Genomic DNA, 144,179 nt, shown 5'->3' with positions numbered 1-144,179 from the left:
CGAGCGACAGACCAGCTATATCACAATATTATACTCATTCATGCTAATTTGGAATTCACCTAATCTGCATATCATTTTTGGATATTGAACAAAACACCATTCCATCTTGGGGAGAATGTGAATCTCAGGACAGGAGATTCAAACTCAGGACGTATACCACATTCAGTTTGCTCGTAAATGATAATAAATCATCAGAAAAACATCTGGAAATAGGTGATCAGAAACACTTTTCCTTTTCTTCTGATGCTGTAAGTAGTCATGTTTGGAAATCTGTTTCCCACAAACTTGTAGCAGAGCTTTCTGTATGTCTTTAGCTGAGGTGTTCACATTCTGCCTAATTGCTACATGCCATACCTGTGTGAGCACTCGTGAATATATTAGTTGAGAATCACAAATTGAATAGCACAAGCAATTGTGACAATAATGACGTTATGAACCTAAATGTAGATTTCATTTGTATTGTAATGACAATCTGCTCCTTCTCACCCCACAAAAACCCAAAGTCGCTTACTAAATTTTTCTGCTATCAACCCTGACTTCAAGGCATTGCAGTTACCATAAAGAGATTGATGGAAACTGTAAACACTTGTATTTTTTATTTTATTTTCATATCCTGGATACTCACAGTTTCAAAGCATTTCAATAGAATGGTAACGTGCCAAAAACAGTGCAACACACTGTGGTAAATAATCAAGCCTTGACACACAAAGAGGTTTGGGGCAGTCTCCCATATACTTGAGAATTGAGCTGCAAAATGTGAAAAAAGGTTGAGAAAATGGTCTTTACAGACAAGAGTCCAAAACAGAACTGCACAGGTCAGTAAACATGGCAGATATATAGTTGGATGGCAGGAAGAAGAGGGATCTGTGATGAAGACCATGGAGAGGCTACTGCTTCACCACCTTAGGCCACAGGTTCAACACGCCCTTGACCCTCTGCAGTTTGTATATCAGGAGAAGGTGGGAGCGGAGGATGCCATCATCTATATGCTACACCGATCCCTCTCTCACTTGGACAGAGGCAGTGGTGCTGTAAGAATTATGTTTCTAGACTTCTCTAGCGCCTTCAACACAATCCAACCTCTGCTTCTTAGGGACAAGCTGACAGAGATGGGATTAGATTCATACCTAGTGGCATGGATCGTGGACTATCTTAAAGACAGACCTCAGTATGTGCGTCTTGGGAACTGCATGTCTGACATTGTGGTCAGCAACACAGGAGTGCCACAGGGGACTGTACTTTCTCCGGTCCTGTTCAGTCTATATACATCTGACTTCCAATACAACTCGGAGTCCTGCCATGTGCAAAAGTTCGCTGATGACACTGCTATCGTGGGCTTCATCAGGAATGGGCTGGAGGAGGAGTATAGGGACCTAATCAATGACTTTGTTAAATGGTGAGACTCAAACCACCTACACCTGAACACCAGCAAAACCAAGGAGCTGGTGGTGGATTTTAGGAGGCCCAGACCCCTCATAGACCCAGTGATCATCAAAGGTGACTGTGTGCAGATGGTGCAGACCTATAAATATCTGGGAGTGCAGCTGGATGATAAATTAGACTGGACTGCCAATACTGATGCTCTGTGCAAGAAAGGACAGAGCCGGTTATACTTCCTTAGAAGGCTGGTGTCCTTCAACATCTGCAATAAGATGCTGCAGATGTTCTATCAGACAGTTGTGGCGAGCGCCCTCTTCTACGCAGTGGTGTGCTGGGGAGGCAGCATTAAGAGGAAAGACGCCTCACGCCTGGACAAACTGGTGAGGAAGGCAAGCTCTATTGTTGGCATGGAGCTGGACAGTTTAACATCTGTGGCAGAGCGAAGGGCGCTCAGCAGGCTCCTATCAATTATGGAGAATCCATAAGAATGTGAATTTCCCATTGGGATTAATAAAGTATCTATCTATCTATCTATCTATCTATCTATCTATCTATCTATCTATCTATCTATCTATCTATCTATCTATCTATCTATCTATCTATCTATCTATCTATCTATCTATCTATCTATCTATCTATCTATCTATCTATCTATCTATCTATCTTGGGACGGGAACTGGAAATTAGGTCATTTGGCTACAACTTCTTGGGATGTGGAAATGGAAGTGACGTCTTCTGGGAGCCAGGCAGAATTCCCCCTCCTTTGGTCTATGGAGAGACAAGAGAAAGGATTAATGCACTCTGCCAGCCCCTGGTCTGATCGGGAATTACCTTCTTTTGAGCCGTTTAGCTGCCTCCTATGTGCACGTGTGTGACAACACATATGTGGTTCTGTGTAGTTTTCCTTCCATATGTACATTAAAACTTAACCCATGACATTCGCTTTGCACAGACAAGTGAACCAAGTGATAACAGGGCCAAGGATTGTAATAAAATTGATTATCTTCAATTTCCATTTTTTGTCATATATATATCACAGAAATGCCCCTTCAAAGCAGACCTATTCGGTACGTTTTAAGTCTTTTGTTTTCATGTTTGCATTGATCAACAACAACAACAACAACATTTATTTATATAGCACATTTTCATACAAAAAGTAGCTCAAAATGCTTTACATAATGAAGAGAAGAAAAATAAAAGACAAAATAAGAAATTAAAATAAGACAACATTAATTAACATAGAAAGGAGTAAGGTCCGATGGCCAGGGTGGACAGAAAAAACAAAAAAAAACTCCAGAAGGCTGGAGAAAAAAAATAAAATCTGTAGGGGTTCCAGGCCACGAGACCGCCCAGTCCCCTTTGGGCATTCTACCTAACATAAATGAAATAGTCCTCTTGGTAGTTCGGGTTTTTCACGGAGTCACTTGATGCTGATGGTCATACAGACTTCTGGCTTTTAATCCATCCATCATTGTTGGAACATCATGGTGCTTTGGGTAGATGGTGGTGGCGCACGCCACCACCAACAGGACACCGGAAAAGGAAACAGAAGAGAGAGTAGGGGTTAGTACAGATTTTGAATGAATAGTTATTATAATGAATTAGATATACAGAGTATCAGGATTAAATTACAGTGAAGTTATGAGAAGGCCATGTTAAAAATAATGTGTTTTCAGTAGTTTTTTAAAGTGCTCCACTGTATTAGCCTGGCGAATTCCTACTGGCAGGCTATTCCAGATTTTAGGTGCATAACAGCAGAAGGCCGCCTCACCACTTCTTTTAAGTTTTGCTCTTGGAATTCTAAGGAGACACTCAGTTGAGGATCTGAGGTTACGATTTGGAATATAAGGTGTCAGACATTCCGATATATAAGCCGGGGCGAGATTATTTAAAGCTTTATAAACCATAAGCAGAATTTTAAAGTCAATTCTGAATGATATAGGTAACCAGTGTAGTGACATCAAAACTGGAGAAATGTGTTCGAATTTTCTTTTCCTGGTAAGGATTCTAGCAGCTGCATTCTGCACTAGTTGCAAACGATTGATGTCTTTTTTGGGTAGTCCTGAGAGGAGTGCGTTACAGTAATCTAGCCGACTGAAAACAAATGCATGAACTAATTTTTCTGCATCTTTCGATGATATAAGAGGTCTAACTTTTGCTATGTTTCTTAGGTGAAAAAATGCTGTCCTAGTGATCTGATTAATATGCGATTTAAAATTCAGATTACAATCAACGGTTACCCCTAAGCTTTTTACCTCCGATTTGACTTTTAATCCTAATGCATCCAGTTTATTTCTAATAGCCTCATTGTATCCATTATTGCCAATCACTAAGATTTCGGTTTTTTCTTTATTTAATTTGAGAAAGTTACTATTCATCCATTCTGAGATACAAGTTAGACATTGTGTTAGCGAATCAAGAGATTTGGGGTCATCAGGTGCTATTGATAAATACAGCTGTGTGTCATCAGCATAGCTGTGGTAGCTCACGTTGTGCCCTGAGATAATCTGACCTAATGGAAGCATGTAGATTGAGAAGAGCAGTGGACCCAGGATAGAGCCTTGTGGAACACCATATAGAATATCATGTGTCTTTGAGTTATAATTACCACAACTAACAAAGAATTTTCTCCCTGCCAGGTAGGATTCAAACCAATTTAAGACACTGCCAGAGAGGCCCACCCATTGACTAAGGCGATTCTTAAGAATATTATGATCAATGGTGTCAAATGCGGCACTCAGATCTAAGAGGATGAGAACAGATAAATGGCCTCTGTCTGCATTTACCCGCAAGTCATTTACTACTTTAACGAGTGCAGTTTCTGTGCTGTGATTTGTTCTAAAACCTGACTGAAATTTATCAAGAATAGCATGTTTATTGAGGTGCTCATTTAACTGTATAATGACTGCCTTCTCTAGAATTTTACTTAAGAAAGGCAGGTTAGAGATGGGTCTATAATTTTCAAGAGCAGAGGGATCGAGATTATTTTTCTTAAGTAGGGGTTTAACTACCGCAGTCTTAAGACAGTCTGGGAAGACCCCCGTATCTAATGACGAATTTACTATGTCAAGAACATTATCACTAAGCACGCCCGATACTTCTTTGAAAAAATTTGTTGGTATTGGGTCAAGGGCACAGGTGGAGGGTTTTATTTGAGAAATTATTTTATGTAAATCAGGTAAATCTATCCTAGTGAAAGACTTTAATTTGTTTATTATGGGGTACTGGGGTTTAGGAGGATCCTTAGTATTGGGGAGATATACTATGTTATTTCTAATATCATTAATTTTTTGATTGAAAAATACAGCGATAGCCTCACAGGTTTTACTGGAAGTACTTAGGAGGCATTCCTTTGAGTTACCTGGGTTTAACAGACGATCAATTGTCGAAAATAAGACTCTGGGATTACTAGCATTGTTATTTATAAGCTTAGAGAAATAGCAGCGCCTCTCAAGACGGACTGTGTTATTGTATTCTGTTATTTTAACTTTTAATATTTCATAGTCAATAGTTAGTTTAGTTTTCCTCCATTTACGCTCAGCTCTACGGCATGTTCTCTTTAAATCAGACACTCTTTGGGTCTTCCATGGTATAACAATGCTAGAAGGTTTTTTAACTGTCTTTTCAGGTGCAACTAAGTCAACAGCAGCCCTCACTTTAGTATTAAATCTTTCCACCTTACTATTTACATTCTCCTCGCTATTATAGTTGGCACTATAAACGGACTGATTGGTTAGAATGTTTGAAAGTTTTAAAGCTGCTGATGAGTCAAAGAACCGTTTTTTAACAATATGCTTCTCATGAGTGTTTTCTATCATTATTTCTATATTAAAGAGTAGAAGAAAATGGTCTGATAGACCCGTATCAATGACCTGCTTTATATCAACTTTTAGTCCTTTAGTAATCACTAAGTCTAACGTATGACCTGCTTTATGTGTAGGCTGATTAACGAGCTGTCTCAAATCAAAAGAGTCCAGGAGGTTCATAAATTCTTTTACTTTCTGGTCACATTGATTATCTATATGAAAATTAAAGTCGCCGACTATTAAGAGTGTGTCATAGTTCGTAATTAAGATTGACATCAAGTCAGAGAATTCCTCAAAGAAAGACGCGTTGAATTTTGGAGGTCTATACACGGATAATACTAGAACATGAGAATCTCCCTGAATAATAATGGCGAGATATTCGAAAGACTTGAATTTACCAAAACTGATATTTTTACATTTTAACCTACTTGAGTAAATGTTCGCTAGCCCTCCACCTCTCTTTCCTTGGCGATCAGCACGAGTAAAACTGTAATCCGGAGGCGCAGATTCGATTAAAACAGCTGCGCCATCTGAGCTAAGCCACGTTTCACTTAGTGCAATAAAATCTATTTTTTTATCATTAATAAGATCGTTGATAAAAAACGTCTTGTTAGTTAAAGCTCTAACATTTAATAGAGCCATATTCAATGTTTCGGAGGAGCAGAGATGAATACTATCTATCTATCTATCTACTATGTGCGTTATTGATATATGGAACAGGAATTAAGTTATTTTTATTAGCGCCGCTCTGCGTGTATTTTTTGTTTAATCTATGATATGTTTTTATAGTTTTAATACATTGTTCATCTAAAGTAGTAACTTTAATTAAATTATTGGTGTTTATGCCGTATTGCCTAGATTTTCTATGTGCATTAAGATTGGTTATTACAGTATTTATGTTGTGCACTTTTATGGAAGATTTTATTAAACAATTATCATGACCAAACACAGGAGTGGCATTTCGGAAGGGGTTAAAAGCAGATGTTCCATACATGGCATTTTAAACTGCAAGAACTGGCAAAGTATATTTTAAAATTAAAAGGAAATGTTTACAGACTACAATTTCCTGTGGCAAATTAATGTATACTGTAATTGTGTAAAAATAGCTTTGATTATATGGAAAATATCAAACTTATCCTTTAATATTTACATCTTGATATTCCTACTGTCACACGTGTTTTTTGTTTTGTAATTACACCCTGAACCAGGGGTTGGCTCTGTTATCTAATGCTTCTGCTCTTTCTTCCTCTGCAGAAAAGACAATTGAACTAATCTCCGGTAATGTCACTTACAGTTTCTGGTCTACTGAGCGAACCTCTTCTCCTTCACCACCTTCATTTTGAATCAGTCAGGTTTTGGCTCCAGGTCTGTAAAGATGAATATTTCTTTCTTTCCAAATATCTACAATATATGGTGATCACTTTGGTGCTCCAACCCTTGTGAAACTCCATGTAGTGGGAAAGAGGGTATCAGACAACACACTGGGCATCTTGTAGTTTGAGACCCAAACTTGGGATGAGAAATGAAAGATGTTATTCCGGGAGGCACAGACACAAAAAGGCTGAATTTCAAAAGTGCATTTTTATTTACAGGTGCATGTCAAATAGTGTCAGGCTGTTTTTTTTACACAGGCCTCACCACAACTGACACACAAAACACAAAGAAGCCATTTCCCAAAAAAGGAGGGAAACTGTACAATATTTCCAGTGAGTATGACAAGTCCCCAAATGAAAAAGAAACAAGAGCAATAAATGTATATTGGCAGTCTTCCTCAGTAAAAATAGTATGATTCAAAAATACGTACAAAGAGAAAAATCAGTGTGTAAACCAAAAGACAAAAAGTGTGCCACAAACCCAATTCACATAAATACCACCACCAAAACTGTAACTAGGAGATATTAATATATATACAGTACAAAAAGAAAATATATACATAATAAGGCACAAGCCGCTATGCTCGATGTACTTTTAAACTGAGCTTCACCAAACACTCACCACTTCGACTCGATCAGCAGTCGACCTAAGCAGTATAGTACATGGGAATGTCCATATGTCACATCTCTTCCACCTCTGAAAATCCAAATAGAGTAACATTCAGCATCCTCTTTTTTTTTTTTACTTCAGTGGTGGGTGGAGACGAGCAGCTAGTGAGGAACAGGGCTGCATGTGAATCCACCCACAAAGGCCTTCATGGCAACACACAACCAGACTTAACCTCCCTGGCACATTGAACCGCTGAAGCAGAGCTAAAACCTTAGCAAAAGCATAATCTTTCATTCTCATCAGCTGAACAATAAAGGAAAATGCCATTCTTTCTTTTTCTGTTCTCCTTTGCTTGGCAATGCCGATACTTAAAAGGTTATTTTTTCTATCTCTGGTAATGCCTGGGTAGGCACAATACCACAACCCTTCACACTCTGTTTGTGTTTATTTTCTTTCACTACATATTCGGACATATGTAAAATACTGTAAAACCAAATATGCAATGCAAATTGAAACGGTGAATGGTGCTAAAGCCTGGAGTCCCTCTCAGAGCTACTGTTCCATTGTGTTTACACTGTGGATTTTGGCAAATTTGCAGATTAATAGGGTCAAATGCAAATGTAGTAGTTAGGACTCAAAAAACTCCACAAACCACGGTTCCATTCATTGTTTGTTTGTGGGATTTTCCTGCCACATGGGGACGGCTCTAACTTTTTTGCTTAACTAGGCACAACTTAAAATGGTGTGCCAGACCACGGAGTCTTGAAAGCAATTGGTATACACATAATTGCAGATCGCAGAGCAGTGGTGTATGGTAATCCACTTTTAATTTCTTGAGAGTTGTCTATGGTGTAAAGAAACACAAACAAAGCATAAAGGTTTGGGGTTTTTAGGCCCCATATACTGTAAAGGAATTGGTTTTCGGTCAGTAATTTCATACAGACATTCAACAACAAACAATGGCTGGCGGACAATTTAAAGGGAAGGACAGGAAGTGATATAAATGATGGGGTAGTCGTGGTGGTGGATGGGTAAATAACATCATCAGAAGGGGACCAGAGGTAAGAAAGGAACCCAGAAGTGGGTGGGATCAGCAGTCTTACGGGTATGGTCATGGTGGCGGTGCTTCGTTCTTTCTGGTGAGACAGAATAACAGAGGCTAGTACCCCGCCATTGTCCCCTGGCATGACTTGTCGCGGCGCCCATCAGGTCCTTAAGCTGCTCCCCATGCACTCATGCGTGACATGACCCCCCCCCCCCCCCTTCAGCCCAGACCCACTGGGTCGGGTGGCCCGAACCAAGAGGTTGTGAACCCGAGAGAGAGCATCAGCATTGGCCTGAAGGTTACCTCAGCGATAAGCGACAGTGAACTTATATGGCTGCAAGTCTAAAAACCACCTGGTGACCCAAGGATTCAACTTCCGGTGGATGGCCATCCACTGGAGGGCGGCGTGGTCCGTCACCAGGGTGAGTTCCCGACCCAGCAGGTAGTACCGCAGATGAGTTACTGCCCACTTGATGGCCAAGGCTTCCTGTTCCACTGCTGCATACCTGGTCTCCCTGTCCAACAGTTTCCAGCTTAGGTGCAGCACAGGGTGTTTGATACCGTCAATGCTTTGGCTCAGCACAGCACCTAGACCTGTGTCCGAAGCATCAGTCTGGAGGAGAAAGGGAAGAGAAAAATCAGGAGTTTTCAATACAGGTTAGGGCTGTTTTTAGGTCACAGAATGCCCGTTAGGCAACATCGTTCCACATCACGTGTAAAGGGGCCCGTTTCTTTGTCAAATCCGTCAAAGGGGCTGATCTTTAAGAAAAATGAGGTACAATGAGGACTTCTCAAGAAGTCTTGCACCTGTTTTTTGACTATCGGATGGGGCCATTCAAGGATGTCCTTTATTTTGGAACTCTGTGGTTTCACCAGTCCTCCTCCCACCAGGTAGCCTAAATACTTGGCCTTGTTCAACCCGAAATAACATTTTCGTGGGTTGATTCGAAGCCCAGCCTTCATTAGCATCAGGAAGACGGCGTAAACCTGCAACACTTGCTCCTCCCAGGTGCTGGAATAAATGACAACGTCATCCAAGTAGGCGGCACAATAGGAATGGTGGGGCCTTAGCACTCTATCTACCAGATGCTGAAAGGTTTCTGGCACCCCGTGCAGTCCAAATGGGAGGACCTTGTATTGCCAGTGTCCACTAGGGGTGCTAAATGCCGTTTTTTCTCTTGCAGATGCCGTTAAGGGAATTTGCTAGTATCCCTTTGTCATGTCAAGAGTAGTCAAATAACGAACCGTCCCCAGCTGTTCGAGGAGCTCATCCACACGGGGCATGGGGTAGGCATCTAATTTGGATATTTGGTTGAGCCGTCAGAAGTCATTGCAGAACCTCCATAATCCATCCGGCTGAGAAATGAGGTTGATGGGATTGGACCAAGGACTGTGGCTTTCTTCAATGATGTCCATTTCCAGCATGCGCTGGACCTCTAGTTCCACCTCAGCATGTTTCACCTCCAGGAGGCGGTAGGGGCGTTCTCTGACTACCATCCCTGGGTCCGTCACTATGTCTTGCTGAATCAGCGAGGTGCGACCTGGTGCTTCACTGACCACTTCTGGGATAGACAGGATCGCTCGTTCGAGCTCCTGTCACTGGGGAAAAGTCAAATTGTGACCGAGGTTAAGGTCAGTTGTTTTGGAGAAAAGGGAGAGGGTAGGGCCGGAAACAGGGAAATCATCCCTGTCTTTCCACGGCTTCAGGAGGTTGACGTGGTATACCCTTTTGCTTGGCCGACGATTTGGTTGGTGTACCAAATAGTCCACGAGCCTTTTTCTCTCCTTCACCTCATAAGGACCAAGCCAATGGGCCAACAATTTGGAGTGAGAAGTGGACACAAGCATCATTACTCTGTCCCCTGGTTGAAACTAACGCAGGGAGGTGTTTCTGTTGTAGTTCTGCGCCTGCGCTACTTGAGCCTTTGACATGTGATCCTTTAATAAAGGTCTAATTTTCTCCAATCTATCGCATAACTGCGCGATACACTCTAATATGTTAGTGGAGGTAAGTGCCTCTCCTTCCCAACCTTCTTTTAGGACGTCCAGAATGCCCCAGGGCTGGTGTCCATATAATAATTCAAAACTGGAAAACCCCATAGAGGCTTGTGGCACCTCCCGATAGGCAAAAAGCACCAGGGGTAACAGCTGGTCCCAGTTCCTACCATCCATGCTGACTACCTTGCGGAGCATCTGTTTAAGGGTTTGGGTAAAACTTTCTACCAACCCGTCCGTCGGAGGATGATACACTGGCATTTTAAGATGCTTAATGCGGAGTAACTTGGCAACCTCCCTGAACGTATCTGAAGTAAAGGGCGTGCCCTGGTCCGTAAGGACTTCTTTGGGTATACCCACTCGGGAGAAAAGCCCTACCAATTCCCATGCGATATTTTTTGTATTGGCGGTTCACAGGGGAACCGCTTCTGGGTACTGGGTTGCGTAATCGACCATAGCTAATATATATTTATGGCCTCGCATCGAAGGTTCCAGGGGTCCTACTAGACCAACACCGATCCTCTCAAAGGGAATGTCTATAAGGGGAATTGGAACGAGAAGAGCATTTTCCCTATGGGGTATCTGATGTAGCTGGCAAGTGGGGTTAGACTGACAGAAACATTGGACCTCCTCGTTTATTCTGGGCCAATAGAACTGGAGTTTTACCCACTCCAATGTTTTTTCGGCCCCGAGATGGGCGCCTAAGAGGTCGGCGTGTGCTAGTTCACAAACCTCCCGCCGGTAGGTCCATAGTACTAACAACCGTTTCCGCCTCTCACCTTCGTGTTCTGCAACTCGGTACAACAGATCATTGTCCAGAACAAAGTAGGGTCCCACTGGTGTGGAATTAGCCAACGGTACGTCGACTACGGACACAATGGCATTCCTGGCAAACTTCAGGGAATCATCATTCCACTGCTCTCTTTTAAATGATGCTGGCGTGGAGCGAAACTGATACTCCATGCTGGCGAGTGGATCAAGTGGGCAGTCTGGGGCAGCGTCTGTCTGACTTGGATCCTCATTCGGTTGTACTTCCGGGTCAAGGTTGTTGCCAAAGAAGACTCCCCCCGGCTGTCTACGTCATCAACAGCTGCTGAAGAGCACGGCGTGAGAGCAGCTGGGAGAGCACCTTGACCCTCCACAATCAGACCCAGGCTAGGAGTGGGAGTGGTTTTGGTTCTACCACGGTTATTCTCTGACCAGTCTCATCCCAGTATAAGTGGAAAGGGGGGCTCTGGCAATACAGCAACAAGCAGTTGTTTCAGCCTCCCCCTCCATGAGACGTAACACTTAGCGAACCTATAAGACCTGGTCTCTCCGTGTACACAAGTTACATCTGTTCTCTGCAGCACCCATTGTAGCGGTAGAACATAATGGGGAGTAACAATGGTAATGTTACTCCAAGAATCAAACAGTGCCACCACTGAGTGTCCATTTAGTAACACCACTCCCGTATTAGGAACCACCAAGGGATTAGACAGGGCACAGTACCTCTCTGCTTTGACCCAAGTGCAGTCCATCGGCTCCGGGATGTTCAGAGGACAGGTGGGAAGGAGGTGTCCACCTTGCTGCACTTGTAACAGCGCAGGAAGATGGGCACCCTCTCTTTCCGTGTTGCCAGAGGCTCTGCCGGACAACAGGTGGGCTCAGGGGTGGCGACATGTCCCTGTCGGACCCTGCGAGCAGGCTTCTCCGACCACCCGAGTTGAGTTACCGCCAGTTGGCACTCCAGTAACTCCAAAAGACTGTTCATATCCTTATAAGGATGCCTACGGACCTGCTGGGCGAGATATTCAGGCATGGCGTTGACCAACCCCTCACAGGCTACCTGCTCCACTGCCTGGTGGGCCTGGTTGACATCTGGCCTTAGCCAGTGCCCGAGCTTGCCCCAGAACTCGAACGCCATGGGCTCTCGCTGGGCTGTTGGGGTCAAATTTCCATAGCTGCCATTCACTCGCCTGCTGGCCCGAGGTTACACCATAGTGCTTAAAGATCTCAGTCTTAAGGCAGTTGTATTGGGCGGCTTCCTCCTTGGGGAGATCATGATAGGCGTGCTGCGCGGGCCCCTTCAATACGGCGCCAGTATAGATGGCCATTCTGTCTTTGGCCACTGATTTCTAGAGGCGGTCCTCTCGAAGACCGATAAGTAAGACTCAGTATCATCCACCTCAGAGAGTGGAACAATAGGAGGTGGTGGGAGCAAAGCGGGCTCCGGCTTCACTGCTTCTGCTGCCGCCAGCCGTCTCTTGGTCTCGGCCAACTCCGCATTCGTGGTGGCCTGGTCAACTTTTAGAGCCTGCAGCTCGTTGGCCATGGTGGTCAGGACCACATTCAGGTCTTGCCCTTCAGACATTTTTGGGCTTTAATCCTGCTGACTACGCCACTGTAAAGAAACACAAACAAAGCATAAAGGTTTGGGGTTTTTAGGTAATTTCATACAGACATTCAACAACAAACAATGGCTGGTGGACAATTTAAAGGGAAGGACAGGAAGTGATGTAAATGATGGGGTAGTCATGGTGGTGGATGGGTAAATGACATCATCAGGAGGGGACCAGAGGTAAGAAAGGAACCCGGAAGCAGGTGGGATCAGCAGTCTTCCGGGTATGGTCATGGCGGAGGTGCTTCGTTCTTTCTGGAGAGACAGAATAAGAAAGGTTAGTACCCCACCATTGTCCCCTGGCACGACTTGTCGCGGTGCCTGTCGTGTCCTTAAGCCACTCCCCATGCGCTCCTGCATGACAATGGATATTATGTATAAGATCGGGATGAGGGGGTCCACATAAGGGACTTTGGCATGCAGACAATCTATTGTCTAATCAAGTGAGATGCCGCACTGATGCTTAATCATTTTATCGAGTGGTTGGATATGGGGGGGGGGGGGTCTTCTTTGTTACTTTGGTGCAGGCGCAGTTTGTTAACCTCCACAAAAACTTTGCCACCCTAGGTTTGCTTATATGGTAGATCCAACCCAGCTCCCACATCCCAAAGACATTTTTGTTCAATTGATTGCCTTTGCTCGATTTGTGTTCTGTTCCAGAGATGGTTTCTTCCTTGGACCTAAAGCTGCTAGGAATGTTTTCTGCTCCCAGAAATCCTGCAATGGAAAAAATAAGCTTCAAAAAATGAATGATAGATTATTTTGAGTGTGATGTTCTGTTTAGCAGCTCTGTATTAAAGTGATAAGTACTGTTACACACATGCGCAGGGGAGACAGTTAAAGGGCTCAAATAATTGTGCTTCTCATCTGGACTAGAGGTTGGTGTTATACCCTAAATCTGTCTCCATTTTTTTCTCTGAAGACCAAGAGAAGAGTCCACCTCTTAGAGACATCGCTTCTGCTTCCAGTCCTGTCAACCCTGCCTCCTAAAGATGTAATTTCTATTTCCAGTCCCTCTGAGCCCACCTCTTCCTGTCACCTGACTGTTTAACGGCCATGTTTTCACTTTCTGCTTCAGTTCTGTTTTGGACTCACATCTGTAAAGACCTCTTATAGTAATTGCTCAAATTTACCTGAATTGCCAAGTATACGGGGTGATTACTCCAAATGAATTTGCTGTTTTGTTCTGTTTATTTTACATATAGTATAAAAATACAGTTAAAATTGTGATAGTAGAGAATTGTTACAGAAATCCCAGCTAGTAAGTGTTCATTGAGAACATCGTGAAAGGCAGATAAAACAACACTGGCTAATAGAGATGACCTTAAATAAAATCTCTGAATCCCAGTGTGAAATTGACAGTAGATGGCAGAGTGCATGCTGGAATAGAATTACACGGAGAGCATAAATTCAAAATGAAGTCATAGGGCAAAAAGGAAATTCAATTATTTTAAACAAAGAAAAGACACTTTGCTATCAAATATGACTTCCATTTGTCAGAGCTTAAAAAATAACTTTTTATTTTATGTTAATTTTTTTTCATTTGGTTCCCATTTTTATTCAAGATGAAACAATCACGAACATTCTGTTGCTATGTTGTTGTGCTTCTAGGCATGTGAGCTGTAAGCTATGTAATGGGACACTTTATGGTGGCTGGCTGTTTAAGATTAGGCATCAGAACTTTGTTTGAACAAATGGAATATCCTACAAAATAATTCTACTCTTGGGCAATCATTGAGACTTCTACAAACAACACAAGAAGAAAAATATTTATTCTTTCAGTTTTGTATTTCACTTTGTTTAATTTGCAGACACTTGTTTTAACTTTGACATTAAAGAATCATTTTCTGTTGATCAATGTCAAAAAAGCCAAATTAAATCCAACACAATGTGAAAACCTCCAAGGAGTGAATACTTTTTATAGACACTGTATGTTTCACTAACCTTATCCCATATTTATTTTGAAAGCCCATTTGTTACTTTATCTTCATAATGTCAGTGTGGTAATCCACCTTGAGGGTGCGTGGAAATACTTCTTTTTAACTTAAAGTTATGTTTATTGCATGAATGGCAACTCCAGTCAAATAATTATGGTACATCCAGTGGCAACAGGTAGCATTAGTCATTTCAGGTATGCCAAAGCAATAAAAATGTAATAATTAAAATTTTTAATTTATTGACAAATGTGAAGGTTTTATAGAAAATGCTGAAAAGGCTGAAGTGGTCAGTTACAGAGTTCCATGCATCAATTCATCGTTCCATCTGTTGTGAGGTGAAAAGCAGTGTAGAATGTCTTTTAATCCTTTCGTGGCGGCACATCCCATGTGTCAGCTCGAGTTGGTGCAGTACTTGCATGTGTCATCTGAAGTTCTGATTAGCAGTTGCTGGACAATAGTTGCGAGGCAATTAGTAGTTTAGGAACTAATGATTAGTAATCAATAAGACACCCACCCAGGGGGATGTCAATAAATGTAGGAAATGGAAAGATGAACTTTAAGTTGGTTAATTAATTTGCCTTCGGAAATACCAGAACGAATCAAATAATTCCACAAGGCTCCTACTTTCTTTACTTTACTTTTCTCTGTTGTAGGAGGTGGGTCTCCGGCCTATAGACTTATATCAAGGTAACTGAAGACCACTTGTTTTAAAAAACAGAATAATGCAATTTATTGATAAACATAAGAATTTGAGAAATATGATCACTGCAGAGATATGTAGATATATAAGACAGGAAGGGGACAGACTAGGGAGATAAACATATAACATAGAGGGGATGGCTGTTTACTTGCTATTTTGTGTCTTTGGCACAGATAAAAAGTTTTACGGTGGCTAGTCTTTAAAGGTATGTTGGAATTTTTGCTTTGTTGCTGCTCGGTGTTCAAGTAGAGGTTTCTCTTTGCCACAAGATCCTTTGTTTGTGGTGTATAGTGCTTTCCTTGGTTTTCCATTTTCTGGATTCTATGCAACTTCTTAGGAAAGAGCATTACTCTTACTGGCACAAGTGTTTAGATGCTAAATGTCCCTTCTTGAAATGATGGCTGCCTCATCGCCTTTGAGAAAGGTTAACTGTTTAGCTTGGCAAACTGGATATCAGCTTTCGTGTCCATAAATGGAGGAGAATTGTCAGTTTCAACTCCTCCAAGACAGGGAACAGCTGATCTGGTTTTTTTTTTAGTTTCAGAAAATAGGTTTCCGAAGATCATTTTTCAGATTTTCTGAGAGAATCCCAGAGAAGGTGTCTCAAGAGAAGCCACAGGGAGTTCAGTGAGTGTCCAGAGAATATTCCCAAATTAGATTAACTGGTTTTAAGGAAATGGATAACTTCTCCTGATTGTATTAACATCACTACCAGTTACAAAATCAGTGTTGTCTTCACAGGTGAGTTCTTCTGTTCATCATAGTTGTCATTCATTGGTTTATGCCTCTTGGTTCTTGATTCAGCCCATTTTGTGACTTCTGGCTCAAGAGGTCTGCAAAGAGACCTCTGGAGAGATGCCAGTACAACTTTGATTTACACCTTTGTTATCAGATGAAGTACAGGCAGATCCTGGTACAAGCTGGATTTCAGTCACTTATTTTGGAATTTAAATGGGTGTTTTGCGCAGCTGGATACCTACATCCTTGTTAAATCTGCTTTCTTAATAGGCCTTATGTGCCACTAAAGCCTAGCTAATGGGCAATTCCAACTTTGTCCTACAGTGGGCACCAGCTGGTGCGAGTGGAGACATGAAAGGGAGCAAAGTGTGTGCAAGAGGGAAGAACAGAAATAGAAAGGGAGACAGTAAGAAGGAAAAAATAAGCAATTGCTGAGGACCAGAGAGGTGAACCAAGGAGGATGAATGGAGTAGACAGTGGACTGCTGAATACTTTTCTTGGAGCTGCGTTCTCAGCAGCTGAGCAAACTGAATGATGGAGCTGGGGACAGGGTGAGAGAGAGAACCCAGGGGCAGGAGCTGGTTGAAGGATGGGGTCTTGACATGACAGCAATCAATGAGATAGGGTAGGGCACCCTGGGGAAGCTGTGGTTATTGATGAAGGTGACAGGTTCATGGACTACAAGGCCTGGATACAGTGACAGATCTTGTCTGCGGGTACTAGAAAAGTTGGTGGATTGGATCATAGGATGGGGAGGACTATGTCCTGGGGACACCCAGTGATCCTGACGAGGATCAGGAATGAGAGTTGTGGTTGGAACATTGTTATGACGGTGGGGGTGGTTTTAACATGTTTATTGGAAGACCCCTTTTAATGGTATTTATTGGTGGAAGAGTGTTAAACACCCCTGGGATATTGTATTATTTTTTGCATTATTTATGTATTTATTGATTTTTATTGGCACTGTTTTGCACCATATGCAATCACTTTAAATTCTGTGACTAAAATAAACTGTTTCTGCTTGTGAATAAGTAACCCTCATGTGTGTCTACTCCCTTGCCCTGGCTTATCCTCGTTCATGAATATCGTCAGCCCTGGGTTCAAGAGGGTTATGGCATCTACTGCAAACCCCAGCCATCACACCATTCATCTTCTAACACTCCTACCCAGTTCAGATTCTTGAGAGTCAGAAGCTATCCCAGCAGAATTATTTACAAAGTGGGAACCAAGTCTGAATGACTGCAAGTCTGTCACATGGTACATTTTGTTTGGTGGAATGGGGGCTTCAGGAACACCTGGGGAAAAAAACAAAAAGACATAAATCATAGGCAGGCTAAAATTTGAACCAAGTTTACTGGAGCTGTGAGACAGCAGCTCTATTCCCTGCTGTACTTGCTATAAAATGTCATATCAATAAAAGTCAAAGTGGAACCGTCCAAGTGGTTTTTATAACCACTAATAATTGAGGAATACACAGTAAGCCTGGGAGAAAACTAACACTTCGCTACCATTCATATGCTTATCACACAGAGATTCCAGACATGCACACACACGCACGGTCTCATGCAGACTCTACATTTGTCTTAAGGTAAAAATTGCAAAGAAATTGAAAAGGAATAAAAAGACTCTCCCTTTTCAAAAGCCCATCATGCCGATTAGCAGGAGCAGGATGACAGAAAATTGATTCTTTCCTGTTGAGCATTTCTACTCTGAAAAAAAAAATCATTGACTATTGTCCCATCTTCCTAACCCCCACCCCCTGCTTGTTTGTCGATTAAACTAGGAGGAAAAAGTAAGCAAAAATATTGAAAAATATAATTATTTTTTCCCAAAATAATCTTGTCTTTTACTGATAAAGTATAACTTAAAATTACCAGGTTACATCTGTCAGCTGTAAAGTATTTTACAACTTAGAGAAGTAGTATGTGAAATTAAAAATAAAAATAAGTAAATACTGTTTTACTGAAAGTGAGCTCCATCTCAGGCTCGATATTCAGAAATGTTGGCCCATTCAAAATTTTCTACTCTTCAAGCTTTGACTTTGCGTGAATTGTGTTGCATTCTGACCAACCCCACTTAACAGGAACTGCTGCCTATTGAGAGAAGTGCTTGCTGAACTCCCTCTGGCTTCTGTGTTATTTCACTTCACAAAGTTCTTGGCAAACCTGTTCTGTGGTAGGAACATCAAGACGCAGAAGCTGGCCATATGGCATGGCCATGAGGAGGAGTGCTTGGGGGGGGGGGGGGAATGAGGGGGATAGGGGGTTGGGGGCAGGTATTTGGGTAGAGGGATAAATAAAGCATTCTTCTATGTAATATCATAATATAATATAATATATATACAGTACTGTGCAAAAGTTTTAGGCAGGTGTGAAAAAATGCTGCAAACAAAGAATGCTTTCAAAAATGGAAGTGTTAATCATTCATTTTCATCAATCAACAAAATGCAGTGAATGAACAAAAGAGAATTCTAAATCAAATCAATATTTGGTGTGACCACTCTTTGCCTTCAGAACAGCATCAGTTCTTCTAGGTACACTTGCACACAGTTTTTGAAGGAACTTGGCTGGTAGGTTGTTCCAAACATCTTGGAGAACTAACCACAGATCTTCTGTGGATGCAGGCTTCCTCACGTCCTTCTGTCTCTTTATGTAATCCCAGACACACTCAATGATGTTGAGATCAGGGCTCTGTGGGGGCCATACCATCACTTCCAGGACTTCTTGTTCTTCTTTAAGCTGAAGATAGTTCTTAATGACTTTGGCTGTATGTTTGGGGTTGTTGTCCTGCTGCAGAATAAATTTGGGGCCAATCATACGCCTCCTTGATGGTATTGCATGATGGATAAGTATCTGCCTGTATTTCTCACCATTGAGAACACCATTAATCCTGACCAAATCTCCAACTCCATTTGCAGAAATGCAGCCCCAAACATTCAAGGAACCTTCACCATGCTTCACTGTTGCCTGCAGACACTCATTATTGTACTGCTATCCAGCCCTTCGACGAACAAACTGCCTTCTGCTACAGCCAAATATTTCAAATTTTGACTCATCAGTCCAGAGCACCTGCTGCCATTTTTCTGCACCCCAGTTCCTATGTTTTCGTGCATACTTGAGTCACTTGGTCTTGTTTCCATGTTGGAGGTATGGCTTTTTGGCTGCAACTCTTCCATGAAGATCACTTCTGGCCAGACTTCTCCAGACAGTAGATGGGTGTACCTGGGTCCCACTGGTTTCTGCCAGTTCTGAGCTGATGGCACTGCTGGACATCTTCCGATTTCGAAGGGTAATAAGCTTGATGTTTCTTTCATCTGCTGCACTAAGTTTCCTTGGCCGACCAATGCGTCTACGATTCTCAGCGTTGCCCGTTTCTTTGTGCTTCTTCAAAAGAGCTTGAACAGCACATCTTGAAACCCTAGTCTGCTTTGAAATCTTTGTCTGGGAGAGACCTTGCTGATGCAGTATAACTACCTTGTGTCTTGTTGCTGTGCTCAATCTTGCCATGACATGAAACTGTCTTCCACAACCTCACCTTGGTAGCAGAGTTTGGCTGTTCCTCACCCAGTTTTAAGCCTCCTACACAGCTGTTTCTGTTTCAGTTAATGACTGGGTTTCAACCTACGTGTGACATTGATGATCATTAGCACCTGTTTGGTAGAATTGGTTGATCATACACCTAACTATAATCCTACAAAATCCCTGACTTTGTGCAAGTGTACCTATAAGAATTGATGCTGGTTTGAAGGCAAAAGGTAGTAACACCAAATATTGATTTGATTTAGATTTTTCTTTTGTTTGCTCACTTTGCATTTTGTAAATTGATAACAATAAACAATCATTATTTATATTTCTGAAAGCATTCTTTGTTTACAGCATTTTTTCATACCTGTCTAAAACTTTTGCACAGTACTATATATATATATATATATATATATATATATACATACTTTTAGCACAGTGTAAGTCTTACTGTGCACAGTATCAAAAGTATGACTTCACTGGGCCACATGTTTTCGGCGTGTACCAGATTCACAACATTCTGGACAGCCTTGATGTCACAATCCCTCCTAATCCATTAACAGGTGTGTTTGGTGTAATCCCAGATGGACTTAAAGTGGAGAAGACCAAACAAACACTAATTGCCTTTCCTTCACTATTGGCACGTAGACTTGTCTTCCTCAACTGGAAGATTCCTTACCCACCTCTATTAAGTCAGTGTGTAACTGATGTTATATACTATTTGAAACTGGACAAAATCAAAATCTCTCTTAGTGGATCTGTACAAAACTTTTTAAAACTTGGCAGGATCTAATCAATAAGGGGGTCTAAATAGGATCTGAATCTGAATTAAGGGTCTGAATAATCATATGAAAGAGATTTTCATTTTTGATTTTTAATCAATTTTTAAATAATTCTGAAAACATTATTATTGTTATCATGGGTTATCAAGTGAAGACTGATGTGTAAAAATGGAAGATTTATCCTATTAATCCAATAAAGTGTGAAGGGGTCTGAATCCACTATAGCATCACTCAGAAAGATCAGCCCTTGTGCATTCTTTCAGCTCTCCTCACGTATCTTCATTTATATATAATCTGTTTCAATGAGGGTACCTCCATGGGCATTGTCTAGTGCTTTTAGGCAGTGCCCGTTCTGAAAGATCAAATAAGCAGTGACTGAAAAGCATTTCACGGGAAGAATGGATCTTGAAGGGTCCTTTAATGATGCTCCTGGGTAATAACGCTAACACTGTAAGTGGTGTATTACATTGGACTTGAGGAGTGCATGGCAACAATGCCAAGAGTCATGGCTTTATCATTAAGATCTTCTCATTCCATTAATGAGCTTCCTTCTTATTTTATGTGGGTTTGTATAACAGCTTATAGAGGCTTCAATGATGAATAGCACTATACACTAAGACTTTAGGGACTTTCAATACTCGACTTGATGTTTTTTTGGAAGAAATAAGTGGATAGGACTGGCCAGCTTTGTTGGGCTGAATGGCCTGTTCTCATCTAGATTGTTCTAATGTTCTACTTGCTGTTTGTAAACTTGGAGCATTTAAAATGTTTGTGTATTTACTTAATCTAAGATAGAGATAGCTCACATTTTTGCAAAAGTGTGTAAAAAATAACAGCGATAATAGAATGCAATTTTACAATATTATGTAGTTAAAAGGCATGCAGTCACATGTTGTATTTACATGAGCTCTACTATAAAAAAAATATTAAATGCATATTGTAAAATTAACTACCTATCAACAAGATGACTTCTAATCTGGGTTCTCCTAAGCAACCTGCACTCACTTATCATTGCTCAAATATTCAATTATTTATATTCCATTTTTATTTTACTATCAAAAGATACGAGTACAAGTCATCGCCAACATACTAACAACCCAATTGTGCTTCACTCAGGATATGGAACCAATGTAGGAAGTATTCTGTGTATGAGAAAAACTTTTTTTCACCATCTCAAACGTACACATGTCTGGAAAACATTTGGGAATAAATTACTTAGAGATCTGTACGTAGACAACGTCTTTGCGTCCTACGAACAATTACACTCCAAATTTAACTTTCCAGCAACACATTTCTTTCACTACCTTCAAATTAGAAACTTGATTAGTTTTGGACATAGCAAAAAACCAAGCCAATAAAGACATATTGTAGCTGGAACCGCTTTCATTGACATCAGGCTCCAACTGAAGTTGTTTTCACAGTCCTACTGTTAGATGTTGGTTGTCAAGGGTCTATGGCTAATTAAAACTCATGCTTCCTAAGATAATGTTTTTCAAAGAAGAACCCAATGTTAAAGTCTGCCCACGCACGCAAGCCCGCTTGCACAACTCTGGCTCATTTCAATAACTTGTTTTGGGGATTTGCTTGCTGTAAGAAGCAGCTATACGGGGTCGCCAACTCCGGTCCTGGAGGAGCACCATGGCTGAAGGTTTTCATTCTGACCCTTTTTTTCAATGAATGCCCTGTTTGTGCTGCTAATTAACTTCTTCTGAATTCATTTTAATTGACTTCTCTTTTAAGATTTGTCCCTCTGAACTGTTTCATTCCTTTCCTTAAATGGCACCCAAACAGAAATGATATGTGAAGTGAGTGAGCCAAGAGAATACCCACCATGTCAGGGCCTCAAACTCCAACTGGTTACTTAATTTGGCACTGATTCTTGTCGTTAATTAAACCCGTTCTTTAATTCTGTGGCTTGTTGCTGCTCTCATTGTGTAATGACATACGTTTCTGAAATTGTTAATTTTTTCTTGTTAAAATGTTTTGGGGACCTGAGCAGATCAACATTCCTGAGACCTTCATCTTTCTTTATTTTCCGATATTGCATGATGGACACATACTGTATGTTTTGGCGCATTTTGTATCTCATTATTGTTTGGCTGCGAATTAAGGAAAAAGAAACAATTAAGGGGTCTGAGTCTTCAAGAGCAAGTCAAATAAAATGAATTCAAAAGAAGTTAATTAGCAGCAAAAACAGGTCACTCATTAAGAACAGGATTAGAATGAAAACCTGCAGCCACGGTGGTCCTCCAGGACCAAAGTTGGCGACCTCTGAGCTATAGGATGTATAAAAAGAGGAAACTACTCTCATCGAGATGACGTCAGTGAAGGTAACTTGAAAGAGGGAATTGATCAGTAAATATGGTTACGTAGCATGATTTTATGTTTTAGGACAGATAATATTGAACATTTTTCAAAGCTTTCTATGTGTAAGTTTTTGAAAATTAAAAAATTTGCTCAGAATGTTACATTTGAGATTTCCTTGCAGAACAAGTGTAACAAATTCAAATTAAACATGCAAACAGGCAGGCATGGTGAAGACAGTAGGTGCTTTAGCTTATTATATGAAATATGAACACACCTAAAAACTGATTGACTTCATGTCATGTATCAGTGCTTGTCCAGTTCTGAAATGTGTGGCATGCTGTTCTGTGTTTGTATCAACTTGAAAAAGTAAACTACATTTTATTTAATGACACTTACACTAAAGTGATGTCTATTAGAAAAATGAAGAGTCACAGTTGTGCTAAAACCAGATAACGTATAACAGTGACTCTGATGTGAATAAACAAAGAACACAAACAATAGTAAAAGAAAAAAAATGACACTCATTAGAAATACAAAAAGCCACAAGAAGAAATCAGGTTTGCTGTCAAATCATTCTCTAGGTTCAAGGATCAGAACAGCATTCATTACTTTCAAGAGTATGGAAGCTCAACCTTTCTAAATCTATAGCCTGGGAGCAGTTCAACAATTAAGAAATAATTAGGAATCAACAAAGGAAGCAAAGAGGTACAGTATCTTTGAAAAGAAGCTGAAAGCACTACATTTTAAAGATTGACGAGGCAAGCTTTCTTAATTCCATTTTTATAACCAAACTATTCCCCCACTTACTCTGCTCTTGAGGACTCCATTCCTCAGTTTCTTTCTCAACCTCACATGACAAAGCAAAACCCGGCAGTGCTAACAGAAGACACTTCCAAGTGACGATAAGTACAGTGCATCCGGAAAGTATTCACAGCGCATCACTTTTTTTCCACATTTTGTTATGTTACAGCCTTATTCCAAAATGGATTAAATTCATTTTTTTCCTCAGAATTCTACACACAACACCCCATAATGACAATGTGAAAAAAGTTTACTTGAGATTTTTGCAAATTTATTAAATATAAAAAAATTGAGAAAGCACATGTACATAAGTATTCACAGCCTTTGCCTTGAAACTCAAAATTGAGCTCAGATGCATCCTGTTTCCCCTGATCATCCTTGAGATGTTCTCCAGCTTAATTGGAGTCCATCTGTGGTAAATTCAGTTGATTGGACATGATTTGGAAAGGCACACACCTGTCTATATAAGGTCCCACAGTAGACAGTTCATGTCAGAGCACAAACCAAGCATGAAGTCAAAGGAATTGTCTCAAGGCACGAATCTGGGGAAGGTTACAGAAACATTTCTGCTGCTTTGAAGGTCCCAATGAGCACAGTGGCCTCCATCATCCGTAAGTGGAAGAAGTTCAAAACCACCAGGACTCTTCCTAGAGCTGGCTGGCCATCTAAACTGAGCAATCGGGGGGAGAAGAGCCTTAGTCAGAGAGGTGACCAAGAACCCGATGGTCACTCTGTCAGAGCTCCAGAGGTCCTCTGTGGAGAGAGGAGAACCTTCCAGAAGGACAACCATCTCTGCAGCAATCCACCAATCAGGCCTGGATGGTAGAGTGGCCAGACGGAAGCCACTCCTTAGTAAAAGGCATATGGCAGCCCACCTGGAGTTTGCCAAAAGGCATCTGAAGGACTCTCAGACAATGAGAAAGAAAATTCTCTGGTCTGATGAGACAAAGATTGAACTCTTTGGTGTGAATGCCAGGCGTCACCTTTGGAGGAAACCTGGCACCACCCCTACAGGGAAGCATGGTGGTGGCAGCATCATGCTGTGGGGATGTTTTTCAGCCGCAGGAACTGGGAGACTAGTCAAGATAAAGGGAAAGATGACTGCAGCAATGTACAGAGACATCCTGGATGAAAATCTGCTCCAGAGTGCTCTTGACTTCAGACTGGGGCGACGGTTCATCTTTCAGCAGTACAACGACCCTAAGCACACAGCCAAGATATCAAAGGAGTGGCTTCAGGACAACTCTGTGAATGTCCTTGAGTGGCCCAGCCAGAGCCCAAACTTGAATCCGATTGAACATCTCTGGAGAGATCTTAAAATGGCTGTGCACCGACGCTTCTCATCCAACCTGATGGAGCTTGAGAGGTGCTGCAAAGAGGAATGGGCGAAACTGGCCAATGATTGGTGTGCCAAGCTTGTGGCATCATGTTCAAAAAGACTTGAGGCTGTAATTGCTGCTAAAGGTGCATCAACAAAGTATTGAGCAAAGGCTGTGAATACTTATGTACATGTGATCTCTCAGTTTTTTTAAATTTGCAAAAACCTCAAGTAAACTTTTTTCACATTGTCATTATGGGGTGTTGTGTGTAGAATTCTGAGGAAAAAAATGAATTTAATCCATTTTGGAATAAGGCTGTAACATAACAAAATGTGGAAAAAGTGACGCACTGTGAATACTTTCCGGATGCACTGTATAAGGTGTGCTCCTGAAGAACATGCTGTGCTCTGCAGCACCGGCATTCAGTTTTGAGTGAAGCACTTGCTTCTTTATGAGAACTGTAGGCAGTATTATGCACACTTTTAGAAGGGCACATGACATTTTACTTGAACTGGAGTGAAGCCGTAAGCAAAGTCAAAGACTTTATATCACAAATTATGTCATTTGTTCAGGCTTTTCTTTTGGTATTGAATTTAGTATTTTACTCTGGTTTATTGTCTTTTATTCTATTTAATGTTTTGTATCTCCTGTATTCATCTGTTTAGTGTTCGATGCAGAAATATTTGTACCCAGTGTTACATATATCCTGCTGTTTAAATAAGTGCCTTGAGAATGGGAAAGACGCTATATAAATACAATGCTTTATTATTATTGTTGTTATTATTATTATTACCTTCATAGCCCACCTCATAAAGGAGCAGCTGCTCTAATTTCTGTCCAGCTCATAATTAGGGGTCTACAGATTCTGTCGTAATGCTGAACACAGCTCTCCCACATCACTGGATGTGGTGATCTGAGCCATTTAATAATTTAATGAGGGAAACAAAGGGTCAAAAAGTAAAAACATTTCATCCAAATACAAAAAAAAAATCTTTTTAATGACTATGAGCAAGTTAGGAGCTGGAAAGTAAATGAAGGCTCTCTAAAGAAGGTCTTTAAGAGTGGGATGCAGAACAGTTCACATTATCACGATTTAGCCCTGCTTCACCTTGAGTTTAATGATGGGGGCGGAGGGAGGGGTAAAATAGGGCTTCTCAGAAACTTTCTTCTTTGTACAAGTGCATTTTAAAAATGCATTAGAGAGGCTGATGAGGTATTCAGTCTGACTGTTTCTATAATAAGGTTTATACTGCCTGGGCTAGCAGAGGAAATGAAGTCAAAAAAACTCTGTGATCTGGAGACCTGCAGAGCTCCTTAATACGCTTTCCTGTTTAACACAGAAATTAGCTCAGCACTGGCTCGCTTGTCAGAGTTCATGCGAGTGAGCTTGTTCCGCAGGCAATTACAGAGTTTGAGAATCTTAGAAAGTAAAATTACAAAATGAGACAGAAAGTGCAAGAATGGGGAGCAGCTTGACTTTTGTGGTATAAACTATTTTTGCTGATATTTGACTGAATTATAGATAAATAGTTTTGCTGTTGCAGAGTGCTGGAACCTGGGTTTAATTCTTAGCATATTTAATGTCTTTGTGGTGTTTCACCTTTCAAGTTCAGTTTCAGGTCTGGGTTTTCTCAGAGTAACCTAGGCATGATAGGTTAACTGTCAATACTAGAGTGACCTCGAGTGTGTGAGAATGAACTTTTGATAGGGTGCCATGTAGTGTAACAGCTTCTGCTTTGTGACCTGTACTGTTGGATCTCTGCAACCACGTTAAAGACATTCGAAATGCAGGTTCAGAATATGGTTTAATGGATAGGCAAGTCACTATGACAAAAATGTAGCAGCCCAGATTGGCACTATGTTAACGTAAGACCTTTAAGCTGGAAGACCTCCCAAACTTAGGCTACCTTGTATTTACATCAGTGGTCCTCAGACCTTTTTAGTTTACATTAAGTTAGATATATTAGATACAATTTATTAATCCTAAGGAGTAATTTAGATGTATACAGCAACAGAAACATAAACAAAGATGCAGAATCACAGGACAAATAATACAATCAATCGATAAGTTAGTCCATCAATAATGAATGTTGTCACACACGTGCAAGTAGGAGGAAGCTGTATGGACCAAGTGAGGGTAATTTCACGCCAGGCCAGGGGGTGGAGGGGTGTGCTAAACCTTCTTCTGTTGTCTCTGCAAACCAAACCCAGGAAAACCTGCCTGATTCAGCCTTGAAGACGTCACTTCCGGTTCCGGCACCCAGAAATATGCCACTTCCGGTTTCGGTACCCAGAAGCACGTCACTTCCAGTTCCGGCTCCCATAAGCATGTCGTTTCCGGTTCCAGTGCACAGAAGCACATCATTTCTGGTAGTGGCATATCACTTCTGGTCCTGGCCTTTAAAGCCGCCATGTTAACTACAGCAATTCAGTTCAGTTTTGGAACTCAACCAGTGCACATGGATGCTATTCTGCAAAAACCCTATTGCAGTCAGGGACAATATATGGGTGGCTTCCCCGGACCTTTTTCTTGTGTTGAGGCTGGTTACTTTCAAAATGTATATTGTGTAGAAATTGCAAAATGAAGTTAAAGTATAAGCATTTAGTTTGGGGCGTCGGGAGGAATCGCTGAATTGCCTGATAACATTGGGCAGAAACCACTTCTTTGCACACTGTCAGCCTGTGGCTAAAAGTGATCCAAGACAGGGGCTAGAGGGGATTACTCATGATGGCATCCAGTTTTGCCACTCTCCTCTTTTCCACAACAGCTTCCATTGTGTTCAGCGTTATGCCCTGTTATGGAGCTGGTTTTCCTAATAAGTTTGTTCAGGCAATACCGACCTTATGAATTTTCACAATGCCCACCGAATAACAAAATTATTACAGAAAAGGGAGCTGAGGTTTTAAACATTACATTTATAATGAAACGACAAACTTGCATAGAATGCATTCAAAGACCATTGCAAAATTTAAATCCTCTCAAAATGGGTTCAGTTTCTCCTTAACAATTGACTACAAAGCATTTAGATGAATTTGAACATTTCCACATTTTAACTGAACTCAAAGCAAAGCAAACTGAGAGGAGTTCAGTCCTTACTAATAGTCAGTAGCCACACAAAAACCTTAATAAAATCTAAAATGTTTTTGAAGTAAATAGTGGGACAATTTAGCTATTAGCTTAACAAAGTAGCATTTGGTATATTACGAATATTTTTCTCTCATTTGTCAAAATTCTTGTCTTTAAATTCTAACAGTATATCTCTAATATAGAAAGCAGAATGTGTGGTTGTGTAAGTTTATGTGTTTGCCCAGTATACAAATCCACATACGTCAACCTTTCCTTTGCATAGATTTTTCATTTTTACAGGGGAAGACCATACTCTATATTTCGTTCCCTTTTGGAACTTTATTGTGACCACATCTGCACTTTATTGGGGAAGTGCCTCTTAGAGACATTTTTGGGACTTGGCACAGGTATGTAACATTGCTCCTGTGTGGTAAGTTTATTAAGTTACATTTTTGGTTGATTTATTCAGTGACCACACCTGTACTTTAGTTCGCCCAGGAGGTGTAGGTATCAGGCTAATGTTGGTACAATTATTAGTATTGTTCAAGACCTGCTTTGATGGGGGGATAAAAATTGCCCACATTGTCATCACATACCAACTCATTTAGTCAATCTTTCTGTGATAATATGTTGTGGTCACCATGGATCAAGAACTAATGTGAAATTGCCAGCCAAGCAAAACAAAAATAAAATAAATGATATATAGTACAAAACAGCAAGAAATGCTCTCAACCTATAGTAGAATCCGACTGAGGCACATTCTGTCTAAATGAAATTTTTCTTTTTTTTATTTGCCTGGTGGTCATGACAGATTGTGACAATGTCAGGAGACAGATTTAGGGAAATACTGAAATAAAAGTGTTTAACTCAGCAAACTGATAGACATGCACAATTTCTTTTGTGTCAGTTACAGCAGGCTGGACAAAATAATAAAATAAATTGATTTTTCTTTTGGGTAACTAAGTTGGTAATTAACAAATGAGTGACATCTGGTAAGCAGCCTATTCATTAAACCAAATCATTTTCAGGAATAATAAGAAATCAAAATGAAAATATCTATCAAGCTGATTTTAATGCTTGCCAGTGCCCAAAAGGTTATGCTGTGAAGACTCAAAGCTCACACTGTGGTCAGCGTTACGATTATAACCTCTGAATCTGAAGTGGAATGATCTAAAAGAGGGGTGCTTATCTGATAACCCAGTTGGATGACTGTTTTCAATTCCAGTGACACCAGTGGTGTCACATTTTAATGAAAGCCTCAACTCTGGTTTAGAGTTGTAGAGTGTATCTGTAATCTGTAATTATTATTATTGTGTATATTATGCCATTTATTATGTTACTGGTCCCTTTGTATGTTACGTTTTGTATATTTTTTATGCATTATGTTTTAAATCCATGTCACATTACACAACTTTTCCAGCCATTTTCAGTTGTAGCCATTATTTACATAATCTGAGGCAGTCAGCGGCACATTCTCCTGAAACCAATCATGTAACGTGACATACCCATCAGCTCACTTCAGCTAGTCTACAACTCATCTTTAGTGTGCATGACAGCTGACAACCAATGAATGCTTATCAGGTGTTACAATACATATATTGCATTGTCAAATAATAAGGAACACGGCGGCACGGTGGCGCAGTGGGTAGCGCTGCTGCCTCGCAGTTGGGAGACCTGGGGACCCGGGTTCGCTTCCCGGGTCCTCCCTGCGTGGAGTTTGCATGTTCTCCCCGTGTCTGCGTGGGTTTCCTCCCACAGTCCAAAGACATGCAGGTTAGGTGGATTGGCGATTCTAAACTGTCTCTAGTGTGTGCTTGGTGTGTGGGTGTGTTTGTGTGTGTCCTGCGGTGGGTTGGCACCCTGCCCAGGATTGGTTCCTGCCTTGTGCCCTGTGTTGGCTGGGATTGGCTCCAGCAGACCCCCGTGACCCTGTGTTCGGATTCAGCGGGTTGGAAAATGGATGGATAATAAGGAACACTCAAAAAGAAGAGAAGCTCTTATATCTGATGTTTTACATCTCTCTATTATAAAAAAAAATCTCGGGACGAGACTAGACTTTTTATCCTGCGATGGGATGTGATCTTTTGAAGAGAGAGACTTTCATGTTCTGTGAGACGGTCAAGTCATGTCATACTTACAACCATTTTCAAACAAGAAATGTAGTGTTTCTTCCCAATGAAGAGGCGTATCCACGAGAATAAAAAGATTTGTTTCTTGGTGAAAGTGAAATCCACATACGCTGTTACGCTTGAGTCACAGAGTTGTACAGATACACATTAGATTTTAGAGACAGAAACGTTATTCATACACTCCAAACAAGCATAAGTCTCTTTCAGAAGTGAATTGAGCTCCGTGTGTAGTCGGAAGGGACAGTTCCTTGCCTCAATGAAAAGAATAGAAAATCTTCCTTTTCATAGGGGTGTGTCTTGGGGATTGGGACCCCCAACGGGAGCAGAGGATGTTTGGGGGAGAAGAGAGACAAGGCAGTAAGACAAAAGGACATCTGCTGTGCAGGCTTTTAAATGTAAAATGTATTTGTTTCCCATTGTATCACCGTTTAAGAGGGGGTTTCGGAGGAGTCTCCTTGGGGTGCGTTCAGCCTACCTCTTCACAACGCTAGCGGCAGAGTTGCAAAGTGGCTGGTATGTAGGGGGGGGGGGGGGGGGGGCGACGGGGGGGTAGGAGGGGGAGAGGTTGGTTGGCGAGTGAAGCAAGCAGGGGGGAAAGATGTGAACACCAAAGGCAAGAAATTTGTATAAATCAAAGATTTATTTATTAAAAATAAAAAATACAGGAAAAGCTCAATAGAGTGAAAAGAGACAAGAAGCCCAAAGAGACTACCTGGAATGCAGAATCCTTAACAAGAAGCAGGAAAGTCAGGAAATCCAACAAAAATAGTAATACTCATGAACTATCCAGAATAAACAAAATGATCTCCTGGTCCTGAGGCTTCTCAGCTGACTTAAATAGGCAGAAGGAGGGTTCAGAAATGGTAACATCAGGGTGGCCCCACCTCCAAGGCCTCCACCCACAAAGAATAAAGAAAAGAGTTGTATTTGAAAAGACAACACATAATAATAGATCTAATGAAAGGTATGACACATAATAACTCATACATATACATACAGTAAACACACATTTATACTGTACATAGCAGTCCTACTTTGGAGATAAGGCCTCAGAGAAGCCTAAATTTAGGAAGCAATATCTCATTTTGGCCTTTTGAGTTTGAGGCTTACAAGTATGAAAGTATGAGGCTCCATATTATGGTTTAGGCTTTATTTTTTTAATGTATGTTGTGTAGTGTGATATGTTGAGCTAGAAGCTCATAACTGTTAATTCTCAGCCTGGATTCTCCCATGGATGAGGTTTAACTTGTGCCATCTTTGTTCAATATTTATTATTTTGTTTTAATATTTCTGTGTATTGAATGTATTACTCTTTGTGTTTGGATTTTGTCTATGTAGGCCTATGTATGCCTAAATTACTTTCCATGTGTTTTGTGGGAGGTTCCCCAAGAGGCCCATCGCAGTAATGTACTACCCTCTGTCCTATAAATCCTCCCATTTGTAGGCTCTAAAAAGATGGTCATAACAACAATATAGGCAGTGTGATGCCCAAAGAGAAAAGCAGGACAGGCTATGTATTGTCTGAGAAAATGGGATTTAAGGAACTAGATAGAGACACATGAAGGCTTTGTTGTTAAGTGGATATTGAAGGTGTTTCCTTGGCTCACATTCTAATAAACAGGAGAAGTAGGATCAAAAATGGGTGACCGGGATGGCCCCCAAACCGTTTCATTCTCCATCTTTTTTGAAACGGTTACAGTTTTCAAAAATGTTTAGGAAAAAAAAATGAAATTCCCTTGAATTGTTGTTACAGCTTTGTTTCAAATAAGAAGCCAAATAAGCAGAAACAAGGACCACTCTCCTAAATATAATGCTATCATGTCTCTTTATCCCTGTTTAGTAATACCATTTGTTTACAGGTCTATAGGTCAGTGGGAAGCAGTGAAAGTGCAATGGGACCTAATACAGTATATTCTTGCATCTGTTGGTAGTACAGTGACCACAAGCAGGCCCAGGGCAACGTAAGTAAGAATGCATGTTGTGCCAGGCCAGATGGCATGAGGTAGAATGAGGTTGCGCCCTTTGAGAGAGTGAAAGAAACATGCTGAGGGCAACTTACTACTAGACGCATGTTTATCTCCCTGCCAGTAGAATACAAAAATGCAAAATTATAGATTTTTAAATGCTATTTTGCCAACTAAATATAGTGATACAACTAAAAGGCCCATGTTGCCATCACTATATGACGGGTGTAGTATATCATTGCTAAGCAGGAAGGGCAGGGTACATCACTGTCATAAATATTTATTAAGCTTGTGACACAGATGTTGCCATAATGCTTGGTTTTCAGTGAAACTGTAAGGAACCATGTGCAAACTGTACATATCACCTCACAAGGGAAACTCCACTTTGAAAAGGAAAAACTTGCAAGCTGAGCATGTCCTATGTTACTTTTTTCCTTGTTATGCTGCAGCTCTTTGGGCGCAATGAACATTACAAAACTTTTTCCTTCCCTTTCAAAGATCCAAGAGTACAGTTGGAAAAAGATCTCTCACTCAACATCTCAGAAAGGGAGTGGAACGTAGAAATGCACAGAATTCACTCGAGCTCCATATGCACAAGGCATACAATTATCCAACTTAAAATTATATATCAAGCGCATCTGTCTCATTTAAAATTGTCCAAAATGTTAGCAGGGCAAGATCCAACCTGTGAACATTGCAATCAACTTCAAGCCTCATTGGGCCATATATTTTGGGTGTGCACCAAATTAACATCATTCTGGACCAAAATCTTTAAATGCTTTGCAGACAGCCCTAGTGTCACAATACCTCCTAACCCAGGGGTAGGCAACGTCGGTCCTGGAGTGCCACAGTATGTGCAGGTTTTTGTTCCAACCCAGTTCCTTAACGAGAACTCAATTATTGCTGATGAAGCACATATTGCTTAAGTGACATTTTAATGCTTCATTTTAGTGGTCTCACTTGTTAAGGTTCTCCAACCTTAATTGCTTATTTCAATCTTAAACTGCTGCATTCAGTGTTTTAATTGCTCCTTATTAGCAATAAGATGTAAAACAGGGGTAGGCAATGTCGGTCCTGGTGAGCCGCAGTGGCTACAGGTTTTCATTCAACCCAATTGCTTAATTAGAAACCAATCCTTGCCAATCTCAGACCTTATTTAATTTTATGGCTTGTTAGTCTGTGCAATGTAAGGCTTTTATATCGTAGATTTTTTTCCTTTCCAAGGATATCATCCAAATGATTTGAAGCCTAAAACAGATCATTTTCAGTCTGTCACATTTTTCTATTAAGTGTTTTATTAAATCAAACCGTGCATGATGAACACACACAGATGTAATTGGAAAAAAGCTAGCTGGAGAACTGCTGGCTGCTTTGTCTTTTACATCTTATTGCTAATAAGGAGCAATTAAAACACTGAATGCAGCAGTTTAAGATTGAAATAAGCAATTAAGGTTGGAGAACCTTAACAAGCGAGACCACTAAAATGAAGCATTAAAATGTCACTTAAGCAATATGTGCTTCATCAGCAATAATTGAGTTCTCGTTAAGGAACTTGGTTGGAACAAAAACCTGCACATACTGTGGCACTCCAGGACCGACGTTGCCTACCCCTGTCCTAACCCATTAACAGCTGTGTTGGGTGTACTTCCAAATGGGCTAAAAATGGAGAAGGACAAACAAACTGTAATTGCCTTTACTACACTATTGGCACGTAGACAATACAATTTTTAATTATAATTTTATTATTATATTATAACAATTTATAATAATTACAATAATATAATATTATATTTTATATTTATATAGCCCAAAATCACACAAGAAGTGCTGCAATGGGCTTCAACAGGCCCTGCCTTTTGACAGCCCCCCAGCTTTGACTCTCTAAGGAGACAAGGAAAAACTCCCAAAAAAACCCTTGTAGAGAAAGAAAAATGGAAGCAACCTTGGAAGGGCAGTTCAGAGAGAGACCCCTTTTCAGGTAGGTTGGGCATGCAGTGGGTGTCAAAAAAAGGAGGTCAATACAATAAAATACACAGAATAGAACACAAGTAATCCTCAATACAATATGTAAGTGTAATAGAAATACTACAAGTACAGAGCAGATTTCAACAGTAGATGATATTATATAATATGATTTGGATTTGGACATAGACTTATCTTGCTCAACTGGAAGAATCCTAACTCTATTTTAAGTCAGTGGGTAACTGATGTTATATATAGTATTATCTGAAATTGGAAAAAAATCAAATTCTCACTTAGAAGATCTGTACAAAATTTTTTCAAAACTTGGCAGGATCTAATAAATAACATTTTAGAATAAGTATTTCAATTGAGGAAGTGGATTCTCTCCCCCTCTTTTTTATTCTATTTATTTGTATTCATTTATTTATTTACATATTTTTACTATTGTTAAAGTTTGCTCTGCTGGCCTGGCTCTCTTTCTCTTGGGTGGGGTTTGATTAATTTCAAACCTAGTTTTGTTAAACTTGAATTGCTTGTATGGATTGTTGTTTGATTCTAATAAAATTAATAAAATGTTAAAAAAAAAAGATTGGGATGAAAAGCTTGGTATGAAAACAGGCCATTTAGCCCAACAGAGTTCACTAATCCTACCCTCTTAATTTCTCAATTTTTTTATTTTTTAATTTCTCAATATTTTCAATAGCCATCAAGTCAAGTTATGAAGAATCCTAACATTCTACTGTCAACCACTGTACTTGGTAACTTACTCCATGTATCTGCTCGCTCACCTGTGGATATTTACTAATGTTTCTATGTCATTTTTGTAACCAAAACTGCACACAGTATTCCGGGAACAGCTTCGCTAGTTCACTATAAAGCTTGAGCATAACTGCCTTGGCCTTGTACTCCACATATCAGGGTGGTGTATAACCTGACATTCTGTGAGCCTTCTTAATGGCTTCTGAACACTGTCTAGAAGTTGATAGTGACAAATCCACTATGACTCCTAAATCCATCTCATAAGGTGTACTTTCGATTTTAAATTAATTAAATTTATAATTTAAGAATAACACAGCCCCAGCACGTTAATGCAGAAATCGAAGTTCAGTAACCTCCACAGTGTGACGTGAGCTGGAAATTCTCCCATAGCTTTGCATACCTTTTTCTTTATGTGTCTTTTCTATTCCTATAGCCAATTGTTGAAGTGCTTTATTATGTAAAGTGGGGCAAATGAAGCCCATCAGGTAGTTTCTTCCCAAATGCAACTCCTTCAGGCTTCACCTTAAAGTACTGTGGTATTTTGCTGTCTTTTTATCTATTCTAACTCGGAGTCTGATTATCTTCTCATTACTGCTTTGAAAATATTTTCTTGAAAAACTTTTTTTTTATTAATTGCTGCTTTGTAACAATAGTCAGAATTAAATACTAATGGTCTTGATAAGCAACAGCATCAGGTTGCAATGCAGTTTTGAATGCACACCAGTTCTTCACACTTTTACTTTACATGTTTCTGTGTTCCGTGAATGAATTGATGATGCCATGCATCTGTCTACAGACATATCAGGCAGACAACAAACTTTTACATTAGAGAAAAAAGAGACAAAATTTTGTACCAGCTATGTGTTGGATTCAGTTTTTTAAAAATACACCACTTGGGTTGCTTACAAACAGAAGAGCATGAATACCCACTCCTGAGGGTAACTCATTCAGGAAAGAAAATAATAAAAAGTTCATTTTTTACTTTTCATTTATTCAACTGAATTAAGTTGCATATTTTTTCTTCATAATTTTTGCTTTAATTGATTTGAAAACTAAATGGATAGAAAAGCCCTCTGCTTTAACACAATGAGCACATTTCAGCATAAATCAGCAAACTTCTGATTAGAACCTCTCCACAAATGAATGGATACATTTAAATGAAGAATAACCATTAGAGTGCTTTTTATTTTTTTCTTTTTGGAAAATTAATTTACTCGTTTTGAAACAAGCATGTTAGTGGGAAAATTTTAAGATGATATGTCACTATGTTGAATGGGAGGTTAAAGCAAGCATGGCTCTATAATTTGCCTAAGAGTACTCGTTACACCATGAACATTTCACGTCAATGCAATAAAGAGTCCCAAGAACACAGTGCAGAATATAATTACAAGTTCACCCTAGAGCACTGAAAAGAAATATCATTTCTATAATTACGCAAAAACAAACCAATGGATTTTTTTTGGATATGTTTTCTGACTGATTGCTCTTTATGTAATGGGATGCTGGTACAAATGTGAAGAGGGACCATTAAAATTGAATTAGTGCTTATCTGTGTCGCGTGTGATTGTATACAGAATCTAATGTAATTATATTTACTTGGACTTATTTATTTCCTAGGTTTCTTTGCCAAAAATTACATTTTGTCATATCAGGGTAGGATGTGTTGCTTCTACTGTGTAGTGATTAAATGAGTACTGATCTCAGTAAAAATGTTGGAGTGTGGCAAAAATGGCAAATGTAACCTCATAATATGATTTTTAAATTGTATTTCAATATAAACATACTGACCCAGTAATCAATGTGATAGTTGTGCATGACGATAAATTAGTTCTTGTATATAACTGACATAACTTCTCATCTCATTTTCTTAACCGCCTTCCCCGGTGAGTGTCACAGTGGCATCAGGAGAAGGAGGTAAGTCCAGACTTGCCTGTCTCCAGCTATAGATTTTGGCTCTTCTTGGGGAATTCCCAGGCATTACAGAGGCAGCTGAGAGATATAGTCCCCCCAGTTTCTCTTTGGTCCATGACAGGGTCTCCGCCTCGGCCGGAGGAGCAGCGACTCGACTAGAAGGCTCTCCGAATCACTAAAGCTTCTCACCCTATTGTGGAGTGTCAGTCCCTCATTTCTGCCATTTTGTATTTATGATCTCATTCTTTCAGTCATTAAACACAGTTCATGACTATAGGTAAAGACAGGGATGTTGATCGATCGGTAAACCAAGAGTTTTGTCTTTAGACACATCTTTCCCTTTATCACCATATTGTATTCTTTTTAGTTAGCCAATAAAAGGTGTCATTTTGCTTTGCTTTCCTCTACATTCATAATGGCTAACACGGTACAACACCCTAGTACTACCTTTATCACCATGAACTGATACAGCACCCACAGAACAGCAGCTGGTCTAATCTGCTTGTTGATCTCACGTCTCCTTTTTCTATCACTTGTGAAGAAGATCCCATGATACTTTATCTCCTCTACTAAGGACATTTTTTCCTCCCTCTACCTACAGACCAATCCACTCTTTTCTGAGAAAGAACTATGATCTCAAATATGGAGGTGCTGATCCTCATCCCAGCTGACTCACAATCACCAGCGAATCATTTGAGTGCATGCTGAAGGTCACAGTTAGATGAGACAAAGAGGACAACATCATCACCATAAAGCAATGGTGTTACCTGTAGCCTACCCAACTGAACACCTTCACATCCTTGGCAGTGCCTTGATATCCTGTCCATGAAAAATACAGACAGGAGTGGTGACAAGACACAGCCTTAACAGTGTCTTTCACCCTCAGTGAATGAATTTGATTTAACGGCAAATATTCAAACCCAGTTCTCACTACATTCAATGAATAGCATGCGAGAACAGTCCTGTTATACTATATTCTTGCAGAAACTCGAACAACACATACCAAGGGAAATGGTCATATGCTTTTTCAAAATCTACAAGACACATGTAGACTGCGTTGTCATTCTTCCATACACCCTCCAGCAACTGCGTCAAGGAGAACAACTGAGTAACTGTTCAACAGCCAGGACGGAATTCACATTATTCCTCGTGTATCTTTGGCTCAACCATTGGACAGATTCTTGCCTCCAGCACCCTTGCATATGTCATATCTGGGAGGCTGAAGAAAGCGATGCCTCTGTAGTTGGGACACACCCTCTAGTCACCTTTCGTAAGCATGGAGACCACCACACCAGTCCGCCATTCCAAGGGTGCCTTACCTGTCATACAAGCAAAATTGAATAGGCACATTAACCGCACTATCCCAACAAAGTCTAGCATTTTCAACATCTCTGCTCAGATTTCATTCACTCCAGCAGGTTACTATTACTGAATTATTGGACCCACCATACAGACTGATTAAGAAGTTTCTCAGAGTTTTCCTTCCATTACTAAAATATTTCCCCAGAAGAGGTCAGCACCTCTTTATCCCTGTTTAACACAGTCTAGGCAAGGTCACATCTTTCCCTCCTGAAGCATAGAACAGTTTGCTGGAACAGCCTGAAGGCCATCCAATAGTCTCTCTCTATGACCTCTCCAAACTGCTCCCATCATTGAAGTTTCCCTTCTAAAACCACTGAGATGTCCCAACTGCCTTAAAACCACAGCTTATAGCAGCCACTTCCACAACTGAGGTTTTGAACAAGGTTCATTCAGACTCAAAGTCCCCGACCTCAATCTACACATGGGAGAAGGTCTTTCGGAGGTAGGAATTGAACTCATCACAAATGGAAACCCCAGCCAGAAAACCCTAACAACCATTTAGGCCTCTCCTGACTGCTATCCATTCAAACTGATGGTTAAAGCTCAAGTTGGGTACATCCATTACTTGTGACACTACAGGGTGCAACAGCGGTTGGCAATTCTGTCTCATAGATTTGGAGTCATGTGTTTTAATTCCACATTCAGTTGCAATCTGTGTGGAAATTCATTATAATCTCCGTGATTGCAGGGTTTTTCTCAGGTAAATTGTTCTCCTGATTCGATGTGTGAGTTTGTGTGTGTGGGTCCTGGGATGAAAAAGGCTTTGGCTCCTTATGACCCTGAAAAGGATTAAGTCACACCCTGCAGCATGCTGCCCAAGACTCTAAGCAGAGCAAGTTGGTTTGACATATACTACAGCAAGAAGCAGAGGATGATGGTGCGAGGAACCTCTTCAGAATTGGCCGATGTTAAGAGTGGTGCCGCTGCTATTTTTAATATATATAAATGATTTAGATAGGAATATAAGTAACAAGCTGGTTAAGTTTGCAGATGATACCAAGATAGGTGGATTAGCAGATACAGTGGAACCTCGGGTCATGAACGTCTCGGACCACGTACAAATCGGGTTACGACCAAAAGTTTGCCAAATTTTTGCATCTGTTCACGACCACACACTTGGGTGACGAACAAGCCAGTTTCCCTTCTGGTTCGTACGCGCTGATGATTTCCGCATATGTTCAGTTTCTCCCTGTGCATTCCCTGTGCAGCGAGCGAGCGAGATAGAGAGAGAGCGCGAGAACAAGAGTGAGCGAGAGAGAGAGAGAGAGAGAGAGAGAGAGCGAGCAAGCGAGAGAGAGAGAGAGAGAGAGACAGCACAAGCGAGCGAGCGAGAGGGAGCTCGAGGGAGAGAGCGCTAGCGAGCGAGAGAGCCCGAGCAGAAGAAGTAATCATTACAGTAGAAGTAAATAAACATTTAGTTTACTATTACACTGTGCATTCTATGGTATAATGAACTATGTTTGTTTTTGAAAATCACAGAATGTTTGAAAAAATATATATTTACATACAGCTCGTATGGTCCGGAATAGATTAATTGCATTTACATACAATCCTATGGGGGAAATTACTTCGGGTTCCACTGTAATTTGGAATCCGTTATATCATTACAGAAGGACTTGGATAGCATACAAGCTTGGGCAGATTTGTGGTAGATGAAATTTAATGTCAATAAATGTAAAGTATTACACATAGGAAGTAAAAATGTTAGGTTTAAATACATAAAGGGAAGTTGGAAAATCAAGAGTACACCTTATGAGAAGGATTTAGGAGTTATAGTGGACTCTACGCTATCGATTTCCCGACAGTGTTCAGAAGCCATTAAGAAGGCTAACAGAATGTTAGATTATATAGCACGATGTGTGGAGTACAAGTCCAAGGAGGTTATGCTCAACCTTTATAATGCACTGGTGAGGCCTCATCTTGAGTACTGTGGGCAGTTTTGGTCTCCAGGTTACAAAAAGGACATAGCAGCACTAGAAAAGGTCCAGAGAAGAGCAACTAGGCTCATTCCAGGGCTACAGAGGTTGAATTATGAGAAAAGATTAAAAGAGCTGAGCCTTTACAGTTTAAGCAAAAGAAGATTAACAGGTGACATGATGGAAGTGTTTAAAATTATGAAGGGACTTAGTACAGTGGATCAAGACTGTTATTTTAAAATGAGCTCATCAAGAACACGGGGACACAGTTGGAAACTTGTTAAGGGTAAATTTCGTACAAACATTAGTAACGTTTTCTTTACACAAAGAATGATAGACACTTGGAATAAGCTAACAAGTAGTGTGGTAGACAGTAAGACTTTAGGGACTTTCAAAACTCACCTTGATGTTTTTTTGGAAGAAATAAGTGGATAGGATGGTGAGCTTTGTTGGGCTGAATGGCCTGTTCTGGTCTAGAATGTTCTAAAGAAATATTTCCTCAAACATTTGTTCAAACCCATATGCTGAATGTTATAAAGAAACAAGCAGAGTGGCCTCATGAGTCTGCCCCATTCCCAAAGAGCTTTCCTTGTTTTGTAGTGGCTGACTTCCCAAAGCTGCTTTATATTTGAAGAGTTTCACTTTTGCTAGATTTAGAATTTGCTCAACAGTTGAGAACTCAATAAGAAATTACTATGTTCATGTGCCTCACTATATATGCACCAAAGTCAATTTTCCATTAAATATTTAAGTGATAAAATATCTTCTGAATGTTGTGTAGTCAGTTATTTAAAAACAAAAGACAGCACAACCGCCCTTCTTTCTTTTTTCAAAGCACATTTAATGGAGTTGAATTCTGAACAGCAGTCATTGGAATGAGCCTCCCAGCTAGAGCACAGACACATTAAGGAATGGAGTTCATTAAGCGCCTGATAACTCTAAAGGCAGCAGCAATTTTTCTCAGAAAACTTCATCTTCTTGTCTCCTTGGCTTCTTTGCAAGTTTTTCATAGCAGGATGTTTCATATCCTCATCTCAATCCTTTGTCACCTGGGTTACCTCTGACATTTGATGGCTCAGCATTTTAGCTGCAGAAGGCCTGATGTGAGAAAAATAAAAATCCTTGCAGCAAAGGAACATAAATTTCACTTCAGCTGCATTATTCTTGGTTCCTAAGCAGGTATTTTGAACAGAGGAATTTTATTTTGCACTGCTGTTTCTAATGTGCCTTTTAGGAACATATCAGAGGAGAGCGGTAGTCAGACCATATGGATGTGGTTTTTATGGTGAACAGACACTTTATCAGAATAAGGATTTTATTTTATTTATATTTTATTAGGATACATGTAGCTTTTAGATGGTTACAGTGATCCGAGAAGTAATGAAAGAGAAGGCTTCAAGTATGTTACAGAAAATGCATTAATATCACATGTAAGCACTGTACATAATTATTTATTCATTTATTAATACACATATAGAAACAGAGCAAATGTTATATTTCAGCCAGGGTTTGTTCCTGCATTATGTAAGTTGTACCTTTTATTCTCATTTTTGTTGATTTTAAATAATTCATTTTCATGTGCTTTTGTCATTATGTACATTTTCTTATTGTTAGCCTTGTTTTGCCTCTTTAAGCAAACGTTTTTGGACTCATGTATGTCTTTTTGATTTGTTTTGTCCTTGTTCTGTACTTGTTTTATTAATTAATAAATTCTTCAAATTAAGGAACTTTAGTTTGTCTTCGCCTTTTAAAGCCAAGGGTTTTATAGTTATCCCCTTCTTTGACGTTCATTTTTGAATTTTTGAGAGTTTTAAACTTTTAAAAATCTGAGCCCCAAATTTCAACCCATGCAGGCCTTAAAGCATGTCTTTTGAGTTTGGGACCTGGCTGCCTGGGATGAGGCCTGTTTCTGAGTGAAGCCCTGCCCTGGTTTGGTTTTGTTTAATTTGTGTTACAGATGTATCACAAGCAAAAATATATATTTTTTTATAAATTACTAAATTGGACAATTGTCAAGTTACATGGCTTTGATAGGTGTAACACAATGAATTGGTGGTTGGGACTAAGCACACAAGCACATGCTTCACAATATAACATTTAGCGACTGAAGAACCACACCATAGACTAAAAAATGTTTTAAAAAATATTTTTAAACCTTTCATATTATGCGATTGAATTAGACAACTTTATTATGAACAAATGTTTATTGAACCTTAACCATGAGTATAGTGTGTGATAAAGCCATTGGTTAGGTGTGATTTTTAAATAAATAAAGGAATGCTCAGGCTCAGGTGTACATGCTATCATGGCTGAGTAGTTCCAGGGTGTTGAAAGGTAGATTGTATTCACGTACTAATGTGCATGGCAGCCAATTTCCTTGTTAAAGCTGCAGGGTCTGTTATAGCAGCACCTGTGTTTAAATGAAGTATAAAGCTTGAACAAGAAACGGGGACAAGATAAAGGTGTAGAGATGAGGACAGAAGAGAAAAGAAAGAAAGAAAGAAAGAAAGAAAGAAAGAAAGAAAGAAAGAAAGAAAGAAAGAAAGAAAGAAAGAAAGAAAGAGGTTAACTGAAGATGAAAGTGAAAGTAAAAGACGAGACAAAATCATGGCAGAGCCAGTGCAGTTGAGGAAAGAAAGCAGGCAGTTAAGAATGTGCCCAAAGAGGGAGTGTTTGGCCTGTACTCAAGAGGGACAGAGGTCACACTTGCTGAACGTTCTTGGGAGCAGGAGAAATCTACCTCTTCAGACGTCTCCCAGCTGAAGGCCAAAGAACAGTGGTTGGAGACTGAAACAAGGTTCAGGGCAGCACCCTCCTGAACACTCAAGATGGTGGCACAGACCTGAGACTGTTAAAAGTTGACTGTGCTTGTTCGTCGATGACTCCTTTGGTTGAGGAGGTTCCTAAAGGGTACGCAAAGGACGTTTTATGTTTACAATGGAAGCACCATGGCTCAGGTTTGTTTTAAAGGACAGGATTTTGCCTGGAACTTTAACCTCTTTTTATGGATATATTTATTGTTATTTAGTCATGGACGTGGTTAACATAAGGCTTCTTTTTTACACACTAAAGTTTTAAGTGTCATTTATGAATGTAACTCCATATTGTATTGCTTAACAAAGACTTGCCAAAGTAATCCTTTGCCCATGTGGTTATATCCGCTATTGATGAGTGACATTTCTTAATGCAGTGCCCTCTGTGGGATCGGAGATCATGGGTGTTCAGCTTAGGCTTACACCCTTGCCGCCCTTTATGCACTGAAATTCCCGCAGATTCCTTGAATTGTTTAATGATATTATACACTGCAGAGGGAGAAATATACAAATCCCTTCCAATCTTTCTTTGAGGAACATTGCTTTTAAACATTTCAATAATTTTCTCACTCATTTGTGAGTCTGAAGGATCTGGAGATCCCGTGCCCTTCTTTGCTCCTCAGTAATTCAGCCTTTCGTGTACTCGTGTACTGTCAAAGTAAAACTGACCTTTTTCTTTGCATTTTCCATGCTGTCACAGTTTTTTCTGATTTGGGGTTGTCCAGCTTCTTGCTCTTCCATGGGAACACAATGCCACCACAAAGTCCAAGTCCACATTTTCCTGCTGAGCATGAATACTGCAATCATTGGTAGATTGGTGACAGCTACCTAGCTTGATTATCTGGCACACATTTAATGCTATTATTCCGATAACACTGCTTCCTAAACCCTAAAAGGAATTGATCCAATTTATTGTTAATTACAATCATAAAGCTGTGTCATACTTTTTAACAGTGTACTTTACTAAAAGACATAGATTTGCTTCCAAAGGTGTTTTTATATATATCTGTCGTGTGCCAGTGAAAGCTAAGCTGATGTATAAAGCATGGACAAAAAGGGTATAACTGGAGCTCAGCCATAAATGGCAAAAAATGCTAATTGTTTGCAAGTCTTAGAAATATGTGTACTGAACATCATCGAATTCCAGCGCAGGACGTTAGGCACCACTTAAACACCTTTGTCATTACACGTTATGAAAAGGTATTTCAAAGGAGCAGCTAAAGTTTAAAAGTACCTTTTTTTGATTCTTGCTAATGTTATCCAAGAATCAATATAATAGAAAGCTTATACTAAAGTACACATGCTGTGCTGGGCAAGTCATTTTAGAACAGGAGGAAATTCTCAAGTGAAGATGCCAAAAATTTAGAATGTACTGTATCTCCACAATTTACACAATTCAGAAGCAGAAGAAAGGTAACACAATGCCACGATTAGCTGGTATGTATTTCAATGTGATTTTTATTATACTTTTTACCCAGTCGCATAAAGACTTTATTGAGCTGATGAAAGCTATATTGCTGTTTTATTCAGACAAGGAGTATTTACTGTGCCATTCATCTCGCTTTTACTGCACACATCCATAAATAAGCGCATGACAAAATGCTGGGTAATGTTTGCAGCTGCTGGCAAAATGATGTTGAGAGCAAATGCTTTGTATATGCTTTCTATTTCTCTTTCTCTATCTTTTTCGGAAAACTACTTAGGGCCCTCATGGGAAATATATTTTTTTTCTTTGCAATACTATTTACTATTTTAATCCTTTAAAAACCCACGAAAAAATGCCTGAAAAAAAACTCAGCAAATTCAAAAAATCAAAGCTGTGAAATTTGACATTTTACACAAGGAAAAATGTAATAGGGACCATTTATGAGTGGCTAGAATTTAACAGTTTAACAGTAGAAGCCTTGCCTTTTGATGCAAGCCTGTCTCTGAGCTCTTATCTGTTCAATCAATCTGATCTATAACTGTCTATTCTTCCTGATTGGGACCTATTTTTTAATAGCATCAGTTATGCTTCTAAAAATCTCAGCCATCAATTCAGATTTTTTAATCACCTGCATTTCAACCCCCATAACTGTTTGCTATTGGCCTTCCTAATGATCCCCTTTGCTTTCTTTGTTCTTTTTAACCCTCCAATACTTTATTACATACGTACTAGGAATGTCCTGAACTCTTAGCTTTTTGGTGACCTGTGTCTCAGTTTCTTTCTTCTGTCCTCTCATGTAAGACACTTTAACTCCTCTAGTTTTCTTTTAGCTCTTTTTTGTTCCTCATTCTAGCAGCAAGTGTTCTGTTTGGGCACAACTGCAAAAAAATTAGCCCTAGCTTTGAGTTGAAAATCTCCTGACTCTCTGTCCTTTTTGTTTTTGGAAATCCTCCTTCTGTGTATTTATGCTTCTTGAACTTCCTGCTGCTAGAACTAGAATTAGAGGTCACTTGAGTATTTCTACTTGGAAATCCCAAGTACAATACAACCTGCTCCGACTCACTTGGAAGGGAGCTGTGACCTATTGTCAGATAATCACATAATTCTGTGTGTGTGTGTACATATGCCCTTTACCTCCTCTGAGATAACTTCTACTATTTGACACTGTGAGCTGTGGTGGACACTGGGTTGTGGATATTTTTATATGTATTAATGTGTTCATGGTTTCATTTTGCTGTATTTTATATTTGCATATTTATTTACAAAAAAAATTGATAAGAAAAGAAAAAAACAAAAAACCTAAAACTATGAGAAGTCCATACTAAAATTCGTATTTTTTGGAATCATCAATTGCCTCGAAGTCAATGGCTGGAAGAACATATTATTGTGCCTTAAGTAAAAGAAGAAGAAGTTTAGGAAAATAAAAGACGTGTGGAGAGTTAAAGCATTGTGCTTCTATGATTCATCAGGTAAGTAATAGCAATATTCAGACAGTTAGAATTCAAAACACGAAGCTAATGCGATTATTTCTATGAGGGTCAGACTTGTCTTAATTTAAGTGTTGTTCCATTTAATTATCCCATATTTGGTTCAATCAGTATATTGGTTTCGTTTTGATACAGATGACATAACATAATTTCTGTTTTTCTTGTAGTAATTGATTTGAGTTAAAACAGAATGACTGATTAACTGATTTAATACAGTGCTTTATAAACTATATGCATACTGTATGAAACTTCATAAAATGTAATCACACATAATATTACAACTTATCTTGTCCATTGAAAGTTGAATAAGGCAGTAAGAAAAGGAAAAGCATTCAAGCAGAATCAAGGGCTTGGGACTCGTTTAAGGGTTGCTAGTAAAGGGCACTGCTTAGTAAATGAATTTTTCCTAATTTCAAGTAGTACAACACTTCTGGTCCCACTTTGATATGTAATGTGGAGATACTGAAGAAAAGAAAATTGTAGCCCTAATGCTAGTTGATTCATGTACAAAAAACTAAGTAAACTATAAGTTGATGACCAAAGTAGTCTAATCCAAAGTAATGTGACATCTCTGGGGTGAGTAGCTGGAAGAGGTGGCAGATCCTCTGGGTCCACAGGTAGGGTAACGTACTGACGGTCCAATTCTGGAGCGTACTGAGGATCCATCTGTGCAACATTCCACCTGGTACCACTTGTCAAGCTTGGGTCACAAAGTTGCACAGGAGAGTTCATCAGGTTTTTCAAGTAGTAAAAACTTTATTGTTGTTCTGCCAGGTACAAACACAAGTCTCTTACAGAGGCGATCCAGTCTCACAAGAAACAGCTGTCAAACATGACGCATCAGCCCCGATTCCTGCTCAAAAGAACACAAAGTCTTCTTCATGAAGGGTGTCCAGCACCCCGGTAGTAGCTGCCAGAGCAGAGGGAATCTGGTGGAAGAGAGACAGGATAGTGAGAGAGCACAATATTGCCGCAGCTCGGTCTTTTAAATGTTCGAAGCTGGCAGCTGATTGCACAAAGATGAGCTGTAAGAGTGAGTTTGCTTCCCATTGCAAAACTGTTTAAGAGGGGGTTTCTGAAGGGCTGCCATGTCCCGTTGCAGCATATATACACACACTGTACATACATATACATACATATATAAATTATACTGTGTCATGCATGCAACTTGTAGGCTCAACAGAGGTGAGCACTACCACTCCAGGACATGACATCCAGCCCTCACCCACCTGGATTCAAAGAACTCCTATATGCGAATGTTACTCTTAGATTTTAGTTCAGCATTCAACACAATCATTTCCCAGCAGCTAATACAAAAACTCAGCCATTTGGGACTCAAGACCTCTCTCTGCAACTGGGTGTTGGACTTTCTTACAGGGAGGGCACAAAATGTGCGGGCCGGCAATATCACCTCTAAGACGTTGAGCACAGGGGCCCCATAAGGGTGTGTGCTCAGCCTGTTGTTCTTTACCCTGCAGACCCATGACTGTGTACCAATCTACAGTTCCAATCACATTGTCAAGTTTGTGGACGATACAACCGTGGTTGGCCTCATCACCAACAATGACGAAGCCAACTACAGGAATGAGGTGAGCCAGATGGCCCAGTGGTGTAAAGAGAACAATCTCTTCCTGAACGTGGAAAAGACCAAAGAGATTGTGGTTGATTTCAGGAGAGGTCATTCACAGCACCTCCCACTGACCTTCGACGGTGCAGCTGTGGAAAGGGTGAGAAGCACCAAGTTCCTGGGGACGTACATCTCCAAGGACCTCTCCTGGTTAGATAACACCACATCACTGGCCAAAAAAGCTCATACCCACCTCTACTTTCTATGTAAACTGAGGAGAGCACAAGTTTCACCCCCCATCATGTGCTCTTTCTACCGGGCACAATCGAGAGAATCCTCACCAGCTGCATCTCTGTGTGGTATGAAGGCTGCACTGCCTCCTGTAGGAAGTCCCTGCAATGCATAGTGGATTCGGCCAGTAAGATCATTGGTGCCCCACTGCCCTCCCTCAAGGACATTTTCCTCACCTGTCTCACTCGTACAGCCATCAGCATTGCTGGTGACTCCTCCCACCCCTTACACTCCCTTTTTTAGCCTCCTCCACTCAGGGAAAAGGTAATGGAGCCTCCGGGTCCGCTCCACAAGACTGTCTAACAGCTTCATCCACCAAGCTGTCAGGATGCTGAACTCTGTCCACTACCTTCCCCCCTTGCCCCATGCCCTTAGACCGTAACAAGAGTCACTATCTACCAAGTACCCTACCTCAGCTGGTATTATATAAAGACTCAATATTACATCTGCTGCTAACTGTCTGTCTTTTTGTACATCTCATAAGCTACCCTATAATGCACCTTCTCATTTTTTACTGTAATTTGCTTTTGCACTACTGCACATTTTACACAGATTTACTTTACATGTTCTAATGTTATTTATCTTATATGTTATACCTTTATACTTTTTTTCTTTTTTATATTATATTTTATTGTACTACGAATATGAGAGAAAAATAGTATTTCGATTCTCCTGTATGTTCTGAACATATAGTGAATTGACAATAAAAGGCTATTTGATTTGATTTGATTTGATTGATTTGAAATTCACAGGAAAAGTTGTGTAGTTTGACACCTGTGTTCCCCCATTCTCTGCTGCTCTCTCCCATTTTACGGCAGTAGGACTCAAAAGTAAGGGAAACAGAATGTGGCACATGTGCCTGATGTGCCATGCGTTTTATTAGTTGCTGTGGTCTTGACAGACAGGAAAAGTGAAGGGTGAAAAATCAAACTAAACAAATTAGGAAAATATAATTTAAACTGAGTGTTTGGAATTAAAACAGTTAAAAAAAAAACTTAAAATGACATCTTGGAACTGCAATTCAATGTTTTTTCTCCTGGTAATACATTAACACAAGAAACACTATAAATATAAACATTATCCAGTATTTGCAATAAAGAAAATAAAAGAAAAAATGTGCAAAGTAACAATTAACAAATAAAAATATCCAGTAGTAGGAAAGAGTGAAAGCACAATGAATAATTCTGCCAGCAGATGCAAAACAACTTATAAATATTGCAAATACGATACACAAAATTGGAAACGCTCAAAAATAGCAATTTGCATATAGCAAATTACTTTGCTGAATAGAAAATTGGTATGTAAATGCAATAACAATGCTGCATTAATTCCTGAAATTCTACTATCAGAAATTACTGTTAAAACCAAAAACAAAAGCAAAATATAAAAACTACGAATGTGTAAGGCTCAACGCTCTCCAATCAGAAAACATGCAAAGGTGTTGGGGGGAGAGGAGCGCTGGAGTTTTTATGGGTGGAGAAATGTGAAAGGAGACCATCCGAACAGGTGACCACCTAAGAGACACTATAAGACTCTCTGCTTAGATTACACATCATGACCTATAAAGCACTTGTGCAGCCATGGCCATCTCATTGACTGTTAATGCCATGACAGTCACCATTTTGCAGTATCTTGATTAAAGTAAATAAACAGAGATAATATATGTGTTTGTAATTAAAGTAAAGTGGAAATTAGCTAAATACACATCTGTCTTGGATCGCCAAGGTCAGATATGCATGATATTTGGCCTTTGATTTGTTTTGACTTCAAATGCTGATCTTATGGCTAGAATGGATTGGTGACCACTGACCCAAAGAAAAATGTTTTGCACTGATGGATCAAACTCCATCCATAAAAATAAACCTCACAGAAAATAAACTCATTTAATCTTGAAAAAACGGAAGAAAATCCACAATGATGTTTTGCATTTAGTAATAGGAAAGGGGTGTCTTAGCATCTATGGTGGTTTCAGAAGAGTGCAGATGGTAGCAGGTCTGAGTGAAAGTCAGTAGGCTCATGGGTTGAATTCCATCTGTGCCTTTTTTCATCTTGATCTTATTTATGTTTTGTATATAAAAAGAGATGCAGAAGAATAATTGTTAGCATTACATAAGAGACATAACAAAAAAAAAATTCTCTCACAAATTTTTTAAAAATAGATAGTCTCACTGTTTTTTCTATAGTTCTGTTTATTGTGCATCAAGATGTGTATTTATTTAATATTATTTAATTGCCTGGAAGCATAACACCATCCTTTGATTTCCTTTCAATTCTAGAATTTAAACATACTTTTACTAATGCCCCTTAAAAAATGGCACAGTTGCTGTTTCTGTCTAACCTGCATTATTCTTTACTTGTTCCTATATCTGACTTGCTTCCACACAATTATTTATCACTGCAGTTCATAAGTACATCATAGTACTCTGTACATTTCTCTGTTCCTATATGTCCTATCATAATAACAGAAACATTAAAACAAGAAGAATTCTACAGAATGCAAACCATAATTACTACTACTACAGTAATCCATGCATCTTTGTGATCCTCATATCCAGTTCAGGGTCGCGGGGAGCTGGTGTCTTCCCTTACAGCAATGGGGACAAGACATTGATCAGTCTTGGCTGGAAATACATAAATATATCGAGTGCCAAAAAAAGGCCTTCAAATGCAGATTTTCAGTTGAATTCATCCATCCATCCATCCATTATCCAACACGCTATATCCTAACTGCAGGGTCACAGGGGTCTGCTGGAGCCAATCCCAGCCAACACAGGGAGCAAGGCAGGAAACAAACCCCAGGCAGGGCGCCAGCTCACCACACAGTTGAATTCAAATTACAATATTTACTGCCAGCTTTTTTGATTTAATTTCACTTCTGTCTTGTCACAGACTGCTCACACACTGCTTCTCCTTCCATTTATTCATCAACCATGTGTAGTTTCATTTGACAAACCACTTTGAGTGTAAAACCAAACACAAGAGTGACCCCAGCTCTCTTCATCTGTCTGTCCCCCCATAACTTCTCAATGTACTCCTCCTGTGTAAAAGCAATCGCACCTCTTGCTGTGAGGAACGATTTGAAGATACAGGGGGTAACAAGAATAGCTTCAGAGAAGCTGCTGGCTCCTTTCAAAGAACATAATGTGTAGGACATAAAAATACAAAATTAAAACAGAGTCGTTGGGGGTAAGGGCCAGCTCCTCTTTCATTTTTATCACACGGTCTCTTTTAGACTCTCTTTAAGAACTGATCTTGTCCAGATGAGAATTCCAGATTCAAGTGTTTCTTCTTTATTCATCACACAAGTGATCTTTTTCTGATCTTTTTTGTAATCCATCTAAAACACACTTGTGCCTTGATGTAGCTCATATCATATCACTCATTTACTTATCAATAAATTGAAGCAGTAACATTCTGGTATTGTGGAATTTAACACGCTAAGCATTAAAGTGAAGTTCATCTTGTTTGTCAGTCTAAGAAACATCAAACACAAAACAGTGTAAAATGCAACAAAAAATAAAATAAAAAAGGCTGTGCTTTGATCTGTTGGTTCCTTGATCATCTTTACAAGAAAAAATAGAAATTTGTAATAGTTTTAATCAGAGCCTAGGTGATTATAAAACATGATTAATTTATGACCTGTACATTATTGATATTAAGACTACAATGTGCTGAATGAAAATGATTATTAATATTAAAGTTTATTTTATAGTGTAGCAATTTGATTTGATGTCGTTTCACATGCTGTAGCTCTTAATGTTTGAATATTGGGCATGCAACCCTTTTGACATTTTCTCCATTTTGGGTTTTTCTTTGTCATTGCCTCTTAATTAACTTTCACTCAAAACACAAATATATCAATTGATGAAACAGTTCAAGAAATTCAGATGAAAAGAACTATTCTTTATGTTACTTGTTTATTGTAGTTCAACATTTCAGAAATATTTGAGTTCAGAGAACCCAATGTGAAGAAGTCCATCCTATGTATTGATTCAATAAAATGGTTAACAGAGGCCAATTTTGATTATTATAGAATAATATTAATAACAGAACATAAAGTAATCAGCATAAATGAGTACACCCAGTTTGAAAATTAAGATTTTGTATTCATTTATTAGTGAACACCACAGAAATTAGCAGAATTTGAAAAAGTTTTATTAACAACATAAAAGCTTGGTCACAAACATCATTAGGATGAGAAAATAATATATTTTATTTAAACAAGGTGTTGCCAAAATGAATACACATTACAACAAAATCCAATAAATCTAATATTTTGTATGTCCTTGATTATTTTTAAGAACAGCACCAAATGTTCTAGACATGAAATGAACAAGTTGATGACATACTCCCTTTGGAGAATGTGATCTTTTGGAGCATGGATGCTGGACGGAGAATGATGCACAGCCTGTCTTTTCAGAACTCTCCACAGGTGACTCTGTTGGGCTGAGGTCAGGTGACATGCTTGGCCACTGAGTCACTTTCACCCTGTTCTTCCTCAGAAATGCAGCAATAGCCTTGAATGAATGTTCTGGGTCATTATAATGTTGAAAGAGTGCCCTGTGACCCAGGATATGGAGAGATGGTAACATCTCTCTTTCAGTATTTCACAGTACATCTGTAAATTCATGATGCCATTAGTGAAGTTCAATTCCCCAACACCTGCAGTGTGCATACAGCCACAGAAGAACACTGCCAACACCATGCATTACTGTTGGTACCATGCATTTTTCATTGTACTCCTCAGCCTTTTGACACCATACAGTTTGAATGCTATTACTTCCAAAAAGATTTACATTTGCCTCATCACTCCAAAGTTTAGAGTCCCAGTAGTCTTCATTGGCCCTGGCAAATAGTAAGCAGTTTTTTTTGTGCATGGGCTATAGCAGTGGCTTCCTTCATGGATGACACCCTTGAATGTCACTCTTCTACAGCGTATGTCGTATATTGCCATGGGAAACAGTTACCCCAGTTTGGCCTTCTGTTGCTTTAGCTATCTATGATAAACTTACCTGCCAATTTTCATCAACTCCTTTCACAAAATGCACAGGTTGAGGTGTTAGCTTCCATGGATGGCCTGGACATCTCAGAGAGCTTGCCAGAAGTCCATCATTTTTCAATTTCTGAGTCACTTTTCCTATTGTATTGAAACTGATAACCAATGGCCAACTAATTTATTTGTAACCTTGACATTTTTGTGTAAAGAAATTACTTTCTTTCTCAAGTCTTTTGAAGTTTTTCTTCCATGGGGTTCCACTATTGTCAACATTGAACAAGATGGGGTTTTACTTGGTAAATACCACCCTTAATTGTCAGTTATCCGGTGGTCATCTGTGTGATGAATGATTATACTCATCTTTTGTTGAATTCTTGTTTATTAGTATTTTTTCAGGTTTTAAGACCTTCATTGGTATGTACTCATTTTGATTTTAAAATATTTTGTTTAAAAAATTCCAGTTTCGCTTTTTGTATTAACAAATCTCATTTACAATCAATAAACCAGATTTGCTGGACTGTTCATGGCATAGGATTCCATAGAAAGTACTAATTCTAAAGAGAGACATGATTTTCTGAAAAATCATTTGGGGTGTACTCATTTACACTGAGTACTGTAACACAACATTGTGAAACCTACTTAATCAATTCAGGGTGAAGGGGTGGAGGCTATATCTGCAATGCTGGCAGTAAGGCATGAGACACACATGTATAGGAGCCAGACATTCCCAGAGTCCACTCACACTCACGCTCTCACAGGGCCCATTTAGAATCAATAATTAACCTAAGCATGACATTTTGGGAATGTAGTAGGAAAATAGACACAGGGAGAATGTGCATAGTTAATACAGACAACGTCAATGCAAAAAAATGTAAAACCTAGATTTGTGAGGTAGTACTGTCATACCTTGTATTAATAATTTTTTTCCCAAATTCTAAAAAAAGAAAAAAACTTCATCCTTCTACATAGAGATATTTTTTTTTTCAATTTTAAATAAAATGGATATATTGTGTTACAGAAAGTGGGAAAGTGTTATTCTAATTGAATAAGATAAGATAAAGCAGTTCAGTGTTATTACAGTAGACATTTCATGGCAGAATGTTATCACATTAGATGAATAACTAGGGGGCTCCGCCCCCTGCTCGCTTCACTCGCCAACCCCTGGTGTTGGGAATGACAAAGAGCGTAATGTATGAATGAGATATAGAATAGTGTGACGGTGTAGATGATGTAAATAGAAAGCAAACAATAAAGTGTGTGGCACAGTGTAAAGGTTTATTTGAAAATTTCTTTGTACACGCCGTTTAAGTGTAAAAGGTAATTCCAGTTCAGAACTTGTAAGGTCATTTAAGATGGTTATTGTTGTGATCAGAGTCAAGTTTGTCAGAGCTTAGAAAGAGTTGTGTCTCTCCAGGAAGTAATGGAATGACTTGGGTATTAATGTTTTCCATATTAATATTTTTTGGACATAATACAGTGCGTTGTGTTAAAAGGGGCATTTGGTCTAATGAGATTGCTGTTCGAAATGTCTCTGTAACTAAGTTGTCGCAGATAAAGGCTTGAGGAATTGTAATAATATGTGCCTGAAGTCCAGCTGTATCGGTGAGTGTACCATCGCTCAGTTGTAATAAGCAATTGTTATGATCTGGTTCTGGACATCGTATCTTTTTTACTAACTGTATCTTTTGAAAGCAATGCCAATTGTCTGCGTATTTTAAGGTGCACTGAACAATAGCTGAGTGCATGGCATCTGGAAGAATAGCTAATCACTGTCTAAAATCTCCTCCTCATAAAAGTACCTTTCCTTCAAATCGAATATTATTATTCATAAACGTTTGTAGAAGTTTATGAATGGTGTTGAGTAAGTGACTTCATGTCATTGAACATTCATCAATAAACAACATTTTTTCAAGACGGATGTCACGTGCAGTGCCACCGTTAATGTTCATAGTGGATACCGATTTGTAGGATCTAATGTAGTTGATAAAGATTTCACTTTCAGGTACATCGTCAGTTATAAGCCTCTGTAGATATTCAGTATATGAATGTAAAGAAGGCAGTCTAATTTGACCCTTTTGACAACAACGTGTAAATGTATAACTTGTATTTCCAGTTGTTTCTTCAGGGAAGTGAACTGAATGACAATGATTGCAAATGACATTCATTAATCCGAATGAATTTTACTGGTGTATGTTTTTCTTGTGCCGTTTGAGAGGCGCGTTGTTGCATGTGTATTATTTGGGACGTGTTGTTTTGGAGCTGTAATCGATTTGGCTGTGCTGTGTGAGAAGCCCGTTGTAGCCTTCGCTGCCATTAACGTATGTCTGAGACGGGAGGTGTTTCGTTTTGAATCCGTGCCTGTTGCGATGCAGCACTTTGATTGATAGTTTGCGTCATGTGGATCTAGGATGTAGATTTGTGCATATTTGCGTTGTTGATTTGTTTCAGGGTGCACTGTTCCAATGCGATGCAGTATTTGTGCACATATGCGAAAGCAGTATGGGCATTGCCTTTTGGTGGCCTGATATTTACTCCGGTATATGGAAAAGCAAATGAACCATTGTAGGATCTAATGCAGTTCATAAAGTTTTTACTTTTAGGTACATCGTTAGTTAGAAGCTTTAGTTGAGCCTTGCGTTTTTGGAGTCGAGTCATTTTTTCTTTTAGAAATATGGATAAGTAATAAGGAGAATTGCACTCACTGTTAATATGGAGCCTTTTCTGCGGTTGAACGGTTAATAGTGCCTTATTGTAATGAGATCCACCTATGCTGCATAGCCGTCTATTTTGTTGTTTCTTTCGTTTTCGTGTGTTTGTTCCTGTTATCCTTTCCTTTTCGTTTTGTACCCGTGACCGTGTATTCATGACTTGTTTCTTTCTCAGCATGCGAAATATGGATAAGTAATAAGAAGGATCGCAGTCACTGTTAATATGTTTCTTTTTCTGCAGTTGAACGGTTAATAGTGCTTTATTGTAAGGAGATCCACCAATGCTGTCTAGTGTGAAGGTGTTGATGTTCACTTTAGAATATGTGGCTTTGGGTGTCACTTCTTATGGATGTGTGTGTGTGTGTGTGTGTGTGTGTGTGGGGGGGGGGGGGTTTGAGGATTGTTGTCGCGCGAGCGTCTTCTTTCTTTTTGTGTTCCTGTGTCTTGTTGAATCCCCCTCTTTGTGTGTGTCCCGTCCCTTGCTTATAGGGTCTGTGGGGTGGTTTTGTGTTCTTTTTTTTGTGTTCCATGGGCTTGTTGAATCCCCCTCTTGGTGTGTGTCCCGTCCGGTGCCTGTAGGGGGGGGGTGCCTTGCTGTTGTGCGGGGGCCTCTTTTTTTTTTTTTTTTTTTTTTTTTTTTTTGGGTCTAGTTTCGTGTGCAATGTGTTTCGTGCTTTGCTTGCGTTTGAATACTTTTTTATGTGCCGTTTCCTTTTTTCGGTGCTCTTTGCGCCTCATTTCTCAATTTTTCCTGTGCTCACTCCTTTTTTCTGTGGTCTTGTCCGCCTCTCGCGGCCCCTCATCCGCCTCTCTCGCCCTCTTCTATCCGCCTTTCTCGGCTCCTCAGCCGACCCTCGCGGACTCTTTTTGCGCCTGCGCAGTACGTCTTTTTGCAGCTACGGCCCATTGCCGGATGTGCCTGCGTCCATCATCCGGTTTAGCATTCTCGGTTAGTAATATGGATATGGTTGGGGGATTTCAAGGAACTCTGAATCTAGAACTGTCAAACAAATATGCAATGAATTTATATTCAGAATGTATGATACTCCCAAAATATATGGCTTAGCCATGAAGGCTCTTGATCACATTGTTCACAGTTCCTGTATTGTCCCAGATATATTTTGAATGACCTTAGAGATAGGTGTATGTAATATGAAATTTTTAAGTTGCACCATGCTATGCAGAAACTGGTAAACAAGTGTATTTTGTTAAAGGGTGAGTTCTGTTCATTTTGTGGGTTTCTAATTAAATGGTCTAGGGGTGCACTTTTTCTCAACATTTTAATACAAAATGACATCAAAGATATCATGCCTATGGCACATGTAGTATCTAAAATATAAATATACATAAATACTACACACATAAAAGGTATAAACAAATAAACAGTAAAAAAAATGCCCAATGTTTAGTGGCTCCAAATCTTTGATATGTCATGTTTCTTTGACACTGATTTCTTGCAGTGTTTCTTTTTTTATTTTAAAATATTCATTAATTGAGTGGCATAAGAACATAAGAAGTTTGACACCTGAGAAGATATCATGTGATCCATCAAACTCATTTGATTAGCTAATAGCTATGTTTTCCCAATATATTATTTATATCCTTTCTCAAGTATAGTGGTGCTGTAGTCTCCTGGCTGCTTGTCATTTCTTTTCAGTCAGTCTCTGAGTGCAGTTTGAACATTATTCCTTCCATATGCCAAAGGTGTTTACAATACTGTAGGTTAGGAGAATCTAAACTGGCCCAGCGTCTGTGAATGTGGGTGTGTGCTTATATCCAGCAGGGGCACTTGTTCCCTGGGAATAAGTTTTTTTGTGATTGCGGCATGTTACTTAACCCAAATCTATATAGATATAACATAAAAGATGATAAATTAATTAATTAAAATAAATTTTGTTTAATGTCGGCTTACACTGTAGATAGTACAAAGACGAATAAAACCAGTGACAAGACCCAGTCAGGTGTGGGGGCCCAAGGAATGGAGTCTGTCAATGTCGTCATTGCAGATGCGGAAAGCATTTTCAGGAACAGATGTCAACGTCTTCCATCTGTTCGTTGGCTTCAAAGGTGTGCCGGAAAATGTCCCAGGCTTTATACTCTTTCTTCATGTGCAGGTACCCCTTCAGATGAGCATGCAATTCCAAACAAGGCAATGATTTTTTTTAAATATTTTTATTTTATTCATTTTCATTGTAATCATTCCATACAAACAGATCAATTTATAACCCAACAAAATTGAAGACAAATCAAACCCCACCCCTGAGAAGGAGAGCTTAGCTAAAGGAAATTGCTTAAGGCTTTTTAATAAGGCAACATTAAACAAAGGAAAGGGAGAAATAAATATATATGTAAATAAGAGATGGAGAAGGGAGTTAAATGCGGTAATAGTTATTTCTCTTATTGTAAAATAATATTGATTAAATCCTGCCAGGTTTTGAAAAAATTTTGTACAGATCCTCTAACTGAGAATTTGATTTTTTCCAATTTCAAATAATATAAAACATCGGGTTCCCACTGACTTATAAGAGGAGAATTAGGATTCTTCCAATTTAACAAAATAAGTCTGCGTGCCAAAAGTGTAGTGAATGCAATCACAGTTTGCTTGTCCTTCTCCAATTCAAGTCCATCTGGAAGAACACCGAACACAGCTGTTAATGGGTTAGGAGGGATTGTGATACCAAGGCTGTCTGAAAGGCACTTAAAAATTTTTGTCCAAAATGATGTTAGTTTGGTGCAGGCCCAGAACATGTGACCCAGTGAGGCAGGAGCTTGGTTGCAGCGTTCGCAGGTTGGATCCTGCCCTGGAAACATTTTGGACAGTTTTAAGCGAGACAGATGAGCTCGATATATAATTTTTAGTTGAATAATTCTATGCTTTGCGCATATAGAACTCGAGTGAATTCTCTGCTTTCCTTCCTTCCACTCCTTTTCTGATATATTGATTAAGAGATCTTCTTCCCAATGTCCTCTTGGATCTTTGAAAGGTAGGGACTCTAATAAGATTTTATATATTGCGGAAATAGTGTTTAATTCCTCGAAATTGAGCAGTATTTTTTCCAGCATTGTGGAGGGTGCAAGGTGGGGGAAATCGGGCAATTTCTGTTTAACAAAATTTCTAATTTGAAGATAGTAAAAGAAATGTGTAGCTGGGAGGTTGAATTTTGAACGTAATTGTTCAAAAGATGTAAATATGTTGTCTATATAAAGATCTCTGAGCATTTTAATCCCAAAACTTTTCCAGGTATTAAAAACTGGATATACTTGCGAAGGTTGAAATAGGTGGTTCTCTTGCAGAGGTGCCACTGATAAAAGATTTTCCATCTTAAAATGCTTTCTAATTTGGTTCCATATTCTGAGTGAGTAAAGCACAATTGGGTTATTAGTATATTTGCGATAACTTGCATTTATTGGAGAGCAGAGCAGGGAATATAAAGAAGTACTACAGGATTTTACTTCTATTGCGGACCAAGCCTGTGTATGTTCATTTATTTGTGTCCAGGTTTTTATGGCTTGTATGTTTGCTGCCCAGTAATAAAACTGAAAATTAGGTAAAGCCATGCCACCTTCTGCCTGAGGTCTTTGTAGGGTCGCTCTTCGGATACGTGGGTGTTTTGAGTTCCAAATGAATGAGGTTATTGTTGAATCCATCCATCCATCCATTGTCCAACCCGCTGAATCCAAACACAGGGTCACGGGGGTCTGCTGGAGCCAATCCCAACCAACACAGGGCACAAGGCAGGAACCAATCCTGGGCAGGGTGCCAACCCACCACAATTGTTGAATCTAACTGTTTAAAAAATGATTTATTGATATATATTGGAATGTTTTGAAATAAAAAGAGAAGTTTAGGAAGGATATTCATCTTAACAATGTTAATTCTTCCGGCTAGAGTGAGATGAAGGGTTGACCATCTATGCAAGTCTTGCTTAATTTTTTCCATACAGACGCCAAAATTTTGTTGATAAAGAGCTTTATATTTCCTTGTGATATTTACCCCTAGGTATTTAAACTGATCTGCTATGGTAAAAGGTAGGGTGTCTAATGTAATATTATATGCTTGTGAATTCACTGGAAAGAGTATACTTTTATTCAGATTAATTCTAAGACCAGATATCTTTTGAAATTCTGTTAGTGCTGTTAAAACAGCAGGGACAGTGTTTTCTGGGTCTGATATATATAAGACCATATCATCTGCATATAGAGAAATTTTCTGTTCCAGTCCTTCTCTAACAATCCCTTTTATTTGATAAGAATTTCGGCAGTGAACCGCCAGTGGTTCAATAGCGATTGCAAACAACAGTGGCGATAAGGGACATCCTTGTCTGGTACCACGTTCTAGTTTAAAGTAGTCTGAGCAAATTTTATTAATACAAACTGAAGCTTCTGGATTGGTATACAATAGTTTGATCCATGCACAAATATTCGGGCCAAACCCAAATTTCTCCAATGCAGTGAAGAGGTAATTCCATTCAATCATATCAAATGCTTTTTCTGCGTCTAATGATAGTAATATCTCTGGGGTGTTTGATTTTGCTGGTGAATATATAACATTAAACAAGCTTCGGAGATTTGAAGATAGGTGTCAGCCTTTAATAAATCCAGTTTGATCCTGTGATATTACCAAGGGCAGCACTTTCTCCATCCTTCTAGCTAGGATTTTTGAGAGTATCTTAACATCATTATTCAGGAGTGAAATTGGCCTGTATGATGCACATTGTAGCAAGTCCTTATTTTGTTTAGGAAAGACGGTGATTAATGCTTGTCGAAATGTTTGAGGTAGTATTTGGTTGTCTCTAGCTTCTGTAAATGTTGCCAATAAGAGGGGAGCTAGCTGAGTGGAGAATTTCTTATAAAATTCTACAGGGCAACCATCAGGGCCTGATGATTTCCCGCTTTGTAGTGACTTTATAGCGTCTAGTAATTCTGTTAGCGTTAGAGGTTTATCCAGTTCCTCAGCACTTAAAGCATCTATTTGTGGTATCTGTGATGTATCCAGAAATGCATTAGATTGTGTGTTGTCTTCTTTGGGCTCAGTAGAATATAAAGACTTATAATAATCTCTAAATGTGTGCATTATATTTTTATGGTCAATAATTTCTTCTCCATTCTTGTTGGTGATTACTGGTATTGCATTGTGAACTTCTTGTTTGTGAATTTGTTGAGCTAAAAGCTTTTTCTCCGTGTTCATAGTAATGCTGTCTAGACTTATAAATAAGTTGTTCAGTTTCTTTAGTTGTTAAGATGTTAAGTTCTGTATGCAGGGCCTGCCTTTTCCTGTGGAGAACTTCATTTGGACGCCTGGCTTGTTCTTCATCTATTCTAGTAATTTCACTTCTTAGCTCTGACACTTTCTTGGTTTCTAATTTATTTCTGTGGGAAAGATATGAAATAATCTGTCCTCTTAAGAAGGCCTTTAGAGTTTCCCAGAGTGTTCCTGCAGAAACCTCTGTGGACGTGTTTGTCTCTAGGAAGAAGCTGATTTGTTTGGATATAAATTCTGTGCAGTTCTCGTCTGCCAATAAAAGAGGGTTAAGACGCCATCTACGAGGTGAGTGTGAGGGGCTTAATGACTTTAGCTCCAAGACTAGAGGAGCATGGTCAGAGATAACAATTGTGTCATATTTGCATGATTTAATTGTAGGCAGGAAATTATTATCTATAAAAAAATAATCAATTCTTGAGTAGCTATAATGCACTGGTGAGTAGAACGAATATGTTCTTGAGTTTGGGTTAAGAAACCTCCAGGGGTCTGATAAGTTGTGATCATTTAAAAACTGTGTAATTATCTTTGCAGTATTAGATGTTGTCCCCCCGTCACAGGAGTCTTATTTAAGAGTGGATTTAAAACACAATTAAAGTCCCCAGCCATTATAATTTTATGAGTGTTCACATTGGGAATGGATGCAAATAGATTTTGCATGAATTCCTTATCATCAACATTGGGTGCATAAACATTTATCAAAATCATTTTACTGTTATATAAGTTGCCCATGACCATCACATATCTCCCTTCAGGGTCCGATACTACATCTGATGCTACAAATGGAACTGTTCTATGTATGAGAATTCCCACCTCTCTAATTTTCTTTATAAAGCTAGAATGGAACATTTGGCCAGTCCAGTCTTTTTGTAGTCTGAACTGATCCTTGGTTAGTAAGTGGGTCTCCTGTAAAAATACTATTTTAGCGTTTAAGCCTGTTATGTGAGAGCATACTTTCTTTTTAATTCGTGATTCAGGCCTTTAACATTCCAGCTCACAAAGTTAACTGTCCCATCATGGAGACATTGATTCTGAGTTTTTAATGTCATTTTATAGTTTTAATTGGTAATATGGCAGTTTTAATCTTAGTTTCAAGATTCCCCATGAGTTATTGCATTTTAGCCTATTGTTGCATTGATATTTATAATTATAAGGATTATAAGAATAGATTAGATATAACCTGCTCTCCTTCTCTCCCCCCTTTATCCCCCACCCCCCCATTTTGCCTCCCCACATGAGGCTAGATCCCACTTCGCGATGTCCCAGTCCTCTGACATACGAAGAGACAGAGCACGTCCAAAACAAAACAAACCCCACCCTGCAGCGGCGTTAGAGAATTAAAACAGAGATATCTTTTGCAGCTAAATTCTTAATACTATCTGCCGAAAATATTATCATTAACAGTATTTAAGCTTGAAATAATCTTCAGCGCTTTTAAGTTAAGATATTAAGATTAAAAAAAAAAAAAAAAAAAAAGAAGAATCAACCCTGGGAATGATTTTAAAAACTAGTCTAGGATAAACCTGGTAATTCCTACTGTAATAGTATAATGGTAATAGTATAAATAGTAGAAAAAGCAATAAACCAAGGGTATGATGTTAAACAGTCTACTTTAACACTAGAATTACCAGAGCCTACGAAAAAACTTGTATATCCGGCCCACCTTAAATCGCTTCTTAAATCCGTTCACACCTCTCCGCCAGCATCCTTTGTCCTCTAAATGTGCTGATAAAAGACAAGCTGCCAGCAGCCGGCTATTACATCCCCCCACCGACTTAGAACGTGAGCAAACTTTTCCCAGCTCATGTCTTGATTGATTATGTGGGAGTGAAGTGGAGTTTTACAGTGGAAATAAGAGATCGTTATTCTAAAGTAATCTGTGTAAACACATTGTTAAAACAGAAACTTTGTTATATTTTAGTAATAAATGTTACAAAATGTAGTAGGCTAAACTATAGAATGTGTAAAGCCCGAGTTCCAAAGATCAAATAAACACTTTCACAAAAGCTTCAAGGACAGTACAACAGCCTCCGTGGCGTAGCGCGTTAAGATTTGCCTCTTAGAGCACAACATCTCTGCCGCCTCACAGACCTGTGTTCGATTCCCCGCTGGGGATAAAATGTTGCTTTTTTTTTTTTTTCTTTTTTAACCTCAAACGGACATAAAATTTATAAATTGGTATGCACTGTCAGTTAATGAGATCGTTATATTTTCATGTGGGATGCTCCTTTTAAAACATTTTTTTAACAATTGAGACTGCAATTAACAGGAACAACTGTCCTTATAACTGTTATTTTTAAGATCCATAACACACAGACAGACGAGCACTGCGTAATAGAGAGACAGACAGGCAGGGATATATAAATAAACAGGGAAGGCACATGTACTGAAAGAAAAAAAAAGATCAACGTGCGTTGTTTCTGCAGCACTGAATGAGCTCACCCGCTCTAACATCACCCCTCCCCCGATCTGACTCTCTAAGTAACAGCGCAAGTACAGACACAAATCAAGTGCATGTGTGTACTGTATAATATTAACAAAAAGAGCAGCTTACTACTGAAAACGGCAAATATAGGAATGAGTGGGGATCGAACCAGGACTCTTGATTACACTTTCAGTTTGGCGGGATACAAGAGGCTGTATTTGATATTGGCTTTCCGTAGCAACTTTTTAATGTCAATGTAGGCTGTGCGTTTTGCAGCTGTTGATGGTGAGAAGTCGGGAAAAATACGAATAAGATTATTTTCGAATATAATCTCTTGCTTGTGTCTGAGAAGTGCCATCACATCAAGCTTACATCGTAGTCGCTCAAAGCGGACAATAAAAGACCTAGGTTTAAAGGTGCTTGGTCTGTTTGTGCGATAAGCCGTGGCTATCTAAATGTCGAGTTTAAAGTCATCTCCAATTATTTTAGGCAGTAATTCTACTGCAAATTTCATTGGGCTTGAGCTTGAGCTTTCTCGTTTCTCAGGTATACCCTCAATTCTTATATTATTTCTTCTGCACCCATCCTCCAGGACTGCAAGTCTGTCTCCAAGTTTTTTGCATTCGGAATTCGCAGCTGTGGCTTTTTCATCGGCGTTAGACGTCCAGTTGTTCCGCTGTTTCAACTCAGGCCGTGAGTCCCTGCTTCACATCTTCCAGCTGATCTGTAACGTCATTGATCTGGTCGGCAAGCATTTTCAGTTTGGATTTAGTTTCTTCGATGTGTTCCACTAATTTCTCCAACATGCCTTTAAAGTTCACGTCAAAACGTTTAAATAGACGCGTTTCCTTATCTTTGTTATCCTTCTTAAGCTCGTTCTTGAGCTCAATGGTCGCTTTCTTAAGATCATTCTTGTTATCTTTCTTAAGCTCATTTATGGCCGTAACCATGGCAGTGGCCAGTGTAGCGATCATCTCTTTCAGTTCGGACAGTTCGCTTCGGCTTTCGTGCTCCGCGAGTGGAAATGCAGCTCCTGTTACAGCAGGTGCTGCAGGCTCGCGATGAGTAGATGAGAGCACATCCTGCAGGGCCTTTTCTAGTCTCGAATGATCCTCAGAAATCGGCGATCCATCGCGACCTGTATCACTTGCACCTTCGCTCCCATTTTCACTCTCGACTGGAGACGATACAGTGGAGCGGGGTCCTAGGAAATCTGTGCATTCGTCTGCCAGTTCCAGGTCAGTCTCCGTGAGGCCATACCTTGCACTCAGGCCGGAAGTCTGTCCAGACTTTGATGCAGCTTTAAGTTTCTTTTCCGGTTCTTTCTGACTTTTCTTCTTGTTACTCATGCTTGTATATTGTAGTGGAAGTTCTTTGGTCGGGTTAAATACAGGATACCTCTAAATAATATGAAATACGTGGGAAAATAAAGCCGCTGCTAGCGGAGCTCTGCTTCAGACGTCCATCTCCTATAAACGGACAAGACCAACAAGGCAATGATGCTTAACCAAGGATACAATTCCATGCTGACTTAATGTACAGAAATAACACACAGTTACTGCATCTCACAGTCTGACTGAACACTGTTCATTTGTCCCAATCCATCTTTGTCATACTGCTTGCCTGGCAGTTCTGTGTGTCAGCTTCTGTACTTAATCTGGCTATGTGAGTAAAAACAGGTTTTATAAGATATATTTGCACAGAGCACAGTGACATACTAACCTTATGCTTACAGCGCATTAATATGTCCAGGTATGAACTGCCACCATATGTAGAATTTGATTTCAATGATCTATTTACTTTTGTGTACTTGTACCTTGCATGGACTCATTTGTAATATTTTGGCATTATGCTAGAGACTGTTGTGATCATGATAAGAGGAATCATACATCAGAAGGTGAAACACTGAGCTTGCCCACCCAGGAAATTACAAATATTAGAGGTCAGGTTGTTAGTCTAAAGGGAGGTGGGGATCCAGGGATCTGGATTACAGGGCTGATTACAACGGCAGAATTAAATACATAATTTATAGTTGACCTAAACAAAGACAAAAACATTCTTTTGCTGAAGCCCTCTTAGAAGTTCACATTAGTTTCCACTAACAGCAAAAACAAGTTTTTTGAATTGAGAGGTCCAAAGGTTAGATTTGGAAATCTGAGTGGGACCAATTTTTAAATGAGTCCGTGTCATGATTTCCCATGTATCACTGTAGAAACACACAAACATTAATTCTGAAATCAAACTCAACCTGAGTAGTGATGCCACCAATGCTCTACTTTGTAAAATGTTTTTGTTGCAAGTGCTACTGCTTTGTTTGCTGATGACCATAAAACTATCATGACCATATTAATAACATTCATCCCAGGTCACATGTTTTGCGGTTTTGTTGCCACAAAGAAACTCCAAAAGGTGATAAGCCTCAAATTGGAATTAACACCTATACTCCTACTAAGGTCTGCACACACTGAGCAGGCTCCAGAAGTGCAGATCAGCCTGGACCCAAACATAAGAAGCAGGCTTCCGGAATGCACCTGCCCAAAAAAAAAAAAGAAAGATGTAGGCTTTTCAAATGTAAAAGGAAAAAGGAACCATAAGTACCTCTAACCACAGTAACAAGAAAATGATGATTTATGTATATAAATTTATTAAGCAAGCAATCAAAAACAAGAACAAAAAATAAAATTAAAAAATGTTTTCAATAAAGAGGAAAACATAAAAAGTTTAACAAAGCCTAGTCCACTATCCAGAAATCAAAATTAACATACAAAAGCAATGTTTATGAACCAAAGAATCAGAAAAAAGAGCACCTACACAATCAAAACTCCTATGGCAAATCAAAAATCCAAGGGAGCTGAGCAAACATTCACAATAGTCAATGCCTTAGAATTAGCTATGAGTCTTATATGGGTTTAGAAAGGGGGGCTGCTCCTTTAGGCCCAATATATAAAAGACAACAGTCATAAATCACAGAACAAGTATAAACTGAAAAGGGAAACATAATAAATACATAAACATAAATGCACAAAATACTTCTAATAGAACAACATACTATAAAAATCAGGAGTGGTCTCCACTAGACTTTCTCGTATACTCAGATAGGGGGATGGATATTTGAGGAGTAAACAGCAAGACAATGATTATATTTTTATATTATGCACATTAAAGAACCATCAACAACAAGTCAAATCAAATCAAATTAATTATATATTGAACAATTATTATAAAAGTACAGTTGAACAAATCGGACTCTGCAGCTGCGTGAATAAAAAAGTACCACTTCTGACTAGCGTAAATAGCACAAAAGTTGATAGAAATCTAAGTTTTGTACCTCATACTTGTGTGCAAAATTGGGTTGACCTAACTGAAAGTGTACTCAAGTTATCATGTTTAAATACACACACACACACAGACTGACACACAGACATAATAGACACACAACATCATACAATTAAAATGGTATTTTCAGACTCAGGGAGGTCTAAAACGATTCTAAAAGATTCATCAAAAACTCGAGGTCAAATTTTTGGACGATTACAATACTTTCCCTAAGTAACAAAGGAATAGACAAAAATATTTTAAAAATATAATTTAAAAAGGAAAATACAAAGAAACAATTAAATAAAGAGTTAAAAAGAAAACAGACCTGAGCCAGAGACGACACCTTGGCTGCATCACAACAACATGCCATAATCTCATCACTCCACCTCTACTTAATGACAACAGCACACTATACAAATTGTTGATTACATTAGACTCAAATGTCTTCGTAAGGGACAACATATACGTAAATTATGACCTTTTTGCCGCATTTAATTTGACCAGGATACGGATTTGGTATTTAGAAATTGATGCTCAATTCTTCATACTTTTTTGGGTTCCTGTGTCTTATCCATGCATTTAACTGCCACATTATGTCAGCTAGCCGACACTTTTCTTTCTTAATTTCTCTTAGTGCAGAGAATCCTAAAAGGTGCATCCAAAAATCTGTTTCAGCCTTTTCTATTTCTAGGTAGCTATGTTCATGATTTTTGAAAGGCAGAACAGCATACATTTTATTAGCATAGCAGTTTTGCTGATCTTTACTTTGTCATATATCGTAAGGCTTACTACTGTAGTGACACTGCTTTTTTACAAAGTGCTAAATAAAAGAGTATGTTTACATTTTAACTGGGTTGGAAAAATATGTCAGAATACAAGATGATTAACGAGAAAACAGCTCTATTGACCGATGACACTCATTCGTGAGAAAAAATTAAATCAATTGAATTTTTACGAAAGTAACCCATCATAATGAAGCTAGGAAGATTTCAAGCTGCACTATTCCATATGAATGTATTGACAAAAAGGCAATGGATACTTCAAAATGAATGACCAAAGAGAACATTAGGCAACACGATCAATCGATTAATTTGAAATGAAGCCTAAAGAAGCAAACCAATAAACTTAATGAATGAAAGAGCTTAATGTCTTCATCTCCAAAAACTCTAGTCAGAGATAGAAAAAAATGGATGGTCTAATCGAGACAAAATGTAGCAATTACAAAAGGGGTCCATGAACTCAGTGCATGGCTCCTAACAAATATCAATAACAACAGCAGCAGCCCTTAATGTGATTTCTTGAGGTGAAATCTTTAGTATGGCTATCAGTCATCTCATTCTCTTGTGTATGTAACTCCCATGATCTTTGCCATTTCATAATATTTCCATTTATTCTTGCCTGGTGTCAGCAATTCCAGTTATTAATGATGAGGACTTGATGTCCCAATGCTGTCAGCCCTATTTGAGTCACTAGTGTGACCTTGTGACCAGAAAAATGGGAGTATCATGTAGGGCACTTTACAATAGTGTTTGACATGAAGTATGCTAAAGCCAGTAAAACAGAGAGATTAACACTGGAATCCTGTATAAATAAAATTTTACATACCCCCTGTGAAATTTCAGATATATTTCGATTATTGTGAACCTTGTGTATTAATTTTAAGATGTTTAAAATGTGCCTAGAATTTGGAAATACATGACTAAAGCTTGGGCATCATGACAATTGAATGTTTAATGTTGCTTCCTAACACCTTCAGGGGCCAGGCTTCATTTCCTCACTGGGTCATTATCTGTGTGGAACATGTTCTTCCACTTTCCATGTGAGTTTCCTCACAGTCCTCAGGTTTCCACAAAATACAAAGAATATTTTGTTAGGTTATTTGGTGTCTTTGAACTGGCCTGGTATAAATGAGTGCATGCATCAGTGAGTGTGCTGTTGCTTCACATCCATGAATTGTTTTGTACCTGATGATGCTGACAAAGGCTTTGGCTTCCAAATACCATCAATGAAGAAATCAATCTGAGAAAAGGGAGGGCCAGGTGGATAATTCCAGCTGAATGTCACCATCATAGATTTTATTATTGGACCCAGAAGTGAGGCTCACAACAGAAAATAAAAATTTGGCCAGCCACCATATGCCTATTTGATTTGGTGGGCTTTGTGTGCACATGTGTTTCTTAAATTAAAGCTTACAAAGTGATTTCTTTTTAAGTTGAATGTAGTGCGGCAGTGCACTTTCTTTAATAGCACATTTAAAATGACAGCTCTTTTCCCTTTTTTTCTGACCTTTAAACAATTTAAAAGCTCAAAAAAGGTTCTTTTAAATGCCAAGTTCTTCATCTTCTTGGGTAGCCAAACCACTCTAGGAAAGATGCTGTTCTACAAAAAGAGGAACACATAATGCACTGCTGAAAAGTATCAAATTAATCAGAGCTTCAGTGCTGGCAATTTAGTTGGGATTTAGGAGACAGTTTACAGAATGTGCTGGTCAGTTTAACGGGCTGTGAGTGCTGAGGATTAACTTGTGTTTTGAAATGCCAGCTTTTAAGAGTGGCAAGAGAGCAACCCAGAACATGAGCCTGCTGAGCCAATATGGAGAAGAACATAGTGGGTGATAATTCTGTAAGTGGGAAACACTCTTAACTCCAAATTTTAGCTTGTCTTAATCCTCCCATAGGTTAGGTGTTATTTTGGACATCGACTACAGTCATCACATATTCATACTTTGTAAAACCTACTTTTCCAATATAGAAATATTGTGAAACTAACTGTTTCTTTATTTGCTGGAAAATGAAAAGATACCATTTCATCTAACTGAAGCAGAATTGATTATTAAAAGCAGTGGTTCTTAAAACGTTTCTATTCACAACCCATTTTTTTCCTTTTGTGTATCATAACAACCCACAATCGCCACCAATGCAGCAACACAAAATCACTTAAAAGGGTCAACAGGATTCAAATAAATGAAAACCTACACAGAGCTCAGAAACATGTCTCACCTCAAACAGCCAGACCCCAAACGCAAAAGCCTTTTAAACATCAAAAATACTTATAAATGTCCAAAAAACACAAAAAATAATGTTTAATGGAGAGGAAAACATGAAACCTCTGGCTTAAAAGACAAGGTCAACAAGCAATTTTTATATATATAAAAAGAATGTATTCATTAAAATCAAAAAATGAAGGAAATAATAGGAAGGAAAAATATTTTTAAAAGGAGAAACATTTATATTTACATTTTCCTTTATTTGCTTAGCATTTTTATTTCATATGACTTACAAAGAGGTCATCATAATTAAGTAAACATCAGTCAGGTGGACTGTGTGGGTGCAAGGAATGCTGGACAAGGTTACAAAACTGATCATCACAAGTGAAGAGCTCAGAACAAAAAAACAAGCAAGTTAAAAGTTCTAGGTTACAAAAACCTAACAGCTAATAAGTAAAAATTCATCAGACAATAAAAGTAACACGAAAATAAACAAAACAAGTCCAGGATCCATTAACCTAGGTCCAGAAACCAGACTAAATATCAAAACCATATTCAGAATAATTTTTACTCCATCAACCCCGGTGGCCTTCAAACAGAAGCATCTCTTCAGTCTCAATATAAAGGCTGATGGAGGTCCCACAGCAGCAACATCATGGTGGCTCTGCTTCTTGGGGTTCCACCCAAAATACAACCTAAAAATACAATTTATAAATGAAACAACTTTGACAAAAATTGCATAATAACAAAACCAAAAAGAATAATAATGCAAAAATGACAAAAATAACAAGAAAAAGCAAAATTAATATAAGCCAGGTAATGTATACCATATAACCCCAGTTTTTATATCACTACTCTGGTTTCCAGTTAAGTTTAGAACCAGTTATAAAATCCGCCTTTTGACATATGCTCCTGAGTATACCCTGTAATTTCAAGATACAGGCATTCCCAAAAATCCCTGGGATGAATACAACTGATGTTGGAAGAAGAGTCAATCCATCGTACCAAAATTAGAGAAACTACATAGATCTTAGATATCAATATTTTAGCATAGTACAGTGATCCCTCCTTCATCGCAGGGGTTGCGTTCCAGACCCCCCGCAAAAGGGGAAAATCCGCGAAGAAAAAACCATATGTTTATATGGTTATTTTTATAATTTCACGCTTGGGTCACAGATTTGCACAGAAACACACACGGTTGTAGAGAGACAAGAACTTTATTCAAACACTGCAAACAAACATTTGTCTTTTTTTCAAAAGTTTAAACTGTGCTCCATGACAAGACAAAGATGACAGTTCCATCTCACAATTAAAACAATGCAAACATATCTTCCTCTTCAAAGGACTGCGCATCAGGAGCAGAGAATGTCAGAGAGAGAGAGAAGCACACAATCAAAAATCAATAGGTGCTGTTTGGGCTTTTAAGTATGAATGTCAGAGAGAGAGAGAAAAGCAAACAATCAAAAACCGATAGGTGCTGTTCGAGCTTTTTAAGTATGCGAAGCACCGTGTGGGAAGCATATCGCTTGACAAAGCAGCCGCAAGTAAGCCCAGCAAGGAAGGGAGCAATGTGAAGGTAGTCTTTCAGCGTTTTTTGAGGAGCGGCCGTATCCTCTAGGAGTGCGAACAGCCCCCCTGCTCACAATATATTTGAGGAGTTTTATTTAATACGTAATACTCACTGTGGTTGGGTTGCTTCTCAGCCATATGCCAATAGCGTCCCTTGTATGAAATCAACTGGGCAAACCAACTGAGGAAGCATGTACCAGAAATTAAAAGACCCATTGTCCACTGAAACCGACAAACCAGTGAAAAATCTGCGATATATATTTAAATATGCTTACATATAAAATCCATGATAGAGTGAAACCGCGAAAGTCGAAGCGCGATATAGCGAGGGATTACTGTATAAACTTTTTAAATCTGCTGCACTGTCTGTTCAAATTGCTTCTTCATATTTGTGCCAGTTGATTACATTACTTGTTAAGTATTTGCCATTTACTTCTTAATGATCTGCACTGGCATTTGGTGTACATAGGAGTGTATGTCTTGTCACCATTGATGGCTTTATTTATCACGCTTTTATGGTATTCCTTGTCATTTTTCGCCAGAGCTATGATCCATTATAGAATGTGGCTTTCCAAGGACAGTGGAATCTTAAATTAAAGATCTTGTGTCACTGAATAAGCTTTTTCATATAGTAAAAATCTTAGATCAGCCTAAATCTAATTCAGGATGTTTTTTTTCTGGGTTATTCTCCACATGCCCTAAATTCTGTTCCACATCCCCAAAGAACTGCAGAATAGATAAACTGGCAACTTGAAGTAGGCCTTACCATGGACATCTGCTCTTCAAAGAACTGGTACCCTGTCCAGTGTCGCTACCTTCATTGAGCCCAGTTATGGCTCCATCACTCTGAATTGGATGAGGTTGACTTTAAGAATGCATTTCTTTGTACTCATTTCATTGCATTTTTTTCTGCTGGTGAATCAAAGTTATGGTTTGTGCTTTAACCATAATGTGTTTGAAATTGGTGTCTAAGTTTATAAATTAAAGTGTGCTTTATATGAATAACCTAAATTGAAATATATCAGTGCTGAAAAATCAGTCTGGAATCACAGCATCTCCTGAGTGTCCTATATTTTAGGAAATGTCTTTATGCTGGCATACTGAATGCACAACATTACTGACTCACATCTTTTTTGTAATGTAGAGCCATAAGCATGGTGTAAAGATGTGTGTGAGGCTTCCAAAAGACCATAAAGCAGGCTAGGACCTTCATTAACCTGCTCAGAAGAGGCTCAGTCCAAATCAGCCAATCCCTAAATACTATCTTCTGGCGTTTTCCTACACCAGCCCAAAAAGAAAAAGCTGGCTTTAAAAGTCCACAACTAGGAAAATACTTAATAAGGGAGAGATATTGTCAGACTCTGGCTTGAAGATACAAGTCCCACAAGAAATCTGCCTTCTCCATTTATGACACAGCCATGGGATAAAAAAGGAAAATAGAAATAATTATTTTATGACAGATTTTTGGTCCTATATTTCTTAAGGTGAGAATAAATTTCCTGTTGACTTGTCTGATCATAGCCACTGTTGTGAGTGAAGTTATGACAAACCCTCCACCCCCTTTCTGTATTTTTGTTTCTTCAGCAGTTATGTTCTGCTATGCCTTGAAACAACAGACAGATGCATGCTAACATCATATGATTATTTTTTTTCCTAAATGGCACTGACATTTTGCCCTTTACAATTTGTTGTTATTTTACACTAGCTGTGTAAACCTGTACTGTAAAAAGCCCAGGGTCCTAGAAACTATTGAAATCATCAGAAAAAAACTGAAATGTAGAGATGTCAGGTAGTTGAAAGGAACTACTCTGGGCATCTCTTTTCAAGGAGGTTTCGTTTTGCCGACGTGCTTGCCTTTCTTGTGTATTATCGGCGGGAGGAAAAGTAAAAGGGATACCGTTTTGCAGATGTGCTCGCCTCACTTGTGTATTAACCGATTAAGCCAGTGTCTGTTCCTTCCGAGGTTTTATTTGCTGACATGCTCGCCTCGCTTGTGTATTTGCTTAAACAAGTTTCTGTTTCCTCGGAGGTGGAGCCCTTACCCCGACTCCACCTCTCACTTCTAAGCTGGACAGACAGACACACACACACACTTCCACATGTAGACGTTTACATATAAGATAGCTTACAATGCAGGATTCGCACTGAGTTACAGTATAATGAAAATAGCATAAAAGAGTTTCATTGTACTTTGTACAAGTAACAGTAAATCTGAAGTGAACTGACTACACTAAATTGTACTTTTTCCAAGCCCCCCTTTCTCTTAAAAAGGTAGAGTGTGCGATAGAGCAGATTGAAGTGCCACAAACCAAGTGCCAACTTTTTTTTTAATGGAATATGAGTCACTCTTCCAGAGGATATGGCAATAAAAGAATTGAAGACAATGTGCATGAGTAAATACACGGTTAGAAAATGTAAAAACTGTGTGATCCTGGCACTGGGTGGTGGGATTGACAGGGCTGTCTTAATGCCTGGGCATGCTGGGCAGTTGCCTGGGGCCCCACGAGGATAGGGGCCCCATACTAATCTATGTGGTTGTGAGTGGTTGTGTAGGTAGGGGGCCCCAGTGCACTGCTTTGCCCAGGGGCCTATAATGCTGTTAAGACAGCCCTGGGGTTTGACAGCTCAATAACTGTGAAATGGAAGATGTTTGGAACAATCAGGATTCTTCCTAGAGTTGGGTGTCTGGCCAAGTAAGTAACTGGGCAAGAAGGGCCTTGGTCAGGGAAGTGACCAAGAACCCTATGGTCACTCTAAATGAGTTTCAGAAGTGGCCTGCTGAGATGGGAGAACCAGATGGAAGAATGACCATCTCAGCAGAACTCCTTCAATCAGGTTTTTATGGCAGAGTGGCTAACTCCCACTTGGAGTCTGACAAACTGCATTTAAAGGACTCTAAGAGCATAAGGAAAAACGTTTCTCTGGTCTGATGAGAAAAACAACTGAACTCTTTTGGCAGAACTCCAAGTAGCACTATGTCTGGCAACACCCGCCTAATACCTTACCCATGGTGAGGCATGGTAATGGCAGTATCATGCTATTGTGGTGCTTCTCAGTGGTGGGGACAGGGAGAATGGTTAGAATTGAGAGGAGGAATGTAGCCAAATACAGAAAGGACCTTGTAGAAAACCTGCCTAGTGCACATATTTTCAAACTGTGGTGATGGTTCGACCTTTTAGCATGACAATGACCCAATACTGTAGTTGCTTTAAAGCAAATATCTGACTGTACTTGAGTGGGCAAGCCAAAGCCCAGACTTTAACCCCATAGAACATCTATGAAGATAGCAGTTTAAAGACACTTCCCATCCAATCTAACAGAGCCCGAGAGGATCTGCTAGGAAAAATGGGATAAACTGCCCTAATCCCAGTGTGCAAAGCTTGTAAAGACTTACCCAAGAAGACCTGAAGTTGTAATTGCTGCCAAATGGGCTTCAAAAAGTACTTAATTAATGGTATGAATACCTATATGAATGTGAGATTTCTGTTTTTGATTTGTAATAAATTTGCAAACCTTTCTGAAAACATTGTTTCTCTTTGTCATTATGCACAATTAAGTGTAGATTGATGAACAAAAATGGCAAGTTTATCCATTTAAAACTAATTCTACAACACAATTAAGTGTTAATAATAAATCAGAAAGTGAAGGGGTCTGAATACTTTCTGAATCCACTATATCTTTGAACATCTCTGTAAGTTTGTCACATGTGGTGCTGAAGCAAAAGAATATGTAATATTTGCTTGTAATACCTTAGTGCCAAACAGGCAGCAAATGGAAGCCTCCACTGTCCTTGTCTTACACCTCTCGGTCCCACCTTGACATTTTCACATCCTAATTCTTAATTCATGGAAATGACTTTTGCTGCACTGAGGTATCCCTGCCCTGATGTCATGCTATCATTTTACCTAATTTTCCCAGTTGACCTCATAATTGAAATGGTGTGCTGCAAGATGGGGAGAAAAGACAGGATGGTAGCTAACAAAAAAAGTAAAATTACATTACAAGCATCCTTTACGATTATGGTGCAGTCGAGAGCACTTCTCAAATAAAAAACAACAGAAAGGGCATTGGGTTAAAAAAGCATTTAAAAGATATACAGCAAACACTTAGAATCGTATTTTAATTAAAAGTGTAGCAAGCAATAAGCAGTTTTACAGGGAGAAGAAATTAAATAAGTTCTCCGAGGTTTGCCATTAATCCTGCAGTGAGGAACTGAAGAGAAAAAAAGCTATTTAGCCCATGCTGTGGTGAATGGAGCCAAGGAAGAACACCCTGGCCTGCTGTTTCATGTAGTCCTGGCTTTTTCAACTAGATAGATATTACCAGTTCCATCTCTAGTGATGTCAAAATATACTGTTCAAAAGTTCAGTTTACTGCCTAAAAACCTAGCCTGTACTTCAATGCTTTTGTTGAAAGATGATTAGTGTTACTCCTTACTAGTGTAAGCAAAACTGTCAAGTTTATAAAAATATCATAGTTTTGAAACCTGAAAATAGGTTGTTTGATCCGTACAGGAGCCTTGAGAATAAAGAGCTAAACAACACCTCATAACACTGAGCTGAATGAACAGTACAAGACATTTGAAAGAAGTGAATTCAAATAACAATTCAGAAACTATAAGATGCTAAGCCAAAAGTTCAAATACAAAACAATTAAATTCTTTTGCAAAGGTTTGTGGAGCTCCTTCCTTATATTCTAGGCCTTCTGTCATGTGACTGTTGTAAAGTTCATGTTGGCAGGCAAAGCATCTCGATTGGTGGGGTAAAGAACAATCAGCACATGAACAGAAGTGTCTGGTTTTGTTGGACTGTCTGGACATCAGTGCATTTTAATTATTGGTAGGATGTGGATGGTACAAAAGGCCAAAAAAAGCAGAGGATGTAGACATGTTGTTCTAAGTTGTATATACTGTGTATATATATATATATATAGTATATATATATATATATATATATATATATATATATGTAACAAGAATTACCAAGAGACATTGGGAAAGTTTGGGGCAGCCACCCAAATAATATTTCCTGGCTGCAAAATCTGTTCAATAGTAAAGACATGTTCACACGATTGAGTCCAAAACAGAACTGACTCTCCTCTTAAATGGTGGCTTTTTAAACCCCTGCAGGTGAAGTGATGTCATCAGGACCGGAACCGGAAGTGACGTTGTTGGCTGCCCCGGAACAGGGCGGGATTTCCCGGGAATGATCTGAAAGTAATTGAAAGAGAGAATAAGTGCACTTCGCCACCCCTTGGTCTGGCGTGGAACTACATTTATTCAGGCCCTTTGGTTGTCCCCTAAACACGCGTGTGTGACAATATATATATACTTTATTAATTCCCCAGGGGAAATTGTCTTTTAGCCTGACTTTTGGAGGTCAGCATTTCTGTTCTGTTGGTTTTTTTTTAAGTCATCGTTTTTCACATTTTTAAATCATTTCTGTTATGCTTGTCTAAGATTAAGTGAACTATATCTTTAAAGTTTCTGCCATTCCTTGTACTTTGTTAGTGAAACCCAAGGAGGGGTCCACCCTGAAATCACTGCTGCTGGATCTTCCCTCTGCCTTTATAAATCAACCAGAAAGAAAAGCTGAGCAGTAGTGCATTCAGTTTCTTTTGATGTCAAAGTATTGATTTTCTTTTTATTTTCACTGGGTTCTTGTTTTTCAAGCTTGTTTCTTGATTTTGATCATGGATTATGTATCAAAACTTGTCTGCATTGAATTGCATTTTAATCATTTAATACTCTTTTGAGCATTATTTTTATTATCTAAATGTTGCTAAAGGATAACTTCAATATTTTTATATCAAAGTTATTTCTGCACATTTATGCTACATATTAATTTGCCACAGAAAATTGTATTCTAAAGCAAAGAGCTTTAAAAATTTTGAAAATACCTTGTCCATTCTTGCAGCTTACAATAGGGCTGAAGTTACACTGGTCCATAGGTGAAAAAAAAGCTTTAACTCTAGAATTCCTGAAGCATACGAAAAAAATGTGCTTATTGACACATTTACAAAAGAAAAGACGCTGATGGAGAGGTATGAAGGGATTTAAGGTGGGCTGGGATTAAGAGTTTTTTTGTAGGCTTCATGGGTTCTAGTGTTAAAACTTACCAAATACATGTATTTTTCACACCAAAGAAAATACTGAACCTATAGCAAAACAACATATCCTTGTCATTTTAAGAAGGAAAAGAGCAAAAAGCAAAATATTGTTACGATATTCAGCCATTTTCAAAAGAGACTGGCTGTCCACATTACTAGACCAGTCATCTTCCTCTTCAGCAACCTTTCAGTCCATGGGGTGTTGATTCACCTCCGAAAGTAAACATTGTTAGTGACATCATTGAATATTGATGCCCAGGCATGAATTGCAGTGTATAGACAACAAAGCAATCATAACTGAAAAGTCAAAGATCATAATAACTTACTATTTGATTATACTAAATTTTATTTAATTATTTCACAAATATATGCTGCTTCTGAACTGATTTGGACACATGTGCTTCAATGAGAGCAAATATTGAGTATGTTCATAGCATGAACAAGAACTGAACTGACGTTATAGGCAGTTTGGAACCAAATTACTGTTCTGTGTGGTTGGAGTCTTGGTCATCCTCATGATACTTTATTAATTTTAAGTGCCCTCCATTGGAGATCATAGTGCATTGACATTAGTATATAAAATGGTCCATTTGGAGGTTGGTGTATGTTGGAGCACGAGGCTCCTGTACTCTCCGGTAAGCTCACTTCAAGCCCTGGTTTTAGGCATATATTTAACTATCTTCCTAACCTGCTTATGGAGAGCAGGATAGCAGGACAGCTGAAAACATCAGACCCAAGACAGGAATGATTCCTTGACAGGGCACCAGTCCATCGATGACAGAACACACATACATAGGGTAAGGTCAAATTAGCAATACCAATTCATCTAGGTTAAACTTTAGCACGTTCAGTTCTGAAGTTTTCACTATTACAAATTAAATTTGTAAATGATATTCAATTAATTTCAGTGTATTTGATAAAGCCTGCATCATGGATGTAAATCTAAAAAAGAACAACCGCAGAAACAGTAGCACTGCTTTGCCGCTGGGTGCTGGCCATTTGTGAAACAGAGCAGAAAATTGCGTACGTATGGTGTGAGGCTGCCATGAAAATGTGCGTGGCTTTATGCCAAGTTTAGTTTTTATACATCTGAAAGAGAGCGTGGAAACAGGCGTACACAACATTTTTGTGTGTATACTCCATTTATACTTGAGGACCTAGGAGTCTATTCGGTTCATTCTGCTTGTTTGGTTACATACTTTCTAAGTTGTGTCAAAGTCTCAAGCAAATACTTTTTAAGGCGTCCATTTTTTAACTTCACCATGAACTACATGACTCATCAATTTGTTTCAGATTCCCATAGTCTTTTATGTGAAAAGTTCTTCTTGGATTCCACATTTAATGCCAGTTCCATTTATTTCAACTTGTGTGATGAACAATTTAACTACAAAACAATCTGTCACATTAACTGCATTGACTTTAACTGTCTGTAAGAGCCATTTGCTAGTTATTTAAGTTATATTAAATGTTTGCCTATACTGTATATTAGTGCATAGTCTATATAACCCCCACAAGCTGAATTGAATTGGTATATTCTAACTATTTCTTGTGTTTCTGACTACAGATTAGTCTCAGTTAGTGACCTGCGGTAAGGCATGGAGGGCACACAGTTTTAAACCGTGCCTTTAATGTGCTCAATAGTAGGTTACGCAACGTGCTCTACTGAATGTGCAGTGCTGAAAGTTTTGAGTGTACTGAAGGTGAAGTAAAGCATCTTTAAGTATAGAAACAACTGAAGTTTGACAAGAAAAGTTAAGTTTAGAGAAGAGAATTTTTTTCAGTTTTTTTTTTGCTTTTTATTCTGCGTATGTATCAACCCTTTTCTTTATTCTTGTGTGGACTGTTTGCTTTGAATTTTCACTAAATCTTTTAAAGTGAACTTTTGGACTGAGAAATTTCTTTCGGCACGTGTTTGACCTGCCTTACTCACCAGCAGCTACATTGTCTTTTTAGGTTCGTGATTAGTACTGTGCATGGAAAGTCACTCAGGTCTGGTGTCACACTTTACAGAATATCCCAGTACTATTGAACTGAAATGCAGTTTTTTTTTTCTCCCAAACATCACTGCCTCTCTAACTTACCAAAACATATTTACAGTAGCAGGCAACCAGATACAAGCAGTTCAATCCCAAAAGGTTTAACAAGGCTGTGTTTAAACAGATGCAGAACTTGCTTATATGTTTTCCAAAGCAGCAGCTGAATATGCTTTCTTATTCATTGGCTGAGCTCTCAATGGATGATCTCTAGTTTCAGAATAATCCCTTTATTGTTCAAATAACATCTGCAATATGCACAATGTTATCATGGTAGAGGAAACAAACAAATAAATACATGAACAAACAAATAATGAAAACACGGCAAAAACATTTCATATTTTCATATTGTGGACTTTAGGGGATGTTCCAGAGTCAAACTACAACCCAAGTTATGAATTAGGAGACCAATGTATAAAAAGGACATTTACTCACAAATGCAGTAATAATGAGATTACAGGAAAGAGGTACACCACATAAAAGGATTGAAATAACAAAATGTATGCCTTAAGATTTAAATAAACAAAAAAATGTGCCTATCTATTGTAAGTGCCAGGCAGGGGAAAAGGGGGACTCTTGCAATGAAAGGAAACCAGAATGGAAGGACAACAATGGACTGGCATCCCATCAGAAATGGGTATGGGAACTATACCTGGACAGGTGGAAAAAACAAAGGAGCAATGGGAGGAGGCTCCTTTTCCAGAATAGGTATGTCCCCAATCTACTAGATGGTAGCATCCCAGGACCTTAGTAACCATATGGACACCTGCAGGGCAGAATGGGAGTTGCAGTGCCATTAATTGGCCCTGCTAGGTCCCATGGGTACCACTAGTGGGTGCTGAAGGTATTCATAATCCTTGTTTTTCTGGACTTCCTCTGGACCCAGAAGTGCTTCCATCTTTATAAAAGGAGCCGTCCAACCTCCTCAAGATGAGTCAGGAAAAAAGATGGCAACACTCACTGGAGGGAGGTGGATGAAAAGAGAAGAGAAGGAAAGAAGAAGAATTTGTTCATAAATGTAATTGCTCAGTCTTTTGTAAAAACCTTTGAAGGGTATTTTTGTTATATAAACCTCTGTTTTGAACCTGTGACTGCATTTGTGTTGTGTCCAGGGTTTGGGGTTCAGTGGTACCCCCTATCTGTCACACTATCCAGCAGGTGACTGGTCTACTACCCACTGGCTACCACTTGCTCAGCTCACCTTTACCACAACCACTCTCCTCTCTGTCATGAATTGGCTAGCAACTTTAATTTTTTTTTGATTGATCCTTGGTCTTCTAAATTTTTTGAACATTGTTTCCATTTCTTCTGAAGACTAAAGAATACATTGATTACATTTAATTTTTTATAGTACCTTGTTTTTAACAATGTTGAAAGTGAATTAACTTATCCCACTGCTCTGTAACGTTTTCTTTTAGGTTTTTCTGTTGATGGTTGTTATTTCATTACCAGGTGAGACAACTAGAAGTGTACAATGTCTGAAGTCATTTATGCAACTTGTGAGGTTTCTGAACTCTTTTGGGACCCCAAAAAACAGGAACACACACTGAAGCACGATTGCCGCTTTTGTGGAGGGATGCTTGTCCATTGCCAAGGCAATTGCAGGTTTGTAGCACAGCAGCAGAGCGACACGGAAACAACTATGAGCAGATTGCGGTCCCGCTATATGCTCCTGTCATCAACGGGTGATGTGGCCTGTGTGTCTGTGGAGAGTGGTAGATCCTGCTACAATAAATAACCATGCTGTTCCTGTTTCAAGCAGAATAAAGCTGCTTTTGCTAAAGTACTGAGACTCAGCCTCATGTTTTGGGGTACAAGACAGTGACTCACGCATCACAAACTGTATAAAGGTTAATATAATGCATTTCCTGATCATCAGAGATTTCAGATTTGCCTTAAGATAATCTTTAGCGATCACTCTTGTTAGTATTTTCCGGGTACGAAAATGTTTCATGTTCATGTTGCTTGAATATGATTAAAATGTCCTCAGTTAGGCTTTGGTTACTTGTCCTCTTTTGCTTACAAAATCCTGCTCTGCTTTCCAACTTCAGTTCTTGGTTAACATTCTGAGCTTTGCTGATTTATTTCATGTCAGTTCACGTCTTCACAGTTTAGACCCATGGAGTATTATTTTGACTTTGCAACTTCTCCTGATTCCCGTTTCATTTAAAATTCTTATTAGCATTTGCAGTCTTTCTAGTTCTTTGACCTTCCTTCCTTCTATCAGTTGAACTCTTATTCAACAACTGCCTCCTAACTCCAAGCTCTATATGTAGGATTTTTAAACCTGGGGTAATATTATTATTGTTATTATTACTATTATTAATAATAATTTACATTTATATAGTGCTTTTCTAACCACTTAAAGCGCTGCGGTGAGTGGGGAGCCTCTTCATCCACCACCAATGAGTAGCATCCACCTGGGTGATGCGACAACGGCCATTTTTGCGGCAGTACACTCATCACAATTAGCTGTTTTGTGGTCAAATGGTGAGAAAGATAGCCAACTAGGCCGTGGTGGGTAATCTAGCCAGAACATCTGGATACACCCTACTCTTTATGAAGGATGCTCAAGGATCTTTTATGACCACAGAGAGTGAGGACCTCAGTTTTACTTCTCATCCGAAGGACGGCACCATATTTACATTATAGTGTTCCCGTCAATGTACTGGGGCATCGGGATCCACATTCAGACCCCAGGGTAAGTGACCCTTACTGGCCTCACCAACACCTTTTCCAGTAGCAACCCAAACTTTTCCTAGATGGTCTCCCATTCAAGTATTGGTCAGGTCCAAAAATGCTTAGGTTCAGGTGGATTACCTGTTCTGAAGTGCATGTGGTATGGCTGCTGGTACACTACTGTATTCTGCCCTATAAAAACCACTATTATTCACTCATTGGTGACCACTACTCCTACATGAGCAGCACATTTTCTTTAACGTGTGAATCCACTTGCTGGAAGGTACAACTTCCTGTGGATAACAACAGACTTGATGCAGTCAGATAAATAAAGCTCCACATTTTTCACTTCCTATGTATAGCGTCAACACCTGCTTTAATCAGCTTGGTGCAAACAAAAGGCTACAGATGAATGAGTGCAGAAAACACTAAAGAAACTCTTTTGCATGTTGTTTGGATTCCCAAGCCAGCACAGCAGTTTGGAAAAAAAAAATAAAAATATATGTTTTTCCTCCTCCTGTGATATATTCCACAATCACTCCTCCTAATTGCTAATATTTTCCAGCTGAGCAAAATCCCATCTTTCTTCACTGCTGCACTTGTCAAAGCTTTGTGCAGTCAGTTCATAAGAGGTATGCTACCATTTTATTACTTTCTTCCAAATCAATGCTGTGTTTCTAACTAAATCTGATTTAAAATTTATCCCAGCTACTCAAGCCTGAAACATTGCTGTGGAACTTGGAGGAGGTATTTAAAGTGTTGCAAATAGTTTTGCTTTCCAAAACACATATTTTTCTGTAAAAGATGAAGGCACACTGCAGTTCAACTGTTTTTGTTTAGCTAACAAGGGTACTTTGTTATAAAAAATCTGAATTAACATGAAAATGAAAAAACAGGGGTGGCGCAGTGACGCAGTGGGTAGCACTGCTGCCTCGCAGTTTGGAGACCTGGGTTCACTTCCCGGGTCCTCCCTGTGTGGAGTTTGCATGTTCTCCCCGTGTCTGTCTGGGTTTCCTCCGGGTACTCCGGTTTCCTCCTACAGTCCAAAGACATGCAAGTTAGATAGATAGATAGATAGATACTTTATTAATCCCAATGGGAAATTCACAAGTTAGGTGCATTGGCGATCCTAAATTGTCCCTAGTGTGTGCTTGGTGTGTGTGCCCGGGGTTTGTTTCCTGCCTTGCGCCCTGTGTTGGCTGGGATTGGCTCCAACAGACCCCCATGACCCTGTAGTTAGGATATAGCAGGTTGGATAATGGATGGATGGATGGATGGATGAAAAAACAGAAAGTAGATATTGTTATATTAAAGCCAAGGTTCCTCGCCAGGCTGGGATTCATGTTCATGTTCTTCTTTTATGTATTTTTTGTTCAATTCTAGGTCATTATGCTATGTTAATGTTACTTTGATATATTATGTGCTTTGTACACTATGCCTGTGTTATGTTCCATGTGTTTTGTGGGTGATCCCTCAAGAGGTGGGGCCACCTGCCAATCACCACCAGGAACGTCCCTCCACCCTGTAAATCAGGAGGGTCTCGTGCATCTCTTGGTGGTTCATTTTGAACAAGCCAGGGTGTTGACAAGTGTACCTGTGCTTATTTTTGTGATTAATTGGACTTCTAGATTTTTCACTTTTTTGCTCTGTTTTCTTGATGATTCTTTGACTTGCTGTATTGGGATTTGTTTGTTTTGAATTGCCTTGTTCCTCAGATAATTCCATTTTGCCTTTTTGCTCCACTGAGCTTCATAGAGATTATAATATTTATTGTGAAGAATACATCTTTTATTTAATAAAGATTCAGTACTTGCCTTTATTACTAGCTGGGGATTTTTGGGAAGTGCTTTTCGAACTTATTGGGATGTATGTGTTTTGGGACTACCAGAACAAAACAGATAATTTATTTTAATTGTTGATTTTACTTCAGTATGTACTTGAACATATAAGAGCCTCATATGAATGCTTCAAAAAGAAAGATGAATGCTGTATCTGTGATTTATAGCAAGTAAAAAAAAGTCAGTTTCAACTAAACTACACAGCCAAAGTGAGAACTGAATTGCATTGACATTTATGGAAGTTCACACCAGCCCATTTTACATAGATAGAGAGACAGATAGATCTAAAAGGCACATAAATAGATTATTAAATAGACATGAGAAGTACTATGAGATAGATCTATAAAATAGATTAGGAGATAGACATGGCATTTGTTATTAGATATTGTAAGCATATGTTTAATATATCACTGTGCTCTGTACAAATATATCTTATAGATCTGCTTTTTTCTGCTCACATGCACAGCTGACACATAACCAGATTAAGCACAGGGGTTCACCACACAGAACTGCTAGGTAAGCAGTATGACATAAGACAGATTGGAACAACTGCAAAGCGTGCAGTCAGACTGTGAGATGCTGTAACTGTGTGCTATTTCTATCTGTTAAGTCAGCATGGAATTGTATCCTCATTTAAGTACCGTTGCCTTATTTGGAATTGCATGTTCGCCTAATGGGGGCCATGCACGTGAAGAAAGAATATAAAGCTTTGGAACATTGCCCAGAACACCTTTGAAGCCAACGAGTGGATGGGAGATACCGTCATCTGTTCCTGATAATGCCTTCCACTGCACTGATGACACTGACAGACTCTATGCCTCGTGCCCCCACTCCCAGACCGGGTTTTGTCATTGGCTTCATTTGTCTGATATGCAGTGTAAGACGACATTAAACAAAGTTATTTATCTTGTGTGATTTCTTACCACCATATCACTATTGAGGGGTATCACCTCTTTATATTATATCTATTGTGGAGGATGGCTGGGACCCTTGCCCAGCTGGGACGCTCCTGTCATGGAAGGACCAGGGGAGAAAACATATTCGGGGCAATACCTCCCCCGGGAATATGAGAGGGCAACCTCCTTGGATTGCATTAGGGCCATGGGCTTTGAGCTTGGAAGCTCAACCCTGCTGGGGCCTGTGGCCATCGCCAGGGACGTCTGGACAGTTGCGGAGCCCTGGACTGCAGCACTTCCACCACACTCTGAAGTGCTGCCAGAAGAGGATCCGGGTGCACCTTGTGTACTTCTGGGTGTCCATGCAGCACTTCCGCCACACCCAGAAGTGCTGCCGGATGACCAAAAAGCACCTGGAGTACTTCCGGGTGCAATGTAAAAGTGGCCGCTTCACTCCATTCAGGAAGCCACAGTCATGTGGAAGGTGGTCAAAGCTTGCGAGCAGAGGAATGGAGGCGGCAGAGGAGAAAGAAAGAAGAAAGAGAGAGAGAGAAGAAGAAAAGAAAGAGATGGAACTGAGCTTATTGTGCAAGAATTGTGTGCATTGTTTGCTGTAAGGACAACAAAAAGAAGTAAAAAGTGTGCGGTAATTTCACTTGCGTGGTCTGTCTGTCTGTGTCTGTGTCCGGGTTCAGGGAGCGGTATGGCCCCCGTTTATTTATTCCACACTATATAGATTCGGATTATGTAACACGCCGCAGTTATGAAAGGGAGCTAGCGCCCCCTGCTGCACAAATATTGAGAGATAGATATATCTAAAAGGCACTGTAAAATAGATTATAAAATAGATTAGTAGATAGATGTAAGGTATTGATAGATAGACTATATTGTGGGACAGCATAAGTTAGCGATAGTGGATTACAGTGTCAAATAGAGTAGAAAAGGAAGACTAAAGTGGGTAACATCAAAGGCAGCTCAAGGTAGAACTTACAAAGCAATATAAAGAACAGGTTTTGGATAAAATAGGGCCAAAAGGATCTGTAAATGAATTATGGGAAGATAACAGAAGGATTTTGTACAAAGTAGGAGAAGGTGTGTTGACAAAGTTAACAGGGAGAAAATCTCCAAGAAATAAAGAGATGTGGTTTTGTAGTGGAAATGTTGACACAGGACTGCAGGCCAAGAACTATACAAAGAAGAGGTGGAAAAAATATGAATGGAAAATACCGTGAGGAATGTAATAGAATAAATAATAGGACAAAGACAGCAGTGGCAAGAGCAAAGGCGCCGGGACTGGATGAGGCATGTGGCGAACTGGAAACTCCAGAAGTAGAGAAAGATAGCTAGACACCAATTTATTTGTCCCAAAAGGGAAATTTAGCTTTTTGAGAATTTCAGTAAGTAAATATTATAGCAAACAGCAACACCCCCCTCAAATACCAAAAAGAAACTTCTGACTTAGCCAAAAAATAAAAATGAGCACTCACAGTCACAGTGACACATTATAAAGGTGTATTGTTAAATGTATGAAGGAGCCCCAGTAGCATTTCACATTAGATTTTTTTTTGTAATGTGTCATAGAGAGGATGTGCAGCATTGTTCATTATGGCAATCAGAGGGGGATAAAAACAATGAAAGATACACTTGATTAAAGTACATGTTAAATGTATTGTTAAGCAATCATACCCAGACTTCCAGGCTGAACAGTGTGCTAACCTTTACACCAACATCACAAACTGCATGTCACTGTTTCTCTGTCATATCTCTTGACATTGACTTCGACCGCAAACCTCCCTCATCATTCCTAGAAGGGACCAGGACGAAGATTGGTTTTCAAAAACCAGACTTACGGTGAGAAGTACCATTAAGCCATATTTCACAAAGTACAAAAAACAGAAATACTTTCAAAATACAGAGTTTACTATATATTTTAATATTTCTGAATTCATTATTATAATGTCAATATTACTGTGCATGCCTACATTTCTCATGTACATTATATACAACAACCAAGAGAAGTACAAGAAAACTCTTCACAGCCACATAAATCCTATTTTGTACAGTATGTCAAACCAACAACAATAAAAAATACAGACCACCTCAAAGGATGCAAACCACGATATCATGTTACTTCAAAAGCAACGGACAATGTTACTGACATCATCAAGTGAAGGTGCTGGGCTACTTCTTCTCTTTCAGATGGCTGTGTTTCTTACTTGAATCAACCACGCCAATGTAAGCAATGTCTCTTCATGAACAGAAGGCCGGCGAAGTGGCCCAGCTAAGCCAATTTATAATCGCAGGACCTCTGACTGGTGAGAAGTTGTCAGTTTTGATTAGAACAGATGTAACTGGTGATTAAACTTACTGTATTTAGCAAGCCATTGTGTGCAACAGAAGAGTGCAATATTGACATTAGTAACTGCACTAAACAATTAGACATGTCTAAATTATGTGAGAAATAAGCATTTCACAAGAATATGTCAGGACACTTTCTTGGTGGTAGACTTATGGAATTGTTCCAGAAAATATTGATATCTGGTCACCCAACCTAAACTTAATTGAGTGGATTTTAAGATGGATGAATCAAGAAATAATGGAAATGTGCAATTATTCTGTGCTTTTTGTTAAAATAGGTTAACTTAAACTGTTGACGTATTACCTGCTGTATGTTTAAAGAACAATTTTCAAGTATACATATTTCATGGAGTATATGCAGCACCAAAATAAAATGATGGCATTTAACTAAATCCGACGTTCAGTACAACATGACAGTTGAATTAACTAAACATTACCAATCTAATGATCATTCTGCATTAAAAAATAATAATGACAATAATAATACACTTCAGTTTATTTCCCTGTTGATCTGCTTACAGGCATGTGGATCATATTTGCCATCATGTGTATACACCGCTATTTCAATAAACACATTGCAATGTTATAAAATATTGTGGAAATAAAATTAGAAAGTTGCAAGTGGTTTTTAAAGTGTCCAGAAAAAAGCGAAGTTGCATTTTTTTAAGCCAATATATAAATATCCATCCATCCATCCATTTTCCAACCTGCTGATTCGAAACACAGGGTCACAGGGGTCTGCTGAAGCCAATCCCAGCCAACACAGGGCACAAGGCAGGAACCAATCCCGGGCAGGTCGCCAACCCATCGCAGAATATATAAATATCTTTATAGAAATACAGATAGACATACTAATCTTTGCACTTGAATTGTTTGATTTGTGTGGAAATACATATTTGTTTTTAGAAGAAAATATTTTCAATTCTATTAATTATCAAAAAATATTTGTATTCAGAGGTGTGACCAGAACATCATGTGTGGGTGGGCATTTGGCTTGTCTGGGGGGGCAAAAAATATCCATCCATCCATCCCCATTTTTGTAGGGGGGTCAAATAATAATAACAACATAGTTTTATATAACATATAAAAGCAAAAATTGTGGCATAAATCATAACCTATTGTTCAATAAAATTAACAGAGACAATGGAACTTGTATTATTATTTTTTGTGAACAAATATAGAACTACATCTACAAGGTAAATATCAATAAAGTCAAATGTATACAACATATGAGAGCAAGAACAGAAACGTGGCTTATTGTAGTCATGGGAGGCTATAGGACATCAGTTTCCAGTGTTTAACCTGGATATTATCTACAGGACCAGTCTGCTGTTACTCTTGGCAAATTCTGAAATAAATTCATTCATGTCTAGATTTTCTGTGATGTTTTTCTCATGTGCCAGAATGACTAAATTTCTCTTCCTTGAATGCAGCATTGTTCGGCGGAGTGGAGTGAGAATGCGGTTCAAAGTAGAGAAAGAGCTTTCGCATGCAGCTGAAGACACGCCAATGATGAGTGCCATGATGCAGACATGGCTCTGACGTGCGGGATACTAGACGCATGTTTGTGGAAGCCGCCACCATCTTTTTCTAGAGCTTTTTTCCAATTAGTGTAGCTGTGTTTGGTGAATATGTCCTCGCGGTCCGAATTGGAAACACTAAATTTGTGGCAGGCAAAGCAAAAGCTGCCATCACGGACAACAGAATATTCAAGCCATGGTCGAGACTGATACCAGCTTGCACTAAAACATCTGAGTGTCTTTCCGAATGCAAGCTTGGGATAATTAATTAAATTAAAACGGGCTGGGATGGGCTATCCATATTTAAGTCAGGCAGACCGGACTGTATTGAAGGCAGAGGTTTGGAGTACCCGACACGGGCGCAGAGCTGGAGGATTGTGTAGGCTTATCTACATCTTTTGGAGTTTCAGTTCCCGACGTGGGTGCGCTGTGCTCCGTGTTGGTAGCAGCGGTGCTGGGCTCAACCATGGAGCCAACAGCTTGCGGAGGGACAGATGTTGAAGATGTCTGTTTTTTAATAAGCCACCTATGCATAGCTTTTGGTGTTACCAACCAGAAAATAAAAGAAGAACGGAACGTATACGCTGTTTTAATTAAAGAATGCGGTCAACAGGTTCAAAACGTGCTGCAAAATGTGCGGCGAAGTGAACTTTGAGCAGCATGGTGCCTGTCTAGTGGAGGAGACACTGACGGATACGCCCCAAATTCAAACGGGCCGATTGGAAAGCAACTCAGTTTTGAAAATCAAATGTTATTCTTCTCCGGAGTTTTCATTGGACAGACAGAGCATTTTGCAGGGGGGGCAGTGCCCACCCCAGCCCCCCCGTGGTCACGCCTCTGTATTGTATTAGTTATTTTTTATTAATGAACTACTATGGATGCAGAAAGGATTCAGTCCTCTGCCCTTTCTGCATTAACAACCCATAATGATACAGTGAAACCATTCTTTCAGAAAGGTTTAGAAATGTATTACAAATTAAAAACTGAAATCTCTCATTCATGTAAGTATTCGGACCCCTTAACTCAGTATTTTGTACAAGCCCCATTAGTAGCAGTTACAACTTCAGGTCTTCTTGCGACAATCCCTACAAGCTTTACATACCTGGGTTTGAGAAGTACTGTATATCCCATTCTTCCTGACAGATTCACTCTGACTTTGTTAGATTGGTTGGGAAGCGTTGTTAAACTGCCATCTTCAGGTCTCTCCACAGATGTTCCATGAAGTTTAAATCTGGGTTTTGTCTGGACCACTCAAGAACAGTCAGAGACTTGTCCTGAAAGAACTCCAGTGTTGTGTTGGCTTCAGGCCATTGTCATGCTGGATAGTATTAGGCAGATGATGAGCAGGCACATTTGTCAGACTTATTGAGTAGTGTCTGCCCGAAGTGTTTGATTTTTGTCAAATTTGACTAGAGAATCTTTCTTGTAATGCTTTCAAAGTTCATTAACTCTCACATGCCTTTTTACTGAAGCGTGGCTTCCATCTAGCCACTCCCTCATAAATACCCGACTGACAAAGTGTTTCTGAGATGATTGTCCTTCCAACAGGTTCTCCCATCTCAGCTGAGGACTTCTAAAGTTCTGTTAGAATTACCATTGGATTCTAGATCACCTACCTGACCATGGCCCTTCTTACCCACTTACTTAGAAAGGCTAGCTCTAGGAAGAATCCTGATAGCTCCAAACATCTTCCATTTCAAAATTACTGAGGCCACTGTGTTCCTGGGAACAATCAAAGTTTTAGAAATGGTTTTATCCCCTTTCCCTGATCTATGTCTCACAATATTTTTTTCATGGAAGTTTACAGAGAGGTCCTTGGACTTCATGGCTTGGTTTTTGTCCTGACAGTGAGAATTGTGTGACCTCATATACACAATGTCCAATCAATTCAGTTTGCCACAGGTGGACTCCAAGTTCTAGACGTACCTCAAGGCTAATATAAGCAAACAGATTGCACCTTAAAACAATTTGGAGTTCCACGGCAAAAAGTATGAACACCAACTGAAGTGAGAGATTTCAGATTTTGAGTTTTATTCTGTAGTACTAGGGTGTTGTACCGTGTTAGCCATTATGAATGTAGAGAAAAGCCAAGCAAAATGACACCTTTTATTGGCTAACTAAAAAGATTACAATATGCAAGCTTTCGAGGCAACTCAGGCCCCTTCTTCAAGGGCCTGAGTTGCCTCGAAAGCTTGCATATTGTAATCTTTTTAGTTAGCCAATAAAAGGTGTCATCTTGCTTGGCTTTTCTCTAGTTTTATTCTGAAAACACATTTTCACTTATTTATTATGAGTTGCTCAGTGTAGACTGATGGGCAAAAATGGGAAATGTATTCATTTAAAATTAAATCTACAACACTATAAAGTGTACAGAAAGTAAAGGGGTCTGAATATTTTCTAAATACGCTAGCTAATAATGTTAATTTATACAATTGGCAACTGAATCATTGTTGAAAATCTGAAGTAAATGTTATTCTTGAAAATGCAAATTAATTATACATTAGCAGATATTAAGTGCATTCTCAAAAGGAAATAAGGAAGAGCAAAATTGTATGGTCCAAACTGCCTTCATGACCCATTATTTGGACAAATACATATATTTGGTGGTAACGATCTTGCTTGAAAGCCCAGTTTCTTTTCCCTATGTTCTTCTTAGGATGTAGCACTATATCAAAGATTCGCTTAGGAAACTTTGAAATTTTCCTTGTTTATCAGTTAAAGTACATAGCTGTAATTTAGCAAAACAGGAAATAACTAGCGAAAATGACAGTGGAATGTATAAGCACAGGGCGGCATGGTGGCGCAGTGGGTAGCGCTGCTGTCTCGCAGTTGGGAGACCTTGGGACCTGGGTTCGATTCCCGGGTCCTCCCTGCGTGGAGTTTGCATGTTCTCCCCGTGTCTGCGTGGGTTTCCTCCGGGCGCTCCGGTTTCCTCCCACAATCCAAAGACATGCAGGTTAGGTGGATTGGCGATTCTAACTTGGCCCTAGTGTGTGCTTGGTGTGTGGGTGTGTTTGTGTGTGTCCTGCGGTGGGTTGGCACCCTGCCTGGGATTGGTTCCCTGCCTTGTGCCCTGTGTTGGCTGGGATTGGCTCCAGCAGACCCCCGTGACCCTGTTTGGATTCAGCGGGTTGGAAAATGGATGGATGGATGGATGTATAAGCACGACACATGACAGAGAACTATACTTACAGGATAATTAATTTTCAGTCAGTGATACAGTAGATGACAGGAAAAGAAAAGGTTGAGGGCTGGTTTACAAAGAGTTAGAGCTGGACATACTTTAGGAACTAAAAGCTTACAAACAGAACAGTTGATCACTAACAAAATTCTCTCTTGCACTGAACATATGTGTTTTAGTGAAATAAGAGAACCAATAATTCCAGTTAATTTTAAAACTAACAATGGGAATTCTTCCATTACAAAAACAGCTAAACAGCATATAATTTTTAGAAGATAATGATTTTGAAATTCTAATTCTTATTATACTTGTCACTGAAATGCAATTCAACTTTTTCATAACCTGCAGTACTACATCTTTACTCTTCAGTTTGTCATGCTAAATGAACAAATTACTAAACACACAGATTAACCAATTCTGATAATTTTAAAACTGGGTTGTGGGGAAACTGAAACTGATCCCAGCAGCATCAGATACATGGAGGTCTTGTGTCAGCCACACATACAAATTTGGGAGGGAGGGAATCAGAGTACCTGGAGAAAATCCCGCTTGAACAAGGGGATAATGGATAGGCACCACACGAACAGCAATTGAGCCAAGAGTGTGCCCCATGCCTTTGGAGTTGGGGTCATTTCACATCCTTGCCTCCCAGAGATGAATTAGCACTGTTTATATTAAAAAGGATTAAGGTGCAATACATATTGAAGTAATTTAAAGGGCGTGCATAAAAATTTCCCTTTTCAAAAAATGTAACTTTTACTACAAAGAAGATCAGCAGTTGAGAACCTTAAAGTCACATGCACACAATAGTTAGAGGTAATTTTAATACAGCAATGCCGATTAAACACACTATATCTTGAGGATGCAGTTATTACACTTTAATAGTAATTTACACTTTAAATGGATATACTGAAATATATGTAATTTTAGCTGTTCTTACATATTTTACTCTTAGACTTAGATCACTTTGTCATGGTCCCTTTAAACAAAATGGAAGTAAAAATGGATTGGTTTTAAAACGAGAGTGGCAGATTTGTATGAACATTTCTTTCAAAGGATTAACAAGTCATTTCTAAGGTACGTAGCACTGAGCATCATGTCTTTTCACAAAAACCTAATCACTAATCCACATTTTAAGTCAAAACTAAATGAAAATCAAAGCCAGTAGTGATTCCAACTTACAGTATTTTTGTAGCACAAGATTCTCGCATGTCGCCTCCTCAAGAGGTTTTAAAGTTCAGAATCCATATGGTAACTGTAGCAATCTTTTATAACAGAGGCAACATGATATCATTGATTAAAATGTGACCAGAAACGAGCATTGAACGACCATTAAGACATAAAGTGGCAGAGGAATAAATAAAATATTTCAGAAATTAGGACTTTGTCTGTGCTTTGATCCTATTTATGTTTTTCTTTGTACCTGTCACTTTCCCTATTTCCTTGCCTTTGCTTTCATTATGTTTAAATTAGTGATTTTTGTTTCCTTTTGGTCTCTGGTCTTCTCTTTGTGTTTGTCATGTTTAACCCGTTTCCTTGCTTGTACAAGCCCTTGCTGAAACATAACAGATATACCTGAATCACTATCAGTCTTTGTGATGAAGACCAAGCAAAACCTAATGATTAAGAAAAGGTTTCCCTAGGTAAGCTTTGTTTTTTTATGTTTTGTACTAGTTTTCCTTAAATTACAGTGGAATTATCTCCTCTTTGCCCTTTATAGGTGTCTCTGACTTACGGTTTCCATACATATGTAACATTACATTCTCAAAGCAGGGGTTGGTAAGCCAGAGCCTATTTCTGCCTTATTTTACAAATCTATCCAAGCGCCCACTCACACTCACAGGTACTCTTGCATGGGGCCATTTTGGACCTACCAATTAACCTAACATGAACAGTATGTCTGTGATGAGTCACATCCCTGGATTGGGTGATGAAGCTAAAAATAACTATTTATAGCTTGAGTGTTATTCTGTTGTAAATACTTACGAAAGGGCACTCACCTGTAGGCAGAAAAGAACGTGAGGCATTGGAAGCTCCAGTAAGTGAAGAAGAGTTGAACTGTGAGAGAGCCGTAAGAAATAGAGGTACTTGGAAAAAGTGGAAAAGCTTACCAGAGGGTGAGAACAAGAACAGTTTGTCCATCAGTGGCAGATGGGCATGTGTGTATGCGTGTAAAATCTCGTTTTTGGAGCATGGTGTGTGGATAGTGCCATGACATAGAGCCTCATTGGAGGGGATGAGAGATGGCGACAGATGGGAATGGCCACAGCAATCCCTACAGCCGTGTAAATCCAGGGTAAGCAGCGAGTGAGGATGACTTTAAGAAAGCATTAATCTGAGAGTAAGGAACCCCAGAGCAATATGTACTGTATAGAGGGAAAGCCCTAGAATAAAGGAAAGGAGAGGGTCTGGTAAGAAGCTGGCTCAGTCTTTTTGTAATTATTTAAAGACCTTTGTCTTTTTTCTTGATTTTGATTATGAAAAGAAAGAAGAAAGAATTTATTTTGGTAAAGATATATGTCCTTATTTTTGTTGTTTTGTTGTGGAAACTATAAATAAAGCCTGTAAAGGGAGGCAGAATCAAGATAAAGATTTGGGGGGCCCACTCCATATACTGCAGGGTTCAAACATAAAGAATTCAAAAACCAAGTAATCATTCAACACTGAGCCATAATACAAGACTAGTTAAAGGAGAGGAATGCTCGGGATTTATAGCTGTAGGACAGGAAGAGGCGGGTCTTCAGGTGGAAATGGACTCAGTAGGAGGGTGTCAGTTGCTGCCAGAAGTGGGAGGAGTCCTAGGCAGGCTTTCCTTCTTGAGGTCTATGGAAAAGAGTGAAAGGACATTAGTGCAATTAGTGACCCCCAGACTCTACATCTTACCCCCGCTTAAGCCCTTAGACTGCCTCCTATGCGTACGTGTGTGACAAGCCTCACTAATTTATCCATTTAACATTTTGGTCTCATTCTATCACTAATTATCGCAGTCATGAACTACACCTCCCAGGGTCAGTGGCATTGTGAAATGGGGGCTTCTATGGCTTTAGCCCCTGATCTCATATGTCCAACTCCTTATCTTTGCGATCCCAGCCCCCCTTCCTCCGATTCTGTGTACTGTTCTGACACTCATAGATGACTAAAATGCCATAGGGGAATCCTCGTGCAACTATCTAACATATAAGTGCTAAAGCCAGCAATGCACCTTCCCAGTGTTCAAGGTTGTGCCATGTGGTGAAAAGGCACAGGGTATCAAAAAATGCCTTTGGGGATGTGGCTGGAAAGCTGGAGTGCATAGCAAAGCATGTAGACACCACATGAACAACAACTGAACCCAGGATGCTAACCATCGCATCACCAAGCTGTCACTTACTTACAAAACAAATAACAAATGCATAAACTACGCTGTTTAGTGTGTGAGTGCGTGATTGGCAGTCAGCAGAGAGATCTAGAAATTGGCAGCATGTCCTTAGTTGTTACTCATTTTGTATTATTTGACAATAATGTTAGCTCAGCTATTACAGAAGAATCTTTACGTATGCATATTTGTGTCATAATTGACCCTGCAACTATTTTTAAATATCATTAAAGCTTTAAGAATGATCCAATCTAGAAAATGGACTGACAAATAAATTGTTCATAAATGCTGACAGAAAACATGAAAATGTTGTCAAATCTGTATAACATTGAATAATTATTACAATTAGGTTAGCACATATTTATTGTTTTATTTCCCAGTATCAGATTTAGTCTTTGCATATAATTATTTGTCTCTTTTGAATATCAAAAGGTTGCCTTTTGACCTACAAAAAGACTTCAAAACATACCAAAAAAATTGAAATTGCAAATTGGAAAATAGTGCACTAGGAACGCTAATCACAGTCCATGACAAGCTAGTGTGGCCTTTTACATTATACAGTCTCAGACCAATTTAATTATCGTAAACGCTGTGTATCTTTTTTTTTTTTTATTAAAATGAACTTATTAATATGTGAAAGCCGACTACAAATATATATTCCTTTTTCTATCTGTCGAACATTTAAGAGCAAGGATTTCTAATGTGATATGACATGTTGCCATTGTGAAATGAGAGTAGTCAAGAGGCTGAATACATTTAAAATTATGAGCAAGTCTAAAAAAAAGTCTCTAGTCAGCGTTGCAGGTCAGAGAGCACTGCTAATTACTGGATGTGTCTACGCTTCTGGATCCAGCAATGGAGCTTAGTGAAAGGCAAATGCTACAATCCCCTGGATGGGCCTGCAGCACTACAGTTTCATCTCATAAATCATCGGATAATTCTGTTGGTTTTTTGGCTCCGTGCGTGTTGGCATATCATGGGTAGTTTGGTCTGTGACTCTGTGAGTGTGCTTATGCTAATGACCCGCAATTTGCACAATATGATAATGACTCACTGTGCTCAGTATAGGTATTTTGCTGTGTGGGGAAGCTGGAGGTTGAGACTCTTGTATCATCTATCTTAAGTGGCAAATTATTGCATTTAAAGCAGTTCAAAATGTTTCTTGCGCTTCCCTCCCCCAAATAGGGAGCACTTTGAGGAACCTTGTAGCTGTGTTTTATTTGTCAAGATAACAACTTAGAAGCACAGGAATTATAAAACATGTATCAGTACATTAAAAATTGAATATGTTAGAACTCTATACAGTACCATAATGAATCACCTAAGTTAGCAGAAGCCCTGGTAACAGTATAACATAGCAACTACTCAAGCCAGAAAGTAGGGATGGGTGGGCTTGACTGTGCAACTTTCAAATGTACAATAATGTAAAACAAAGTAACATCAAATAACATTGTTAAAACATTGACGTTGGGGACTGTGTGAAGTCTAGACAAAGGACAACTGGGCAAAAGTTTTTGAATCCTGGTCATTGGATCAAAGAAGAAGTTATCGTAAACACTGTACCTTTCTTAAAGCATGGTATTAGGAGAAAAGCGACACCGGCAATAATCACTAGGTGATGCTTTATAAAGCCTTGAACTGTTTAATAGAGGACATCCCCACTGCTTAGCTGGACGTCAGCTAAAATTAGACATGCAGCCCCTAGGCTTTCAAACTGGGTGAAAATCAAGGACTCGAGTAGACAAACAAACCATTAGCAGAGTTCCAGGCCCCCCCCCGCTAAACAGATTGCATTTAAAACTAGTATACACAACTCTAGCCTCTGCTATAGATGTGGAATGCACACACCCTACTCTTGTCGTACCTTGTAATACACTGTCATAAGCTTACTTCACCCTAACAAACCACAATTTGGGAAATGTCCATGACCCCTCAAATATCTATGCAAGGTCACAGAGCTCTCCCAATGTTTTGTTGATTTCAGTACCTAAGTAAAGGCTGAGGAGAGAGAGCCCTAGATAATTTGAATAAACCTTCTTGTTACCATTTTTAAAAATGGGGACCGCCATGCCAGGCACTGTGTCCGAATTAAATGCAACATTAAAGTGACAGGGTGGCACGGTGGCGCAGTGGTAGCGCTGCTGCCTCGCAGTTTGGAGATCCGGGTTCGCTTCCCAGGTCCTCCCTGTGTGGAGTTTGCATGTTCTCCCCGTGTCTGCGTGGGTTTCCTCTGGGCGCTCCGGTTTCCTTCCACAGTCCAAAAACATGCAGGTTAGGTGGACTGGCGGTTCTAAATTGTCCCTTGTGTGTGGGTGTGTTTGTGTGTGTCCTGCGGTGGGTTGACACCCTGCCCAGGATTGTTTCCTGCCTTGTGCCCTATGTTGGCTGGGATTGGCTCCAGCAGACCCCCGTGACCCTGTGTTCGGATTCAGCGGGTTGGATAATGGATGGATGGATGGATTAAAGTGACAAGTTTAACTAAGAAACACCAAATCTCAGTAGTAAGGGATATCCACTCTGTTTAAAATTTCCTTGACGTGCCCCTTTCACATATCAGCAATATCCCTAATTCTGAGAGCAGCCTGGATTAAATTCTGATTGTAAAATACTCCCATCGGTTGGTAATGTAAATATGGTAACGGTCCCTTTACTTGTCATAATCTGATGAGGTAATGTGGTAGAAATTTAACATCTCACTATTATAAAAAAAAAATTTGGAAGGAGATGAGACGTGATTGTCTCAGAGACACTTTCACATCCTGCTAGATGAGTCTTCATGCTAAGCGATGTAACCATACCCCGGGCCGGAAGCCCCGCGAGACAAGAGCTCATGTAAAGAGATCTGGACTGGAAAAGTCCTGCGTGGTTATGTCAGACACATTTCTTGTAGAGAGAAAGAAACGATATTCACTCACGGACAGTTATACGTTCCGTTGTCAGGATGTTATTCCAAACACAGAATCAAAATTCAATGTGATATTGATGAAAAGGTAAAAGCGAAAAGAGATATATATATGGACATAGGTGATATAACAGAAATACGTGACGCGAAATGCAGATCAAGCGGGACGGCAGCAGCAGCAAGCCAACAGTTGATCGAGCAAAGAGGAGGTAAAAAAAAAATTGTATGTGTTTCCCATTGTATCACCGTTTAAGAGAGGGTGTCAGATGAGCGATCGCGTCTCCTTGGGGTGCGTTCAGCACCCCACTTTACAACACGAGTGGCAGAGACACAAAGTGGTTGGCACGTAGTGCAGGTAGGGTTTCGGTGGGTGAGCAAAGCGAGCAGGGGGCAAAGCCCCCTAGTCTTATTAAAGAAAGATGGTCAGAGAAACAAAGAATAGAGGTTAATTTTATAAACTGTTGAATTTACATGCAGTCAATCAATGCATACATTTTACTCTGGTTGGTTCTTTGATTTACACCCAAATTATTTATATAAAATTAAAGTATGTTATATTATATTCTGGTTCTTCTTATACCTTTGAGTAGCGCCACCACCCTTGAAATTTCTGTGCATATATCAATTGTCCGTTCTCGTTGCATATAGGACATCTGCTGATTTCTTAGTCATCCTTCAGTACATTTTGTATATTACATCAACCTTTCTTCTGGTACATTATTTATTTACTTGACCATCTCAGTATTTTTCCTAAACCAAATCTTATATTTCAGTGTACATTTTGCTGTTTACTTGACCTTTATTTAGTTTCCCACATTTATTAACTCTTTATGCTATTTCTTTAAGATGAATGCTGTTACCTTAAAATTATTCTTCCACAGTAATCAACAACAACAACAACATTCACCAAGTAGTGTGGCAGACAGTAAGACGTTGGGGACTTTCAAAACTCGACTTTTGTTTTTTTGGAAGAAATAAGTGGATAGGACTGGCGAACTTTGTTGGGCTGAATGGCCTGTTCTCGTCTAGAGTGTTCTAATGTTCTAATTTCTATAGCACATTTTCATACAAAGGATGTAGCTCTAAGTGCTTTGTAACATGTCAAAGAAGTAGTTACACCCAAAGAAAAACAAATTGAATTTAGATGAGAATAATAATGAATAGATAATTGTGGCCTGCAGAGGGCGCTTCTGCTGCCCAAATCCGACACAGACAGACACAGAGGCACAAGTACGAGCACACAGGATTTTTATATTTCTTTTCACACTTGGGAAACACTTTCCCCGTTTCCCACAAGTACAGCACAGTTCCAAAACCACAGCACAAAACTCTTCTTCTTTCTCTCTTCCTCCACTCCTCCTAGCAAGCTTTGTCTTCTCCCACCCGACTCTGGCTCCCAGAGTAGTGGCTGCTGCCTCCTTTTATAAGGTACCCAGAAGTGCTACAGGTGCTTGTCGACCCACTTCCGGCAGCACTTCCGGGTGTGGTAGAAGAGCTGCCCATAAAGGCTCAGCAGCAGTTGTAGCACCCCCTGGGTGCACCCACAGATCCCAACAGGACTGTATCAAACTCCAACTCCCATGGAGCCCTATGGGAGCCCGAGGAACCTCTGCAACTCAGGGGAGCTGCCACCTAGTGCTCCGGGGGAGGTAATGCTCTGGATATGCTCCCTCCCCCAGTCCTTCCAGCATGGAGGCGTCCTGACTGGAACAAGGGCCCCGGCCGTATGCCACATAATATACAAATGATAAATAAATAATGCACACTTACAATAGAAAAATAAATAATTAGGAGAACTTACAGTCCTTAAATATAGAATTGTTTTTTTAAAGTTTGTAAATGACAGCCCAATGATAACATCAGATGGCTAGGGTGGACAGAAAAAATTAAGCTGAACTAAAACTGCAGGGTTTCCAGGCCAAAAGACCACCCAGCCTCCACTGGGCATTCTATTTTAAATAAAAGTTCTTAAGTAGTTCTTATTGTGTTTTTTTTTTTTTTTTTTTTTTTAGGTTTCATCTTAGAGGATTTGACACAGTGGAAAGTAGGGTTGTGTTTATCCACTTAATCTCTTTCCATCTATTTTCCATTCAAGCCCCTCAAAGATTCATTTAGTATTCTTTATGAATGTATTAATCGTAGGGCACAATATGTCTCTTATTAGATGTGTTTAGGTTCTATATTGACAGCTATAATATCCATGTAATTCTGACATGTGCTGTATGACATCTAAAATTGAGCGATTTTGTCAGCAGCTTTAACATTTATTCATTTTATGTACAGTATTATCAGTGTTTCTCTGTAGTAACACTTTGATATTGTCCCAATTTCTGAATTAAACAAATTAATGAAACTTCAGCAGTTTTTTGACTATTGAATACAGATGGGATAGTTATTCAAAGAAAGTTATCCATTAAAAACTATGAATTACTTTTGTCAACAGTTTATCATAGATAACAGTATTTCTCTTGGAATGATTCCAGTTTGGACATTTTCAGAGTTTCTGGGACTTGTAGTTTGGGAGGGCAGCCCTGTTGGGGTCCTTGGGTGCCACCAGAGGGCGCTGCTGAGAAAAAAACTCACTATCTTGTGCAGTGCTGTAACAAATGCTTGTTTAAGAGGAGTGCAAAAGCAGAAGAAAAGGAATAAGAATTTTGATGTAATTGTGTTTGCATTGTAGGAGAAGATCCTGTGAAAAGATACTTTATGCAATAAAAATATTTATTTGAACCTGGGTCTGTTGCCTACATGATTGTGTCTGAGGTTTCTGAGTTCGAGATGTACACTAGTGGTCATAGAAATTAAAATAACATAGAGCATAGACGATATCTATGTGATGGTATAACAACGTACTGTATATATTTTCTATCCAGGCTTAGATTGTTAGGTGAAAATAAAAAACACTTTTCCACAAAGCCCCTGAGGAGACATGTAGTAAATTATTTTGGGGTGAAACTATCACGTGATAACCACATGCTATCTCGGGCCCACCATGGCACCGGCTCTGTATCCTTCGGTAATAGACAGCATATTATTTTATTGTTTCTCAGCACGGTCTGGAAATCTCTAACTCCAAGTCAAAAATGAGTAGACTTACACTAGTAGCTATGAAAATTATTGGAGTATGTCAAACCAATTCTTTCTAATCAGTGTATGAATAAACCATGTTCTGGCAAGCTTGAAAATCATCTTGCATCCCACATATGTGTTGCATTCTGGGCATCAGCTTCTTCCTTCAGGCAAATGTTTTCAGGTCCTTCTTTCTAGGCTGAATATATATATATGAGTTCTCTTGTGCCAATGTAGATAAAAACTCTTAATATTAAGAAGTACAAAGAAAGTGAAAATCAAATATTTATTTTTTTATATGTATGTGATTTTATTGCTGTATATCACATTGATGGAGGGAACACTGATGATTTAAAATGAATTTCCCTTTGTAACAATTTTAACAAATGATAAGTATCCCAGCCAGGATGGAATACGGATCCTTACCGGCCAAGATGGAACTGGGATGCTTACCCAGCTGTGAGGCCAATTCAAAGGAAGGACTGGAAGAGACAGCAACTTCCGAGTACTTTTTCCACGTCATGTTAGATGGTGGCATTCCTGGGCTTGGATACCCAGCAGTATACCCACAAGGCATGCTAGGAATTGGAGTCCTGGAGTGCAGCCCTGTTGGGTTCTGTGAGTGCCACCAGGGAGTGCTTCAGGATATTCAATTCCCATTTTATAGGCTATAAAATGTTATAACATTACTGTATAAGACTATCTAAGTCAAATTTGGATATATCCACTTCTCCTTACCAGCAAGTGTTTTTTCTATTTCTAAATTAAAGATCTTTTTTGTCTTGCTCGACAAAGAGTGAGGCTTGCTTTCTTCCATATCATCTCAGGACAGGTTGCAGGATAGAGTCCTAATACAGGTAGAATCCGGTTGTAACAAAATTCATGAAACCATAAAAATATTTAATTATGACAGAATTTTCGCTATAATAAATAAGGAGAAAATAAGTATACTATTGTGTCTGGGGTCACTGGCTATTCTCTGTCTCTAATGGCAGTGGAGCAAGAACAGCTCCATAGGTGCTCTGCTATGTCTGGAAAACAGTAAACCAAGGGCAGAATCAGGCTTATTGCGTAACGTGCTTGTCACACGATGTTTAGAACATTTAACACTGGGCTTTTACCTGCTGTTCTTTGTACTCTCCTGGGGCCTCATGCATAACGCTGTGCGTAGAATTCGCACTATAACATGACGTAAGCACAAAAGCCGCAATGTGCTTATGCACAGAAAAATCCAGATGCAGGAATTTGTGCGTTTGCCAACTTCCGCGTTCTTCAGGTACATAAATCCCGCTCAGTGTGGAAATAAACGCACGTGCACGCGCTTGCTGTCCCGCCCCAACTCCTCCCAGAATTACGCCTCTTTGAATATGCAAATCAATATAAATAGCCCTTAAGCCCAGTGTTCTGTGAAAAGGCAATGGCAAAAGTACGAGGAAAAATAGATGAATTTCAGCAAATACCAAATGGAGGCAAAGAAAAACGTACTAGTTGTTGGTTTAAACAGTTATATAAGCAACAAAAGAAAGTTGATCGAGTGACATAGCGTGTCGGAGAAACTCAAAAGCTGAAGTTCACAAAGTCGCACAGTGCCTGAAATAAAAAAGTTGTCACATATCAAAGACGGCGTGAAAAGGCGACTCGTAGCCCACCGCCTGAGTGTCATATGAAAGCTTATTAGGGTACAGTGGAAAAAAAAGCACACAGTGTGAATAAAGCACGAAATGTCAACTTTAATCTCGAAATTTCCACTTTAATCACGTAGTTTATTTTGTCATTAAACTAGAACATCATAAACTTCATCTTAAAATCATTTAATTTACTAGTTTCTCAAATCCCATCGTAACTAAAATAGCACGTTAAATGCTTTATTGTGTATTTGATCTTATATGTGCTCTGCGTGCCTGAATCACTATGTGCTCTTCCTCCAACAGGACACAGAATCTATTACATTCGTAATATTACAGCTCTCTGAATAATTAAAATACTGAGAAATATACGTGATATCATTTTCATGATGATATGAGTTAAAGCATGTTATTAAACATGGGAACACAGTGGCACAGTGATTGTTCATGTCTTACAGCAAGATGCTTGCTGTGCCATTAGTGACCTTCAATGAAATGCTTTATTACAGAAGTACTGTCTTTTTCAAACATACTAACCCCCAATTCCCGTCCTTACTTTTCTTTTTCCAAATACACAATCGCCACAAAATCAGCTCTGTGATAGACGTTAAGCCATCTGTAAGCTTAGAACGCCGGTTCTTCAAAACTTTTAAGGAACATCGAAATATATGCGTAATGTTTAATTATTCTATCCATCTATCCTTCCTGTGTCACGCCAGCCACAGCATGAATACAGCGCGACAGGAACAAACCGTGAACGAAGCTCAAGCTCGCTAGCTCTGCGGCACCGTGTAGTTAAAGTTAAAGTTTTATCTGTATAATATAATCAACATATTTTGCTGCATTTCAGCTTAAAAATTATATAGTCATCATATGTAAATACGTGCTTTATAAAGTGGCTCAGGTTGTGCAATATTATAACTGTATCATAAGTACAATTACCTCATGGTAACTTGCAAGTACAAACAGTTCTACAAGGAGCACTTGATGGACTGATTGAGTGCATGTATAGTTCTTGGGATGAAACTGTTTGTGAACCATGAGGTCTGAACAGGAAAGGCTGTGAAGCGTTGGTCGGATGAGAGCAGTTCAAATAGTGAATGGCTGAGGCAGCGAGTGCTTGATGCTGTATACAGATAATTCTTTTTCCCATCGCTGTAGATCTGTGATTCACACTCAGATACAGTGATACAAATACTCAGAGTGGTGCAGTGAGAGTAATATGGAAAAAGATGATCCGCTGTGGCAACCCCTAACGGGAGCAGCTGACAGAAGAAGAAGAAGGTGCATTGAGAGTAACAACGCTAAAGCAGTTATGGTATTTAGAATAGTTTAACCATTCTGTGGACCATTATATTGTTACAGGTTAATTACAATCCGATGCATTAAATTTATAAATGATATGTGGTTAATTTCAGTGTATTTGATAAAGCCGCCGTCATGGATGTGGATCTAAGAAAGGGTAACCTCACAGGAACAGTAGCACTGCTTTGACGCTGGGTGCCGCCAGTCTGCAAAACCGAGCGGAGAACTTGCGTACGACAGGGTATGAGGTACCATGGAAAAGTGCGTGGCTTTACGCCAAGTGTAGGTTTTATACATCGAGATTTGAACGTGGAAACGTTCTTACGCAACATTTCTGTGCATACGCACCGTTTATACATGAGGCCCCTGGTCTGCCACAGCAGTCATTCCAAGCTGCTGGTGTTCTTCTAATCTAATGATGGGATGATTACTGTGTTGTGGCTCCTATCTTGTGGACTTGAGTGCTGAAGTAACAGCTCCTATTTTGAATAAAGTCTTGAGACTGTACCTGCCTTCTCTATACAGCAATAAAGTACCCGTATTTTCCATGGAAAACTGTACTCACCTTTCTGTCTCCCAAGCATCTCTATAAACCAAGCTTCACAATACCTGTATTAAAAAAAAAAAAAAAAAAACACACTTTTTTTCTCAGCACATACTGATGCCATTTATCACTTTTTTTGTTCACTGCAAAGAAAACGTTGAGAAGCACATGCGACTCAACTACCCATCTGGATGCTCAGTGTAGCACTGACTCACAATTCATCAATGTGTATGACATACACTTTCGTTTAGCCTCGCTGAGACTGCCTGAGATGGGAAATTTCCCAACAGACTGTCACATTCTTTTGGTCTAACAAGAAAGAGACAGCCTGTTGCAGGGTTCCTGAGACTCAGTGAAAGAGTAGGTGTGGCATTAAGTATTTCTTAATTATTATGTTCAATGGTCTAAAAAACCATTTCTGGTCTAAAAAACATTTGTTATGCTGAAATTTACAAAATGAAGTCCGTTATACATGAAGTCGTATGAATGTTTGTCTGGGCCAATAAAAAGTATTCGTTATTTTGAAAATGTCATTACTTTGGTATTTGCTATAACAGGATTTGACTTGTATCTGGGAAAATTTATTTGATTTTTTCTTTGTAATGGCCTCTTCCTTTACCCAAGACCAATACATTAACTCTCTATAGAGCACACAGCTTTAAACAATGTACATCTAAGGATCTTTGAGGTGCACAAAACCATACTTTAAACCAATGCCAAAATCCTTACCGGGGAACATGGTTACTAATTTTTGAAGAAAAGGCATTCACCAACTGATGACCAGGAATTAGAGCATATCACGAGGACAATCATAAATTCAAAAACAACTGTCAACCAGAGCAGAAAAAGAGTCTGAAATAAAGAACAGTGCCCATTCTGTTAAAGTACACACATTTTTTAACATTATGACACTTTAAAAAGAACATTATTGAGTGCATTGTAATATATGTAATATTGATTTCATTTTGGAATTTGCATGATAACAACAAAAATAAGAAAACTAAATTGTGACCCAAGGAATTACAAATCATCTCTCCCTTATATTTGAAATGTCTGCTCCTGCTCTGAGGTGTAGAATTCAAAACCTAAAAAAAATAACTGGTTGAATGTTTTCATTTCACCCTATTATTACCTTCTGAATAAGATTTGTTTGAATACGCTCCTACAGGTTTAGATTATGTCCCCTATGGATTTTATTGTTGGTAATTTTTTAAGTTGCTTTTGCTATTATTTAAAATCATTACAATGTGTGACTGTTTCAGATGTACACATATTCATCATTGTGTGGGGTTTGTTTATGATGATTTTATTATGATTGGTAAATTATGTGTGATGTCTTTTTTTAATAGTTCTGCTGGCAAGTCAATATTCCCAGTGGGACAGTAAAGTTTGAAATGAATTGAATTATACTTGAAAAAAGACTATCAATCATGAGATGTCTTAAATAACTCTACCAAGGAACAAAAAAAAAAACTTTCCCTTGCATTACACAATTCTCCCAAAAAGAAGAAGAAAGAAATGATGACAGATTATTCTGTGAGCCTGCTTCTTGTTATGAAATCACTGAAGGAAAGACATTGATGTAGTATGAATAAACAGCTGTACTACAAATACAAATGTAGGAACAAAATTGTAGCTGCTGCATCTATGACAGACTAGCAACTCAACTTGAAGGCTTATATTCAGATGGGTCAAACCAGCATTACTAATTTATCCAAGGCCACAGCCAAAAAAGATCCAATAATTTTTATTTTGTCCCAACTAGTGGACAAGAATTTAACAAACTTACTTGAGCTTCACCGAACCACCATCCTCCTTCAGCTTCACAGCTCATGCCACATATTATCCCATCCACTGCTTGAAGTCAAACCATGCAGGAGATACCCTGTCTTGTCAACATCTTGTTTAACCTTGTAATGTGTTACATGACATTTTAGTTTAGTTGTCCCCCTTGGAGATCACAGTGCATTTATTTTAGTATATGATATCAAGCATCGGCTGGGGGGTCAGCCTTGGAGATCGGAGCACGCATTTGCATTTGCATTAGAATAGCACCCTTGCTACAATATTATAATTGGCAAATATTGAGGAAAAAAACGTGTCTAATAATGTTCTTTTTTTTCACAAAACTTCAATCAAATCCGACAAAACACTTATGGGAATTTGGGGTATTTAGTTTTTGCTATTTTAGTTTTTAGGTGGGTTTACCCCTAAATATTAATACATTGAAATCTCCTTACTTAATGGATACCTTTTGACCTAGATACAGTATACCATCCCGGAAAATGTTAGCTATTTAACTAAACTGTTTGTTGATGAATATGTGAGTGAGTGAGTGAGTGAGTCAGTCAGTCAGTCAGTCAGTCAGTCAGTCAGTCAGTCAGTCAGTCAGTCAGTCAGTCAGTCAGTCAGTCAGTCAATCAATCAGTCAACTTTGCATTTTATATATTGTCACGCATGCACTTTGTAGGATCTCTTTCAAAGCTCTATCGAGGTATATAATAACACTCTAGGATGAAAAGGGTACTATTGCTAATATTATCATCACCTTCTCTCACCACAGTGGGTGGCACAGTGGGTAGCGCTGCTGCCTCGCAGTTGGGAGACCTGGGGACCTGGGTTCGCTTCCTGGGTCCTCCCTGCGTGGAGTTTGCATGTTCTCCCCGTGTCTGCGTGGGTTTCCTCCGGGCGCTCCGGTTTCCTCCCACAGTCCAAAGACATGCAGGTTAGGTGGATTGGTGGTTCTAAATTGGCTCTAGTGTGTGGGTGTGTTTGTGTGTGTCCTGCGGTGGGTTGGCACCCTGCCTGGGATTGGTTCCTGCCCTGTGTTGGCTGGGATTGGCTCCAGCATGCCCCTGTGTTCGGATTCAGTGGGTTGGAAAATGGATGGATGGATGAATATACCATATATAATGGTATACAGTATATTGATATATATCAAGATTGACTTTATTTTATATTGTAGTGATTTACTTGTTATGATGAATATGCTTTTAATTGAGTGGGGTCCACAACAATGACCAAACTAAATACAACTACAGAGGAAATTTTTTTATTGAGGGATCTGTTTTTTGAGCATAACGGCAATAATGAGTGGAAACCTCTGCATTATGCTTACCAACTGCAGAATTCATTTTTGATCATTAAAAACAAATTGGCTAAGAGACAGAGACTAGGTAAAATGACCATCCATTTTACTAACACTTCATGAGACACTATTTTTGGGATCCATAAGTAACTTTGAAAAATGTACAGATGAAGTATTACAATGCTGAATAATATGGAACAAAACTTTTAAGTCTTTACACCTGCAGGTAAAAGCGTTTTTTCCTAGCATATTGTTTATGACCATACTTGAATTTGAACCTGGAGACTGAGCTGTGCCAAAGGTCTGCAGACAAACAAATCATCCAGCTCCAAGGGGAAAAAAGCCATACCAGAGAGGGGATCAAGCCGTGGACCAGGCCATCGACCAATTGACTACTAGCACAGGTTTCTGCTGCTAACAACTCAACTGTGCATCTGACCATTACTGCTGAAAAATCATTGTGGGTCCAGAATTGTAGAAGGCAACCTGCTTGGCATCTAGACCAGAGCCTTATTAATTAGATCAAGAGTTCCAGGAAATTGATATCCTTTGCTTTGGGGTATTGGATCCCAAGACCTGATTCACACTTTTACTGTGTAGGGTACTTTGTTCTTTGCCAGAGCCCACTTTAACTGTCCTTGATTTGTCTTACAATTCATCTACTCATTTGCAGTTTTATGACTGCTGTTGTCCAAGTATTTGAATTCTTCTTGCCCTAGGAGTCGGAACCACAAACTATTCTCAATTTTCTGCAGCAACATCTTTCCAGGAAAATTCATGATTTGAACTACGGAGTTACTGAAGGTATAGGAGGAAAAGTTAATCATCTACAAAGCACAGCAAGGCAAATTAACTATTTTTCATAATCAAAATGTATTTATTGAATATGTATAACTATTGTTTTATTAATGGAAGTACTACACAATTACTATGAATTTGAATAATTTGGGGTTTAACCTGTATAGCAATTGGGGATAATATAATTGAACAAGTTTAGAAAATGTGATTAGCATACCTTGGTCAGCACTTAGAGTAAAGGCAGTTTGTAAGAGTAAATATTTTTGGATAGATGTTTTTAATTAAGAGTTATAAGGGTCTGATACTTGGTGAAAAAAATACTTTTAATTTTTGTATGTAATTTGAATTGTTAATCAGAATTTAACACATGATTATTAGTGCTTGCAGCATTACCAGTTAAGTCAGTCCAATTTAAGCTTTTCTTGGTTTCTTGGTAATACAGAGTTAACATAAAGGGACAGGTTAAAATATAGTTTAGACTAGAAGACTTGAAACAAAGCAAAGTGTACCATTTTTTTGACTGTTTGTCATGAAAAATGTGAATTGTATTGTGTAATAGTAATTGATACAGAAGAATGGATCAAATGTGAATATGAATGTATTAGGAAGTTTGCATTAGGATTACATAGTTTGTGGGATAGTGCTAACAGTGTTTTTAGGAACTGGGGTAATTAGGGCCATATAGACAGAAATAGTTGGTGGCAATGCAGGACAAATAATTATTATAGCTTCTTGGGCCTTAGTAATATAGAAGATATAAAACAAAGTAATAATTCAGCACAACAGAGGTGGAGTGTCTTATGCAAGGAGTGGTGAACATGTAGTTTGTGAAATTGGAAAGCACTGATACAAACCAAGGATCCCAACTGTGGCAGAAGACTTTAACATCAATACGAAGCTTGGGTACAAACCTTACGATTTTAATGTGAGCCAGTGAATTGCATTAATGTGAGTAGTGTTGACATCTTCTGAAAGGAGGATTGACATCTGCTTTCAGCAAGATAGCTGTTTTATGCAGCAAAGGTGATCAACTAAGTTAAGACCACAGCCTGATGTAGTTAGGAGCAACATTGTGGATGGGAACATAAGGATGTGAGCATGGTTGTGTGTATCAGGACTCTATCTCTGGTTATTGTTGTATGCATCATTGGCAACATAAACTAGACACATTTTGAAGTTTTCAGATAGATACTTGTGCTGTCTGTGTCGCCACCAACAATAATAAATGATCTGACCATTGATGGAAAATATAGGCCTAGGTGCACTTCTATGAATTAAGATAGCTAATGTTTGTTGAAAATGAAGGAAATCAAATAGATGCTGACAATGTTTTATCATCGTACATAGAATTTATGAGGTTATGGGACACAAATCTGAGATTTATAGGGGAAATCATGTAATGCCAGTATACTCTGAAGAAAAAGGATGTTGATACATGGTATTGTTTGACTTGATTTTCAAAGTTCACTGTCATTGATTTTATTAGCTATTATTGATTTATGTGATTTATCTTAGGTATTAGTGATTAACATTGATTTCTGTTATTCCCCAAACTCAGCTAGCCAGGAAACTTTTACTTAATTTCAACCCCAAAGGGGAGACATACAGTATTTAGTATACACATGCTTTATACAGATTAGGAATAAGGTTTACAGTAGGAAACTGGTCCTTACTGTTTTAGTGGGAATTTAAAACGTCCCAAAGGGGGGAGCGTGGAAGAACAATTTTAGGGTAACAGAGCATTCATCTTAAAGAAGTAGCAGAAAGGGTTAATATGCTAATAAATGCTAATAAATGTTGGAAATCAGATAAAGGTCAAGTGAATAACAAAATGTACTGAAATATGACTAAGAGATGACTAAGAAGTCAGCAGATGTCCTGTAAACAACCAGAATGGATGGTTGTTATATGCACAGAAATTTCAAGGGTGGTGGCTCAACTCAAGGGTATAAAGAAGAACCAGAATATAATATAATAGACTTATTTTATACAAGTCATTTGGGTGTAAACTAATGAACCAACCAGAGTAAAATATATGCATTGATTGACAGAGGTTATAAAATTGACCTCTATTCTTTGTTTCTCTGATCATTCTGACCATGTTGTAATATACTGCTTTTGAAGAATGCTCCCTCTAAGGCATTTTGCCGAGGAGAAATTAAAAGATATAATGAACAGCTTTTCTCCTGCCTGATTACTGACTTGTCCTGTTGGAGGATGTTTCTTTAATGAGATGTTAAATTTCTATCATAAAACAGAGCCAAACTCATGGCTACCCAATTGATTGATGTAATTTGCTTTCAGCCCCGATATTCAAAAGGGCAAGTACACCAAAGAGAGTTCATTTTTGTTGAAGTGTTCCCAGTCCCAGTGTGACCCAGATTTTCCTTTTTTTTTGGCGCTGTCATTCCTGATTTAGTTAGACAAAAGTAAAACTACTGTTGTGCATGGACTGGCACTAGCACCATAAACACATATGAATTATGATCATTATTTTGAATTAGATTGAGGCTATCTACTTCGAAATATAGTGGCAAAAGTCCATCCATCCATTTTCTGGAGCCCAAGTCAGGAAATCATCAAATGACTTAGGCTCTGTTGTGGAAAATAATAGATAAAGAAAAGTCTTCAGCTATCATTATGAATTAAATCCAAGACAGACATCCTTTTATTACATAAACTCAATGTAACATGGTAGACTGGCTAAAACTAACATAGTAGTGTCTTAACATTTATGTGCATTTACATAACACATTTAAATATATTTTAACTTACACTAATAAGTATACCAATAAATGGTACATTCCAGTAACATGCCACTGTGATTAAATATAATTTAAAGGTCCCAAAATTGTTAATCATTAAAGGCCTTGGATAGAAATATCTGCTTCAAATAAATAAGACTTCTAATATGTAAACTGTTACCAGAGGACAAAACATAAAGTTAAATGTTGTGACCAGAGGCCTCATGTATAATGCCTTGCATAGAATTCATACTAAAACATGGTGTATGAACAAAATTAGAAATGTGTGTACACAAAAAAATTAAGATGCATAAAACTGTGCGTAAGCAAAGTTCTACACACTTTGCCTTTATAAATCTCAATCAGTGTTAATGTTAACATACATGTACATGCCCACAGCCTCACCCTGACTCCTCCCAGAATTACACCTATTTGAATATGCAAATCAATATACATAGCCCTTTCCTTTCAGTGTTTTGTTAAAAGACAATGGCAAAAGCACGTGTAAAAAAGAACGATTTCAACAAAAGAGAAATTAAGGTCCTGCTCAGTGAAGAGTAAGCAAGGAAAAATATAGTATTTTCTGGCTTAAGCAGTGGTATAACCAACAAAAAGAAACTGATGGAATAATACAGCATGGCGGAGGCACTCTAAAGTTCAAGTTCAGAAAGTCACACAATGCCCAAAATAAAAAAAAAGTGGTCACATATCAAAGTCGACATGAAAAGGTGAGTCACAGCCCACTGTCTGAAAAAAGGTCTATGTCAAGATTAAAGTCAAAATGTCGACTTTAATCTCGAAATTTCCACTTTAATCTATTACTTTATTTTGTAATTAAAGTATAACATCGTAAACTTCATCTTAAAACTGATGTTTAATTTACAAGAGTACTTAAAGTAGTGCTTCGTATTCTAAGTATTCCCCTTTCCAGTTGTTATTCGCTACATGCTTTTTAAACAAGCTTTTTCTTACACCAACAGGAGCGTGCAGGCAATGGTCACCACACAGCACACATTACATTAATGATATAACAGATCTCTGAACATTTTAGAATACTAAGATGTATACTTGATATAATTTCCATGATGAAATGTATTAAAAGCATGTATTAAACATGTGGGAGCATGGTGGCACAGCAGTAGTAATGAGCTGGGATTGTTCAGGGATTGTTCCTGCCTGTTCCTGACCCTTGATGGAATAATGTATTGCAGCAGTACTGTCTGTGTCAAACGTACCAACCCCCAATTCCTGTCCATCCATTTCCTTTCTCCACATAACCAATTGCCTCACAATAAGTGTCTGTAATAAATGTAAAACCAGCTATAAGCTTAGAATGCTGATTCTTCAAAACTTTTAAGAAACATTGAAAAATATTTGTTATACATGTTTAATTATTCCATCGATTCATCCATCCAGATTTGCTCAAATCCCAGCATGCATTGAGCGCGAAGCAGGAACAATCCCTGGATGGGCGCCAGCTTATTGCACTGTAAATAAGAACACACACACATGCACTAGTAGCATCAATTTAGCATCACCAAGTCCCCTAATCTGCATACCTTTGGAAGGAAACCAAAGAAGGTGGAGGAAAACCCACCTTGAAAACATACAAAGTTCAGGCAGGGGACACCTGGGACGTGACCCTGTTACTGTGAGGCATCAGTGCTTCCGTTGCGCCACCATGCCCCCATATGTTTAATAATTAACAGTATACATTATTTAAATGAAGTTAACAATTCATCTATAAAATGTAATATACATACTTTAATGCATTTCATTATGAAAATGATATCAAGTATATATCCTAGTATTCCAACAGCACACAGCTCCAAGAGAATAGTGCTTGGAAATCAAAATCAACTTAGAAGCCAGTCATCATCATGGGACAGGAAATCAGTGTGATCTGTAAATACCCACTCTCTTCCAGTTCTTCCATGTGCAATGTCTTCTAACAACGCTAAAGCTCATGACTCAGACTCCGCCGCAAGTGGCAGCCTTTCCAGCAGCTCCGTGTATGACTTTATGTTTCTACCTTTTTCTCTATTTTTCTCTGTTTCACTGATCACTCCTACCACTTTCTTTTATGTGGACTCATTCCCTGGACACTTTTTTTTTTTACTACTTTTTACTACTTGGACATGGATTTTTACATGCTGAGACTCGTCTATTCAGATAGTCAGCTTCAAGCGCTGAGAACAAAGGTCCGTGCCGGTGTGGTTCCTATTTACCTGACAAGGTAAGAAGACGGTATCGTGGCAGCAGAGCCGACACTAAGCTAAAAGCCAAGCGGCTAGCGAGAAAGTGGTGATACAAGCCTTCGGTGCCTTCTGTGATCCTGGGAAATGTGAACTCACTACCAAATAATATTGATGAACTGGCTACGCTGGTGAAAAATGTCAGGACTTACAGAGAATGAAGTTTGTTGTGTTTTTGTGAAACGTGGCTAACAACTAGCATCCCAGATGCTAATGTGGAGCTATCCGGGTTTAGCACAGTTAGAGCGGACAGAGACACAAATACCTGCAGGAAGCGGAAAGGAGGAGGACTCGCTCTCTATGTGAATACAAGGTGGTGCAACTCTGGACATGTAAACGTCAAAATCTCCACTTGCTGCAGGGACATTTAACTGTTGGCCGTAAGTCTGCATCCCTACTACTTGCCCAGAGAGTTTGGACACGTCATTGTTGTTATTGTTTACATCCCTCCTCGGGTGGACGTGGAGATAGCGAGTGACATCATCCATTCTTCTATTGCTAAACTGCAACTGCAGCACCCCAAGGAGCTTGTGCTAATCTCTGAAGATTTTAACCATGTGATGCTGGACAAAACATTACCTGCCTTCTCCCAGTATGTGGATTGTAACACCCGGGGAAATAGGACTATTGACCTACTGTATGCAAACGTTAAAGGCGCATACAGCGCCACCCCGCTGCCTGCACTTGGGAAAGCAGATCATAAACTGTTTCTGCTTCAGCCTCACTACAAACTAAGAGTGGGGGAGCTACCTACAACCACACGCTCATTCAGGAAGTGGTCCCCTGAGGCAGAGAGACTGCTTTGGATCTACAGACTGGGATATCCTGCAGGAATCATATAGTGAGAACATTGAGGAGGTTGTTGACTGCACTACTGACTACATCAACTTCTCTATGAACATTGTAGTTCCAGTAAGAACAGTACACTGCTATGCTAACAACAAGCCATGGATTACAAGTGACATCAAGGGCCTTTTCAACCAGAGGAAAAGGACTTTTAAAAGCGGTAATCAGCATGAGCTCAAGCGTGTGCAGAAGGAACTCTGAGTCTAGCTCAGGGCGGCGAAGGAGCAGTACAGGAGAGAGCTGGAGCAGAAGTTGCAGAATAACAGCATGAAGGAAGTGTGGGATGGGATGAAGATCATCACTGGCTGTAGCTCAAAGCGGGGTGCCACCATCGAGAGAGACGTGGAGAGAGCAAATCAGATGAACAACTTCTTTAACAGGTTTGACCACCCTAACCCACTCTCACCTCGGAGTACTGCATCCTCCACCCATCCTTCTGTTGATACCATCATAGGAGAGAGTTTCCCCCCACCCACAATTACAGCAGCCCAGCTAAGCAGAGAGCTGAGGAGACTTCGTGCCAGCAAAGCAGTGGGTCCAGATGGAGTATCGCCACGACTGCTGAAGGCCTGGGCGTTGGAGCTGGGGAGTCCTCTACAGCGCATCTTCAACCTGAGCCTGGAACAGGGGAGAGTCCCAAGGCTTTGGAAACATCTTGCATCACCCCAGTCCCAAAGGTATTACATCCTAGTGAGCTGAATGACTTCCGGCCTTTCGCTCTGACGTCACATGTGATGAAGACCATGGAGCGGCTGCTGCTTCACCACCTGAGGCCACAGGTCCGCCACGCCCTCGACCCTCTGCAGTTCGCATACCAGGAGAAGGTGGGAGCGGAGGATGCCATCATCTATATGCTACACCGATCCCTCTCCCACTTGGACAGAGGCAGTAGTGCTGTAAGAATTATGCTTCTGGACTTCTCTAGTGCCTTCAACACTATCCAACCTCTGCTCCTTAGGGACAAGCTGACAGAGATGGGAGTAGATTCATACCTGGTGGCATTGTTCGTGGACTATCTTACAGACAAACCTCAGTATGTGTGTTTTGGGAACTGCAGATCTGACATTGTGGTCAGCAGCACAGGAGCGCCGCAGGGGACTGTACTTTCTCCGGTCCTGTTCAGCCTATATACATCGGATTTCCAAAACAACTCAGAGTCCTGCCACGTGCAAAAGTTTGCTGACAACACTGCTATCGTGGGCTGCGTCAGGAGTGAGCAGGAGGAGGAGTATAGGAACCTAATCAAGGACTTCGTTAAATGGTATGACTCAAACCAACTACAACTGAACACTAGCAAAACAAAGGAGCTGGTGGTGGATTTTAGGAGAACCAGGCCCCTCATGGACCCCATGATCATCAGAGGTGACTGTGTGCAGAGGGTGCAGACCTATAAATACCTGGGAGTGCAGCTGGTTGATAAATTGGACTGGACTACCAATACTGATGCTCTGTGTAAGAAAGGACAGAGCCGACTATACTTCCTTAGAAAGCTGGCATCTTCTGCAGATGTTCTATCAGATGGTTGTGGCGAGCGCCCTCTTCTACGCGGTGGTGTGCTGGGGAGGCAGCATAAAGAAGAGGGATGCCTCACGCCTGGACAAACTGGTGAGGAAGGCAGGCTCTATTGTAGGTACGGAGCTGGACAGTTTGACGTCTGTGGCAGAGCGACGGGCGCTGAGCAGGCTCCTGTCAATCATGGACATTATCATCTCCAGACAGACTTCAGACTTCCAGCTTCAGCGACAGACTGCTGTCACTATCCTGCTCCACTGACAGACTGAGGAGATCATTCCTCCCCCACACTATGCAACTCTTCAATTCCACTCGGGTGGGGGAGGGGGGGGGGTAAACGTTAACATTATACAAAGTTATTGTCTGTTATACCTGCATTTTTATCACTCTTTAATTTAATATTGTTTTTTATCTGTATGTTGCTGCTGGAGTATGTGAATTTCCCCTTGGGATTAATAAAGTATCCCTCTCTCTCTCCCTCCCCCCCCCTCCCTCACTCCCTCCCTCCCTCTATCTATCTATCTATCTATCTATCTATCTATCTATCTATCTATCTATCTAAAGCAGTCATGGTAGTTGGAATAGTTTGGTCATTCCATGAACCATTACTGTATATTGTTACAAAATTATTACAATCAAATGAATTAAATTTGTAAACAATATGCAATTAATTTTGGTGTATTTGATACAGCCCGCTTCATGGATGTGAATCTAAAAAAGAAAGACCACAGAAACAGAGGCACTGCTTTGACACTGGGTGCTACCCATTTGTAAAACTGAGCAAAAACGTGTGTATGCAAGGTCTGAGGCTGCTGTAGAAATGTGCATGGCTTTAAACCAAGTTTAGTTTTTATACATCTCAAAGAAATGCATGGAAATGGGCTTATGCAACATTTTTGTGTGTATGCACTGTTTATACATGAGGTCCCAGGTGCAGAAATGACAGGTCAAGCAAAAAGGAAAAGTTAGGACACCAACCATGTCGCCCAGTTTAATATATTAGTCCAAAAAACAAAAAGACAAGCCTTCAGGCAATAAAGTAAATAGCTTTTCTGGCACTATTACAAGGCAACAGACTCTAGGCTTGTCAAAATAAGGGTCGTTCCCTGGAGCGCCATCCAGCGGGTTGCTCTTAGTGGAAAATGACACCTCCTTCCAGGCAGTTGGGCTTCTAATAGTGCATAAACCAGAAGGAGCAGGGCTAAGTGCCCTCACTGGGTGGTGTCTGGGTGCTGCAGGGGGAGAAGCAGAAGAGAATGTTAGCAACAGTGCCCACTCTTGCCCTGGCTGGTTATCACATATCTCAATCAAGCCCATGAGGATATCCAGTGATGCCCATGTGTGACAAATGTTTTATATAACCTTATCTAATGTAAATGTGCTGGTACAAATAATGTCAGGATGTCCTAGTCAAACAGCAGACAGTTTCAAGTACATTTTCTAGTACATTTCCACTCCTAAGCTCTGCTTTTCTCCATATGCTCCTCTGACATATCTCTGTCTTTTGCTTCCATTATGTATTTTTGTTAAACCTAAATTGTAACTGTTTTCCTAATTAAACTGTTATTGCCTTTTTCTAGACAATTTTTACCCCATAAAGTTAAGTAAGTAAAAAATGTTTTCCCTATGTCTGCACAGTATATTCTTTATGCACTTTTCCTGCATCCCAAAGTAGTGCACATTATGTTGACTGTCAGCTTAGAAGTGGGTTTGATTGGGGGTGGTGCTTGAATATACAAAACACACCCAGGCCCTGTTTGCCACTGGTTAATGCCTTGTGTCCAGTGCTGCAGTTAAAGTCTCAGATTTTCAATGACCATCTCCAGAAAATGGACGTATGGACTTCAAGTCAAGTCAAGTCAAGTTGGGGAGCATGCACTGGTACAGTGCATTGCCACACCCACTGCACGACGAAACAACTCGAGATCCCGGTTTGCAACTCCCTAGGCAGACACATGGTCCAGTTCCACCCTCCAGAAATGACCCTCTATCTGCCGCAGCAAGGTGTTACGTGGGCATCCCCTTGGCCTGGTCCAGCCCACTTACGATCCAGATCACCCTCGGGGAAACATGCCACATGGCAGTAGTGCCGTAACTCCCTCACAATGCTGGTAATGTGCTTCATTCGGGACTCCATGAGCAACCACTCATTCGACACAAAGTCAAACCAATGGTACACAAGGATTTTCCAGAGAGACACAGTACCAAAGGAGTCCAGTATTCGTCTCAGGTCACTGGTCCATGTCTTGCAACCATATAGCAAGACAGGAAGCACCAGGACTCTAAAGACTTGGACCTTCGTCCTTTTGCATAGATATTGGGGGCACCACATACCCCTTTCCAGCGACTTCATGACCCCCCACGCTCTCCCAATCCATCTACTGACTTCATAAGAAGAGTCACTGCCAAGGTAAGTAAACCTCTCAACAAGGTCAACACTCTCTCCACAAACAGACACACTGCTGATGGCTGTGCCCAAGAGGTCATGAAAGGCCTGGATCTTGGTTTTTATCCAGAACACTCGCAAGCCCAGACACTCCTCACTCAGTCTCTCGAGCACCTCGATCAGAGCCTCCATTAACTCCACGAAGATCACAGCATCGTCAGCAAAGTTAAGATTCGTGAATCTTTCTTCACCAACAGATGCCCCACAGCCGCTGGACCCCACGACCTTGCCCAACACCCAGTCCATACAAGCATTGAACAGAGTAGGAGCAAGAACACACCCCTGACGAACCCCAGAATCAACTGGGAAAAACACAGAGGTCCTGCCTCCACTCTGCACAGCACTCACAGTACCAGTGTACAGGCTGGCCATGATATCCAACAACCTCGAGGGGATCCCGCAAACCCCGCTGTCCCACAGGGCGGCTCGATCAACTGATTCGAACGCTTTGTGAAAATCAACAAAGGCTGCAAAGAAACTCTGCCGATATTTACGTTTGTGCTCCATGAGAACCCTCAGTGCCAGGATGCAGTCGATGGTAGACTTCTTAGGCGTAAAACCAGACTGTTCTGATCGCTGGTAGGTGAGCAAGTGATCACAGATCCTATTGAGGACAACCCTAGAAAGGACCTTACCTGGCACCGAGAGCAGTGTTATCCCCCTGTAGTTGCTGCAATCCAGGCGATCACCCTTCCCTTTCCAGATAGGGATGATAAGATCCCGTTATCCAGTCAGTTGGGATGATGGAAGCAAAGATTGCTTGCAAAGCCAGGAGGACAGCCTTACCACCAGCCTGGAGAAATTCACCCCAGATACCACAGATCCCTGCAGCCTCTCCCATCCTCAGCTGTTTCACCACCTGTGCAATCTCAGTGAGATTGGGTGGTTCACAGCTAATTGGAAGATCAGCCTCAAGAGCCGTAGACCCAGAGATATCCAACGTCCTAGCCGGAGGATCAGCTTTGAACAACTGCTCAAAGTAGCCAGCCCAGCAGGTCACAACTGTGGTGTCATCTGTAAGAACCGTTCCATCAGCTGCCCTGACTGCGACTCTCCAAGGAACAGATTCAGATGTGCGTAATGCTTCGATTCCTCTGTAAGCAGGACGTGGGTCACTAGACCACAGATGGTGTGTCACTTGCTCACAGATTCCTCTAACAAATGCCTCTTTATCTGCCCTGAGACCTCGCAGCCGTCCTTCTCAGTTCCCGGTACAGACCAGAGTTGCCATTGAGCCGTGCACTGTGACTCCTCTGGATGATATCCAGGGTGCCCTGCAAGATGAAATACCTCCTTCTGGGAACACTGGTAACACCAACACAACCCTCAGCAACCTTCAGGGTCTTGTCACGTAAGGTCTCCCACATCATATTAGGCAGTCGTACCCAAATCTGAAAGTTCCTCACACAAACTGTGTGCAGACTCATTAGAAACAGCCTGGTCTTGGAGTCTGGCCAAGTCCAGGCTCATTTTCCTAGTAGGTGGTAAGGTAACCTGCTGGACCTAAGCTGGATCCTAAGAACAGCAACAATAAGTTTCTGGTCAGAATTCACAATCTGGGCACTTCTGTAGACCCTGTAGTTTTGCAAGAGCCTCCAGTGTCTGCCCACAAGGTTGTGATCGAGCTCCTTCACCGCACCACCAGTATTGGAGTACCAAGTCCATCGATGCGGTTCAGAGAGCTGGAACCAGGATCCAGCGATTTGCAGCCCCTGACCTTTTGCAAAGTCAAGGAACATGGAGCCACTTTCACCACGGTCACCTGACCCATGGAGACCGAGACAATCCTCATAGGCAGCCCTGTCAGTGGCAGTGGCTGCATTGAAGTCACCTATGACCAGAGGAATGTCACCTCGTGGGCACCCATCAACCACCGAGCGAAGCTGCGAATAAAATGTCTCCCTTGCCGAGACATCATTCACCGCGGTCGGAGCATACACTGAGACAATAGACAAGGCACCCAGGGAGTGCCGTAATCTGAGTCTTATAATACGCTCATTGAAAGGAGTGACATTCCGCTATAGCAACAGCTACTCCCCGAGTATGACAACCATCAGACCGACCACACCAACAAAAGGTGTATCCACCTACAGAGATCTGGCCAGTCCCTGGTCTGCGCACCTCAGAGAGTGCTGCCACTGAAATGCAGAGTTTACGCAGCTCCTCCGACAGCAGAGGAAGATGATCATCTTGCCAGAGAGATAAGACGTTCCATGTGCCTACCCGTATGGGCCGCCTCAAATTGGGACCCAAGTGCTTCTGTGCAGCGGGCAACGCCTCAGCACCACACCAGTTTCGATCCCCAACAGACCTGACCCTATTGGCTCTCCAACGGTTTCGACTCTTCCTGGGATGGGGATTTTCCAAGGGCTTTCCCGAGGGGATGGCCTTCATGATGCGAGTGTAGCGGCTTTAGAATGGCTGCTGGTGATTTAAAAGAAGACAGACACAGCAATACCCGAATTCTGCCGTTTATTCTACAAAACCGTCATCCAGCTTTTTTCTACAAGACAAGCAGTAAAGGGCACAGTCAGCACATGTAACGTCAGGCGCTCTCTGTCTCCTGCAAAAGCGTCATCCAGATTTTTTTTTTTTTAATTAAACATATACAGTGGTGTGAAAAACTATTTGCCCCCTTCCTGATTTCTTATTCTTTTGCATGTTTGTCACACAAAATGTTTCTGATCATCAAACACATTTAACCATTAGTCAAATATAACACAAGTAAACACAAAATGCAGTTTGTAAATGGTGGTTTTTATTATTTAGGGAGAAAAAAAAATCCAAACCTACATGGCCCTGTGTGAAAAAGTAATTGCCCCCTGAACCTAATAACTGGTTGGGCCACCCTTAGCAGCAATAACTGCAATCAAGCGTTTGCGATAACTTGCAATGAGTCTTTTACAGCGCTCTGGAGGAATTTTGGCCCACTCATCTTTGCAAAATTGTTGTAATTCAGCTTTATTTGAGGGTTTTCTAGCATGAACCGCCTTTTTAAGGTCATGCCATAGCATCTCAATTGGATTCAGGTCAGGACTTTGACTAGGCCACTCCAAAGTCTTCATTTTGTTTTTCTTCAGCCATTCAGAGGTGGATTTGCTGGTGTGTTTTGGATCATTGTCCTGTTGCAGCACCCAAGATCGCTTCAGCTTGAGTTGACGAACAGATGGCCGGACATTCTCCTTCAGGATTTTTTGGTAGACAGTAGAATTCATGGTTCCATCTATCACAGCAAGCCTTCCAGGTCCTGAAGCAGCAAAACAACCCCAGACCATCACACTACCACCACCATATTTTACTGTTGGTATGATGTTCTTTTTCTGTAATGCTGTGTTCCTTTTACGCCAGATGTAACGGGACATTTGCCTTCCAAAAAGTTCAACTTTTGTCTCATCAGTCCACAAGGTATTTTCCCAAAAGTCTTGGCAATCATTGAGATGTTTCTTAGCAAAATTGAGACAAGCCCTAATGTTCTTTTTGCTTAACAGTGGTTTGCGTCTTGGAAATCTGCCATGCAGGCCGTTTTTGCCCAGTCTCTTTCTTATGGTGGAGTCGTGAACACGGACCTTAATTGAGGCAAGTGAGGCCTGCAGTTCTTTAGACGTTGTCCTGGGGGTCTTTTGTGACCTCTCGGATGAGTCGTCTCTGCGCTCTTGGGGTAATTTTGGTCGGCCGGCCACTCCTGGGAAGGTTCACCACTGTTCCATGTTTTTGCCATTTGTGGATAATGGCTCTCACTGTGGTTCGCTGGAGTCCCAAAGCTTTAGAAATGGCTTTATAACCTTTACCAGACTGATAGATCTCAATTACTTCTGTTCTCATTTGTTCCTGAATTTTTTTGGATCTTGGCATGATGTCTAGCTTTTGAGGTGCTTTTGGTCTACTTCTCTGTGTCAGGCAGCTCCTATTTAAGTGATTTCTTGATTGAAACAGGTGTGGCAGTAATCAGGCCTGGGGGTGGCTACGGAAATTGAACTCAGGTGTGATACACCACAGTTAGGTTATTTTTTCACACAGGGCCATGTAGGTTTGGATTTTTTTTCTCCCTAAATAATAAAAACCATCATTTAAAAACTGCATTTTGTGTTTACTTGTGTTATATTTGACTAATGGTTAAATGTGTTTGATGATCAGAAACATTTTGTGTGACAAACATGCAAAAGAATAAGAAATCAGGAAGGGGGCAAATAGTTTTTCACACCACTGTATACACAAATACAATAAATACAAATTTAACAATTGAATATAAACAACAACAATGAAGGACAATAATTAACATTGCAACATACCTACAAGACAAGCAGTAAAGGGCACAGTCAGCACATGTAACATCAGGCGCTCTCTGTCACCTGTAGCAAGCCAAACAAAATACCAATGAGGTTGGATCTCCGCTAAACCAAACACTTTTAAAATCCATTTCTACCAACCAAAAGTGACAAGAGAACCACAAAACACATCAACAACCACATGGCGTGATGTTTCCATTCAGTTTCAGACAGAAAACACTCATTTAAAACTTGTCAGCTTATACAAGAGACGGAGAGCATTGAGAAGCGCCTTACCTGCAAAAGCGTCATCCAGCTTTTGCCAGGAGCCTGCTGTACGTCACATGTGCGTCCTATGGGTGTTACATTAATTAAAGCCCCCCCCCCCCCGCTACAACAGACAAATAGGAACTATATACAACAGATACAATGATTACATTCACATTAAACAAAATTCACAATATATACAAAACAGAAGAATTTCAGTATAAAAAAAAATATTTTTGAGAATGTTCACAACAAAACTAACTCAGTCACACGAGCAGCCTTCCTATGGGTGGCTGCAGCAGAGCTATTCCCACAGAGAGCAAAAAGGAGTCCTTTCTGTAGTCTCGGAGCTTTGTGATATTTCTTTTTATGCTGGCTGGAGTGCCAATCCTGCCACCATCCCATTGATTTCCCTGCAAGTTGGAGGACCGCTTGCAGGGCCGGATGCAGTTTAACGTCATAACCAGGACAATCATATTTACAAATCTGAATATGCATAGGTGATGTAAAAAGATGATATCTAACATAGTTCTAGGAAACTGTTAGTTCTAGGAAAAGTAGAAAAGTATGTGCTGGCATGTGTAAGAAAGGGCACCGCTGTGGGGTGGTATGATATGTTTATTTAAGGTAATACAGTATCTCTTTGTGCACATAAGCATAAAGATAATTTGGCAGAAACCAGGAAAGGTGCCTATTGGTTAACTCCTAGATGGGGTTTAGCTGCCATTCAATGCCAGTGGCCCTCGGAGTCTAGAGTCATGGAACAGGATGGGGCAAGGGCTCAACTCTCAACTGAAAGAGAGTAGACACCTAGGCAGGAGGTGAAGGGAGTGCTTCATTCTGAGTTAAGTGAACAAGTCATACCATTTACAAGACGAGTCTGAAGACCTACTGGGATAGACTGCAGTTTTAGTTACTTTCTTTTTTAACAAACATACTTTTATGGATATGTTGACCTCTTGCATTACTTAGGGTGTGGATATGCACTACAGGAATGGCTCTGCCTGTTATCTGTGGATCAGCTTAGCCATTAATAGACTGGTATCCTTCAATAAGGGCGACCTCAATTGGGCGCGGCGAATAAAGGCGCGCGTAAATAAAGGCGAGCTTCAAAAGGGCGACCTCAATTGAGCGAATGTTTTAATATTCTTGCTTTCGCCTTTTTATACGTTCAATCATTACCTTTATCTAATAAATTTTCTGTAATAATTTTGTTGCATTTGCCTGTATTCGCTGCACCCAACTGAGGTCGCCCTTTAGATGCTCGCCTTTTTCTGCGCGCCCTTATTGTATAGAACCTATTAGACTGGCTACAGTGAAACCTGAAGCCGCTGAAACACTGAGAAGTGAATTTGCCTTCCATCTGGAACATCCAAGTGGCTACAACAACCATTGTACTTCCCGCAAAATGTGATTGCAAATTGGGGTTGTGTCACTTGTGACATGTCAGTGTGACAGATAACTTGTAAAAGTTAGAAATACAAGTTTGCGAAAATGGAAAAGAAGAGAGTAATGATTCATCAACCCGGTTTCACTATTAGCGTTCTACATTTAACCTTCCTGCCAACTCCCACGTGGCTTAGTGATTACAGCTATCAAAAATGAATAATTATTATCACAGAGTCAAAATAAGCTCAGAAAAAGATAGTTCAGTGAAGGAAGGAAATTAATGCTTTATTTATTTGGTAATGATGTGTTATTTGTAAAGATTAGCAAATTGTGAGCCACAGCATTTCTCTCTTCATTGATTCTGCAGCAACAAAGCAGAACCAATCCTATAATAGACACCTAGAATCATAATAACAGGAAAATTGAGGAAATGAAAGTTTGCCTGTAATTTTGAACAAATAAGGCTCATCATTTATTAGCACTGCCTTTAAATTGATCACAAGCTGCAAAAGAGGGCCTTGCTGCCTTCAAATAACAAAAAAGAAAAGGCAACATTTTGTAGCTTCCAGGCCCTTTATTATATGCATAATACAGACCCTATATATGGATGCTTGGAACTATAAGTTCATGAAAAATGTAATTTTATTTCCATAGATAATTTGCAACTATAACTTTCAAACCAGGATTATAATAGGTAAAATAAGACTTTACCTTGAATAAACTGTTGGTCTGCATAGAAAGAGGTGAAAAACTCGTTCAGCCGACATGACAGCAGGCCTTTAAATTTGAATAGAGAATAATGGTGAGAGCTCCACTTATAAGGCGTCCTGACCCAGATGTCCAAATACCACATGCACCGCAACACTCCTTTGCCTTTAATGTGTGAAGAATTTTTAAGTTACATCCATCCATTTTTGAACTACAGTTTCCATTTTAGGATAACAGAGAGACAGAGCCTACCCTTGCATCACAGAACACATGACATAATCTAATGGCGATAGAGATGCCAAGCCATTGCTAGGTAACAGACTCACAAGTTAGGGTTGGCAGAAAAAGAAAGTCGACATATAGGCAAGATTATAATGTGCTACTTCCACACAAACAGCAACTTAGATGGGATTTGAACCCAAGGTTATAGAGCTGTGAGGCATCACCCCAAAACCACTGCACCATGATTACAAATTTAGGAATTTGTAACAACATATCCTCTTTAATAAAATCCCTTTGTTAGTCCAGGTGTCCGTGTGTGTGTGACTTCTGGTGAAGTGCGCATGCGCGGGGCACGGTGCACTGCGCGATATTACTGTCAGAGAAGGTTAGAGGCGTTTTACGGAAATACAAACCAGTATTACTGCGAGAGGAAATTAAAGGTACACAATACAGTGACGCATATTATAGCCACATACAAGCCAGTATTACTGTCAGAGGAGATTAAAGGCATATTACCGACGCGCACGCCTGTATTACCGCCAAAGAAAATTAAAGGTATATTACGGACGTACAAGCCAGCGGACGTACAAGACAGTACTACTGTCACAGAAAATTAAAGACACACAATACACGGCGGCAGCCCACGAAGAACGGTCAGCAAGTAAACATCAACAAAAGAAAGGCTGAAAGAAAGAAAAATAAGAATGAGGTCAAGGTCCCTTGCCATTTAATATAGACTGTTCCTACTAATGTTTATGCACTACTGTTCTAGCGCCCGTTATTGTAACGGGCTAAATGACTAGTTTTTGAATAAATGTTTGAAATTTTAAATGTGATCAGACATGAACTTTCTATGGGAAAGATACACAGTCAGCAAAAGAGTGAGCAGCACCTTTCTTTCCACATTTAAAGTAATTACCTTTACACAGAAAACGTATAAAGTTGCAAGAGAACAATAATGCAAGCAAGAGGGGAGCATACAGTGATGTAATGTCAGCGATGTAATGTCTATTAACAAGAATGGAACCATTGCAGTCAAAGCTGGGTAGTGTTTTTGCATTGAGAAGTGGGGCTATGCTATGCAAAGAAAAAATTTTAACAATGGATGGACGAAGGAAGAGTGCAGCACCCCTTGTAGTCATGTTACATTCTGGTTATTTGACAACACAGCTATACTGACTAAAATATCACACTTCAATTCACTGTACTCATTTAATATCACATTTAATATAGCAGTGGCTATAAAGCAGTGCTGCACACAGATTGTATAATGAAGGCTAAAGTGTTGTAGTGAGTTGACAGAATAGAATCAGTGCTACAGGCTTCAGGGGATGCTGCAGGGTAAGGGACAAGGCCATTCAGGGCACTGTTAAGTCAAAGGAATCATGACCTGAAAAGAGCTATGTTAGTGTCTTGTCTGTATAATATATAAAACTGCACAGGAGATTGATGTATCCTGTGTGTCTCCATTTAAGGAAAACAGTGGGACTAGTATATCAAGGACACCCTCTGGTGATCATGGTATTGCGGAAAATACTTAAATAAAATAAATAAAAAATCTTGAGTCATCGCTATAAATGAAATCTAAGAATGTCCTTTATATATACCAAACTGCTGGAGGCTCACTACGTGAGCAGCAAGGCTCTCCATAGCAAGTCTGATTAGTCTTAAGATGACATCTCCTGTTATCACTTAGGTTCATTTACATATACTAGCGGGTAAACATTTCAATTCCACCAAAGAGCATTCTGATAAAAGGTAAATTCTAGCAATACCCCTCTGTCATTAAATAACATCCAAAGGTCCCAAAATAGTTAAATCATTAAAAGTTGTGTCTAAACATCTAGTTTACAGAATAAGAAATCTTATATGTAAACTATAATAACAGAACAAAACACAAAGTTAACTGTTATATATGATCTCATCAAATATAAAGTGTTCTGGTACAAATGAAGTCATGATATCGTATCATAATAGGATGGCTGCTTTCAAGCACTGGTCTTAAAGTAGTCCTGTCCTTGACCCAGAAGTAATTACTGGTAGAACTGAATGTGACCCCAGAAGGCAAAATAAAAACAGATTAGAATAGAATAGAATGCCTTTTATTGTCACTATACACATGTACAATGAGATTAAAAGCAGCTCCTTCAGTGCAGACATATACAGTATGTAGAACACAACAAGTAAGTAAACAAATAAACAAATGGTGCAAAAAGTTGCAAAAAAAAGAAAAAAAAAAAAGTTCTGCGACGTTATATACAAATGGAAAGAATAATAACTAAATTGAGATATTGCACATTATTTAAATACTGGAAAGAATAAATAACTATTGCACTATTGGGTTATTGCACATAATTTAAATATTGCACAATAATGATGATCATGTGCAGTGAGTAGTAGATATTGGACCTGAGAGTAATGATATTGTACAGTATGCAGGTATTACACAGTTATTATCAGTACCATTTAGATATTGGATATTGCACAGTTGATGGATAGAAGGAAGTCCAGGGGTTGGGGGGTTAGACTGTGTAGTCAGTGCATGTGTGAGTTTAGAATGGTTATGGCTTTTGGGAAAAAACTGTTCTTGAGTCTGTTTGTCCTTGTTGTGATGCACCTATAGTGCCTCCCTGAGGGCAGCAGGTCAAACAAATCAGAGCCAGGGTGGGAGCTGTCCTTAATGATGTTTTTTGCTCTGCTGAGGCAGCGGGAGACGTAAATGTCCATCAAGGAGGGGAGAGGGCAGCCGATGATCTTCTGTGCTGCCTTTACTACTCGCTGAAGTCTCTCCCTGTCTGCCATGGTGCAGCTGCCGTACCATACTGTGATACAGTACGTCAGCAGGCTCTCGATGGACGAGCGGTAGAAGGTCAGTAGCAGGTTGGAGTCCAGGTTGTGCTTTCTGAGGACCCTCAGGAAGTGTAACCGCTGCTGAGCCTTCTTGATGACTGCTGTGATGTTGTCTGTCCAGGAGATGTCAGCGGAGATAAGGACACCAAGAAACCGGAAGGTATGGACCCTCTCCACACACTCGCCGTTGATGTAGAGGTGGGCTAGGTCGTTGCTAGACTCAGAACCTGGTGAAGTTATGGCTGTGGGACATTTTTTGGCATCTGGTAAAATGAAGAGAAGGCTAATGGTGCAATAGGAAGTATAGGACATGTTAGTGCATTAAATAACAAGGGAGGTGGAGTAAGATAACGGAGGACTATCCTCCGTATTTGGACATGGAAAATAGTAGGCTTACTGTCAATTGTTTTGTTTATTTTGTACTTTACACTCTCCTTTTGCTGTTGTATAATAACCATCATTTATATATGCATTTTTGTCTTTAAAAAACCTTTATTATTATGTACTTTTACCTCTCTGGTCTCATTTGCTCCTCAGGGATAATCCACCACGACTATTTTGAGAATACACAGTACAATATTTGCCCAGAGAGTTTGGACACGTCATTGTTTTCATCGTGTACATCCCTCCTTGGGCGGACGTGGAGACAGTGAGTCACATCATCCATTCTGCTGTTGCTAAGTTACAAACGCAGCACCCTGAGGCGCTTGTGCTAATTGCCGGAGACTTTAACCATGTGACGCTGGACAAAACATTACCTGCCTTCTCCCAGTATGTGGACTGTAACACCCAGGGAAATAAGACTATTGATTTACTGTAATGCAAACATTAAAGACGCATACAGCACCACCCCGCTGCCTGCGCTTGGGAAAGCAGATCATAACCTGGTTCTGCTTCAGCCTCACTACAAACCAAAAGTGAGGGTCCTACCTACAACCACATGATCATTCAGGAAGTGGACCCCAGCGGCAGAGAAGGCTCTCAGAGAATGTTTTGGAACTACAGACTGGGATATCCTGCAGGGATCACATAGTGAGAACATTGAGGAAGTTGTTGACTGCACTACTGACTACATCAAGAGAGCAAACCAAATGAACAACTTCTTTAACAGGTTTGACCACCCTAACCCACTCTCACTCTCACCTCAGAGTATTGCACCCTCCACACATCCTTCTGCTGATACCAGCATAGGAGAGACATACCCACAACATAATTACAACAGCGCAAGTGAGCAGAGAGCTGAGGAGACTTTGTGCCAGCAAAGCAGCGGGTCCAGATGGAATATCGCCACGACTGCTGAAGGTCTGTGCATCGGAGCTGGAGGGGTCCTCTACAGCAGGGGTCCCCAACCACCGGACCCACTACCGGGCCGCAGCCGTCTGACAGCCGGGCCGCGAGAGAACTGCCGGCAATGGAGACTCACTCAGACTTTTCAGAACGCTTGGCGGGCGGGGCTTTGCAGCGGCGCAGAGAGAGGAGAAAGTATTACAACAAAGTATTGTTACGGTCCCGACAGTTTCCCCATATGACACAAGTCTATAGAAATCGCGTTACTACGAAGTACATTCAGCAGATGGTTTCATTACAACGAAGTGACCTTGAAATGCCTGAATGAATCATCCACAGAGCAGTTAGATCTGTGGTCGCAGCTCAGATGTGCACGTTTGCACAACAATCCCCAAACAGAAACATTGTAAAAAAAAATTCTTTCTTCGAACTTTCCTTGTACTGGTTTTTTTTTTGCTGTTTTTGTTTTCTGTGGTTTTCAGTGATACCTTTTGCTTATTGCTTGTCAACATTTGAAAAACATCCATTGGAATTTAACTCATTGTCACCCTCCTATAGAAACGGCAGACACGAAAAAAACGATAACTGTTAATGTTTGTGATGTGCAATCTGTTGGAATGGCAAATGCAAAGCATATGTCTTTGTTATATGCAAAAAAAGAAGAAAAATCTCTTGTTGCAAACGTATGCGAACTGCTTAATAACTTAATAATAATAGAAATGTTATGTAAATTGTGTATAAAACTGCCCAAAACACCCCCGACTGGTCCGTGTAAAAATTTACATCTAATAAAGTGGTCCTTGCTGTCAAAAGGGTTGGGGACCACTGCTCTACAGCACATCTTCAACCTGAGCCTGGAACAGGGGAGAGTCCCGAGGCTTTGGAAAACATCTTGCATCACCCCAGTCCCAAAGGTATCATGTCCTAGTGAGCTGAATGACTTCCGGCCTGTTGCTCTGACATCACATGTGATGAAGACCATGGAGAGGCTGCTGCTTCACCACCTGAGGCCACAGGATCAACACGCCCTCAACCCTCTGAAGTTTGCATATCAGGAGAAGGTGGGAGCGGAGGATGCCATCATCTATATGCTACATCGATCCCTCTCCCACTTGGACAGAGGCAGTGGTGTTGTAAGAATTATGTTTCTAGACTTCTCTAGCGCCTTCAACACAATCCAACCTCTGCTCCTTAGGGACAAGCTGACAGAGATGGGAGTAGATTCATACCTGGTGGCATGGATCGTGGACTATCTGAAAGACAGACCTCAGTATGTGTGTTTTGGGAACTGCACGTCTGACATTGTGGTCAGCAACACAGGAGCGCCACAAGGGACTGTACTTTCTCCAGTCCTGTTCAGCCTATATACATCGGACTTCCAATACAACTCGGAGTCCTGCCACGTGCAAACGTTCGCTGATGATACTGCTATCGTGGGCTGCATCAGGAGTGGGCAGGAGGAGGAGTATAGGGACCTAATCAATGACTTTGTTAAATGGTGTGACTCAAACCACCTACACCTTAACACCAGGAAAACCAAGGAGCTGGTGGTGGATTTTAGGAGGCCCAGACCTCTCATGGACCCCGTGATCATCAGAGGTGACTGTGTGCAGATGGTGCAGACCTATAAATACCTTGGAGTGCAACTTGATGATAAATTAGACTGGACTGCCAATACTGATGTTCTGTGTAAGAAAGGACAGAGCCGACTATACTTCCTTAGAAGGCTGGCTTCCTTCAACACCTGCAATAAGATGCTGCAGATGTTCTATCAGACGGTTGTGGCGAGCGCCCTCTTCTATGCGGTGGTGTGCTGGGGAGGCAACATTAAGAAGAAAGACGCCTCACGCCTGGAGAAACTGGTGAGGAAGGCAGGCTCTATTGTTGGCATAGAGCTGGACAGTTTGACATCTGTGGCAGAGTGACGGGCGCTCAGCAGGCTCCTATCTATTATGTAAAATCCACTGCATCCACTAAACAGTATCATCTCCAGACAGAGGAGCAGCTTCAGCAACAGACTGCTGTCACTGTCCTGCTCCACTGACAGACTGAGAAGATTGTTCCTCCCCCAAACTATGCAACTCTTCAATTCCACCTGGGGGTGTAAACATTAACATAATACAAAGTTATTGTCTGTTTTTACCTGCATTATTATCAATCTTTAATTTAATATTGTTTTTTGTATCAGTAAGGTGCTGCTGGAGTATGTGAATTTCCCCTTGGGATTAATAAAGTATCTATCTATCTATCTATCTATCTATCTATCTATCTATCTATCTATCTATCTATCTATCTATCTATCTATCTATCTATCTAAGAGCGACAAAGTACTGTAAGGACAAAGCCCAAGTTAAACAGATTGAACCATTTTCTTACATAATTAAAGGAGACGGTGATGATATTAGCTTTAGATGTCTTGGAGACCAGTTATGGTCCCTAATGAAAGTGGCTCACAATAATAATAGCCAATATATGATGACTGTCACAATTAACAGCTCATCTTAATTCAAAAGCATCATCATCTTATTACCCTGTACCTCAGCAAAGATTAACAAGATGTAATATTATAATCTGGAGAAGACATTCTGCTAATTTTTTTTTCCAAAATCCTAGTTAAATTGCAATTAAATGAAATTCATTGTTTCTCCTAAGTTTAAACACAAAAGTGTATAAAATGCCTATAATAAGTTTTTGTGTTATAGAATTTGTGAAAAAAGCATTGGTAGAGCTGTCCTTGAGGGCCACAGTGGCTACAGTTTTTTGTTGCAACTCAGTTTCTTAATCAGATCATCAATGGTTGCTAACGATGCACTTCTTGCTCAGCTGACATTTTGATGTTGTCTTGTTAAGGTTCCCCACTCTACATTGCTTATTTCAGTCTTAAACAGCTGTATTTACTGTTTTAATGACTCCTTGTTAGCAATAAGATGCAAATGACAGAGGAGCTAGCAGTTCTCCATCTAACTCATTTCCATTTAGACCTGTGCGGATTCATCATGCACTATTGGTTTAATAAAACACTTGTGACAAAAATGTGACAGACAGAAAATGATTTGTTTTAAGCTTCAAACCATTTGGATGATAGAACATAACATTGCAAACTAACAAGCCATAAAATTAAATAAGGTCCGAGATTGGCAAGGATTGGTTTCTAATTAGGCAATTGGGTTGGATCAAAAACATGCAGTTACTCCAGCCCTCCAGGACCGACATTGCCCACCCCTGAACTAGAGTATTAACAGTTTGTTGACTATTGTATTATTTAAAGTACTACTGTAGCTGTTCTACTCAGCTCCGCCTGGAAGTGCGATAAATTGTATGTTATGTATGTTTAAAGAACAAAAAGCACATCCAACACTTACGACTATCTCATCAGGCAGAAAGACATGCATTTTTTTTAGTATTATGTAGAATTTATAGTGCATCAGAACTTATTAAGCCCTTGTGAAATTTTACTGTGAAATTAAGTGTAATATTTAGAGAAGTAATTTTGTAGCAATAAACAATTTGTAGGGTTAGGTATTTACTCAATTTTTGTTGGCAAGTGGGTGCCAAATGGTTTAGTTATTGCTAACTAATCAGAAAATGCAAGCCCTGCAAATAGGATCAGCAATCTGTAAAATAATGACACAATATGGTATTCCTCGGCAGGTGACTGAAAGAATAAAATACCTGTATGTAGAATTGAAGAACTACAGTGAAAACAAAGGCTTGCTGTTACTCCTTTTGTTAAGATCATAAGAGATGTAAAGCAAGAAAACATGTCGTCACTATTCCTCTTTTTCTTGTCATAGACTGGGTTCTGAAACATGTAATGCTGCAGGATCTTGGGAAAGAAAAAGTAAAATGTAAAAGACAAACATGTATACATTATACAGGTACCAATTTCATAATCACACATGATCTAAATTTAATAACTAAAAACCTGTTGTACGAAGGAGAGAAAGTAATCTATAATAATAAAAGGCAAAGTCCTCACTGACTGACTGACTCACTCACTCACTCACTGACTGACTCATCACTAATTCTCCAACTTCCCGTGTAGGTGGAAGGCTGAAATTTGGCAGGCTCATTCCTTACAGCTTACTTACAAAAGTTAGGCAGGTTTCATTTCAAAATTCAAAGCGTAATGGTCATAACTGGAACATATTTTTTGTCCATACACTGTAATGGAGGAGGCGGAGTCACGTATCACGTCATCACGCCTCCTACGTAATCACGTGAACTAAAAACAAGGAAGAGATTTACAGCACGAGTCACACGCGGGAACGAAGGTAAATGACGTTAATTTTTGACTGTCTTTTAATACTGTGTAAGCATACATATTAACACATGTGCAATTAAACGTGTGCATTTACGGGGTGATTTGTCAGGCTTAAAAGCTCACCTTTTATCAAACGCGGGAACAAAGGTAACTGACGTTGTTCACTGTCTTTTAATACTGTGTAACCATACATATTAACACATGTCCAATTAAACGTGTGCATTTACGCGGTGATTTCTCAGGCTTAAAAGCTCGCCTTTTACTAAAAAGGTAAATGCAAAACTATTTTCAATCAGTTTATTGAAACGCTCCCGTTAAGGATTGCAATAACATATTCGCGAGATAAAAGAACGAAGTAGGGGGAAATGGAGGAACAGCCGCAAACAGCGAAGAGCAAAAAATTTATTAAACAATTGAGAACGGAGCGAGTTAAGCATACAAGCATGTTCATAAGGGAAACAAAGCACGGTGTAAAACGTAAGTTTAAATTAAGTTTATAGAAACGCTCCCGCTGCGGATTGCAATAACATATTAAAACATCTGGCGCCGCCGTGAGTGGCAGCCTTTTCAGCAGCTCCGTGTATGACTGTATATGTATGTGTACTTTTCTACTTTTATTTTTCTATTTTTATTTATTGATCACTCCTATTACTTTATTTTATGTGGATTCGTTCCCTGGACACACTTACTTTTACAACGTGGGCATGGATTTTTACACGCCGAGACTCGCATATTCAAGTACTCAACTTCGAGCGCTGAGAACAAATGCCAGTGCCGGTGTGGTTCCATATTTACCTGACGAGGTAAGAAGGCGGTATCGTGGCAGCAGAGCCGGCACTAAGCTAAAAATGAAGCGGCTTGCGAGAAAGTGGCGTTTCAAGCCTTCGGTGTATTTTTTTTCTTTTATATGTTGTGAATTTCCCATTGGGATTAATAAAGTATCTATCTATCTATCTCTATTCGCGAGATAAAAGTTTAATGAGAAGACACGACGTATAAACGAACCACACGCCGTGGCGCAACGTTAGGGGCAACAGTTTCAACCATTCTATGATCTGCTTCTCGCAACTGAAAGACGGCACATGGCGGATGTTAGCCGACTTGCTGACCGCAACGTTAGGGGCTTCAAGTATGGCGCTGACGCCACATCTCAGTGCCAACACTTTGCAGACTGTACTTAAAAGACACGCCCTCCTCACTGGACAGTTAAAAACACCAATCAAACTAACGATGACATCAAGTATTACCCAATCAAAAGTAGGAAAGGAGGCATCTTCATAAAATGCGTGTGGGATGATTTGCATGAGACGCTGCTTTAAAAAAAAAATGATTAAAAAAATACGGGATAAATCCCGTCCAGTATTGATTCAAAACGGGACGCGCAATTTCATTGTCAAACGCGGCACGATTCCGTATTTTAAAGGACGGGTGGCAACCCTACAGTGCCAGGTAACCACCCATACAATCAGATTGTGATTCAGACTAGGAATGCAATGAATGTAATTACCCCGATCTACATACAAGGCGAAAGTCTTGCAACATTCAAAGATGATGGTTTGGGATAAGTACACCATACAACATAAAAGAGCTTATGAAGCCTTGAACCAAAAAAAGCAAGATCTCAGAGATCGTAAAAAAAAAATAGGAGGTAATGTCGTTTTACTCGCTGTAGATTTTAGTCAAACATTACCAGTTATTCCACGAGGGAGACCAGCACATGAACTCAACGCGTGTTTAAAATCCATGCTTCTCCCACGCTCGGTTATATGTCGCGTGTTCTCAGGTAGGTGCACCAAAAAATGTATACATTTAAGCATGTAATGGGCAAACAAAAAATGAGGTATACCCGAAGGCACTGCAGTAGTACTTAATGTAACTTTACTTCTTAAATGTTAATGTTTTACTGTTTAATAATTTATACGCTTCTTATATGTTGTTCAAATTCTTTTATCAAAATACCACTGACAGCGCAATGCACGATAACATGGAGTGAATACACCATACGCATCCGCCCACGGCTGCCCTGCTGTGCGCAGATAGGAGCTGATTCTACAATAAAATAAAATAAACATAAAAAGAGTAAAACAATCATCACCCATAAACCGTGTGTGTGTGTATATATGTGTATATATATATGTTGATATGTGGATGTGTATATGTATATATATATATATATATATATGTAGATATGTATATATATGTGTATATGTATATGTATATATATGTTTATATGTGTGTGTGTGTATTTTATATATATAAAACACAGCAACACTCATAACAATGACAACACAATTACATTGACAATCATGTTACGTTATTTTTAAAATGTTTCCTTTTTTTTTTCATAACCTCTTTAACACACTACTTCTCCGCTGCGAAGCGCGGGTATTTTGCTAGTTCTCACTATAAATACAAAGTAAAAACATGATAATTGTGGTTAATAACCTCACTGAAATAGAGAATATAGAAAAGACCTGATGAGCACAAAGAAGGAACTCTTTTATTTGGGCCACAATGAGCGTAATGATGGCAACATTCATTGAGAAATGATATGCCTTATATAAAATGTAAATTGTGTTTTCTAGGGCAACACAACATTTAGAAGCAACAAAGAAGTGGTTTCTGAACAAAACTGAGGCTCTGCAACAGTAACATGTCAATGTTATCATTTGGAGACAAAATAGGGTTATGAAGAAGCAGTCAGTTAAAATGGGTAGATGGGTTCAGCAGAAATGGCTTGCAAATGATTAGCAAAATCAAATTACAAATCTAAGTCTATAAATCAAATATTTGGTCCATAAAATAGATTCATGCAAAAACAGCTAAATTTTTTTGAACTCTAGAATGGAATGCAACTGATATCTCAGGTAATGAAACAGCAGCCGGCATTAAGGAGATCATCATGACCCTAATTACAACGAAGTAAGTAAAAGACTATGACGAGATAACTTTGACATGACAAGATATAAATGATACATCTCATTTTGTTTGTTTTGGAGAAGTTCAGTGGGTGGTGTTTCTGTTGAGATATACAGCCACAAAATATCATAAAAGAAAATGAGCCTAGCAACAAAACACTCTTTTATATTTTCAAAATCCAAAGAATAATTAAGAGAGAGAGAAACTCTGTAAAACCTCTTGCTCTTTGACACAACAATGAATATTTATCATGTAGCATAACAAAATATTAAAAAGACAATACAAGTGTGCCTAAAAAGACAATACAGAGAATACAAAGTCAATTCTACAATCCAAAAATCAGTAATAAAAAAAAAAAGACAGACAAAACACAAAAAAATCCACAAAAAATGTGCTCACAGTGATTCACTACAAAACCCAATGCTGATATGGACAGCCTGACCCTCTAACTGAAAGGCAGTCATCCAGCTGAACAACATGGTGGCCTATCCTCCAAAGACTCTGTGTTATGGGAACAGGGCACATAACTAAACATATTATTAACAAAACAAATGCACAAAGACAAACAACAAGATTAATAACATAATATTAAAAATATTTTACAACATAATGTTAAAGTAACTCATAAAATACAAATTTACATAAGCCAGAGATAAAACCTAAAATATAAAAGTCTCATGGTCCCATCTATGATCATTAACTCTTTTATCACTTAGGACTATTGACTTTAAACATACTACTTTGAGCCCAAATCCAAATCACACAGTGATCCATTTTTCCATCCATGTCAATCCATATGTGCCAAAGAGCAGGTGTTGTCAGGATTTTATTATTGCATTTCATCAATATTCTGGAAACATTTTGGTTAGGAAGACATTAGTATTTAATATATGGCATTTGTTTGGTTCTGATGTGTTATTATTTTTTATATGCTGTTGTTTACATTTTTTTTTTTTTATCATTTTCCATGTTTTTAAATGGGCACCACCTTTTCATGTGTACAGATGATGATCTTGTCAGGCAACATGGTTAGCACAGAAAAACATCCAAACTTTGACTAACAAGGGAAGCACCCTCACATGAGACTTAGCTCTCAAGCGATCAAAAGAAAAAACAAAATCACTTAGGGAAAGCATCCTGTCTTTGTTCTTTAATTAATGTTGTTTTGACTTTGAGATTATTTTAGTCCTTGTAGCATGTTGAAAAGATAAAATGACTCTTGTGTATCGAAACCTGCTGGTGCCCTTGACTTTTCTCTGCTCAGCCCAACACGGAAGACTTCTGAAATCTCTGCTGCTTATTTACAAATATATTCTTAGGGACTTCATTGTTTCCAACAGAACATGGTAATTGCAAACTGTGAATTTAACGCATTGCAATTGTTGATCATCTTCAAGTTTTTGTTGCTGATACACTTAACTACATTATTATTATTATTATGTCAAATTAATTGTAAAGACATTTGTCACTAGTATCAATTTATTGCTTATCAGAAAGGCTGGTTGCCATGAAATAATAAACTGCAAAGAACAAATAAATAGGAGTGTTTAATCATGTTACCAGAACACCTGTGGCATGCACCTAGAAAAAAATGTCAAAAGCAGATACATAACTGTTACCTGCAACCTGTTAGCTGTCTCATTGTCCATATTGCATTCATCCCTAGGGAGCTCTAATGGCTGTCTTTATTTTTAAATATTTACTTCAACTCAGTTTATTACGGAAGCTCTGAACCGTACAGTGAAAAAAATTATGGGATAACCCTTATCTTGTACGTATGTGAAAATATCTAGTACATACGTGAAAGTATCTCATATGTACAAGATGTTTTCACGTACATACAAGATTCTTTCATGTATGTGTGAAATATTTTCACATACTATACATACAAGATAGTTTTACGTACACATGAGATGTTTTCATGTACATACAAGATAAACATGGATTAAAATATTACAAATGTGTGCTTCAGGGCTGCCTAATTATGACCTTACCAAAGACATGATGCTTCAGTTTGACGTCACTTCCAGCTCTTGTAGCACGGTAATATAAAAAGTAGATGGGTGGGCTTTTATTTATTAAAGGAGTGGGGGATTGTTGGAAATGAGTGTAACTGCAGCCTGCAATACCTATAACATACGTCAGGTAATGCTCATAACATCAGTCACGAAATGCCCATCACATACCCCGTTACACTATGGTTAAGATTAGGCTTGTGGAAGGGTTTAGGTACATGCTTTATGTTTACTGGTATTCGTCGGCACACTCGTACGGAGCCCCTGAGAAGATATGGTGTTTTCTTTTTATTTAATGGGAAACAATTTGGTGCATACAACTTACTATCTCGTGCCCACCACTTACCATAGCCTGCGCACCAGATACTTTAAGGTTGCACCGGCCAATACTGCAGGTGCACCGCATACATTCAGATGATCACCAAATACCATCGTATGCTACTGTACATCATTTTCTGGAAATAGGACATATCACTAAACAGTTTGATGTTTTCCTCAAACAGTTACATTCCATAGATATGGATATTGGCAAGTTTATAAAAGCAGGCTATGCAGTCAAGCCAGGATTGTTGGATCTGCGAAACCACTGCACTAATTTATAATAAAAGGAAAAGACATTAGTTAGCCATCTACTTACTTATCCCGCAGATTCTTATTCACACAAGTTACGAAAGGAATTCATATTTCACGTATTTAGTGCATGTGAAGTTAACCCAGTCCAATGCAGGTTTGCTAATTTAATTCACTGGTAAACCTGGCATACTCGATCAGTTATCTACACCAATGAACTGTGGGATTTAACGTGCATCTAAAGAGTTAAATCCAAATCAGGCCACTTTAATTCCCACCATTTTCAGACAAGAAATGTACCCTTGTTAAAAAACCAAAGTTGAATATCCTAGTCAAATCCATTGGCAAACTTGGCACACTGGGTCATCCGTTGCACTGTGCAAAACACACTGCAATATTTAAAGGCAGAGCAAAGAGCTAAATCATGTTGTGGGGGATTTTTACTGTCACTTTTTTGACAAGATGGATCCCTAACTTAAATTGCAATGAGTTATCCACTTAATATACCGATGCATACCCACGTGTGGGCTAAGCAACTATTACCTGCTATTTAAGTGATACAAAGAATTATACAACCTGTGTGGGTTAAATTTTAATTTTGTCTCAAATGAAAATTCCCAGATAGCTTCTTATCTTTAGTTGCAAATTATATATTGCTGCGGACGGCTAGGTCCTATGACCGGCCGGGACACCCCTTCAACATATGTTCCGGGGGAGCAACCATGGGCTACTCAATACCTCCCCGGGATGCTTGGTGGCAGCCTCCCTGGCTGACGGTGGTGCCTCAGCTTCCCGCAGGGCTCCATGGGAGATGGAGCTCTCCACAGCCCTGTTGGGATCTGGGGTGGCCGCCAGGGGGCACTACATGGGTCCCTGAGCCCAGCTGGACGAGTTTTCAGCCCCACCCGGAAGTGCAACCGGAAACAGGTGATCAAGCACCTGGAGCACTTCAAGGGTGGGCTGTAAAAGGGGCCAGCAACCACCACTCAGTGGCCAGAGTCAGGAGGTGGAGGATGAAGCTTGACGGGAGGAGTGGTGGTGCCAGAAGGGAGTGTTGTGTTTTTGCTTGTGCTATTTTGGACTGTGTTATGCCTGTGGGATTCACAGGGAAGACATGCCCCACAGGTAAAGAAAAATGAAGTCTTTGTGTTATTTTTACACATGTGAGTCTGTGCCGGGTCGGGCGCAATATAGCACCTTATTACTATAACAATATAGTATAGCTATAATATATAAAGCACAGTCGATATATGTTTGTTTGTTCACCATACAAATCTGCACCGGGTGTCCGATCGCCACCAAACTGGGTATGGGGCTCCTTTGTGACCAGGTGGAGGTCATCGGGTATATTTTGGATGGGAAAAATGTTCATGGTGAAGCGCAGGGCACCTTTTCACAGACATAACATTCGGCACACATCCCCGTACTTATCATCGACAAGATGGCTGCACGTTGCAACAGACGTTAACGCCATCTAGCGGCACGTTTGGTCCCTGTGCATCGCTCTTTACCAATGTTTCTTTAAATTGCCAACAGATGGCGGAAGTGTCCAAGTATCAGAAAGCAGACTGCTTTCATCGAGTGAAGGGGAACTTCTGTATGGATGTAAAACGTGAACGACCCAAATGCTATTGAAACATTATCACACGCTCAAGGTAATTTTTTCTTCATATGAATCAAACGCTGCACATTGTAACTATGCAAAAACATTATGAATCCTGATTTACCTTTCAGCTTTCCCAGAATTCACTGAACCTCTGATCACCTTGACACGATTTTCAGCCTTAAGGTCTGTCACCTGACATCTGCAAAGGTTAAAGTATTCCCTATACAGCGATCGACTATGTCAGTGGAGCAGAACAAAATTGTAAAATGTTAACTTTGTACCACCAGATTTTAATTTGTGAATTAATATTGTTTCTAATAGTTTTCATATTTTTAATTTTGTGATTTCATTGCACCACCTTTTTGTGATTTGCTTTGGCTTATGTCTGTTTCCATTTTGAGAAATCTGCCTTTATATTGTTTATAGCACAACTATTAGTTACGTAACTTGTAATGTCACCATACTCACCCTATGAACAATGGCAATATACTATTAGTAGTGTCCAAGTAGCTGAATAAAATACTAATCTTTTCAAAGCCTTTAGTCTGTTAAAATCTTTTTAGGATTTAGGACATTTTATGATTCTACTCTGTTATTTTCTGGTCCTGTTTTCAATGTTTTCCCTTGCGGCCATTTCCAGCTCTGACAGTACAGGTAGCAACTGAACAGGCTTTGCCCATATACAGTATAAGTTCCAGGAAGGTGAAGGCATAAACATTTTATAGCTGGAAGGTCAATGCCATTAAAATGGGCTTCATGCCAATATAGTGAGTCAGTTAATTTTCAGCTGTGTGCCTGATGGCCCAGAGGCTGCTCTGAGTTCTGTACTTACAGTAGAAGATTTGTGTTCATTATATCTCTAAAATCTGCAGAGTGAAATACTTTCCCCCAAATCCCCTACTCAAAACACTTGCTTAGCTCATCTGGTCTGATTCCACAGAAGAGCCACTGTAGCACAAATTGTTGAGAAACATAATGCTGGCCATACAAGAAAGGTGTCAAAACACACAGTGCATCTCAGCTAATGCTAAACTCATAATAAAGGGCAAATGAACATCATAACTGGACCCTAGAAAAATAAAGAATGTGGCGTGGTCTGATGAATCATGTTTTCTCTTAGATCATGTGGATGACTGGGTGTGTACATGTTGTATAGCTGGGAAAGAGATGGCAGCAGGATGCACTATGGGAAGGAAACAAGTTGGCAGAGGTAATGTGATGCTCTTGGCAATGTTCTGCTGGGAAACCTTGTGTCCTTGCATTCATGTAGATGTTACTTTAACAAGTACTACCTACCTAAAGTTTCAGACAAAAATACATGGCAACAGTATGCTCTGATGGCAGTTGCTTCTTTCAGCAGGATAATGCACCCTGCCACATTGTAAAAATTCTTCAGGAATTGTTTGTGGAAAAGGAGAAAAAGTTCAAGGTGTTGACTTGGCTTCAAAATTCCTGAGATCTCTATCCAATTGAGCATCTGTGGGATGTGCTGGAAAAACAAGTTAGATCCATGGAGGCCCCACCTTGCAACTTAATGTATTTAAATCTGCTAATATGTTGGTGCCAGATACCACAGGACACCTTCAGATGTCTTGTGGAACCCATGCCTCGATGGGTCAAAGCTATTTTGGTGGCATGAGGAGTAAAATTCTGAATACTCAAAATTGAATTCCACAAACTTTCTCCAGACTATTTAGCTGACAAGGGCCTTATGTTGTCATTTTTTTGTTGTGTAATCCAGTCTGTCATCACTTTTATCTTCATTCTAGTTTCGTAGTCTGACAAATCAAAATTGAAAAAAGCTCCTGCAGATTACTAAACATGCACCTAAAGTTACAGTGGCTGAAGTAAATGATTTGGTTTGTGTCTGTCAGAAGGCAATGTTGAAAAGCTGGAAATCAACTTAGTTAATTACAGACACCATTTACATGCAGAACTTAACTAAATCGGAAAAGATTATCGCTTTAAGGACACACACAGATCACTCCAGAAGTTCCTTTCTTCTCAGCGCCATACATCTTTGCATTAAGAAATATTAGAGATATAAAAATTTCCAGAAGTGTAGAGTTTTTCATATGTATCAAGTAACCACTTTAAGTAAAAAACACACTAACTGCTAGAAGTAGTTAAAAAAAAAATTATTTTCAAATGATGTATATACAGTCATATGAAAACATAAGCACCCCCAATGGAAATTATTGCCTTTTTCAAGATATTTGAACAGTTAAACATTAGGGCTTAATTCAGACAGTGACATACATTTCAAATAACTGCTAATTTGTTCATGGCTGCCAGCCCAGAAAATTCAGCCCAAGAGCTGACCATTTGATACTAACAGAAGTCACCAAGAATCCTAAAATTTAATCTCTCTATCTGCAGGTAACCCTTGCAATAGCTGGTGTCAAAGTGCATGCATCTACATTCAGAAAGAAATTACACAGAGTTGACCTTCATGTGAGGTGTGCCAATAAAAGAACATTAGAGCAATACTACAGTTTGTCATTAAACATGTAGGCAAAGACCAGACCTTCTGGAACAATCTGCTCTGGACAAATGAATCAAAGATAGAGTTGTTTGGCTACAGTAACAGTAGACTTGTTTAGCGTTAATCACAGACAGCATTTCAGGAGAAGAACCTCATACCAACTGTGAAGCTTGGAAATGTTATAGTTTGTAGTTGTTTTGCTGCCTCAGGTCCTGGGCAGCTCGTAGTCTTTAAGTCAACTATGAACTTTGCATCAAATCAAGACTGAGGAGAATGTGAGGCATCTATCCAAAAGTTGAAGTTGAGCCTGAAATTTACTTTTGAACATGACAATAAGCCAAAGCACACTAATAAATCCACCAAGGAATTGCTTAAAACGACAAAAATGGAGGGTTATGAACTGGCTTAGTCAAAGCCCTGATTTAACTGCCTTTGAAAAGTTGTGGGGTGTTTGAAATGGGCAGTACATGCAAGAAAAAACACAAACATCTTGCAAAACAAGGAATTCTGCATGGAGGAGTGGCTAATAATTTCACCAAATTGATTCCAAAGACTGGAGAGCAGTTATGCAAAATGCCTACAAGAAGTAATTTCTGCTAAAGTGGAGAAAGACCAGCTTCTGAAGCCAAGGGTGTTCTTGCTTTTCCCTCAGTAGACCAAAAAATGTGTTGAATTTTTTGTTGAAGAAATGATTGAAAAGATAAATAATACTCGTGTTTTTATTCAAGCATGTCACCCGTATCTGTAGGTACAGTTTGAATGAAGATCTACTGTTTGCCTATTCAAATATGTCAACTTTCTCCATGGGGTGTGCTCCATGTCTGTGTGGGTCCTGTGGTATTTTTCACATGACCGTATATTGCAATTTATGCTTACTGTATGTTTTAACCCATCTTTTCTCTAGTATTGTTGTTTCTGTCTGTTATTGGATGCAACTATGAAGGCAAATTTCATGTTTTCTTTTGCAAATAAGAATAAATAAAAACATTGAATCTTGTTTGGAGCTTATTTATTTGGCATGGATAGGTTACATTTTCTAAATGTACATTGGGCTGAGATAATACCACGTATAACCTACTAGTTCATTACTGACATTAGTGTTATTGTTTTTTCTGATCTTAAAAAGCCTCCTCTCAGTGTTGTGGCACATTTGCAAACCTCTTAAATAATCCACAAAAAAACTAAATAGTTGCAAGGCAAATGCTCCTAGCTTTTCAAAGCAAGCAATAGCAGGTAATTCTGTAGTGTAACTACAGTTATTTTGGCTCTGTCAACTGAAATAAACTCTTCAAAGAAGTAGGAAATGTTTCTCCATCTTGAAAGGGTTGGAAGCAGACATAAAATAATATAACATACTCAGTGTGAGCTGTATTTCTTAACTGAACAGCTTAAAAGGCTTTTTTCTTTATTTGGTTGCACAGAGATAGAGTCTATCTTAGCAGCTGTTACAAGTGAGAAATCACTCACATCCTGCTATTCCCCATTTCAGGTCCTTACATGGAGAGGCTGTCCATGAACACATTGCCGCACACACAACAAGAGTAGCTTATCCAAGTGATCTAAATGGAGTTATTCTTCTCCAATTGAGTAAGTAATATAGTTATTTTTTGTATTGCCCAA

This window comes from Erpetoichthys calabaricus, chromosome 11 (assembly GCF_900747795.2).
Source record: "Erpetoichthys calabaricus chromosome 11, fErpCal1.3, whole genome shotgun sequence".
In the NCBI taxonomy this organism is placed as follows: domain Eukaryota; kingdom Metazoa; phylum Chordata; class Cladistia; order Polypteriformes; family Polypteridae; genus Erpetoichthys; species Erpetoichthys calabaricus.
This window is presented reverse-complemented; position numbering follows the sequence as displayed.